Here is a 128064-nt window from a genome sequence, read left to right on the forward strand (position 1 = left end):
AGTTGTTGTGTTCAGTGTGATAAATATGATAAAATATGGACCATAAATTCGGCTCGTATGGAGGGAGGACAGGACCTACAAGCTCTCTCACACACACACACGCACACACACACACACACACACACACACACACACAGGCAAATACAGTCTTACAGATGTCTGTTGACAACAGTGATGGCTTTGGACTTCTATGTGAACAACATTTTTAATCAATTGTTCTTTCCTTGCTGACCTAAAAGTCCTTAAAGCTGACATGATTATTTTAGGACCATTTCAGGCTTCGTCCATTCATATTCACATTCTGGAGCAAGCAAGGTAGTGACAACACCGATCCTACTAACCCTACTGCGCGGCCCCTTCTGGTCCCCCAGACTCAACCATGGAGACTGATACCTTGCTCAAGATAACAGCCATTTAAAGTCTATTCAGGATAACACCCTATTTTTGATTATCTGGAGTGGATTATTATTTGTTTTTCATTGGTTGTCGGAAGTGAGAGAGGGCATCGATGAGCGAGTTACATTGACCTTTAATGAGAGAGACAGAGAGAGAGAGAGAGAACAGCGCACTGTGCTGTTTGTTGATGAGCTTGTCTCAACAGAAACCGCCTGTATGCTTTCAAGTCAATTTAGAGAGAATCAGACCAGACAGGTCCTATCACTGAACTGTCTATACTGCATGGATCCAGCTGCCAAGCAAAGTAACATGACATGCATGCGAGTGCACAAGCACTATAGCCTTGCAAGCCTGGGTAGTCTTTGGGTTGTCAAGACTTCACATAGCAATATAATTTTCCCCCTCTTTACATTTTTCAAAGGAAGACTGTTTTTTATTTTATTTTAAGTGTTGAATTGTAGTCAAATATCAAATTTGAAGAAGTAAAAGAAGAAGTAAGAAAGTCTTTGTTCTCCAAGTCATTTAGGTTGGGCCGGTTGCCCAAGTGGGCGATATAACCCAGCTATAATATCACGGCTGCTACAGACGGTTACCTATAAGACAGCTGATGGATCTTCATCCGTTCAAAATGTTTTAAACTTGGATCAAAATATGTCCAACATTAACTTGAGGGTTTGAGCCAGTGCACATGATGCTTTATTCATCCAAACTTTCATGTTTTCATAAAGAGCAACAAAATATAGCTTGTTCTAAAATTGTCATCATTTTCACTTGCAAATAAGTATTAGACCAACGTCCAAGAATAACATTTTAATATTTGAGTTTTTATGTATAACAAGCTATTTTAATTTGAATAAAGTCCATATTTAAACCCCCTCTTACTTTAAGTTTTTTTAATTCTTTGTTTTCCTGGCAGGTCTTGACGAAGCTTCCTAAAATAACAAAAATGAGTTACAAACATTGATTAGAATTGCATTAACACTTCAATAAAAGCATCTGGTATGTCAGGACAGAATGTCTGAATGTTAAACAGGCCAAAGACAGCGAAACACAACAGGAGGTGATACTGTGGCAGCAGAGCCAGAGGGAGGCTTTATTGTTATCGTCTCCCTTGGTGGTGACTCGCTTGCAATGTTGCGTTGCTATTAGAGAGCAACATAAAAATAAAATCAGATTAAATGCACATGTCAGGAGGCAGTCTCCAACCGGAGTCGGGGTTATGACAAGCTTTTGTCATTTACTGTGACTGCATGATTTATTTGTCCTGGCTTGGAGTGGAGGAGGCAAGCTGGGAGGTTTCTAATTCCTTTCTCCATCAGCCATCAGTCAAAGCTGCAGAGAGCACAGGCTAAATATGAGTGCTCGATAAACGGCTCGGTAATGCTGCCAAGCCACATGTCCACTGTTTGTTATTTAAAGCCTTGTTGGAGAGTTACACTTTTAACTTTCTGTATTCCTATTTTCACCTTTTAGAAAGATTGATTGCTCAGTTTTTTCCCCTGTTTATTTCCCTCTGACATGCTGGGTGGTGCGAGAGGTTAGTCAGCAGCTCAGACCGCCAGGAGACCTAGCTGGAATCATGGAAAACAGAAGCCTAATTTGCCCTTTCATCCCATTATATCCTGGGCAGGATGCAGCATTTACAATGCAGAGTACAGCCTGATATAGTTAACTCCGCTCCCAACACTCCTTAACATTTGGTCATAGCAAAAAGTGTTCTAAAATCTACAAAGTAAAAACATGTTGGTATAAACAATATGGAGTGCAGGCAAAAGAGTAAGAAGGGGAGTGTTATATTGGACTTAGACAGACTCACAATATGGACAGAAACAAAGTCTTGGAGTAAGGCCATGTAGTGATTTAGTGTATAATGTCCGTTATTGTAATTGGATACTGGCTGAGGTGTGAGAGCGGGGTTGCAATGTCTAGATTTTCAGTGTTTCTTCAGTCTTCGGAGTCAGAGGCTTGCAGGGTTGCAGATGTTGAGGTCCTGTAATACAAAATAGAAGGCTGGTGGTGCGACAATCTGAACTCAGAAGGACAAGCACTGAATACCCTGGTGGGTAAACGGACGATATGGCGTTGAGCGGAGGACTGAGCCAAGCTTTTATACTGTGGAGTGTGTAGGTGGCTTGATTGCAGATGAGCTTGATGGGTGGCAAGGTGTGTGGATCCAGCTGAATCACACACACACACACACACACACACACACACACACACACACACACACACACACACAGCAACTTTAAATGTAGGAAAAAAACCCTTCATTACCTCTTACCTGACCAGCTTTCACCTCCTATATGCCCAGAAAATATTGTATTTTTTACTTAACACACACCCCAATAACATACTAGGAATGAAATGGTTCTTAATAAAATATTTAACCGTTGGCATGGCATCCACAGTTCAATACGCCCTTGTGGATTGCGGCAGTTTTGGTTTTGTGTACAACAAGCTTCCTTGTATTGTATTTCTTTCGGAATTGGCTCTGTGTGTGCCTGTAAGTCCATGCGCTGGGAAAAGGAAACTCCTTCCTCTGAATTAATATCCAATCAATATGCGCTAAAGTTGGGGGAAGCTGACAACACTGGTGTCAGATTTCACACATTACTTTTACATTGCGAGCAATGAGGAGAGGCGGCAGTATGAGGAAGCACTGCTCTCTCAAATCAGTGGTGTGGGGTCAGTGGGGACATTTTGGTATAGACATGAGCCGTTTTCACATATGCACTCCGGATAATATCTAGATATTTACAGGAGGACTTCTCCGGAGATTCTCCCGACCTAGCCGTTCACATATGCTCCTCACAGCGGGGGACTTTCCCTGTCAGAGGGGAGGGGGGGCGGGGGATTTCCCGAGGTAAGACGTGATGTAAATAAACAAAGCGGAAGTAGTGGCCGTAGCAACAGAGTCCGCTACACAACATTATAATGAGAATATTTTCCTTTATATCAATGCTATGTGTAATCCAATGGAATGACAACATCCATACAAGAGTGGAGAACAACATACTGATGAACAGAAAACATAATGCAGCCGTTTAATTACGTGCACGGAGATCGTAGTGGTCGCGTGCAGACACTTTAGGAAGTCACTGTATAAACGTCATTCTCTTTCCATTGGCTCAAATTGAAATCTCCGGAGAATATGCTGCCGCGTTCAGACATCAGCTCACTGGGACTTTCTGCGGAAAAAATACTAGGGGTCTGCCTCGAGAAACTCCGGGTGAAGTCTGCGCGAAAAATGCGGCTGTTTGCGTTCACACAGAGCCTAAATCCCCTCCGGGTAGCCAAATCTACAGAGTTTTTCAGGAGATTTCCATCTGTGTGAAAAGAGTTTATGGAGTATAATGACAAGGAAGAGAACATTTATGTATTTTTGTGGCTTAATCTTGCCAAACTGCAGTCGTTTTCTATGGCTCTTGTTGCACAATGTTATATATTCTCTAAAGTATCAACACCTGGTAATAAGGACTTACAACTATATCAAAATCAATCTTTAAATAATCAAACTCAAAATAGTATACATTCTTCTCTATGCATATATATTATTGGTTCCAATGTTCTTAATTTAAAGCAGAATGTCTTAAAGTCTTAAATTACCTTTGGAAAGGCAAGACCCCCAGGGTCAGGAGAGAGGTTTTACAAAGGCAGAGATCTGCAGGTGCATTGGCACTCCCTAATTTAAGAAATTATTACTCTGCAACTAATATTCACAAAATGTCACTCTGGGTCCAGGAACCAACATTAAGCTGGTGTGAACTTGAAGCCAAATCCTGCCCCTCTACCTCACTCTTGGCTATGCTAACATCAAAACTTAAAATACGACCAACCCAATTTATGTGTAATCCAATTGTCACTTCCACTCTAAAAATCTGGACTCAATTTAGACTGGCCTTTGGGCTCCAGGGATTATCTAACCATAGCCTGATCCACAACAACCATCTCTTTCTCCCTCCTGGCACTGATATGGCCTTTTCTTTATGGCAGACCTCAGGTCTTGCCAGACTAAAGGATCTTTATGCTGACAACGTCTTTTGTAGCTTCAGTGAATTGCGTGAAAATTTTAACTTCCTTTTCGATACTTCCAAGTCCGTAATTTTGTTATAGCAAATAATGCCTCCTTCCCTAATACTCCTCCTACCTCTATAATCGACTCAATCTTGGATATGCCCATGAATCAGAAAGGCCTCATCTCAAAAACCTACACTCTAATATCCCAGCTCAGAGAAACTTCTCTGGACAATATTAAAAAAGATTGGGAGGAGAAACTTGGTAAAGCTATAGATGACGATGACTGGTGTAGTGTTTTAGCCTGAGTGAATGACAGCACGTCTTGTTCCAGACTTAACCTGATATAACTTAAGGTTGTCCATCGCTCCTATTTTACAAACTATAAACTCTCCAAGATGTACGCCAGTATCTCAGACACTTGTAATAGATGTCACATGTCTCCAGCAAACATGTCACACATGTTTTGGTCCTGTCCCCGCTTGCATGGCTTCTGGACAACTATTTTTAAACACCTTGCCACGACTTTAAACATGTTGCTGACACCGTGTCCAGAAATGGCTATTTTTGGAGTACTGCCAGTTAATCAAATAATCAGTAGAAAAATAAAGGACTGTTTTGCCTTTGCATCTCTTTTCCCCCCAAAGCTTCGGACTGGTTAAAGGACCTCATGATGTTCTTAAATTTGGAGAAAATTAAGTACAACTTCAGGGGATCATGTGAAAAATTTGTATCTGTCTGGGGCCCTGTGCTCAATTATATAACCAAATTAAAGACACTACAGGACAGTTGATTCTCTAACTATGCTCTTTATAACAATGTAAGAAGGAAGGAAAAGACACATATCACTGTTATATCGACGTTTTTTATTTTAATATTATACTTTTTTTTATTATTATTATTATTTTTCTTTAGTATTATTGTATTATTTTTGTGTTTTCTTTTTTGTTTGTTTTTGTTTTCTGCTCGTCTTTTCTTTCCCCCCTGGTATGGTTATGTTATTGTAATTAATGTGTCTATGTGTGTGTGCGTGTCTGCGTGTGTGTGTGTGTATGGGTGGTGAGGGGGGGTATGTGACATGTTACCAAGAAAAAATTGTTGTATGACGATACCTGTCAAATTAATAAAGAGATATTTTAAAAAAAGAATGTCTTAAAGGGCTACTTAGAGGTCATGAAATTAAATTTTTCTCATGAAAAGTGAAGGAGACGACACTGGAAAAAAACGAAACAAAATTAATTCCTAGCCTGCAGACAGAGATTCTGCTGAATACATTGACTAAATAGTAGAGTAATCTACAGAAAACACAAAAGAATGGAGAAAAACAATGCATGTATGGAATAAATTATTGTATTGATATTCAGCATGTTAACCAAAGATAAACCAAAGCTTCATTGTCAGGAAGAGAAAGAACTAAACTAAAACTGCCTGTGTGATGTCCTTAGTTTTTCATGGGCTGGCACCACCTGCGCTAAATGATTGTATCAAACAGAAGACAACCAGTGACTCTTCTAGATCCAGAGCCCCACTTAGAGGTGACTGTGAGGTGCGGAGCACCTTAGACAATCCACCTTTGAAATCTTCTATTATTGGACGCCGGTTAATGCGCACGCCCCATGTACGGAGGCTGTAGCGGGCAGCCTGGGTTTGAATCCGACCTGTGGCTCCCACATGTCACCTCCCTCTCTCTCATTCCCTGATTTCAGACTCTATCCACTATCCTATCTCTAAATAAAGGCATAAAACCTGTCTGACCTTCTACAAGCTTTAAAAGTGATCACGAGTGTGATTTGTTCTCTCCTATTGGACCTTATGAATCTGGCTGCAGCATTTTGGATAAGCTGGAGTTTGTATAGGTTATGTTGTGTAAGACCAGAGTACAGGGAATTGCAGAAATCTAACAGGGATAAAATGAATGCATGAATTAGTGTTTTTCCAAATTATTAACAGATAAAAATTACTGGATTTTTATGAGTTTTCTTAATTAAAAAAAAAAAACATGATTGAACAACTGAATTATCTTGTTTATCAAAACTGAGGTGTGAGTCAAAAATTATGCCAAGGTTTCTACAGGAGTCAGTGATGGTAAATGCAAGGGGACCAAGATGGGCTGAAGAATTCTTTTTCATTGAGTCTGGGCCTTTGAGAACAATCTCAGATTTTTCTGAGTTTAATTGTAGAAACTTAGCTGGCATCCAATTATTAATATCTGCAATGCATGTGTGGAGGTTATGTTATTGATTTGTGTCTTTACTGTCGAAGGAGAAATATAACTGTGTATCATCAGCATAGAAATGGTAGTTGATATTGCGGTTTGTAATGATATGGCCAAGTGGTAGCATGTAAATTGAAAACAGTAAAGGTCCAAAAACAGAACCATGTGGAACTACATATGTTAGAGGTACTGCAATATAAAGCTGAGTTAACATTAGCCTGCTCACACAACAATGCAGGCCACAGGCAATTGCAGCTCAAGCCGAGGACAATTTTGTCCACAGCTTGCGCTCAATAGTGCTTTTAATAATGGTGCCTTCTAATTGATAATTCCTTCGTGCAAACATAAGTGGAGAGGGGTTGGAGGTGTGTTTTAGCAATTTTGTCGTTAAAATTAAAACGATAGAATCATACTTCAAATATTTTTAGAAAATGTTATCATGAGAAAATGGTGTTGTGAACCCTGTATCCTGATATATCAAATTGTGACTTAAGGGGATCGTTGTTTCACCAGAGAGGGCTGATGTCATACTTATTGTGGTGGAATTTCTGTACCTATTTATTTAGATTTAAATGTACACACATCATTATGTTTATTCACTGTTCTCTGATGTCAGTCAAAGCTGATAGAGTTCAGCTAACGCGTTTTGTTACTCAATCTCTCCTCCGAAGCATTCTTGTATAAACTCTCTTCAACTTAATCCATATGAGTCTCCTGAATCTTTCTTGTGTGAAGTCAAGTTCTTACTAATTTCCTCAACACTTATCACACCTGAAGTTTTTTATTTGTGACTTCACCCTTTGCACAAAATTTAACAGGTAGAATCCTTCCTTTTGAAATCATATTTATGTTGATAAACATACAAAACTAACTATAGTTCTTATTTTTATTGCAGGAGTGAAGGACAGAGTGAATAAAGGTTCTCCTCCCCAGCTGCTAATGTACATCTGGTACACACTCTGTGGCTTTGGTATTCTGTTTTAACTTCCCCACCATCTCTTAGTGTCATCTCCTGCTGACTTGACCTCATATCAATAATTAATTTATCTCAGAAAAACATCTCTGAACTCGCTTATGAGCTTAGAACTTTTAGTTCCACTGTTAGCAGTTTTGCTGTGACCAAACTTTAGCTTTAGATAAGCGCTATTTCCTCCTGATGTCAGACACAAGAACTCCATGGTGCTATCTAGTGTTTTCTTACTTTTACTTTAACACCCCATTCCCACTTAGGCCTCAGTGATTTGATCCATCCCCTTGTCTAATTATTTCTGTATCTATGTGTTGTCTAACTGCTAAAGGCGCACTGATTTTCTGTGGTGTAGTGTTGGTTGAATTCGCTCAGCCTACTGGCCACGTTGGCGGGTAAATAAGAGTAATATAAAAAAAATGATTTGTGACAGAAAAAGGTAGTGGGTATACCTGCTGAAGGTGTGTTTGAAATGATGCCTCGCTTGTCTTGTGGCTGTGGCCGTTACTCGCGGTCAAAGGAGCGGCTGTAAATACTGTAACTCCCTATGTGTTACCAAAAATCACATCTTAAGCCCTATTCGCACGGGACTAGTATCACCTGGGGACCTCTAGTAATTTGTAATAAATGCGGAGGTCATCTGTGACCTTAATCCCGTGCGAATCTTCCATGTCCGTAATTTGTAAAGTAAAAATTCCACCGCAAATTACCTAGCATATTTCACCAAACACAGAGGTTATGTGATAATATTAGTCCTGTGCGAATCGGCATCTCTGTGATTTGGGGTAGTTTTTTGTTTTTGTCTTTTTCCCGGTCGAGAATTATGCAGGCTGCGTTGGCAATTATAAATGAAAGTTTTGGATAAAATTTTGGGTGTAAATTCAGGAGGCTCATCTAGCTACACAGCATGGAGACCCATTCGTAGAAAGAGCAAGCTCAAATCCATCAGAAGAGAGAAATCTCCAAAGATGATAAGAAGCATTACATGCGTGGAACATTTTTATACCTTTTACGCACAGACAAAAAATTGTCAGCATCTGAAGTGTATGTACAGTTCGAGCTCTGTGTGCGTAATAAACGGCCCGACACTTCAAGTTACAAGCCGGACTCTCCGTGTCTGTTAACAACTTGCTGCACCCCAGTTAAAGTGAGGGCTACAACTTCGGCCCTGGAGCCGAATCAGCCAATCAGTCTCCCCTGTGCGCTCCGACCACGGTCGGAACGGCGAAGCAGGAAAGGTTAACACTTGACATCATATCGGGGGATAATGACAGTAAATTCGAGTGAAAACACAGACTTCGCTTATCCCGTGCGAATGCGCCGCACGAAACACAGACGTGGTTTGGTCATTTGTAAATCACATGAGCTCCCCAGGTAATACTAGTCCCGTGCGAATAGGGCTTTAGATGTCCTCTTTAAATGATAAACTGCACTACTTGTGGCTGGTTTTAGATGTAACAGACCTTTGATATTGTGCTTCAAGTTTTTGTCTTGTTTTAGAAGACTATCAACCTCTGTAGCACTAGCGCTATGGACAAAAACAGTTTAACAAACAGCCCTGACAGGAATACACTCACTCAAAAGCTGCCTTGTGAAACTGAGCGTCTGCCGCCGTCATCCCAGTATTACTTGGGTCAGCAGCAGCAGCGTGGCTTGCACGATTACATTTTACAATAGTGGTACACACAGACTCTACATGAACAGCCATCAGCGTACTCGTACTCTGGTGGGGATCTGCACATGCGGGATAACAGATTTTTTCTTCTGGATTAATAGTGGAAAACGAGAATTAGTTTTCCTCTTGCATCAAGCAACAAAAACGTAGCAGCACGACTAAGGATTTGGTATCAAGAACAGGTATCTTTTGGTACCTGTGCATGATTGGTCAGAACCGAAAGTACAGATAAGCTCATGGACAAACGGCGCTCCTATCGGTTAAAGCCGGTGCTTATGGAAAGTAGAGCTTTCCATAAGCCTTGTACAGTTGGGGTTTCCAGGGTTATTTCAACTGTCTAGGGAGTTTATTGAAAAGGGAATTCGTGTGATGCAACAGATCACAAATCTCAGGGTTTCAGGGTCTCAAGGTCAAATGCTGGCTCAGGTAAAAGATAAAAATGGGGGGGTTGTCTTCTGAAATTTCATGATTTATTCCTAGTGTATATACCTTAAAACAAAGTTATTTATAAAATGCATGTACCTTGCCTTTGACTTTTTACCTTTGTTATGCAGCCCCAATACTGCCTAAACAGGTTCACACCAGCACTGACACTCTCTTTTCAAAAACCTTTTTTTTTTTAGGTGTGAAACATTGAAAGGAGATATTGAGAGGAAGGAACATATCAAGATTATCTGAGATATTTCTCTCCCTTTTTTCTTCTTTTATAAACAGTTGAAAAGGAATCATACCGAGATGTTAAGCGAGAAAACATAATGCAGACCTAAAAATCAGCCTGAGTGTATATGTGAAGGTTAACTGATGGTAGCATCTGACAGGCAGCTGCTTCAGCAAGTCAAACTTTCTGAATCGTTCTTGTATTCTGCTTTTTCCTCAGCAGAAAATGATGGCAGGAAGTGCAGACATCTTGCCTCCTCCCCTGCTGCCAAAATCTCAAAAGGAGCTGACAGGTTAACAGAGGGTTTTTTTCCCCCCTGCAAGTTCAGGAGCTGCTTCTCGTGAGTAGATTTTACTTTTGTTTACCAGCTCTGGACTGCTGGTAATTTAGCAGAGTGAATGTATGAAAAACAAACTTGAACAATTGCACACACACACACACACACACACACACACACACACACACACACACACACACACACAAAAAAAAGCTTTACTGCAGAGTGCAGACTGGAAAACTGTAGATGTGGGATTGTGTGTTTGTAAGAGTCAGTGGTGCTGCAGTCTTCTCACAAATATATGCAATATCTGCCCAAATGCAGCTCTCACTTTAAATAAGAACATCTAGGTTTAAGTTTAGGGTGCAGTGTAATGGAGGATGGTACATTTTCAATGACATAAAGTGTCCTCACAGATACTGTAATGCAACAATGTGCTGCAGGTGTACGTGCAAGTGTTAATATTTCTGTGTGTGTGTGTGTGTGTGTGTGTGACAGAGCAGCATATGGCCAGCCCTGCATGTAGTGAAATATTAAAAAGCAGTGTCAGCAAGAAGGGCACAGCGTGTGTGTGTGTTAGTGAGTGTGTGCGTGAGTTAGTGTGTCTCATGGGAGGTAGAAATCTGCCGGACATAGACAACTGGGCATGACAACATCCCACTGTCACACACACACACACACACACACACACACACACACACACACACACACACACACACACACACACACACACACACAAACTTTCTCTCCTCTGTCTCTGCCAACTTGACCAGTTGGCCTTATGTGCTGGGGAGACTAAATGTCATCTCCCTCTGTGGTACACACGCACACACACGCTTGTGAATATTGAGGGTTTCATACACACAGTGTTCCTTATATCAAAAAGTGTACATCACAGTGAAACTATTCAGTATGCATCAAGTGGAGTAAACCTGTGTGTGTCTGTGTGTGTGTGTGTGTGTGTGTGTGTGTGAGAGAGAGAGAGAGAGAGAGAAAGAGAGAGACAGGCCATTCCTTTTTTTCCCCCTCCTTTCTTCACCTCTGCGTCTCGCCTGTGACTCACACACTCCTGCCTTGAAGTGATATTTAAAAAATCTGTTCATACCGGATCAGTTTTGGGTTGAAGGACTGTTTGTCACCATTTGGTTTCTATTTTGAGGAGATGTCACACTCCGACCAAAGTACATGCCTTGCCTCTGTTTGCTCATAACGCTTGATTCATGATGAGAGGCAAAGCGGCTCTTCAAAGTTTTTTTTTTACTTGAAGTTGTTTGACTCATGTCCATCTCCATCTTTAAACAGGTGTGATTTATTCATGGCACATAATCTCCTGCTTCCTATGTTTTTTTATACTCCAGGGAGAAAAGACAAAAATAAACAAAGCTCACAAGATACTGTTTAGTTTTAATCAAAGAAAACAAAATTGAAAACAGCTTGTACTCTAGTATAAGCCCCTCGGCATATTTAATCAAATGTTAGAGGAAATCTGGATCAGAATGAAATAATACATTTTATACTGAAATAAAGGATGTATGCCTGCAATTAACTGAAATTGATAAAAGTTAGAATTAAAACAACTTGTACCAAAACTTGTATGAATACGCTGGAAACAACCTGTGAATGCTGTGGTGAAAAGTGATGAATATGTTTATTTACCTTTATTGTTTTTGATTTACTGTTGAGCACATGCCTCATCACCCTTGCTTTAGTGATTATTATAGTTTTTGGAAAGGGTTGACAGCAGAGACATGCAGTTAACACGCAGCCTGTCCAAATACCATGACAGCGCAAAGAGGAGCTGTGACACGCTCCAGCCAACACACAATCAGTGTGAACCTTACTGGCAGTTTCCATAGGATCCGTGTGCGCTGTGTTCCCTCACCATACGAGGCTGATCCCGCCCTCTCTAGTCAATGCTCATGTTACCTGCACGCGTTTAAGCAGCGCCACTCTGCTCTGTCCCGTTCCAAATACATACCATGTCTATTCATGAAAGAGCCCAATGCAAGGGGGCATCATGCTGAACTGAGTAGATCGACCTGGACAGGAAGTCAGACAAGGGAATGCTCAGAACATCCAGTCAATTACAAAATAAAACACAATATACAGACTTCTAATAGTATATCCCATCACTTTATCAACATTAATGTCCAAACAGGCTTCAAATGAAAATTGATTGGGATGCTGGTGAAGCAGTGGTTAGTATGCGCCCAATTTATGGAGGCTATAGTCTTCCAAGCGGGCGGCCTATGTTCAAATCCCACATGTGGCTCCATTCCCACATGTCTTTCCCCACTCTCTCTCTCCCTGATTTCCAACTCTATCCACTGTCCTATCTCTCCATTAAAGGCCCAAAAAGCCCAAAAATAAAAAATCTAAAGAAAATTGATCAACCGTGGAAAGATACATTTACGTGTTGTGTGCATGTTGTTCTCTATATTCCAATGAAACCTTGTATTTCTCCTGTGATCTTGTGAAAGTCCAGCTGCTCATGGCTGCGCTCTGCTGCTCTTTTGGATTTCTGTGGAAACCACCAGTTTCTGTGTCGATAAAAGTGGTTACTTTCATTACATGGCAAATATGTTTGAGAAGAGTTACAAAATACCAAGTAGTCAGCATTTTGCAGTGTCTGCAAGATATGTATATCAATTTAAGAACAAAGTCTGGTAGTATCAGATCATACCGTATCATTCTTAATTTTAATGAATCATCCTTGAATCAGATCAGCCTATGAAATGAGATCTGAAGCAGATTTTCTTGTGATGCACTCATGTCATTTCATTACAAAGTTATCCCAATATAGCTCAACAATTTGGCACAAGACAAGACATACACATGTTGCATTATGCTTATTAAATCAATTCCTTGTTTTTACAAACAATTCCAAGATTTGTTCCAATCAATTCACTTCTATTGGATTATTTTTAATCAATTGTGCCCTTCAGTGCTTATGATGGATAGTCTTTGTAATATAGCAATAAGTAAGGTTTTTTACCTGCTTTTTGTAAAGTGTCTCGAGATAACACTTGTTATGAGTTGACGCTATACAAATAAAAATGTATTGATTGATTGATTCAGGTAGTTCAAACTTTTTAATGTCATTAACAAAAAAAAAATCTTAATTTCCAGATAGAACTGTGACCAAGGAAACATAATAAAGAATAAATGCATGGGCGGGGACACAATAATTTAAACCTATTGTGCACTTTTTCTCTATCAGTAACTAATCCATTCATTTGTACGAGAATTTTCAACATCAAATGGGAACGTTTTTTTTACTCTCTTTCAGTAACAGTTTGTATTTACAGCAAATCTTTGCTACGTCAATTCATTCAACAGTGCTTTAAATCAGATGTTGCAGACATGTCTAACAATCAATTCACTTCAATTCAGTTTAAAGCTCTTTATTTGTCCCGGGGGGGCATTCGCATGGGATCATAGGGTTGTAAAATTAACAAATGAAGCTGAAAGATAGACGTAAAAATGCAGCATTGCTAATTTTGAGTGATGCAGTGAAAAATATCCTTATAAAAAATAATATAATACTATGTCAATGAAGGCATAATAATATTATAGTGCAGTAAACACAGCATCCGTATTGATTGTTTGGTCTATAATGTGTAGGTGCATGGTTGTTTCGTCGAGCCTTGTGCAGGTCTCTGTTGGTGTGTGTGTGTGTGTGTGTGTGTGTGTGTGTGTGTGTGTGTGTGTGTGTGTGTGTGTGTGTGTGGATGAGGGATGATGGGAGTTGAAGAGCTGGACAGCCTCTGGGACAAAGGTTGTCCTTCTCCTCGGTGTCCTGAATCCACTCACATGCAGGGGGAGCAGGACGTGTGAGCTGTCCTGTTGCACCCTGCCCTGTGACCTTAGCATCTGCTGCTCACATTGGCAGAGGAGTCTCTGACAGGGAGACCAACAATTTAAGGGCAGACTGTGTGAAATGAAAGTGGCTTCAGAAATACACCAAAACAACACAACAAAGCTCTGCAGTGAAACAATATCCACATCACATGTAGTTATTATAACATTATAAAATATTGAAGGATGAAGAGTTGGATTTGTCTTTTAGTCGATAACATCAAATTGTATCACCTGTAAAAAGGAAGTGTCCCTAAACTTTTCCTCGCCCTCTCTAGTCAATGCTCATGTTACCTGCACGCGTTTAAGCAGCGCCACTCTGCTCTGTCCCGTTCCAAATACATACCATGTCTATTCATGAAAGAGCCCAATGCAAGGGGGCATCATGCTGAACTGAGTAGATCGACCTGGACAGGAAGTCAGACAAGGGAATGCTCAGAACATCCAGTCAATTACAAAATAAAACACAATATACAGACTTCTAATAGTATATCCCATCACTTTATCAACATTAATGTCCAAACAGGCTTCAAATGAAAATTGATTGGGATGCTGGTGAAGCAGTGGTTAGTATGCGCCCAATTTATGGAGGCTATAGTCTTCCAAGCGGGCGGCCTATGTTCAAATCCCACATGTGGCTCCATTCCCACATGTCTTTCCCCACTCTCTCTCTCCCTGATTTCCAACTCTATCCACTGTCCTATCTCTCCATTAAAGGCCCAAAAAGCCCAAAAATAAAAAATCTAAAGAAAATTGATCAACCGTGGAAAGATACATTTACGTGTTGTGTGCATGTTGTTCTCTATATTCCAATGAAACCTTGTATTTCTCCTGTGATCTTGTGAAAGTCCAGCTGCTCATGGCTGCGCTCTGCTGCTCTTTTGGATTTCTGTGGAAACCACCAGTTTCTGTGTCGATAAAAGTGGTTACTTTCATTACATGGCAAATATGTTTGAGAAGAGTTACAAAATACCAAGTAGTCAGCATTTTGCAGTGTCTGCAAGATATGTATATCAATTTAAGAACAAAGTCTGGTAGTATCAGATCATACCGTATCATTCTTAATTTTAATGAATCATCCTTGAATCAGATCAGCCTATGAAATGAGATCTGAAGCAGATTTTCTTGTGATGCACTCATGTCATTTCATTACAAAGTTATCCCAATATAGCTCAACAATTTGGCACAAGACAAGACATACACATGTTGCATTATGCTTATTAAATCAATTCCTTGTTTTTACAAACAATTCCAAGATTTGTTCCAATCAATTCACTTCTATTGGATTATTTTTAATCAATTGTGCCCTTCAGTGCTTATGATGGATAGTCTTTGTAATATAGCAATAAGTAAGGTTTTTTACCTGCTTTTTGTAAAGTGTCTCGAGATAACACTTGTTATGAGTTGACGCTATACAAATAAAAATGTATTGATTGATTGATTCAGGTAGTTCAAACTTTTTAATGTCATTAACAAAAAAAAAATCTTAATTTCCAGATAGAACTGTGACCAAGGAAACATAATAAAGAATAAATGCATGGGCGGGGACACAATAATTTAAACCTATTGTGCACTTTTTCTCTATCAGTAACTAATCCATTCATTTGTACGAGAATTTTCAACATCAAATGGGAACGTTTTTTTTACTCTCTTTCAGTAACAGTTTGTATTTACAGCAAATCTTTGCTACGTCAATTCATTCAACAGTGCTTTAAATCAGATGTTGCAGACATGTCTAACAATCAATTCACTTCAATTCAGTTTAAAGCTCTTTATTTGTCCCGGGGGGGCATTCGCATGGGATCATAGGGTTGTAAAATTAACAAATGAAGCTGAAAGATAGACGTAAAAATGCAGCATTGCTAATTTTGAGTGATGCAGTGAAAAATATCCTTATAAAAAATAATATAATACTATGTCAATGAAGGCATAATAATATTATAGTGCAGTAAACACAGCATCCGTATTGATTGTTTGGTCTATAATGTGTAGGTGCATGGTTGTTTCGTCGAGCCTTGTGCAGGTCTCTGTTGGTGTGTGTGTGTGTGTGTGTGTGTGTGTGTGTGTGTGTGTGTGGATGAGGGATGATGGGAGTTGAAGAGCTGGACAGCCTCTGGGACAAAGGTTGTCCTTCTCCTCGGTGTCCTGAATCCACTCACATGCAGGGGGAGCAGGACGTGTGAGCTGTCCTGTTGCACCCTGCCCTGTGACCTTAGCATCTGCTGCTCACATTGGCAGAGGAGTCTCTGACAGGGAGACCAACAATTTAAGGGCAGACTGTGTGAAATGAAAGTGGCTTCAGAAATACACCAAAACAACACAACAAAGCTCTGCAGTGAAACAATATCCACATCACATGTAGTTATTATAACATTATAAAATATTGAAGGATGAAGAGTTGGATTTGTCTTTTAGTCGATAACATCAAATTGTATCACCTGTAAAAAGGAAGTGTCCCTAAACTTTTCCTCCAATGGCCCTCTTAACTTGCCATACACCACAGTTTTAAACACACTTTAAAATATATGGCATTTATACCTGTGGTGTAGTCTGCAATTATTGGAAAGACCAAACTTGAAATAGCCTCTTTAAGAACAAACAAGTTACAGATGAAGCAACAATGACAAAAATCCCAAGTTGCATCTTTAGTAACGTTTTGGCATCTTAAGAGCCTTATCATTTGTAAAAAAAAAAAAATCCACTTTCTCTGTTGATGACACTACAGTGAAACTCAGTGAGGGTCCTTAATTGAAAGAGATCATTCTCTGGGGGACACGAGTGTCCTCAGTTAATGTCTTACCAATCTGGTCAACAGATTTAAATATTTCTTGGGCACGATTGGGAGTTTTCGGTAGGTCAGGGGTCACCAAAATCATTAGGAATTATCCTCTTGGGACTGTGAATATTCAGAGCAAACTTAATGGCAATCTGTTTTTTTGGGGGAGGGACATCTTGCTGTGGCCCAAAGCGTGACAGACGGACAAAACAACTGACAGTGACATCTGTTGGCCCGTCTGCTGGCGGGGCCGCAAAAACATGATGGCCTGGCAGAAACAGGAACACAGAAAGAAGGAAAAAGTTGAACAAACAACACTCATTTTTAGTGTGTTTTAAAGAGCCCATATTATGCCCTTTTTGGGGTTCGTATATTTAATCTATGTACCTACTTTTGTACGTTCACAATAGCTAAAGTTAGAAAAAAGTGTCTGTTTTCATGTACTGCTCCTCCTTGCACCCTCTACGCTCTGAGTCTGTCAGCTACGCTCTGCTGAGCCCCCACTGTTAGAAATAGACTCTGCTCCGTTTCAAATACAGAGCGAGTCTATTTTCGCTGGAGTACGCTGCAGGCACGCTGCAGGCACGCGTCAAGCTGGACAGAATATGACAGCCCGGACAGGAAGTCAGACAAGGAAACACACAGAGCATCCGGTCAATTTCAAAATAAAACACAATATACGGACTCACGATCGTATTTTTCATCACTTTATCAACATTACGTCAAAACAGGCACCAAATTAACAACAATGCATCCTCAGAAAGACAAAGCAACATGTTGTTTGCATGTTTTTCTCTTTATTCCCGCGGGATCTTGTGGTTCTCCTGTGATGTGTCATGGGTGAGCTCCGCTGCGCTGACGTCCCAGAAACGGATCCAGTGTGAGTGGGCGCGAGCCGTCCGACGGAGCAAAACCGTGGCGCTGACGGACCGTGGCGCGCACGGAGTATGTGTGAATTGGGTTTTAGACCCCACGTGGGCCAAGTCTGCTCTGAATGGTCTGCCGAGCCGCTCTGTCATTATTGGTCAATTGCTCAGCACGCTTCTCGGAAATTTCAACATGAGCTGCAGGGCTTGCCACAGCAAGCCAATGGAGCCAAGGAGGTAGGAGAAGCCACCTTTCCGCACATAGATGTGCCTAAACATGCACAGGACACATGGAAAACACACTAAAGGGCATTTAAAACCAGAAAAAGCATAATATGGGACCTTTAAATATTAGATTTTGGCCATGCAGAATGCCACATGATTTGAAACCAACTGATCTGTAATGGTAGGCAGAATATGACAAGGCCTTTTGCAGGTGAAATGGTGAAAATGTCAGAGTGTTGTGTCGATTATGATAATAGACCTCCTGTTTTGCAGGTTTTGAGAGCACCAACAAAAACTGTGGTTTGAATCACAGCCCATGTATGATGACGGTAAAATTAATAAATCTCTTGCATCAACAACATGGTAATCAATACGTGTCAGCATGCAGACTTCATTATTTCAATCTCTCTGCGCTTGTACAGAAAGCTTGATAAGTTGTCACCAGTCTGGTGTTTACAATTTGTATTTCGACTGTGGTAAAACAGCATGTGGCCATGAGGTTAGAAGGCAAGAGTACATGTATGGTTATGAAATGTAGCAGATTGGAAGTTCATTAAAGAACCATGAATAGATGTTTGTAGCGCTCTAAGCCATCTTCTCAATAATTTGTCATAAATCATGCTAATGTGACCTTATGTCTTCTTTGTAATAATCTAGGGGTTTACTGGTTTTCTGGCTCTGGTTCAGGGGAATTACTTCCTAAATAAGTGGTGGTGTATCGATCCCTTACAAATCAATACTGCTGATACAAAGTCTTGTCACGAGTATTGATGCCGGCATCAATAGGATCACCAGCAAACAAAATTAGATCCATCACATGTTTGATTACAAATGAAACCTAGTGCAGCGTTATTTGCATACAGTGATAACTAATTTAGCTATGAGTTTGTTATGTAGCATTAAAATCTGTCTTGTCTGTGATTACTTAACGTGACAAAGTTATTTAAACCCTTGTTAAGAGAGGTAGGCCTTGTGTTTCTAAACAGGATTTCATGGAAATTAGAATATTCAGAAGAAGTCAATTAATGTAGAATTTAGGAATATATTTCTTTGTCTTGCATGAGGGCACATTAGCTACTTATAACTGTAAAAGTATTTATACTGGTAACATTGTTGGTTATGCTTTTGTTAAAGGCTTAATATGTGGTTTTTCACACTTAAATATAATATAAATCAAGTATATCCTCTGAAAATAACTCTGTGAGTTATGACTGTCTACAATGGGTGTAACACCCGAGTCCCACTGTCTGTGATGTTTTCCGAGCTTTCCTAGCCGTAGCTTCACTTTGTTTACATCCGGCCGACCGGCTGGCTCATCCCCTCGGGTATAAAAGTTGTTTAATTGATGGACTAGAGAAAAGAAGAATAACATACTGCACTCACTGCTTAATTGAATGTCACATAAGCGTTTCTAGATCACGCTCATTCCGGGTAAATGTACATGCAGTGTGAAGATACGAGCATAATAAAGATAGCATTAGCTTGCTAACACCACAATGCAGCGCAAGCTGTTTTGGTTTCATGCTGGTGCTCAAGGGCGACATAGGCTGGAGCATAAAATCGTATATCAAGCCTTTAAACTTGGTATATCAAAACCAAATTTTGGGCCACACCTGATTCATAATCTGATAACTGAGACCAGTTATAACGTCATATTTGTCATTGCCATCTTGTTGTCTTGGAACCAGACGTTACAAGGGTGGACATTTGGATGTTACCTACGGCTTTATCCTGGTTGATAGGCTATGGTGGTAGTGACTTGTCACTCATGAGGTAGTTGGGCCCTAGAACTGTTTTCTTCTAACTATAAATGGGAGCATAATTACTAAATGAACACCATGCTGTATGAGAGAAGACCATAAACTAATTTTAAAAAAAGAGGAGGAAAAAGGATCTTTTCTCAAAAACTTCTCAAAAATCAGACTTCTTTTTGACACCAGTGGAGTACCACCTGCTTGCAGTTAGAATTTCGCAGTAACATCTTTTGACAGCCTTTGGTTAAAAAAAGCAAATGTTTGTGATAAAATGAGCAGGTGGCCTCATTAAACTGATCTTGAGACATAACTTTAGAAGACGTCTCCGCGGCAACAAAGAGAAAAAAATAAAATAAATGTCCTTACGTAAAATGTTAAGTTATTAAAATCTCATTGGAAGATGAAAGTTTGGCAGACCTCTACTTCCGTCAAATGAGAAGAGCACAAATACTGAAATCTCTGAAAGTGTACGGTTCACACTCTTAACAACTGTTGCACCCATGCGAGACTCTTAAGTCGAAAATAATGTTTCCATTGCTTTTATTTTCTTGTATAACCAAAAACCGTGTATCCACGGCGTGTTGAGAAGGAAATACCTGCTCCTGACTTCAGTGTTCAGTGATTCTGTAAGCATAGTTTACAGACAGCAGGAGCCTCTTTCTTCTCTAATGGTAGCAATAACTCACACACATACACACACAGGGCTTAATGGCTTTTCTAATGAATGGCCTAAGATAGTAGGCTAAATGGTGGTTGCCATAGTGATAGGGTCAATCGATCAGAGAGTATTGATTGGCCATCGATAAGTTCCAGACGGCAAGCTACTGGAATAGAGAATGAGGAGGTGTGTGTGTGTGTGTGTGTGTGTGAGAGAGAGTGAACTGTGTTTGTCCTGGTGTGTGTTCTGACTGCATGTGTGTGTGAGTTAATGCTCCATGTGAGTGTTGAGCAGACATTCCTCTACATTAGTTTGGATATTGCTGTAATAGATTCATGTGTCATGGCATCACCTCCTGAACTCTGAAACTCGCTGACGTAAACGGCGACATCAACTTTCATTTTCTCTGTTGGTCACCCTCCTCGCTCAGCTCCTGATAGGAAGAACAAACCAGGGATCAGACTCTTTAAGTCTCAGGGAACAGAGTATAGACCTGGCCAAACAATGAATCATCTGTGAAGATTTTACTATCTATTTTAAACTGTACTGCAAAATCCAGAGCCTTGCTGGCTGCTTCAAAACATTTTATCTAAAGGATGCATGTTTGTTTGTGCTTTCCTTTTGTGAGTCCTAATTCGAATGTTTGTGATAAACTGAAGGATTAAGTGTTCTTTTCAAGGTGGAATAAATTCTCCTTTTTCTTTGAAAGCTAAAGAGACGATTAAAAAAAACAGAAAAACCTTTTTGATAAGCTGGAAAATACATTTTCACAAAGCAGAAAACATGGCTGAGCATTTTGAAAGAAAACCTTACAATACAATGCTTTGTTGTGGATCATTTTACACAAAAAGTACAACAAATATAGAATCTAAAGCTGTAAAATGCAACATAGATCTTAATACAGAAGCAGTATAATGTTTTACAGTTACATTGCAGATGACCAGAGTACATCTTTTAAGACAATACCTTTTTAGATAAGATATTCAAAGACATTGTTACATAACTATTGATCTATTTGTCAAGAAAATAAGTGGCATATTAATCAAGAATGAAAATATAAAATTTATATGAAGGACAAAATCCATTGCAGGTAGTTGGATCCCTCATGGCTAGTACAAAGTTCAAGTACTCGGGGGAAAAATGCGTCATGTCTGTCTTGTTTTCATAAAGCTTTTACAGCATACCACACGTGGCTCAGTGGGCGAGAGAACAGTAGACCTATTTCCAGCTTCATCTCAGTAGCAAATTAAATATAAAAAGTCAACCTCTGCTTCTCTTCGACTGTTAAATGTCAATCCGTATTATTCATAGTTATTCTGCAGCGCTGTAATTAACTTTATCGGAGAACAAATTCCCCGGAAATTTGATCAGAAATCATTTTATGAACCTTTGAAATTTAAAATGTTACTGAAACATTACAAACCATTACAAAGCTTCATAACCCATTAGATCCTTTGCATATTTTTTTTGTTGTTGTTGGTTTAGGAGTCTGATTTGAATTGTTACCGCTAAATCCTTTAGCAGTGGTTTGAAGTAGTTTCCATTACAGGGTGCATTGGTTTCTAATGCTTGTGATGATTTCCAGTAGATCACAGGAGACAAGCCAAAAAACAATCAGGCTGTAGTTTGTGGGGGTTTTCCTGACTCAAACTGAAGTGGAGGTGGTACCATCCTTACCATGTACACACTCATGCAAGTGTACCGTGCATACTGGCCTATGAGCAAACACCTTTAAAAGCAATATAAGTGGTTATATATATTACATGTGGTATGATTTAAGGAATGATGGTTCTCACATTGAATACTGTTTTATTAAGAAATACATGTGCCATCTTTGAAATTATATTCAGTGCAACTCGTTCCGCAATCACCAATGTGTGACCCTGTTACAGGGTATTTAATCCATGTTTTCATCTACATACAGTAGGCCTTCAGTCTGGTCGGGGGCTTTGATGGCGATTGCAGCTCCAAGGCTTAGGATTGGATACAGCTCTCAGGATTCTGGATATACAAGCTAGTACAAGAAGGATTTGTTCTATCGAATAGCAAAGTGAGAAAAAAGAACCTATTCTTTAAAACCAATTGACTCTGTTGGTGGTGTTGTTGGTGCGCCAATGTTCCTTCAGAAATTTGATTTTCAAGGAAAAACCCCTGGTTTGTCCGAACTCAAGACAATTATGGATACGCCATACAGGCATTAACATTTAATTTAAGAGGTTGTACTCCGCTACAACGAGTTGCATGAATAGACAAGAAAAGACATAGAAGTACCAAAAAAATAACAACTGATGTCTTTGTAGCTCAAATAAAGATTTGCCTGTCAGAGAGTTGAAACAAATAAGAATTTGAAAGGGTATAGACAAGTCTTGTGTATATTTTAGCCTTTGTACTGTACATCCAAACTACACGATTTTACCATTTCAAACCAGAAACCAAATGACATATATTGTTAAATATCTTTCCATTTGCAATGTCTGTCTGGTTTATGATTTGGCAGGCATTGTACATTTGAATAAAGATTCAAAGAGTCTGCACAGTGATCTTTCGTTTCCAAGCTACATTGCTCACTGACTCACTGACTGACAAACTCCTGTTAGTCATCATTACCTGCATTAGGGCTTTTGGTTACATCAAAATGTTTGTTGAGACAGTCATTATGCCCTGAGTTTTTCTTTGTGTGCTTTGTGATCTCTTTGTATCTTCAGAAATGAATTATCAATCCTTTGACAGTTTATGAATAAATAATGTGTCCCTGATGTTGCTGGGTGATCAGTCAGTCCAGCATACACTAACCTCCTTCCATGGGACTTTGTGGTGAAGGCTCTTTGTTCGGTTGTAATAAGATGTTGAGCGTCACACTAGAACTAAAAGGTTATACTGTTTCCGTTTTTCTGACGCTGGACACACACTTTGCACATTAATCTTGTGTTAACTCACAGCACATGTTTTGATCAGCCTTGGCCAAAACATATGGCAGCTGTATTCAGAGTAAACATAAAACAACAAATTGGTTTCATCCACCAAATGTTCGCTTTTCACCTTCTTGGGTTTCAATCAGATGGTAAAACAGCCTGCTATCTGTTGTCTCACCAACATTCATAGCTGCAAAAGGAGCCAGCTGCAGTACACCTAACACTGGAAAAGATTTATATTATGTCCATAATTGTCCAAATTTTCTCAACAACAGATGGAATGATATCACAACTGTATTTTCTTTGTAGGCAGAAAGGTTGCTTTCAGGCAACAAAAAGTCTTGGTTGGTTAAAACTTTTTTTTTGGTATAAAGAAAACTTTTCTTCAAGGAAATAATAAAAGTTAGTGAAATCATGTGTACCTCTGTTGGTTGTAACATAAGTCAGTAAAGCAGCTTACCGTTACCTTTTTTTTTTGGGGGGGGGGGGGGGGGGGCTTTTTGTGCCTATATCAGAGAGATAAGGCAGTACAAGTCAGAAACTGGGTTCGTTGGGCGTGCGCACTAACCACTAGTCTACTACCTGAACAGGTCTTTTAACAGCAGCCATGAAGGAAGTCAGATACAAGAACTGAAAAGTCTGGACTGGCTGAAAATCCATCAGACCATCTGACAACCAGATGGTTGATTTTTTAGACGATCAATCAGGGTACATACCTGATCATGATACCATACCAATGAAACCACAAGAGATCCAATCTGTAATGGGCTGTCATTCACTTGCAGCTGTTCACTCATACATTGGGTTTGTCTGAATGACAGCTCAGGTGGCAACTTACACCGTTCTGTAGCTGAATGTTAAGTCAACAAGTCAGCTTTGTTACAAATGTCAGTGGGCTTGGGCCATGGGCTTAACTGCCACAGTAGAACAAACCCAGAGTCACACCACATCCACTTCAACTAGCATTGAACACCCCCTCCCCAACCCAGGCTGCTTTAAAATATACCAAATATACCAGACCACTGATCAAATAGGATAGCTTTGTACGTGTCCAACCCATTAAAATAACTCTATAGGTTCCCCTATAGCATCTTCTCTGGATCCTGTCCTTTGGTTTATTGTGATGATTTGGTGTTTAAGTCAGGTGACCATGTGAGAAGAGCATGTAATTCCACTTTGGGTTGTCAATGGATGGGTTAAACATCTACTTACATCCAGGAGACGACAGGGTTCAATTCACATGTAAAACAAATAGGCTATGTTGACTTCTATTACTTCTATTATCATAATATGAAGCATAGGACCTATTTACAGGCCGCTATCATTGAAGAGTTTAAACATGCACCAGTTCAACAAACAGAGTTGTGCCCTTGACTCTCTATTTCTTGTCATTGCAGGACTGTCACTGTCTTGTAACTGAAATTAAGTCCGTCACGGCTTATTCAGAAGTCTAAGCCCTGCTCCTGCCTCACCTCAAAGAGGCCTGAGCATTGATCCGTGATCAGGTTCTGCTCATCAGCTGTTTTTGTTGGGTGTCAGGGCAGGCAGCAGCCGAGCAGCAGCTCATTTAATTAATGCGGATTTGACTGGTCACGCTGCTGCTGCAGATTCACGGCTACCTGCTGCCACCGAAAAACCTTCAGCCGTGTCACAACACCACATCAAAGAGGTCTGAGAATTTCTTATGTAATTAAATCGGACCTCTCTCAGCGCGGCAATCAAGCAGCTCATCGTGCAGCTGGCAGGAGAGTTTTGTGATGTTCCCAATGGCCTAAAAATCACCTCGGTCCTGTCGTTTTTGACAGCTGCCTGAGTTTGAGGGACTTGTACGATAATTGTCATCTGCTATGTTTTAATAAAGACACAGATGAGCTGATGTTCTATACGGTTGACTTGTTGCCCATCAAACTGTCTGCTCTCATTTGTTACTGGCCTGTATAATCATTCGCTTAGGCACCAGTGATTTCAGAATCAAATTAGTACGGCCTGAGAGAAAATGAAACAGAAAAAATTGAAAAGGAGAAAATGAAAGAATAAAGGATATAAAAAGAGGCTGAGGGAAGAAGAAATAAAGAAACAGAGTAGAGTGGAGACTTGAGGTAATTTGTGTAATTCTTTCAGATCTTTTTTTCATAAATCCTCATAAACATTCAAAGTATTTATAATTATTTATAAACATAAGTTGCTTGGCTAACTCAGTGCTGCATGATCTCTCTTTCTATAGGTCACCATGGTTCTCTACTAGTCATAAATATTCATAAAAGTCTGCTGATGCAAAAATTCTGTAATTTCTGTATAGAGTGTACTTAGATGAATCTATATCTGTATTTGTGTGTGTGAGCGAGCCCTCACCATATTGCACGTTTGATCCTGATTACTCGGGCACCAGCTGTGAAACTATCAGGGATTTTAATATTTAGCATCTCTTGAGATTATTTTCACGAGCTTATTCCACCCTCTCTGTGTCCATACATGTCTGCTGTGGGAGAATCTCTGCTATATGTTTGTGTGTGGTATTTTTTTAATCATCTTTGTGGTTTGTTTACATGTTCTTACATACAGAGCATGCCTTCCTGCATACAGTACGTAGGTGTAAGAGTATGGTGTTTTTCAAAAACAGCATGTGTCTATAATTTTAATTAACCTCAAACTTACCAACATATTTAACTAACAAGGACCACCAACACTCATGGATAAACCTCCACGAGAAAGTGTTGTCATCGGAAAATGTTGACTTTTTTCTTATAGTCATCTGGTGAAAAAAAAAAGTTCTCTTTGGAAAGTTGATCTTAAAGGTATAATATGCAGAACTTCACATTCATTTTTACCATAAAAATCTCCATTCACTAAACCTATGTTATATATATATTTTTGTTGAGTACTTACATTACCTCAAATATTTACAACAGGTATCAGCCCCCTAATATAATGGTAGGGGAAACACTGATGTATAGGGATACTGTTAGGTGGGGGTTATTTCTGTAGTAGATGGACAATTATGAAATCGTGAAACAGACTGTGGATCATCTTAGATTTATTCAGCCATGGTCAGACAACACAGAAACACAACACACATGGCTGACAAAGTGCAGACCATCGCTGACCCATGCTGACCAAGATCTCACAATCATTGACAATCATTGGCAAAGTGGCCATCATGGGCAAAATGGCAAAATGGCCAAATCTTCATCACACAGTGTGGCTTATATTCTGCTAGAAGGTACAGCCCACAAATTCCTTTCCATTTGGGTACATCATTATAAAACAATAAAGATGACGTGACACTGATTTGTATACGTATCAGATGTAGACTCTCTGTCTAGCAAACAGTTGCTGACAACATATGGTTGGCTCCTATCCATATATAGATCTGCTGCTACTTAGGTGCTTCACCCATATAAGGTTACAGCTTCAGACACCCAAAAGTAGAATTACTGTGAGATGGTTGACACAATTTAAAGATATGTCCACAAAATTATCAAGATGAATGAATCCATGAAAATACGTACTAACAGATACCTTTACATTGTTGTGGCTGAATGGACATTCTGTCAAATTTAGAACAAGAAATGATGTGGAGCCAGCTGTGGCAGAGCAGCATTGCATTCTGGTAGTAGACACTACCGGAAAACTGGGCCTTCCAAGTCAGATATGTACGCACTGGGGATGACTTGCTTTTTGACTGCATTTACCATCAATTATAATCAATACCACTAAACTGAGCAGACACTGGTGAATATTACAGAGAATATATCTATTATCCATCTGTGCATGCATACACATCTACATATTTATGGTTATTTTAGATGATCTCTGATATAGCAGCAGGGAAGTCACACTTCTAATTTCTCTGTCACAGAATATTTCTGTTTCCTTTTCTATCTCTTTCTCTCCCCTCAACCATGAGATTACCTGAAGGGACAGTGAGCTATCAGTGGGACACACGCACGCACGCACACAGACAGACAGACACACACACACGCACACAGACAGACACACACACACGCACACACACACACACACACGCACACACCCCCGCTGTGTGTGATGGCTTTTCCATCTAAATGAGTGCAATTCAACTAACTTCTCCCACAGGCTGTAACTGCCTGCCTCTGCATGTGTGCCAGTGTGTTTCTGTGTGCGTTGGTGTGGTTGCACCATGCAGAGCTTTGGGAATATGACACTATTACCTGAGAGAGTCTATGAGAAACTCTGTAAATATTGACTGAGCCAGGGCGAGCGAAAGTGAGAGAGAGAGAGCGAGATGAGGCGCAGATATGAACCCTGAGGGGATTGTGGGATTGATAATTTAATGGTTTCACTGGGAGGGAAGATTGGATGTAGAGGAGGGAGAAGGAGAGGAAGGGATAGGAGGTGGAGGAAAGGAAGAGGTAGGATTTGAACCCTGCACTGTTGCCATGGCAGCATTTGGCTTTACTATGAGGCAAATGTCAGCAGTTACAGAGAAGTTGTACTGAAAACACTAAAATGGGTTTTGAGCATTGATGTCAACGCTGTGGCAACCCCATGGCAATTCAAACAGCGTTTCCTGGAGGAAGACTTTTAACTGTAAACATAATTAACTTTTCTTAATTTAAAATCAGCCTTTGTTGCAAACTTCTAGGAAGGATGCTGCAGGACTTTAGAGCGTTTGTGGGTTTATTTGTCAGGTTTAGAAGAAGAGTTTTATGCTCCCTGTAGTAATGACTAAAATTGGGAGTAAAAAGTCCCTCAAGGGATATTCAGTTTTCATATTCATTCAAGCACAACAGGGGGTCACATTTTCAGCGACAATTATCCTAAGGCCTGAACAGTTTAAAATAATGTAGATGTTTTTCCCCTCTAATCTGTTATGCCTGTCTATTATTTGATCAATTATTGCATGAGTCAAACCTCTATGCATATATATATTTTTTATGTGCATGTGGATTAAAACCTTATGAAACATTTTCCAAACTGACCATTTACTAACTGGGTTTGATATAATTGATATTCCTTAAATTAGACATTCAGTGAAATTTCTTTAAACACTGATAATTTAACAGCTGAAATGACGAGTTCTGAGACTAAAGGATTTCTCTGAAGATGTATGGATTTTTTTTAGAGGTGATACACATGGCGTTTGATGTTATCATAGGTCCAATATGTTGGCCCCAATAGGCCTGACACACAGATTTTAATTTTTAAAAACAAGAAACACATTTTAAACTGAAGTAAAGGATAAAGTGCTTAAGGTTACGGCCTAGTTTTGAGCAGATTGCACAGAGTTTAATCTTTTATTACATGTCTGCTAAACAATATTTGGGTTGAAAGGGGATATAATCCCCCAATTGTGCTCATTGCAATTTCCCTTCTGTCCCCTAGAGGTCCTTGGACTTTCTCTTCTTTCTCCTGTCCTCCCAGCCATACTCTCCTGGTCCCTGATCAGTTTCACCCCATTCTAGAGTATTTCCTTTTTTTCTTTGCTACTAAATCCTAGTTGCCATGTGCCTGGCTGCTGTCTTGCTTTGTTGTTGTTTTTTATTGGGGGTTTGGTCCCAAAATGTGTAGCTGCCTTGCACCTGTTAACCTGTAACTGATCTACCTTGCTACACCACTAAACAGTACCTTTAATGTTAGGGCGTACTCAAACTAATCCATACCGTGCCCAAGCACACTTCACCCCTAAAGACCAGTTCATTTGACTGGTGCTCTGATTCAGTACACCCTTGGCCCTGGCATGCTTGGAAGAGGTGTGCTTCGGGATTGTACACTTCATGAATATGGCATCCCATGTGACTAAACTTTCAAATGATCTAGTGGCAGGTTTGAAATCAGAAGGCACATTTTAATAGCGCCTCAGCTCGTCGTGAAGTCAGTGGGGCCAATTATAATTGTTCTTTGTTTGAGGTTTGTAGTGAACACTCAGTTCAGATTAAAAAAAAGTTTTCTCCTTAAAGTCTAGTTTTCAAGGTTGTTCCCTTTAGCCTGTGCCTGAGTGCCACAAGTACAAAATGTTTATATATTTTTACGATTAAGTTTTTGTGGGTCTTTTGAATAGGATTTTGCTGTTGTATCTCTGCTATGATATTCCCCAAATATTTGCTATATGGAGACGATGCTTCTGTCTTGACATAAAAGTGTCTTTTAGATGCTTCAGTGCCATTTACTGGATTGCTTGAGCTTTACGGGCCTATGTAATATTGTCCAAAGCTCTTAAAACCATTTTAACCAGAGATTTCGTTCAGTCATTTGCTGTGTAGCACATGTATGGCATGTTTTATTGTTTCATTAAAGAGCCATTACCTTTCACTCCCCTGTAGTTTCAGAAGGTATAATTAGCTGGGGAACGAGTGCAACACATCTGTGCAGTTTGTCTTTTTTTGTCAGGCTTAAAGTCTATCAGCTGTAGTTTTAATGATTCACTTCTCTGTGCTTCTTTCCTACCTACCAGTCAGTGGGCCGGTCTGGGTGTCGTTTCACATCAGCAGCTTCTCCACTAATGAGCTGCTGCTGTGATTGTCAGCCATAGCACAGGCTGAAGCGCTGCACTGAGTTAGAGCTGAGTGGTCGATTTCAGGCGAGTCGACACTAACACTGCAACAATATCTGAAATGTTCAAACAACAGGATTTCTTTTTTTATGTTGGACACTTTGAGGACATAGTGATGAATCAGCTTTTCGGCACAATGCTATAAAACGACAAAAGTATCAGGATTCGTTCCATCTCATAGGACTTGTTCTTGTGTTTCACGTATCGACCGTAGACTGTAAATATTAATGGACGAAGCCTGAGTGATGTCAGCCATCTGTTACGGCAGGGGGCTCGGGAGGCTCATCAGCAGCAGCAGCAGCAGCAGCCGCCATGTTGGAAATGCTGTCTCACCCTAACTTTCAGTCAACCTAACGACAGGCTTAGAGCCAAAGCTGAGGTGGGTTTTAAGCCTCTTGATGAACCGTTACATCACGCCCACCTGTCAATCCTGTCAGCTACACGCCTAACTATGGCTAACACGTATCGTTTTTGAAATCAAAACAGAGCCGTTAAAAAAAAATCTCCACCCCGATGTACAGTGTGTGCCAGTGAAGACAATAACAAATCAGACCTTTTTTGTTTTTTGTACCAGGCTTTAAACATATATTTTTATATATGCTGTAAAAACAGCTTTTTTGCCAGTCATGTGTATGTGACTTCCGATGTTTCTGGAGCCATTGCACATCCACATTGGCTTCATTTTTCAAGACCACAGGTTGTAGCTTGGTATCATTGAATAATTTTAAGAAATATGTTTCTGCAAATAGTTGGCTGATCATCAGTCTCTTAATGGCAAATTGCAGTGAAACATGCCATACAGTAACACATTCCTAGAGCTCAATGTGATCAATTCAAATTCCCTGTTTGGTCTAAAACCTGAAGATATAAACTTTAATTAAGAGAAAGAAACATCTTTCTGTATTACATAAAATCAAGGTACTTGTGTATTGCAGGATGTTTGTTTATTTACATTTGGTCTTTGAAATTTCACTGTACAATGGAAATGTTTAAAACTTTACAGAGCCCTATGTGATCTGTTCAGTTGACCCTAATTCTCAGAAAAACATACTTTTTTTGAAAGATTAATTTTTAGAATGGGCAGTGGATAGAGTTGGAAATCGTGGACAGAGAGAGAGAGAGAGAGAGAGAGACTGGGGAATCAGAAGAGCAGAAGAGGAGACACAGGTCGGATGCGAACACCGGCCGCCCGCTTGTACATCCTCTGTACGACCACTTCAGGACACCATGACCCCCCCTGAAAAACAGTCTAAATGTGAAAAAAGACATTGAACTTAGAATGAAGTAATTTGAGAAAAGTAGATAATGACGCAATTTGTGCAGCTGGAAACAGAAACTGTTTGCCAATTCTTCTAATTATTATCACAATCACATGCTTAACACATTTATGCAGAGTGACTCAGCATCATTTACTCAATGACAGACAAGTCTCAGGTGCTTTTAATGACTTCAGTATTTTAGTTTTATTTTACTTTCTACTTAATGTTGCTAGTGTTAAGAGGCTAGATTGTACTGTTGTATTGTTTTAGGCGACTTAGAACCTTTAATAACATACTAATACATTACTCATTTAACAGTCAAGAGGAAAAGAAAAAACGGATGCATACATGTATACCTTAATTTCTACATGTGGATAGAATGAATCCACATGTAGAAATGAAAAAAACAAAATACACAAAAAACAACAACGCACATATAACAAAGGTTTCACTATTTGACACCTAATCAATGGTGCCCGAAGGCTAGCATTGACATGTAATACTGTTTATGTAGCATGATGGAATATAATGAAACCAATTTAAAGGTTACAAGTCGTCAGTTGCTAGAGGTAATGTTTCCAAGTAGTCAATAAAAGTTTGCCAGATCACTCAGGACTTCATAGGCGTTTTTTTACGGATTCAGTTACCTGATTCTTTTTTAAAGGCATTCAATTTAGCTGCTGGACTCTCAAACCAGCAATAAAAATAATTCTGTAACTGCTATTACAGTGTTATTCTTTTTAACTTTTGGTTGAAACCAGTAGCTAACACAACATTGACACATCCTCAGCTATCGAGTTCATACAGCTATCTTGTTAGTACACTGTTCCCTATTTACAAATCCAGCCAAAGGCGTCATTTGCACCAAGAATAGAGAAGGCATGTCACTTCAACTTTTATACCTGCCCACATTCCTGCCAATATAGTCCAGATAATGGAAGAGAGCAGCAAAAAAAAGTGAAACACTAATTTAAGTATGTCCGGTCTGCCAGTTTGCCTGTCAGGCAACAAACATGTGGCCCAACAACCTTGGCTCCTATTGGAAATGGTTGTTGCGACGGTGTGCATTTTAAAAGGAATACCTGCAGACATTTTTCAAGGCTAAAGAGGTCAGACATCTGTTTCCAACTTTAATAATGATTCAAATTTTCTCTTTGGTACCAGAAATATTAAGAAAACTTAGAATGATCTAAAGTTGACATGCTTTGTTTCTTTTTTAAAGTGCTTGTTCTGTTTGAACTTGGCAGAAAATGATTATACCACTATGATTCCTGAACTGCTAACTGTCCATCCTCTGTTGAGTGCATTGAGAGAACATACGATTTTAAGAGCTTTCTCACGAATGGCAATGCAAACTGAAACTAAATCTAAAGCTAAGGGGAACTTTATTATAACACGTGACCTCTTCCTCATTTAAATTTTATGTTTTTAATCATGGACTGCAGCTGTTTAGTTAAAATTTTCCTGGAATACTAAGTTAAATTTAAATGCAGGGCAAATAAAAGATGAGTTGTATCTTCTTTTTTATTGTGATACACACTCTATCCTTCCTATCCTGGCTAAAATAAAACCTTCACTCTTGTTTTACATCTCACAAGCCCACTTAGCATTCTGATGTTCTTGCACGTCTCTGTCTTGAGTAGCAGTGGACAGATCTTGGAAGACAGACACTCAAAAAAATCTCACACAGAAACGACGAGCATCTCAGTGGAAGTGTGATGGCATCAACATTGTTGATTTGTCATTTGGTTGGTTACACGGCGAGTGGCTGCCAAACAGCCTCTGATACGGTTGCCATGGAAAGAGCGCTGGTTTGGTGCATGCGAGGCAGAAATCTGATGTTCTGCCATCCTGGATCTGGTTCATTCTTGTGTTGGAGATTCACTTGTCGTATGCGAGCAAAAGGAAAGAATTGATAACTCCTGCTATCTGTCAGCCTATTTATCATTCCCCAGCAGTACAACCGTATCATTTTCTGTCCTTTTACACTGTAGTTTGTCTTGTAAGATGTAAAAAAAAAAAAAACTGCTGGAATCCTCATAAGAAAAGAATCACATCTCACTTTCTGTAAATTCATAACAGTGTCACTCTATATTTACCTGTTAAATCTTAGGTTTCATATTTAGTACATGTTGACGTTATTATCACCATAGAAACCAGACTTGGTGAGAAAATAAATCAAATAAAGTGTCACATCTTTTTCACAGCTTGCCTCCTCACTTCTCTAACTTTCCATTTTCCAGAGTATTTCGTCAAACTTCCAGAGCAGAAGTTTGAACTTGTAGCATTCAGCTTTTTCGTTTTGAAGCAGGACATGAGAGGCTTGTTTTTCTTGTCAACCAAAGTGAGACATGTGTGCTTCACTCGAAACACAACTTGTGGCTGCACTTTACTTTGTGCTGTGGAGATGGTGGCTGTCAGTGGAGGAGTTGTCTCCTGCTTGCTGTGCTGATAGATTTCTCACTGAATCAGTGCTGAGTGCTTGTTTAAAAATCATGTGAAACTGTTGGGTGAGCTTTTGTTTGGACGAGGCGCTCAAATTTTGAGATTGGAAAGCAATGGTTTCAGTTTTGGACTGAAAAATACATCAGATTGAAACTAGAAGAGCTCTTGTAGTCCAGTCTTTCATGGTATGAAATGTAAAATCTTCTCCATCTGTATGGATGGATTTCCAAATATGTACCAATATGCTTATTTACAGTTGATATTTTAGTATCTCAACTGAAGCCAGACATTTTTAGTTGAATGTGAGTTTGATCTTCTATTAATTAGACAACATTGTTATAATTTGGCATATATAATTATATAAATCTGGTCCATATTTTAACATGTCTTTCCTTGGCAAATGCTACACCCTCCAAGTTTCATTAAAATCAGGCCAGCAAACTAACCAAAGAAAACAGGCCTGCAAAAATCCATTAACTTTTTGGATGAAATGCCAGATGAAGTGTTGAACTCACATCCTGGATTATTAAGATAATGGCACTGGGGGAGAAAACAGCGAGTTAGCCAGGATTGTAGCTTTTGTTTTGTGCTGCTGTTTTTTGAACACACATCACACTATCTTTGCGGAGCTTTGTTGTCTTTAAAACCACAGTTTTTGCATGTTTCAGCTGCTATTGCAACTAGCGATTATTTAATGGACATTTTCTTTTGATTAACAAAATGTCTGAATAGTGAACAACAATTCAACATCTAAAAATGTTACTTTAGTTGTCATATAAAATGTCAACATTTCATAACTCAGAAACTAGAGATAGATAATGTTCCACATTTCAGCATTACAAACTCAGTCATAATTGATAATTTCTCTGTCAATTGTCTTCATGAATTATTTAGTTCAACAGAGCTTGTATTGAAAAACCCTGAATTTTCTTTTTGCTCCTTATTCCAAATGCCTGTCAAACATGTTTTCACTATATAGGCCTCAGCACAATTTGAAGGTGCAGCTATATTCCACTTCCATGAATCCCTCGGGCTCTGTGTACCGAAAAGAGAGATAATGGTGTAATTTGCTTAAGCCTGCATGTACAAAAGGAGCTGGGAGTACAGTGAGTATGATGTCAATCAAACATTGTCTGTGTAGTCATCAGACTAGCTCGGATCAGCCGTTAAATCCAGTCACTTGTGTGAGTGTATTGTCAGGGGGTGCAGGTGTTATAATGAAATGCACTATTAGGTAAGCATATCTATAATATTACCACAGAAAGACTCGATGTGGATGAATGGATTTCAATGGATTTTTTTTTTGGGGGGGGAGCATAACCTGACTGTTATCTCCTTTTTTTCTGTTTTTAGATGAAAAGCTAATGTATCCATCAAACTTTTATCCAAACTGATATTTCTCAATAACAATAGGACTGACTCACCCACAGGTATGGTCTCCAGAGTATGAATCAGAATAACTGTAGTCATCCTATGACTTCTCCTTTCAATAGGTTTCCAGTACATCAACTATACAGGTGCCAAACAACTCCTGGATGTGTTATCATGAAAATTGGTTCACACATTCATGCCACTCTCAAGATGACGATGATGTTATCATGTTGGTGCTTTGCAGACTGCAACAATGCAATGTTCCCACGGCTGTGCTTTGTGTTTGATGCTAAACAGAATGTTTTAGTGCTTTCACACTTGCACAAAACTCCTGAAAAGCTCCTGAAGTTTTTGTGTGAGCTGCATGTGTGAAAAAGGCTAAAAGGGATACTTCACCCTTTTGCATGAAGCTTTGTATCATTAGAAACCTGGTAGTATTTTTGAATCGTCGTGCATCCCGCCCTCATTTTCCCCTGAGACGGGATTTTTTTGTATTTCTTGTCTGAAAAGGAGCTTCCAGTGACGCAAAAATCATCATTTTGCTTCATTGGCGGCTGCTGTTGTTAGCGGGGGTGAAACTACAACGCTAGTTCCTCGTATTTTCGACCACTGTAGCTACAGACCTATCACAGATCAGTGGGTGGGACTTCACTCCCAGAATCGAAACTCGGCGTCCGCCATGTTGCTCTATGGAGAAAGCTGATAAGAATTGACAATGGTGAAAAAGTTATGTTTCAACTTCAAACTGATATGGATGAAGGGGATTTTGAAGGTCTTGTGCTCGAATCGGATGTTCGTGGCTATCTCTACCAGCCGCAATATAGCGGCGAGGCAGCTGCTGCTGACAGGCGGGTCTTATGCCGCAGCTGAGGATGAGGAGCCGGGGTGGACTGGTGGTGTAGGTACTCTCACTGTTTGCCTATGGACACAGACATAGAGTCTGTTTGCTGCCAGGAATTTCCAAGATGCCAATTCCTTCTGGAAGAAATCTCGGAATCAGTTGAGGAAACGGCCTTATGTGTTGAAGTAAATGTCTGTAAATAGAGTGTCAGTGGGAGTGGCCTGCGTTGCTGTGCATTCTGGGAGTTGGTGTCTTTCATCCACATGAGCCAAAAATACACTTTCTGCCTTTTCTCGGTCAAGAAGGCACCAACTTAAACATTTTTTTTCAAATTTCTACTACATGTATGATCCAATGTCAATACAGATTCATGTTTCAACGGGTGAAGTATCCCTTTAAGCCTTCGAATGTAACTTAATGGAAAAGCTTCTGCTACACGTTTAATTAAATACCCCTTGAGGCTCAGATTTTTGTCTCTAATAAATATCTCAACTACTGGATCGACAACATAAACATGCATTTTCTTCATCAGAATAAATTGTGTTTCTGAAAAGTTACTGCAAGAATAAGGACTGTCCCTTGAGTGGTTGTTGTGTCGAGTCCTACTTCGAATTTTCATTCTAGCAAACAAGGAAAACGTGAGTTATGGACATTGTAAACTATTATAACCTTACAATGTCAGCATGTTGCTACTGTTAGCATGTTAGCATTCTAATGTCAGCATTTATTTATTGTTCAGGTAAACATGAGGACTCTGTTTATGTTTTCTTTATCATTGTCTATAACAGCAGAATTTCCCTATGAGTTAAGAACTTGCAATTCTGCTGCTAAAGAAAACCCATACTTAACTTACCGATGAAACGGCAAAGATCCCTCTACTCATCTCAGTCCACAGAAATACAGATTCTTGTGTTTGTTTGGAGAAGACACTCACAGTTATACTGTAGCAGAGCTCGTTGCATTTCCTCCTGTCGTTTCTGCTATACTCTGCTAATCCAGAGTGCTGCAGGAGCCTCATTTATAAACAGAACTGCCAATCATGGCATTTTATTCTGCTTTATGGCATCAATAATAATTAAAAAGTAATCAAGAAAAATATGACTTGAACACTAATGGCCATGGTGATAACTCCTTATCATGCTGAAACCTTGTTTGAGAAAAATTGATTTGATGTGCGTTTCGATTTTATAGTTTGACCCATGTACTATCTGTTAACATGGAGAATGCAGGGTTTATCACTTATACAGCAGCCAGTTAGCAGGGGGAGCTCAAAATGTGTGTGGCTTCACTTGAGGTGAGGTATTTATCTGTCCATTCTATAAACAGCTATGGGTTTAACAACAATCAAATGTAAACATATTTCATTTTCCTCTATTTGTTAACAGTTATTACGTTAAGGTAACAGACTTCTCCAAACCCACAAAGCAGGAATTACAACAGGCTCTGTTACGCTGCTGTAATTACAACAGTGCCTGTAAATAGCTTTCTTGAAGAAGAAAAAAATTGCACAATAACACAAGTGTCAAAAGAAAATGATATGATGCCAGAAAGGAATAAAAGAATTTAATGGCTCATTAGACATTGATTTCTGCCTGCACAGACTCCACTTTCTCATCACCTGAGTGTGAAAACATGAGTGAGGACGTGGTCAGGGTTAATGACATGTAGCGGCTGCAGCATATCCAGAAGAGATGCTTTGCACACATAATGATATAAAAATATATCTGTGCGACAATTAGCAACACTTAAAGTATTCCATATTGTTGTCATGACAACACTGAGACAATGTCGTTTAGGGTTCAAGCGGTTACCCGACAACAGAAGGCAGTGAGGGAAAAAATATCAGAGTCAGAGAGGAGGAGTCTCACAGACAGATGGAGCTTAGAGAGAAAGAGAGGAGTCGTTGGATTTTTTTAGAGTTAATTAATTTTACATTTAAATAAATGGTTGTTGTGGACATTCTAGGTGCAACAGGTCAAGGGAAGCAAAAGAAAAGAGGAGCTAATGGATATGCTCAATAGTGAACTATAAATAGCAATATATGTTAATAATGTAGAGGCATTACAGATTTGTTCAGTAATTAGATTAGCAGGTTATACTTCATGAATGTATGGAGTCCAGTGCAAAGGGCTTCTATACTTAAATATAGAACAGGGTGAGTCAGTCTCTGTCCACTCTTGAATCATGCTGATGAAAGCAAAAAAAAGTTTAATAAACTTCTCAAGTAAGTTTCAAGAGTGTCAGAGCATTATACATAATTCCTGAGGCTGTAAAATGGCAAAGTGAGCAAATGCAGGGGGTAATATAAGGTTGTGCACACAGTGTAAAGCAAAGTGGGATTGTGCAATTACTGCCTCAATAGCACGGAACAGCAGGGGAGCACTGCCACAGGGGGTGGACACAATAACACGAATACCCGTTCAGTCTAATGTATAATGCAACAATACGACAGCTGTGCAGCTATGCTAATACTGCAAGCCTGTAATGTGCAGTTTTGGTTAAGACTGTGTGACACAGAGGTGATGATGACTCAAATATGCACTTATTCATGAGTTTGTGCGTGCTGTTGTAGCAGTGGTGGAGGAGGTTTGCAGATTCATTCCTGTTCAGAACCCAATTGTGCTCCAAACACAAAGTTAAATGCATCTATGAATTAATTACACAATTGTACTGGGTTTTTTTTCCTTCTGTCTGAAGGAAAAAAAACTGTATAATTTTGTAATACTGACAGAATCAGAGCCAAAGACTCAACCTGTTTGTACGAATTTGTCTCCCAAAACTTTTTTCAACACAATACATTAATTATTAAATGTTTGATTAATAATGAATTCAAATCATTAAATAAAGTGATGAAAAAAATATAAAGTTTAAAGTTTTTTCATTTTATTTGAATAGTTTATTTAATGAAGAACTACAGGCTCCCAAGTCAAATCACTGTTTACATAATCAATGGGATGCATTGTACGCTATCTTCATTCGACCATTTTTATTCTTCTTCTATTTTGACATTCTTTTACAGCAACACATCCAATGCACCGTTATGTTTGAAAAGATAACTGGGTTAAAACATTATCTGTTTTATATTTTGTATCTTGAAATTGACCTCTCATTTTGATGTGCTAAAAGCAGGGTTGGTCATTTTCTCCAGATACCCTTTTTTTTTTTTTTTTTTTTTTTTGGGGGGGCTTTTTGTGCCTTTAATGGAGAGATAGGACAGTGGATAGAGTCGGAAATCAGGGAAAGAGAGAGTGGGGAACGACATGCGGGAAAGGAGCCACAGGCGGGATTTGAACCTGGGCCGTCCGCTTGGAAGACCAAGGCCTCCACACATGGGGTGTGCGCACCAACCACTGCGCCACCAGCACCCACAGATATACTTTTTAAGGTGTTGGTTGAAATTTTCTTTAGGTCCTGATAATTAATAATTCATGTTCTCTGAAAAAGGAACAAAGAAAATCCGTCTTTTGATATACTTTATTAATCCCTGAGAGGAAATTCCTGTAGCAGTTTACAGCAGCCTGTAGAAACTTTGACCAATGTCCGCCACGTGGTCCCAATTTGATGAACCAATCACGTCTCCCTGCTCGCTCTCTACCCCTGCACTAGCCCACACTGGAAGTGCATCATCGATGACTGAGTTTATACTGTGAGTTTTTCTTTGGCCGTTGTGGGCAGTAAAATAGTTTTTTTTAAACATGTATTATGGTAAAGTTAAGTGTTCACTTACCGCTGAAGGAGACATGAGACAACGTAGTTTCTACACAATGTAAGCGATGAGCTGAGGTCCGCTTCTTGAGCAACGGCGCCTGTGCATCTAAGTGAGGGGCGTGGCCTTTGAGGGAGCACAGAGGGGATGGGGTGGGTGTAGACGGAGCACTTAGGGAATGCTACTTTCAAAATCATGCTAGTTACTCTAAAAAATACCAACCCTGCCTTTAACATCATGATAACACAATGTAGATACAAATGACAGTATCTACTTAAAGAATAGTTTAAATGTATTACAATTTGTCCAATTCTTTCCCATTGTCTTGTTTGCTGCCGTAATGGCTGAAAAAGGGGAATGTGGCTCTACTGCAGTGTGATTGGCTTATAGTCATCAAATGAAATATTTTGTACATTTGGTTGAAGTCACATGGGCATAATTATAAATACAGAAATCCTAGAAAAGATTCATTGAAATAGTCACTTCATCATAATGGCTTTAGCAAAAGTACCAATAGCATGGTGAGAATACTTTCCAGAAAAAGTTGAATGTTGTATACGTAGGGGTATATCAAGTATCTGAAGAAGGAAATGGATAAATTGACTTCTGTTCCCCTAATGATTTCTTCTTCTTGTTTTTCCATCTTGTTGATGATGACCACAGTATGTCTTACTTTGGGTTTTCTAGTTTGCAGGTGGCTGAACAGGCCAATTGGAGCCATAACAGATTTTACACTGCTGCTTCTTCAAGGCCGCACAGGATCCTCTCCTGCTCTGCTTCCTGGATCATCTTCCATAGACACTGCCCTGGGCGAGGGGGTTCCCAGCTTTTTTTTCAGGGTCAAACCTTAAAATCTTTTTAGAGGAGGCTACAGGGTTTAGTTGAAGTGACTCTAAGGTCAGTTTTCGGTTGTTTTGGCTGGCTTGTTTGTCGGGTGGAAAGTCTTCATGCTCTTCATCTTTTGCAGTGTCATCGGAGATCTCAGGTGGAGATGGTTTCATTTCCAGGCATGGCGCTGATTGACCGCCCAGGCTCCTGTTCCTTTAACAAGACTTGATTAAATACAGACGGGAGACGGATTAAAAGGGAGAACCTGAATAAAATAATTTTTCTCCAAGACTGTCAGATACTCCTTTTCTCAGGGCATGTGGGCTTAATGATGACTGTGTTCTCCATTCACATTATCCAAGCAAAGAAAGAGGTTATAGAGACTCGTACAATCACTGGCAGGCTACATTGAAGCTTTCTTTGCAGCCTTCAGTGTTCACACAGCCATTGAAGAAATAATAGGACTTGATGTTTCGATCCCTGTGGTAAGTAGTCACTCTTGATGTTGACAGATTGATGTGATAAAAGGGAGGAGTGGGTACGTCATTGGGGTCATCAGGTGGGCATCTTCCCTCTTTGATGTTTCAAAGATGAACCAACAACATCTCTTGAGGGTTCAACAGAGACAGCTGGTGTCCGTGGTAACCCCCCCCCCCCCCCCCCCTCAGTTCTACACCCAATTGAAAGCCATTTGCCACTTTATCCTGCTGCAATCGACAATGACTTGATTTCTTGTTTGAAGAAGTGACCCCTCACCTCAGTGTTCTTCAATGAACTGGTCATGGTTCTACAGCAAAAATCATTCCTTCTCTTTAGACAGCTTCACAACCCTCTAACTTTCCCTTTTGATGTTGTGGAGTGGAAGAAGAAAGTGTCCTAAATAAGAAATACTGAATAAACATTTTTTAAATCCTTTTTTGTGTAAGTGCTCAAGTACATTCTTGGGTGCTGGATATCCTCGAGATAGAGTATTTTTGTGCATCCCATGTATGGAGGCTATAGTTCTTGTTGCAGTGGCCGTGGGTTCAAATCCAACCTCACCTTGCTGCATGTCAACCCCCATCCTCTCCTCCCAACATTTGCGGTCATTCTTCAGTTGTTCTACCCAATAAAGGCAAAAAGACCCCAAAAATGAACTGAAAAAGACGTTCGACCAAATGATGTTGAAATATAAACTCTCAGTCTTCCAAGAACTAGTTATTTTTGGATTCAAGGAGGAGAGTTGGTTGATTCCTGTTTACTGGTGCTACAGTGAAACGTAGCAAAGGCCCTTTGCATTAAAGGGAAGAATCTGACTCTACCTTTAAGGCCCTTTAAAAAGAGAAGGACAGCCATCAGCACTCACTTTATTTCCTGTATTGTGGTGCGTTTTGTTTTTGTAAAAGGAAAAAAAAATTTGATTGATACATGTCTAGCTTGTACCTCCCACATGAATTTTCTCATTTCACATTAGTGCCATCGTTCACATGGAAGTTTAATGATGCTCAAACAAATTAAAAGAAAAGTTTTCTCCTCCAATGTATTATACAGATATATTAAATGGGGATTCAAATTCAAATGTGAATGTTTTAATCCAGAAATTCCACCTATGAGGATTCATGTTGTATTTTTAGCGCAGTTCTTTTCTGGCAGAATGGACATGTGCCTTTTTCTATACCATCCCCATACAGGCTTGAAAACACATTTCAAGCTGTTTCCATGACCACAAGCATTGTGTAACAAAATAATCTGATACATGTAACCCAGTTGAATAGGTTCATGAATGAATGTTGAAACAAATGATTTACATAATTTACAGTTACATGTGTGAAATGACTTGCTAATGCTAATGAATTGGCATTATTTTGGTGTTGACATAAAATTATTTTTAACCTGTGCAGTGTTGTTAGGTTTAGGGTGTTCTTTACCCTTTGTATTTGTAATACAGTTAATAGGCCTATAGCAGTAAAAGTCTCAGTTAAAACGATACCTGCTTAGGTCATGATTGAAGCTTCTGATAGCTAACAGGGATCCTGACTGTATGTGTATGAACTCTTACCTGACTGATTCTTTGCATTACTCCTAACATGTCAGAGCTCTCTAATCACATGTTACACACTGTAACCAAGTTGTGAGGGCGCTATATATTAAATAAATAAATCTAATACATTTAAAACGATGCTGTGGAGAGAGCGAAAGACAGAAAGAAAAAGAAAGAGTACTATAGGGACAGAAGTATGAAAATGGAACATTTGTTCATGAATCCTGTTGTTGCTCTGTTTAGCTCTCAGATGTATCTGTGAAGTGAGAGAAATTCATTTCAGTCTGGAGTCTTTTTTAGCAGACACTCAAGTTGACAGCTGTCTCTTGTGAACCATCCTTATAGCCTATATTTCAATTTTTTTGGACGAAATCATTGGTGGCAACAATTCAGTGGCAGCTCAACACTGGCGGGGACACATTCCCACCACCCCCACCCAATCCTATGCCCTTGGCAATCAGCAGTCAGACTGGCAAGCACACTCTCTTCTAAGTATCTCATTTTAGATGTTGACTTCTTAACTTCCACTCATATGTGTTGGTAAATTATGAAACATGCATGTTGGACAAAAGGAAGGTTAATTTTGCTTTAATAGGTGTATATATATTTTTTACCTCTTTCTTGATATCTGGAGAGTTCTTGACTTCAATACTAATAATTAATGCATGTATGTCATTTTAATGATAAAAATGTAATTTTGATAAACATTTTTTAAGTCACAGCCAATTCTAGGACACATAGAGGTTGTTTAATCTTCTTCTTCTTTTTAATTTGTCTTTGGCCATCAGATAACAAGATGACAGTCCTACAAATCTATCCAAAAAGAAGCAGTGACCTTAAAAGGAAAACACATCATCAAAACAGGATGTTGTGTGCTGTTTTTTTTTGTTGTTGTAGGTCTTGTTCCTTTAATAGCAGAGCTTTGCCATTCATGTAGTTTAGTTTCAGCAATACACTGTAAAATCCTTTGATACAGTTTGAGCTGCAAATGCCTCCAAATTCTAATCGGTAAAACAATAGTTGTCATCATTTGTCTTATTTTTGAACACATTGAAGAAAAGGACTCTGCAGTGACAGCGTGTAGTTGACAAAACTCTGCCAGTCCATTTTCTTGCCATGCATGAAGCCCTGAATATTTTTCCAGGTTTACCTGTTTGGGTCAATCTTGTTTTCCTCACAGAATTAAAACTCTACAACTAGTGAAGTGGAGCAGCCACCTCACCCAAGTCATTACTTCTTCTATTTCATTCATTGAGTTGTCATACAGTATGTTCACGCTTGAGTGCGACTCCTCTAACCCTGGTGGGCCACGGTCAGGTAGATGCAGAAAGCTCGGCTTATGGCTGGGGCGGTCAGGGAAATACAGTGTTTTTGATAAGAAGCGAGGCTGCAGCTTGAGGAAGGCGTTGAGACCACACAGCCAGCAGAAGAAGAAACTACTGCTCATACAAAACAAGTTTTTCTTTATTTTTGACCATGAATCCAAACAAAAAATCTTCAATAATAAAAAAGGAATTACAAAAAATTGGATTAAAATCATCAATCCAGAAGAGCCTGAGTCAACTCACATTGTACAGTTTAGTAATTGTAGTTTTGCTTTTAATGTTGCCCCATTACCCAGATCTAGAAACGGAGATAGCAGGCAATGAATTTAACAATCCAAGTCACGAGAAAGACTCTACAGTGTTCATCGTTTATTTAGGTCTTAACAGGAATTGAGTTATTCACACAGGTCTCCTCTTATCCCAGAAAATGTATAAATACCAAATACAGCAGTTTCACACTAAAAAAAAAGTGTCCCTGGAGTGCCAGATATTGTCAACCGGTTATATTGCACTTGCATTTGAGCTGCCTAAAATCATTACTGTGGTTAAATGACTGATAAAAACACAAGTGATGTGCCTTAAAAACATCAAAGAAGGAAGTAAGCTCTAGTGCTGTAATGTATGACGGTCCACTCTGCATCCTCTTTGCTTCTTAGGAACTTGAGGCTCCTATAGGCTGTAGGAGTTTGGTGTGATGTTAACTTCTAAAAAATAAAAGTATAAAAAAAACTCAAGGCTCCGCGTTGAACCGCTAAATCATTTTCTGCTAATAAAATCGTATTCAGCTACATCAACAGTTTGAATATTTACCGACTATGGATGGACAAAACCTCTTTCAAATGCTTGATTTGCATAACACCATAAACAGCGAGTGTGTGTGAGGCTGTCAGCCAGTTGTATGGGAGGTAATATCGAGTCCAGATCCTGTGGAGGTGTGCTGGGCGCTGCAGTGGAAGCTGTGCTGTTTGAGGAGGTTGACAGAAAAGAACAGCACATTTCCACAAAGCTCCTCTCTATAGTTCTTACACACAAAGCAACACAATGTTTCTTTCAGTCCTCAATTGGCTCCCATTACCCACCACCTGACAATGAAAACACCGACTGTCTGCTACGATAAATCACTCCCTGTTTGTGTTACGAGCCGCCTGAGCTTGAAGAAATGAAGTTCAGAGACATATTGTAGACGCACTAAAAGTGAAGTTAGACTTCAAGAGAAACACAACTTCTTAAATGTGCACAGAGAGGAAAGTAGATAACGGGGATTATCTAAGGATAGGTTTGCTTTAACGACTAAGGTTGGAGCTGCACAGTTCTGCACGTTCATCTTATGTTTCCTTGATTAATGTGAGGCACTTTATGAATTCTGAAGTGTTTGCTGCCTTTTAAATTGACCCTAGAGTATCTTCGTTTAGTATTGAGCACATTAAGGGTGCTTTTTAAGTTCTTCCTTTCCTTGATTATGATAACAAATAGTTGGTGCTGTGAGAGACTCATAACAAGTGGAAACAATTGAGGGAATAATAAAGTCTGCTTATTATCATCAAATCATAGCATGATTCCCACATTTATGAGATTGATGTGCAAATTTAAAAAAAAAAGAAGAAATAAATTATCTATGCTTTAGGGATCTATGGTGGTTTGATTTTTTAATAATTACAACAAATCCAACAGATAAATCAGTAGTACAGTGTTTTTGTAGCCCTGTGGATCACATTTTCAGTTTTCTTTTCACACATTTGATCTATTTCAGATGTTACATATGCTATGCTATTTATTCATTCTTGGCCAAACTTCAAATAACCTTAGAGACACCCTACATTTTTCTTTGATTGCTTTGAGAAATTACTTTTACAAACATCTTAACAACTATTTACATGTACCCTGAAGACACGACCCGACACTGAAATCCCATTGGGTTCATATTTCTGCCAGTATTACAGAACATTTGCATCCTAACGTGTCGTTCCTGTCTTAACTGATTGCTTAGCATGGTGTTAATACTCAGGAGAAACACCAAGAGAACGCTCAGGTGAGAAGTGACGTGGAATTAACTCTGGATTCTCACACCACAGATGAGATAGGATGACATCATTTGCTGAAACAATCTTATCTTTGACTTTTCTTGTCTTAAACAATTTCAGATTGAACATTTTTGTGAGGTTGAAGCCATTTGCAATCAATTCCCAATGTCAGAGTTTCAGATGGTTTTGGCTTAGCAGGAGAAATACGTCTGTATGAAGACCTTTTGGTTGAAACACATCGGCCTTGATGCAAATATTTAGCTTTTTATACATCTCTAATAAACTGACAAGAAATTGACAAGATCGTTACATGCTGAAGGTGCGTGACCAACTCTGTGTGTGTGTGTGTATCTATCTATCTAAAGTGGCCAGCAGCCTTTGTCCCTCAGCACTCAGACTTCCTGATTGCTGTTATTTGGTCAGCCATGGCACCCGCTCGCTGCAATTTACAAGACTCAAGAGGTTGTGCGTGCATGTCTGTGTGTGTGTGTGTGTGTGTGTGTGTGTGTGTGTGTGTGTGTGTATTTGTGTGTGTGTGTGTGTGTGTGTGTGTGTGTGTGTGTGTATTTGTGTGTGTGTGTAGGCTCCTGTAGAGGAGGAGAGGAGAAAGGAGAAGATGAGGGAGAAAGGGGAGAGGAGGAGAATGTGGCAATTTGGAGTAAGCAGAAGTGTCTCTAAATGTGTGTGTAGACAGTTCAAGTAGCAATTTGGAGTAAGCAAGTGTGTGCGTGGCCATGTGTGTTTGTGTGTGTCGTCAGCTCCAGCAGCTTTTCGAGTGGCTACTTTGATGTCTGACCCACTTTGGCTGTTGCTGAGTATAAAGCTATTTATTTAGTTTTTTTTGTGTGTGTGTGTTAGTGTGTGTCCGTGTGTCTGTGTCTGTGTGTGTGTGTGTGTAAAGCTATTTATCTGGCAGTGGACTGTGAGAGTTTTGCTGTGTGTGCTGTCGGACCCCTCAGCTCCTGCTCGTGGAGACAGCAGAACAGCTCCTGCTCCGTCTCCTCCTCCTCCTCCTCTTCCTCTTCCCTTCTCCTCCTCCCATCTTCGCCCATTTTCTCTCCTTCTTCTCCCTGTCACATCCTTCTCCGCCTCGCTCCTTTAAAATATATTGTCAGGCCTGGTTGTTTGCTGTAGCTCCATCTTCCCCGTGCCATTAACCTTCGCTAATATAGCGGTTAGTTAAGGCTCTCAGCTCTGATTGGCTTAATCACCTACGAAGCATTAGCAAAGCACAAAATACATCTTGTTTTTTTTCTTGCCACCAGACAAAACCATAAAGTGTGTTTTTGAACTGAAATAAACATAGCAGTCCATACTTGGGGTGATGAAATAATCTTAATGGCTGACCTTGACCAAATAGTCGCCTAGTAAAAAATATTACCAACCTGTCTACCCTTTAACCCACCTTAAGGGGTAGTGTCTTTACATGATTTTATTGAATTGTTCTACCATAAAAGACAAAGTCAGGCATTTCTGTGTGTTTAAACTATGTGCTTAAAGTACTTGTAAATCTCTTTAAACTTGTAACTGAATAATATCAATGTAAAGGATATGGAATTACAACAGATTGCGTCCCTGCTGTCTCAAAGCCTGCACATTCATCTTGAGTGACTTTATCTTGATCCCCATCAGAAATGTTTTTTTCTTCGGGTGCACTCACACAAGGCACAGTCGACCCGTCCCATGTCCCTGCACCTCTAGTGCCAAGCTGGACTGCGTTAACATTGCTCCAGGACCGACCCATCCTGAGCTCGGTTCCCTCTTGCACATCACATTTTAACACTAGATTCCTCTAGATTTTCCTGAGTCCAGCTGACTCTGAATATTTCACATCAGTAAACCCGAGTAAACCCTCCACCTCCGCATCGAACCAGCCCCAGAACCCTTTGTTGTTTAAAATGATTGTCGAGAGGAACGGTCGCGCCAATTAGGCTAAACATCCCATCCATCTGGCATGTCGTGCTTCATCTCCTGTATGAGCAAACAAACAGTGCTGAAGCCCACTTTATCCAGCTGTGCCAGGTCAAAGGAATTGTACCATGCTTAAGCATCGTACAGACACTCACACTAGTCAAACAACGTACGTAAGACGTGCTCGGGCAAGGTTGTGTGCCTTTAGTGTCTGTGAGTGTATCTTGGAAGAGAGAAACACTAAAGGCCAAACATTAGTGGAGCTGAAACCCCTAGCTTAAGAAATAATCACGTGATTAATTGTTTTTCAGTCAATAAAAGTAAAATATTAGCTTTTTAATATTTGGCACCATAAGGTAAAGAGGGTCGGAGGTTCATTCCCTGCATTCCCAACAAAGTGAACCCAAACTTTTGCCCGTCAGCCGTGACCACCTTCAACCAACAGAGAAGCCCACTGGTATTCCCACTCACTAGTGAGTTTCACTTTAGGAACCTGGGAGCCCAAATCCTCAGCGGGACTCTGGGTTCTTTGAGCAAGGGAGCCCATCTGATCCAACCGCGTCAAAAGTAAGAATGCTCCAACAGTTACATGTCTGATAGAGCTCTGATCTCGGGATTATTTTCAAAACCTCTACCTGGTATTCAGTCAAAGGTGATCAGCTTCCTTAGCTTTAACCCTGTTACTTGACAGTTTCATTTTCTCTCACCGTCATTTTTACATTTTCAAGGTTCTAGTCATCTTACTTTATTTATTTTGTTATTGTTTCATCTATTTACCTTAAGCGGATGTTGTTTCAGTTACGCATTATACTTGCTGATCTATTCACTTGTTATTCCGTCACTTGTATGTCCTAAATATTCACCTGAAGTCAAGTATTTTAGAAGAAGATGAGATCCCTGATGGAGGACTTTCACTGTTATGAGATTGATTGACATACTCTCGTATCATAATTGTGTGTTTTGTGTCAAAAATAGTGATAGAATATTGTCTGTCATGACATTAAAATCGACTGGAAGCCTAAATCTCCACATGAGTAAAATAAATCATGAAACATTGATTTCATAAAATAGGTATCTTTCCACACTACACCATCAAGTCAAACACGGTGGGTTAAATTGTCGACAGCAAACTTTGCGGTTGAGGGAGAAAGGTAGCAGTTTGATTGAGTTGAACCTTTGATTTGAAATGGAAAACTTCCATGATGATGGAAACTTTCTTGGCGTGCATTTGGATTTAACTCAAGTCAGTGCAGCTGAAGGTAAATACACACTTTGATCCACCTGCTCGGCCTCCACACTGACTTGGCACTTTGTAATTTCACTGTCAGACCTCTGACTGCTGCATGTTCTGCTGCCTGCTTCATGTTCTGCTTTTCATGTCAGAAGGGAACATATTTCTCTCATTTTTCATGCATCCAGAACTTTTCCACCATGCTGCTGACCCTCAACTATGTCCATAACTGCTTTTACATCAGTTAACAATAGAAAGGTATATTATAATTTATAATGTATCATTTATACATACAGTATATCAGCATTTTAAATGTACTTTTACTTAATAATTCATAATACTGCAGTCCTTTTTACGACACTGGCGATAATAAAAGCAATAAAGAAGCAGTAAGCTACTTGACAGCTTGATGTTAAATCAGCTAACAGGATTTTAAAAAAGACAAAGGCTTTCCTTCTGAAATGTCGGAGGCCTCTCGTGGCTTATTCTTTAATTTTCTGCTCCTCAGGTCTCTTCTCTCTGCTCGCTCCCTCTTTTTTTTTTTTTTTTTTCCCTTCCCTCCCCCTTACATCTCCCTCCCACTCGCCTCCTCGGCTCTGTGTTTTGATGTAATTGAAGAGGAGGTGGTGCGCAGTTCTCCCCCACAGCCAAGAGTCCGGAGAGCGAAACCTCTAATCAGTGATGTCAACAGCTCAGACTTTGCAGCGCTGCACCACCAACGCTGAGAGAAAAGACCACATTTTTGAACATATGAAACGATTGTTTGAGCTCCTGACACGCTGACCACACTTGTTCCAGCAAGAAGAGGAAAGGGCAGGAATTAAAAAAAGTATCTACATTCCACATTCCCTTTTCACTCTTTGTGTGACGGTGGTGGAGGCAATGAAAGCCAGAGTACTGAGGCAATACATGATGCCTGCTTTTCATTTCTTTAACACAACATGGCCTTACACAGAACAGCTCAATAAAACTCCTTTCTTCCTCTTTATGATATGTAAATGCTTCAGTCGAGAAGTTTAGCTCTAATTATGATACAAGCGCTGATCTGCGTTTGGAGCATTAACATTTAAATTAACATTTACCCGGTCACAGGTGCGCGTTTATTGGGCATTTAACAACACATTCAGCTCGGCCAATCAGAGCCGAGGACAGATAGTATCCATTTTACAAGTCATCATTAACATCACAGCGTGGCACAGATGTCACATTCCCTGATGTTTCTCAGGAGCACAAATCTATTCCTGACTATCCAACGTCTCATCCGAATTCTAATTTTACACTTAAACGTCAACACTGCAACCCTGAAAACACATCAGGTTTTTTCCCCCCACTTTTTCGTTGTGATAGTCTGAAGGGGAAAAGCTGATGAATGAACAGAAGCTAAATGAGAGCCAGAGCTGAGCACCGTCATCTGTAAAGCTTTAGCTCGGATGTCACAGTTCAATCACTATGGATTACTGCTTTGAGAGGGGCAGTCTGCCAAACTAGCCTCTGTGTGGATTTGTGTGTTTTTGTGTGTATCCTGTATAAATGCTCTAGAAAGTAGGTTTTCTGTCTATGATGTAGCAGTCTAATAGATAGCACATGGATTATTCAGAGATTTGTAAGGCAAAAAATAAATATTTTAAAATGGAGACGACACAAAATACATGCATTAATATCAAATGTGTCGTGTTTTATCGAATTGGCCTAAAACTTGAAACTTGCTGGGAATAAACTGAATAAAAATAAGAACAGAAATTTAGACAACAGAAAACATTTTGAAAGACCTTTATAATTACAAATTGAAATGTGCGATAACATGGCTGAACATATAAATATGACACAATCAATGCCAGAGATGAAACTATTGTAAAGAGAACAATAATTAAAAATGTACTGAGCCCATAAAATAATTTAAAATTGATGTCGACAGTGCGAGATAATACGATGTATGTGGTATAAAACTCTATATAAACCTTATAAACACATAAACACACAAACAGTCATTTTTCTGGACCTTTAAAACAGAGTGTTTTATTATTGTTTCGGTGACTAACTTCCTGTCCCGCTTGTTTTTTTCTGTGTTAAATTGATGCATTGGGCTCCGGCATCAGGCAAAAATAGAAGTCCTGCGTACCTGCTGCAGAGGGCTTCCGCCTGCCGGAGCTGAGACAGAGCTGAGACGCAGCGGAGCCAGTGGAAGCACATACATTGAATAAAGTGAAAACCTATCACCTCCGCTGCCGGAACGAAACGGAGATGGACTGAATACGCATCTGGTGGAAGTTGGCCGTCAGAGAGTTTTTCTGGGAATTTGTTCCAAAAGAGCAAGCCTGAGCTCAGGCCCTGATGTTGGACAAGAAGGTCTTCAAACCAGCATCTTAAATCCTTTAAAAGGTGTTCAGGTCAGGGCTCTGTGCAGGGAAGTCATGCTCCTACATGACTTACTTTTTTAACTATGACTACATGGATATTTATTTTGCATGGGGCACAATGATGCTGAACCGTGAAAGGGTCTTATCCAAACTGGTCTCTTAAAGTTTAATTGTCTAAAAGTATATTTGTACATAGAAACATCTCTCACTAAACCTAACCTAAACCCTGAAAACAGCCCTGAACTGTTACACCTTCGACAACAAACTTTACAGAAGGCACCATGTATTTCAGTTGGCGTACTTCTAGCATCTGCCCAGATTGTACCATCAGATGAAACATGATTGATAAAACCAACGGACATGTTTCCACTGCTCCAGACTGCAGCAGCATCTCGCTGTCTCTGCTGCCACAGCCAAAGCTTTACATCGTACATGAGTTTGCTGTCAGGGCAGTTCAGTAATCTGAGGCGAACTATGCAACATTTGATAGACCCACTCTGGTCTACCAGGTTCTACCACTTCACAGTAATATAACATTGATTGTTGTTAGCTATATCAAGAATCGGCTCATGACAAACAGCATCTTATGATATTGACAGGTTTAATGTTACTGTGCTCTCTACACATTATTCAATGTTCTAAAATCTAAATGTTTGTCCTGAGAGATTTCTTAGCCTTGTGTTAGAGTTTGTCTGAAACACCTGAACTCAATAGTTATAGGGTTTTCCACTCACTCATTTGTGTGGTCAACAGACCGAAGGAAAAGTTAGACATGTGGGTTTAAAGAGAGAAACAAGGAGAAAGAAAAGCTGAGACAAAGCAAAGTGAACATGTTGTGACCTTTAAAGATTTTGAGGTTGAAAACTTTTTTAGTTAAACGTTCGACACTGGAGCTGTGTGGAGGTATCTCATGTGATCATGTAACAACTCTGATGTCTTACCAACAGAAATGGACAATCCTTAACCTCGTCAACAACACCTACAGGGTGGGACACCTACAGCATGTAAAACCATTATAAAACACATTGCCAGTCATTAGTTACCAATTGGAAACTGGTCATTAACAGGATTATCATGGGAATTTCACAATTTGACGGCCTTAGTGGCATCTTTTCATCCTCCTAGTTCAGACCTTCAGTAATCTAAGATGTTCCAGATGATAGAGCTTGAATAAAAGTGACACAGAATAGAGGACACTGCAAATGTCTCAAGCCTTAGAGGTTATGCTCTCTGACTTGTCCTATGGGAATCTTTTTTTTCACAAAGCCACAATGTAAACTGGAGGAGTCTCACATCAAAGTCCTCTGGTCTAGTCCTTCAGTTTGTAGATTCTTAACATGGAAGAAACAGTTGACTGTTTTAAAGTGAAAGTGTCACAGACAGAAAGCAGTGTCGTGTTTGTGAGAGGAGAATCACTGCCAGCACTTAACAGCCTGAAAAACAGAGAGACTGTGACTGAAGGATGAAAGCAGTGGGTTAGTTTCCTTGAACCACATTATAAAGCACTCAGAGTTCCAGTAATCAGAGCGAGCATCAGCACATTAATGTCACACGAGGTGAAAGCCTTTCAGACTGAACCTGAAGCTTCACTGGACTGACGTGCAGCTCTGAGCCTCGTCCAGCTGATCCGCTCAGCTCCTGAACTGTAATCACTCGGCTGCTGCTTCCTCTGCTGCTGGCTGGCCGCTGCCTCAGCCACCTGTGCTGACAGCGTCTGGCATGCAGCTCGGCGAGCGCAGCCAGGAAGTGCATCAGCACTCCATCACCAAACTGTGATTGAAACACACGCTTTGACTTTATTTCATGGTGTGACAAGGTGTGAGATCTTCATTTCACTCAGACAATTTCACGCACAAAAAAAAACAAGGCTTTTGGTTCACAGATTAAACGTGACAATCGACAGTTTCTGATGCATCTTTCAGTATTTGAAAAGGTTCGATAACACCTAGAAGGTGATCAGTGTATTAAATCAAAGTGTTTTATGAAAAAATGAATCCTGATTTTAACATATCTTACAGTGGATTTACTTTCACTTTTCCCAAGGTTATAGTGATTGATGACAAATATGATTCTCAAATATGATTCAATATGATTCAGAATATGATTCTCTTCTTTTATGCTTTTCTCTTTTTTATTTTCTTACAATTTCTGGATTCAGAGTCTTTAAGAGTATTTTAGATTTCAAAATGAATTTGATATTTTGATAAAACTTTGAATAGGGTTGGGAAATATGACTAAAAATGTTATCATGATCATTTTTTTTACATCAGTCGATATCGATAATTATCACAATAAATGTCAAATCCTTTCTTTCTTTCAAATTAAAAAAAAAAAATAATAATAATGTAAAGGCTGATTTTTGCTCCTGCGTGAAAGTTGAAGAAACCAGATGTTTAATTGTGGTTTAATTATTGTCAGAACATGACAAACTATACTTGAACAGAGGAACAGTTCACAATCATGGTGCACAGTGCTTGAAAACACTGAGAAAAGTTATATCCCAATAATTATCATTATCGTTTTATCACCCAGGCCGAGCTTTGTAGTGATGTAGTTTGACACATTTGTAATATCACTCAGTCTAATAACACTTGTTGTATTTACATTAAATTATATATATTATATATGTGTATATGTGACTCTCAGTGTGACTCTCCCTGCAGCCAAATGTACCTACGAGTACAGATAAAGTAACTTGAACCTGAACCTCAATAAGTTATCAGGAAACAAAATAATTTGTATTTGTTCATTCACATTCTTTATAACATAGAGATCATAGATACTTCTCTGTTACTCTTGTTTTATGCCAGCCTAAGTTAATCTTTAGTGCCTGAAGGGAAAATGCTGTTGATCATTATTATTCATCCCCTTATTTTTAATTAAAGTTATATATGTTAATTTTTCCTTATCTTAGATATTTCTCTTAAGCATGTTTCAGAACTGTTCAACGTTGAGTGTGAAAACATTCTTATTTATTATTTTCCACATACGGTGAAAATGATGAAGGATCTCTTTGTGTAGGAAGCTTTGGTAAAAGCAGTGGTGAGCTATTAAATCTGGAAAAAATAATATTTAGTTTCACTTAAACCGGACCAACAAAAAATAAACAGACAAGAGGTGAGGCACTGTAGATGGCCTTTATCTCAGAAGGGAATATACCAACAACTCCAATAAAGCACAAGGGTTTGAGGAGAGAGTTAAAGTGTATCATCCTTGAATCTATTTTGTGCTCATCCAAAAGTCAAAAAACAAACAAACCTTGAAGCATGTCAAACTTGTCTCAGACACTTCTTCTGTCAAACAGCATAAATCGACCATCAAGATCCTACCAGAGACTTGTCTACTTTCAGACTGCAGCTCACTGTCAGGAGAATACAATCTATATTTACCAGAACAGAAGACACCTCTGATCATTCAGTGACCGCCAGTCTTTTTGAATACCTGATTCTGACTTTAAAACAAGGTTCTCTTTGGTCCCTGAAGTCTCTTCTCTTATAAAAAGAGAAACACAGACACAAATCCCTCATTTGTGTCGTTTGTCAGCTGCTGACTCTCTCCTGTCAGCTTCTCACTCATCGGATCATTCGGAGCTGCCTGACAGCTGATTTGGTCATCATCGTGTTTCTTTGGGAAAGAGTCGACAGAGACTTCCACATTGTGTTTACTCATCAGGAATTCAGGACGCGAAACACAAAGTACTACTAGTGGAATGTCTCTGAAACTTTCAGCGTATAGGTCAATAAAACACAAGAGGTGGACTTAATTTGAAGATTTCATCTCTTTTCATTAGGGTCACAGTAAAGGTTAATTTAAATATTAAAAAATTAAAAATAAATCCCCTTATCTGCCAGGTCTGTAAATTTGAAATAAGCGCACATTGTACACTATGCAACATATTTCACATACATATTTTATTTGAATTATTTTACAACCCTTTTTCTGCCTCTAATCCCTCTCAAGAATAATGGAGGCTGTGTTAAAATAAAAAAAATGGAAGTTGTGACAGCATTTTGAGTGTTGGTCATCATGTGCTTATCCAAACCCTTCTAGTGATTTCTCTTTTTTTGCACTGCAGCTCGACATCTAGTCGATCTCAACCCCTGAAACTCTGAATTTGAAACGAAACTAGATTGTATGAACTGTGGTTATGACTTCACCTGGAGAGAAAAAAGTTTGGTGAGAAAAGTTTTGTGGTTTTAGTTATTTATTTTTTGTGTGTATTTCCTCACATTATAGAGATATTTGAAAGATAATGCAGCGGATGATGGCTGCATAAAGTAGGGACATTTTTTTAATCTTTCAATGGGCACAACAGATGCTGCAAAACCAATCCTTCACAGAACCTCAACACCATATTTAAGGGATAATGTCAGTAAATCTGGGTATAATACCGGCTCTGCTGGAAAGTGGGAGTGCGATGCAGAATACTTGTTGCATTGCGTAATCCTAAAATAGAATATGGCCAGACCTCTTTCACGGATCAATAGGAATATGAATGGATGCAATTCAAATGACCTCTCTGTACGTGCTTTTAAGACTGAGAACTTTCAGAATGGGAGAAAAAAGTCAAGGGTATTATAAAAGCTGAGATTAAGTCCACAGTCTAATTAATTGTCCGTAAAGTCTCCTGAGGTCAGCACATTCCCCTAATTACCCTTCTCAACAAAATATGTAGTCACGTTTTTCTGACATATTCAACTCTTCCATGAATAGACATATATGGCATATATTGAGTCATGTTTTTGTAATGTTCATTCATTTTATTCCTAACAGGCCACTAAGGACCTTTAAAGATTTGATTTCGTGACTCTAACACTTGAAAATATTTTCTCTGAAGAAGAAACGATCTGATTCCATCCCTGGCTTTCAGAAACTTCCTCAGTCAAGAGGGGTTTGTGGATCATATCCAAGTCGGTATTCTTCTAATGATTTCTCTTGTGTTTGACTGTAGCTGGATGTCAAATCAATTGCAACCCCCGAAATTCTGAATTTGAATCTGAGCCAGGTTAAGCGAAGCTGGGATTTCGACTTCAGGTAGAGAAGAAAATATGTGGTCAGATTCGTTTTCCTCACACAGTTCATCCCAGGATGAGACTCTGCAGTTGTGTAAGCTCACAGAAAACACCACTGTTGTGCTGATTAAGGATGATGAATCACTTTATGCAGCCAGCTTTTGAAAGTGCAGCGGAGAGGAATACAATCGAAAATAACCTTTTGTTTCACCTAAACACGAGCGACAACGAAAAAGCAACTCCAGGCGGGAAGTGAGACACAATCAGTCATCATAAATGAGCAGAAAAGTGGAGAGGCTGAAACTACTTTTCAGTTCCTCAGCACTAAAACATTGTCAGCTTTGAAAGTGGAGAGCAGCAGTGTTGACAGTGCGGAGAGAAAAGGCCCATCAGAGATTCCACTGAGTCAGACGACTACGCCGCGTTTGAAGCATCTCTGGCATCCGTGACCTATTTCTGCAGCAGCAGGAGTGATCAAAAATGTTAGAACAAATGTTATTGCTTTCTTTTGCCTCCCTGCGGTTTGGGTCTTTCTGAGTCTTGACTTCCTGCGAGAGGAAATGTTCGCCCATCCTGCAAAGCCATTACAAACCATGCAGAGTGTGTCGGTGTACCGCATGCAGACAGAGTGATGCCTGCAGGATCCCACAGCTCCACCACATCCCTGAAGTTAATGTAGTAATGTATCCAGGGGAAAGCACCGCATTACCAGTTTATGACGTTTGTACTTGTTAAAATTATGCAATTAGAAGCTGTAAAATGGACTCGAGTATAAAAATGAGAACCTGTTTGATAGAAAATCAGTCAATGTCACTGTTTAAAATCCTTGAAATGAAGGCCGTGATCGTCGGCCGTCGGTCCTAGTTAGACCGACAGTGAGCGATCGTCGCCCTAGTTTTTGCAGTGTGTCCAGCCCTGTTGCCAGTCGGGGCTGGACTTGTCGGCCCCTGTCTGCCTTTTTTAGCCGATTCGACATGCCGATTCGGTCAGTGTCGGCGCAGTTGGTGAGAGGAATCTCTCTGGTTGGCTGTTCGGATGTTTCATTTGACTCCAGCTTGACTACAGCAGGTTTGGGAAAGGCCCTTGAGCCTGCCGCTGTAGTATCCATGCTTTCACCAGCAGATCCATTTTCAACTTTTTATCAGACATTATTCTCGATTAGAAGTACTTATAGTGGTGACTAGAGACTGTAAACACAGCATTGTGAAAAGTACGTGGTGGTTGACCGTCGGCTGTAGTCTTTGCGGTGTGTTCAAGTGCAACTTTTTGGCCAAGACAAAAGCGTTGTGAGGCACGAGACAATGCCACAGTCGGTCTTCATCACCACTAGTTCTTTGCCATCTACTTGGTGTGTCAGAGCCTTTAGAGAAAATTAAATAATTGAGTTAGAATTTCTTTCCATTAAAAGTAGGGATTACATGCTTACTTTACTGGCTGAGAAAACTCTAAAACTGAAGATAACGTGTGAAAGACGTTGTCATTAAGCTGAAGGAAGACCGTTAACCAGAAATAATTTAAAAGTTTATCTTTATTAAAAAACAGTTGTATCATAACTCAGAGGACTGAGCCAGAATGAGCAAAATATAACTACTCTTCTGATAAAAGACAAACAGTACCTCAAAAAGCCGTATTTGTATAAAACACCTTCCTTTACCCATCCAACTGTCTCTGTGTGTTTTAGATCTTCACACAGAGAATCATCTCCAATTAAAGAACACTGAAATGCTTTTGGTGCAAGACACAAAGAGTATGGAACTGTTCTTTCTCTTGAACCATTCAGCCCTTCAAAAGTAAAGTACAAGATTAGAGAATATCTCACCTGCTTTCTTTCTTCAATTTCACCCCTTAATGTATCCTGGGAAAGCATCTTTCATTCATAGTCTGCTTCAAATCTTCTTTTAATAAAAAAAAAAAAAAAAAAAAAAAAAACACAAACCTGAGGAGGAAAGTTAATTTCCTCTAAAATGCCGCCTGGTTGTTATTTTAGTCTTGTTGGTGTTGAAACATCATTTTGCATGTGACCTGGGGTCTGGGCTTTAATCACTCCGCTTGTGTGTCTGATTACATTATGCAAAGTATTAACAGACAGTGAGCAGAAACACTAAAACACTCTGTTGATGATTTAACTTCTGAACTCTGTCAAAAAGGATTTTAAGAAGGTGCATTTTTGTATTTTCTAAAATAGTTTTTCATACTAAGCCTGTTTACACTAAATTTTGGGATGCTGCTTACATAAAGTAGAATGTAATGAAGGTGACTTTCTTGTTCACCTCATTGGCTAGTCTTTATTTCTTCACCTTTCATACAGAGATTCTGAAACAGTCTTGTTAAAAAAAGCTCCTCCTTTGTCTTTTACAATGAAGCAGACATCGCTGTCATACTGCTGTCCTAGCGCGTGGGGCTAAAGGTACACACAGAAGTCATTTGGCCTCTGTTAAACATCTGTTACCTCAGCTGCCCGATAAAGGCAGAACAACTTCGCCCCACCATTTAGCCTCTGTAAATATGAAACAAAATATAGCGCTGCAGACTCACCTTGAACATGCTGTGTTACAGGGGCTATTGTGTTATTGATCTGTTAGCTGCCTTTAACACAGTGAACCAACAAATCCTCCTCCTGGTTGCTGCTCTCATCAAGTTTAAAACACTGTTACTCACTTACTAAACAGCTACAAAACAACTCCTGCCTACCTGAACTCGCTCATTAAGGTCTATTTCTCACAATCCCCCGCGCCCACTACCCTCAAATGATGAGAGGCCCCTGGTCCTACCTTCACATCAGGGCCCTAAGTCACTAGCTAGACTCTTCTTCTCGGTAGATCTTCAGTGGTGGGATGAATGAGCAAACTCTATTCGGTCTTAAGATTCCCATTCCACCTTAAAAAAAATTTAAAAAGTCACACCAAGCTCTTTCATGAACACCTCTGCACTTAATGATATTGATGCTACTGATGATATCTATGATAATGATATTGGATTTTCTGGTTCTAGTTTTTCAGTTGTTGTTTTTCTTCAGAACAACCGCCTTACCGCCATGCTGGAAAATATAATTCACTCTTCCAATAATACTGGTATTGACAAGACAGGAATCTAGATTTTACTTGAGACTTACTGAACAGTTGCCTCAAAATACTTTAACAGCAGTAGCAGCTTTTGGCAACCCCTCCATACTGTCCAAACTACTTCAGCTGTTTCTACTAAACAAACCTCTGCACTAAGTTAGTCTTTAGTTAGGACTGTTGCTTTGTCAATTTTAGAGCTTCACTTATAGTGATCACCTAAAAGTCAAAGAATAAGCCATGAGAACCTTGTTGGCTGATGTGTTAAATGAGTCCATTTTAACTTTCTTGCCAAATGGCCTTGTCAATGTTTCCTCTGTGGCCTCAGCACTGACGCTTCCATGGAGGCAATGCAGAGGTTTAATTCATGTCGACGGCGGCTTTTTGTTCTCTCTGTTGTGCGTCTTAACATGGCCTTAAAGTAAAAAGATGTTGTGTCAATACTCACAGAAGACTAGCAGCTTTTCTGAGAGAAACAAATGAAGTCTAAGCTAAATCTTTTTCTTTTTTAAACAACAGGAAATGCACAAATACCACTATTGTTTCAAAATTGAAACATTCTGGACTTTTTCCCCCCGATGTTTGATTCTTTTGGTCCTTTATTAGTGCCATCTCTCTGTAAAATATTCACACAGGCCACCAGCCATATCTAACAACGCAATTTTCCTTCTGTCTACCTGGAGGCTCTTTTGATACATAAATCATTTTAAAGTTATTTTTGTAGGAAAATATCATAAATCTTTCAGCAGAGTTTGTTTCCCGTTAAGCCCCGTAGAGAGTGACAGCAGCCATAATGGCTCATTAATGGACGAGCTTTGTGTCTTTGCTGCTGATGAGGTACACAGCAAAACCACCGCTGAGGTTTTCGCAGCATGTTTCTGAGTAGTTTCTGCGGTTGAAGAGCAGGGAGCAAACCGTAATGCGCAGCCGCTGGTGCACCGACGAGTCTATTAACTCATTCACCGTAAAGTGCCGGCCTGAGTCGAAGCATCCGTCAACCTTTCTGCAAAAGTGTGCGGAGGAAAAGACTCACGTAGACGATAAGAAGCTGTGTTCAGGGCCAAAAGTCACATTCCCACGTTTGAAACTAATCTCACACAGTCAAGTTTTAATGTCAGAAGGTTTCTCGTTGGTTTTTAAAGGTCACCGAAGCAAATGACTGAGAACCATTGATTCGGTTATAAAGTGAACTTGGCTTGTCACACTCGCTGCATTTGATGCTTTTATGCCCCTAAGACACACACTTTAAATGCACGCACACACTCAGTCACACACTCAGACAGATGGAAATATTGTACGTACATATAAAGCACACACACACACAGCCCCAGGTGCCGAACATGTTGAGTTTTGACGCTATTTTAGTCATTGAACATGATGGTCCCAGCTGTCTGAGGGGCTTCTGGAGGCACACAGACACAAACACACACACACAAACACACACGCAAGGTCTCAGTCCCAAAGCATCTGATCATCACAGGGAATGTGTGTGAGTTCACTGTTTTCTATTTTTACCTTTTTTTTTTTCTGTTTAAAAAGTGAGTCAATATTCTCTGAATTTACTTATTCAGTCTTTCTGCATTTTCATGGATCGACTTTTTATCTGTTTATCAAGGACATGTTTGAAGGGGAGTCATTTTCAGGTGATGCTTTCTCTTTAGATGAAACACAATGACAACATAACACAGGGATGTTTAGTCTAATGATTTATTTTCATTTTCAGAGTGATTTACTTTTCTCCATGGATTTCATTGATCTATTGGTAGGGATAACATCTGCGGTTAAGAGTCTGCTCAAATTAGATTACACTAAAAATAATTTGCTAATTATTTGTTCACCAGATCCTCAAGACATTTCTTTGACAAAACTGCTTCCTGAAGTAACTCAAACATGGTGTTTTATACCATTAATTGATCACAAGGACTTTTAAAGACACCGTATGTACAACAGCTTTACAAGAGGACAAACAAAGTAGAGTTCATTTACTCGCTAAAATAGCATCAGAGTACATGATACAAAAACTTTGCCTCATTCAATTGAGACTGCTCTACAAAAATACATCTAATAACGGCTTCTGTTCTTCTCTAATTTAAACAGTTTGATCACAATAATAAATAAAACCTATGTCTTAGAGAACATATGGTTACAAACCCCTCGAGGTACAGGGAGGAGATTGAGCGCACAGTCATGCTGGCTAAATAACATTCTTGTGATTTCTTGCACTCAGAGCCATAAGTAGGAGGATCATTTGTAGGTTTTATGTTGCTAACTCTGTTCAGAATCACCTTAAGAAGCATTTCACCCTGGGGCCCACAGTGTAACCATGTCGTCATGACAAACAGAGCGGCCAGAGCTGCAGCAGAAAAACTGTAATGTTGAAACACTGTGTTCGAGCCTATGGCATCAATAAAAACCAAAATAATTTACAGTGCTCGTCTGAAATCCAAGCGAGAATAAGGATGTGGATCCACCCACTATATCAGCATCTTGAAGACCGTTTTTCATGCATATATTTTTTTATGTTTTGGTTTGTTTTTCATCGCCTTCTGCACCAGGATAATCTATAGTCACTGAGATGGATCAGCGCTGCCTGCTATGCCCCAAAGCCATCGCAGCCAGATGTTCAACTTCAGAAGCGGGAGAGAAAACAGAGGAGAAAAACAAATGAGCGGGTAAGTGTGGGAGTCACTCTGCTCTTCCCTCGTTGTTTCTCCTGCCAATCACACCACTAAAAGACTACAAGATTCCGAGGTACTGTCACATTTTATAAATAGTCAAGAATTTCTGCTGCATTTACTATACTTACTATACTTTTCTGCTGCATTTCCCAAAAAGGTAGCGTTAAAACCCAACTGAGGACAATTTTGAACTAAACAGAAGGTTTGATCCACACTTTATACTTTGTACTTTTGTCCTAACCCTGAGCTTTAAAGATGAAGTCCAACAAGTAAAAATGCTCAGATATAAAGGAACTACTAAGAATGAGCCATTTTAAATTCAAACATGTGATGTCTGCTGCTTCAGATTTTAATAAACTCTATGTATTTGACCGTTCACAGCCCTATTGAAGCAGTGTGTTCCACATGGCATGCTGAATCACTTGCCGGTTGGGCTTTGGCCTTTGTTTCCATGGATGACTCACTGAATGTAAAGTTATCCTCATTGGGGTATTTTTAGTGCAGTGGAGTGAGATTGGCAGAAAATCAACAGCCTGATACGTCAAGAGTAAAGGTTAGACGCTGCCGTCAGTCCCTCAAAAGAGCAAAAGATGTATTTCTAAACTTAAAATGTTGCCCTGTCGTGCAACAGTCACACCAGAGGAAGAGGCTGAGATACAGTTCATACACTAATGACAGCATCAGAAGGCGTGTTTGCTGAGATAAGACAATCTTTCTTCCACTTCAACTTACTGATGGGGCAGGTGACATAATAGAAAGATGAAGAGGGTCTTTGTAGCATAACGATGTGGTCTATGGATGCTTCAAGTGGGCTCTAGCGTCTAGGGCTAAAAGGCAAGCTAATGAGTAGAAGTGCCTTAATTATACATTCATAGGGTTAAGCAGAGCACACTCTGCTGGTTGATGAAATAATTATAGTTCTTGATTCTTCTAAAGCCAATGAGGAAGTGCAAAAAACTGCAGTTCAAGTGTCCACTTGAAGTCCTAAACACACCCCATATTAAAATGTCTATTTTGACAGCAGAAATAAAAATGTTTACAGCCGGGTACAAAAAAAACATTTTGGTCTGAATAGCCAATGTCTTTATTGGCACACACGTAAGAGTTATTCATAATAAGTGGCGTGGCTGATTGACTGTTGGGCTTGTTGTAGCTGTTTGTCAGGAGGCTTCAGAAATCAATAGACGGCTTCACTGAGAATAGGTCCATGTTTTATACAGCCTATTGAGGCGATGCAGGATACTTGTGAATATGATTAAATTTGCCATTTTCGGCACATTAAATATGTCTTTGTTCATTGAAGTGAAGTCAGTCAATTTTTGTGTGCGGGAGGCATGCGCTTTACAGGTCTGTAGTTCTCTAGCACAGAAAAAGATGCATTCTCACTCACAACTTATCAAACTTGTTCTTGATTAGTGCTTCATTATGAAGTTAGCAGTAGTACAATGAATGCAGTTGAATGATACAGTTTAACTGTTGGTGACCTTCCTAATGCGAGTCAGTTTTACCCCGTCATGACAACAACCATAAACATGAGGTTATCTTTTGGAAATGGTGGCATTGATTTATTTATTGATGGACATTTTAATTCTAACTCATACGTAATGGTCTTATCTCACACTGCTTTTAAAACGTCACTTGTTTGTTGACTACGGTCTGTTTTATAGCAAATATCATGGGTGAAAGAAGTTACAGAAATGCAGGTCGTCAGCTAGTAACTTTCTGCTGAGAGCAACATATCGCTGTTGAAAGTCATTCACAGGAAATGAAGGAAATCACTAACTGAAGTAGGAGGCTCTTAAGAGAAAAAGTGGAAATTTAACCAAGATAGAAAATCTGAATATCTTATCATAGAATGAAGATTCCTGAGGGTGTACAATGATTGATTTGTCCTTTAAAGTCACAGACCACGGATTAAATTTCCAAAAAGGTTTAAATCGAGCATGGCGCTTGTTGAACATTCAAAGCAGAAGCAGCGACTGATTTGTTCCGAATGAAACGAGCCCAGCTGTGTGTCCCCACCCTGATTTCTCTGGCTGCACACCTGAGGCTCATTTGAGCAGGATTGCAACTGATGAAGATAATTAGCCATCGTTTTTCCTGATGTGTGAATCAGTGCTTGGAGAGGTTTGACAGGTGATGAAGTTACCAGGGGTTAGGCCTTGAGAAAAACATGGCGCTACTTTACTCAGGTCTAAGGAAATTATTTTGCCTTGCATTTCAGACGAGCAGATGTGCAGAAAAAAAAAACTGCTGTCACCAGATGACCATGAACTCCTTTCTTTGCTTATTTTTTATTTCTTTAGAACAACATCTGTAAGGGCATGACTGCAGGATGGGGCGGGGGATACAAAGATGGGTGGTGACTTTGCAAGGGGTGAAACGCTGTTGCTAGTGGATACGGATGAGGGGCATCCAAGAGAGGCATAGGGGATGAGGCGTAGAAAGAAGCAGGAAGAGGTGGCGGAGGTGGCGGGGGAGCAGGGGTTGGATTAAGAGCTAAAGGCGAGAGATGCGGCGAGAAAGAAGGGAGAAAATGGGGGTAGGAAGGGACAGTTGGGTGCGAAGAAGGAGGGAGGAGGGAGAGGTGGTGCTGGATGATCGTTTGATGGAGGGAGAACGAGGAGGAGGAGGAGGAGAGGGCAGGCTGGAGGAGGAGAGGACTATAGAACGGGATGCAGTGTGGAGGGAGGGTGTGAGGAAAGCGAGGCCTCTTTTCTGCATGAAGATGCTCAAAACCCATCTCCTTCCTTCTCTCCCTATTTTCTTTTTCCTTCCTCCTCACCCACTCTTTCTCCCACTCTTCTTGCTTCTCCTTCACCCTTTTTATCTCCATCTGTTTCAGTTCCTCCTCCTTTTTCACCCTTTCAAGATCTCTTACTTCCTCTTTCTGCTCCTTAAGTATGCTCATAAGTGCGGGAGTGTTACTCGCGCTTCTTGCGATACTCACACCAACACCATTCAGCCCACAGCGATTACAATCAACAACATGATTATTGTGGAAATGATTACACTGACCATTGTCAATAGCGTCACAGTGATTTCCGTTGCTTTGATCAATACTCCTTTTGTGATCAGTTTCTGAATCAGAGAGGTTGTGACTCTGCAGTTTGGCTTTATCCACTTCAATGGAGCCATTTTTGGAATTTGTTTTGTCTGAATGATTACTGGCATTAGAGTCAATTAACATGTTTTTGAATTGACAATGGTCAGTATGTGTATCATCAGTGCTACAGGTAAACAGGTCTTTTGCTAGTAAATCCACAGGTGCGTTCGTAATGAATTCGTCTCTTCTTTTGGCTGAGTGCAGTTTGTTCACAAGAGGGGTTGGATGATCCTTGGAATTAGTCTCTGTACCATTACAGGGGGAATCGTGCGGGTCGTTTTTGTTGCAAATAATGTCACAAGTAGCTCTAAACATGCCACAGTCACCGAGGTTTTTATCCCGGTCATGGCTTTCATCACACTGCTTGCTGTCATTCGGCATGTTACAAGGGGTACAATCGCTGATATGTTTCTCATCGCAGCACTTCCTCTTTGCCTCGCCTCCAGGGGAGACCGGGCTTAATTGTCTGTGTTTATCAGCATTGCAGTTGCCATCTTTACTGTCATCACGGCGGCAGTTAGTACTCCGTATGTCAGTGGAGTCACAACTAAATGTTCCCTCTCCATTATTTGTTTTATGACACCCTAAGTGTTTTGTCGTGTACAGGACGTGGCAGTCAGTGTTTTTGTCAGTACTGTTGCCCTCTTGACTGCACACAGTTGCACAGCTACTGACACAGTTGTCCAGAAGTATTCCTGCTTGCCTACAAGAAGCCTGATCGATACCAGACTCAGAAGTCAAAGAATCACAAGGTATTCCCTGTGTCTCGGCACAAGTCCTCAACATACATGTGAGTCCACTTGGTTGTCTCCTTCCCCTTTTTAGTTTCTTCGTCGGTGCTTCCCCAGCCTCCGGTACTTCTATCTTCCTCTTAGCTGTTACCGTCCTCTTCGACATCACTTCCTTTGAATTGGGATCACCTGGGAGCGACGTGTCTGCAGAGGCCGGTTCAATTCTCAGCTGTGTTTCTGTCTGCCGTGCGGAGCAGCTTGGGGCTGGGCCTAACACTGGATTGCTGTGTCCTGCAAGTAGTGTTTGCCTTTGACTACATGCTGTTTCTCTAAAGGGAGCAGGGACAAGGCTAATCGCTGTATCGCATGCTGGTTCCTTGTGAGGTGCATCAACAAGACAAATTTCAGGCTTGCATGCTGCTTCACGACAGGAAAAAGAGACACGGCTAATCACTAGGTTGCACACGTTCTCTTTTGAATCCAGAACAGTTCTTATCTCTGTCTTCTCTGGATTCCTTTGCTCCTCATGTCTCTGCGATTCATCCTTCCCCACGTCTGTTTTTCTGTTCATCTCCCCCGTCTCTCTGTCATTCTGAACAGGGTCGGGTGTAATTGCAGGACAGCGTGGCATCTCTAAAACAGATCCAGGGATGGGGCTAATCACTGAGTTACATGCTGCCCCCCTGCTGAGGAGCTTTCTGAGCCCCTGGTCCCACCCCAAGGTTGATTGCTGGGATTGATGCTCGCTGGTCTCCCTTTTCACCTGTAGACACAGCTGGTTACACCGATTACACCGATTCACAGGAAGATTACTTAATAGCTCTCCTCTCTCTTCGTCATTTCTACCTGCCCTCTCGCGCTCTGTCTGATCTCCTCTTATCTTTCTCTCATCTGCCCTCATCTTCTTTTCTCTCCCTCCTACCAGCCGATGCACTGCAAGATTACTTAATAGCCCCTTTTCTCTTCTCTCATCTTTTTCTGTGCCCTCTCTTTTCAACCTCTCTTCTGCTCTCCCCTCAAACATTTGATTCTCAGAAAGACTAGTTGTTGTCCTTTTCACTCTCTCTGAGTCCTTTCTATCTTTCCCTTCTCCTCTTTTCCTTCTCCCCCTTTTTCTTATTCCTCTCCTTGCCCCTCCTCTTCTTCTCCTCCTCCTCTTTCTCACTGTTTTTTGAAGGCCTAGTGTTGGTGCGAGCTGGCATTCTGAGGAAACGGGAACAAGTTTTAAAGCATTTTCATCACGGTAGTTGATGTTTTCTGGAGCTGCGCCGACACTGTTATAACCAGCAACAAGTTCCACAGGATTTCCTGCCTGTCTTCCTTCATCCTCATCTTCCCTTTCATCTATCTTCCCTTCTCTTTCTCCCTCCATTACTTCCTGACTTTGTTGGTTGTTGGCTTGTTTGATCCCAGGTGGCTTTGTTCTCTCCATCCTTTCCTCCAGCACTTCTTTCTTTTCCTCACTCCCTTCCTTGGTCCTGTTAAGTGCTCTAAAGTCATACAATAGAGGGTTGATGCTGTAGGAGATGGAGGGCGAAGTCTTGGTGTAACTGACCATCTCTGACGGCCAGAGAAGAACCCTGGTACCGTCTCGGCTTAGCACAGGACAAAATGGCTCTTTGGGACGACTTGGAGTCAAAGAAGTTGAATCTTTGTCCCAGTTTGATGTAGAGGAATTGGTATCTTTGGGCTGTGTTTGGATTGAAGACTCTTTGGTCTCATTCAAAACAGAAATTGATTTTTGAGGCTGATTAGTTGAAGGGCAAAGCAAATCCCTCAGTCCATGGGTGGGGTTCATCTCACTCCCATTCTTCACATCGTGATCCATTTTTGTCTTAATGCCTCTGGATACCGAATTTTCAGTCACAACTGTGCTCACAATATCAGAAACCTGTCCTGATATCCCACTGTTTAAATAAAGATGAGATCCAGTCCTACTTTCAAGGCCAACTTGGTCTCCAGTCCCATTGTCATTACATAAGGAAAACTGGGCTCTGTTCCCAGTCATAACAGAGTCTCCAACTCTGATCACACTGGAATTACATAAAGAAACCTGGGCTCTAGTCCGAGAGACCGCTTCAGTTCCACTCTCAGTAGATATACTGGCTCCAGTCTCAGAGTGTTGGACCGCCATTTTACTGTCCACACTGCAATGGTTTCCAGTGTCCCACTGATTCACACCTAAATTGGCAACATTTGCAGGTACTGGAGATCTGAGCCGCTGATGATCAACTTTCTTCTCCAAATCTTTGGCTTGTTCTTGTGTCTTAAACCCCCCCTGCTTCCCCGACAGGTCAGAGCTTCGCCCGGCTTGGATGAAGACGGCAGCTGATTGATGGAGCAGGACGCAGCTCCTTTTGGGCAGTGAGAAGGATACAGGACGGACTCTGCTAAGGACAGACTTGATGCCTCCTTCTGGTCCACACACTGCTTTGCTACTGGTAACATTAATATCGGTAGTGTTTGTAATGGCAGCTGTGGTGGTTTGGACTTTGTTGCTGAAGTTGGTAACATTGGCTGTGTTAAAAATGGAGCCATTAATGGCAGCCTCAGTGGCAGTTGAACGGATGTTATTGGGAGTAATGGGGTTGCTTAAATAAGTATGAGCCCAAGGGATCTTGTTAAACTGGTGGCTTTTGTTAGAAGTGTAGAAGTTTGTTGTCTTATCAGTGTTCATGATGTTGTCACTGTTGCTATTGGAAGTAATAGCTGCTGCTGTCAGGTCGTTGTAGTCCATTTGGGTCTTTTTGAGGATGCAAGACTCGGCAGCAGTGGTAGCAGTGTTGTTGGCATCCATTTGGCCATACCCCCATTGTGTGTTGCTCAGGAGTCTGGTTTCCAGTGCAGGGTCCAAGGGAAGGAAAGGCTGGATCAGTTGAGTTTGAGAGTCTAAAGGAGGAGGAGAGAGCAATGAAAGGATTACACCAGATGACACTGGTTACATTTACATGCAAAACTTAACAGGATTATGTGCCTAACCTGACTCTAAAGTAAGGAGTATGAAAGCATACATGTTAAAGAATAGCTCTCATCTTCCAGACTCTCCATACAGTAAGCTGCTTATGCCTTTATTCAGCTTGCTCACTCTTTACCATTAATCTTTTGTGCTTTTAACATATCTGAATATGATTTATGGGTGTAGGATGCACTTGAGTAAAACATAAGCACTGAGCTGATTGTGTGGTACACTTACAAAGAAAGACACTTAGATTAAGGAATTTATTTTTATAACATGAAACATCAATATTTCTATATCCATCTTAAGCTAAATGTGCTGCCAGACATTCATCTGTCTATACATCAGCAAGGCAGATGATTCAGACAATTATTCCCTGAGTGAAAAATTTAAGATGACTCATAACTTTAAAAAGTTTTCATTATGTGCCTTCTTCTGTCAGATCAGAAACTCCCTTGTGGTTAACATGTGAGTTTGAGAGGGACACCTGCAAATGTATTCTTACTCTTCCAGCACTAAATGTGAAAATACATTGAGCACTTGGGGATTGTTGATTTTAAATGCAGCTGACAAACTTTTTCTTTCACTTCAACTTTGAAATGAGAACAGAAAACCTTACTGAATAGTGAGGGATGTAGTCTCAGAAAGATAGGGCTGAGAGTTGATTGTTTCTTTAAAACCCACATAATTGCTGCTGCCAGATTTCTTGTTCAAAAGGAATCCATCTTGCACCCTAAAATACTCTCGAGATGAACTAGATGGAGCCGTTATCACCTCCTAGATTAGAACGAATCCAGACTAAAAGACAAATATAACTGGAGGAGTTTACTCTTAACTCAAGTGTTTGTAAAAAAGTGAGATTGTTATGCTCAAATTTTGCAGCTGAACACCAAAAATAATCGAATGCAGTGTGACATCCCTTAAATAAACATGTTCTTAATGTTTAGTTCCTGTTGAAACCCCTTTAAATGAAAACTTTTAACAATAAAACAGCTATACACTTCTTGTGAACATTCAACCATTCAAATTCACACACCCAGCCACAGCAACTTATGCTTGTTGATATATCTTCATGAACATTTTGAGGCCTCATGTTGTGGCGCTATTGACCTACACTGTTAAATAAAGAAATGCTCCCAATATAAGGCCGACTGCACTGATATAAAAGGGGTTGAGAGCAAACTTATTGCATTAGTATAGCTTAATATAGCTATATGAAGCATGTCCATAGTTTGAAAGCTAATGTAGCCTGTATGTCAGGAATAATGAAATAAATAAATAAATACAAATATTTCAGTGATATTGTGCATGAACTCTGCGATTTAAAAAACGCTGTTAGAAGAGGAAGTGGTAAAGCGAGTTTTTGTGCAAATCCTTGTGAAATAGAAAAAGTTGGGTGCTCTTAATGTACAGCCATGATCTTTTACACATTTGGTCATTTAACAGGGCAATAAATCGACAAGTTCATGAAAAGCAGTGTTGTGACAGATCTTGACAGCGTAGGCGAAAGTTGTCCTGTTGTCCTTATTATTTATTCAAATTAAAGGACAACAGGACGGCTCACCAAAAGTGAAGGCAAACATTTTTGAGCTACCCTATACTACCCGGCTGCAGTATCAACATGTCTCAACAAATGAGACATGGCTCAAAACACATTGACATGCTGATTTATGTGTTTATTTTAATGAGAAGTTTAGTTTCAATTTGTTTTTGATGCTGTAAAAAAAAGGTATAATGCAATGATTGACAGCTCTATTGACAAATGCTGCTCCTGCGGCTCTGTGTGCACCGGATAAGCAAAAGAGTAACATTGAGAGGGAACCTGAGAGATCTTTGTTGTTTTATTGGTAAGTTACATGTGTGGTAATGGATGGTGCAGGACTCTCATATTGCCACTCCACCAGCCTCCTTCATTTTTTGTACAACAGGAGGAGTTAGAGACGTGTCGTCCATCTTCACATACAGTCAGTGGATTAAATGTGTTTCTGTGAAGATAATCATTTGTAACTTTCTCTTCACTAAAGATGCTTGTCAGCTATGTCACATCCTGCAGCAGCTATGGTATACAGGCCCTGTAACGTCTCCCCGTATGGCTGGTGCAATGCAAGGAAGTGTTCATGTACCGTTAACTCCTTACTCATGCCTCTCTTTTTGTGGAGCACTTAACATAGATCTGGGTTATGCACCTCTGCTCTTTTTATCCTGGAATCTATAGCTCTGTATTACCTCAAAGGTCAGTCCTGTCAAGATTGTTTCCAATTGGGCAACAGCAGGAATTTGTGGAAGAAAGTTCACCCAAGTTGAACAGTGCACTGATTTATTACAAATCAACTACATTTCTGCTCTTCTATTGAAATCATTTGGTTTCGGTCTGAATTCTGCCCAGTGCAACCGAGGCCCTAGAGCCAATTTTCATTTAGCGTATAATTGCCTTGTACATGTTCGTGTTGTTAAGTTGTTTACCACTTCTTCCCCAAACCATAACCTCTCATCCCCATGGATTTTATCTCATTTAGGCAAATCCTATGCAAAGATTTCAGAGCTGTTCATTTCGTCTCTTAAGTCTGCTGTGTGATGAAAATGTTCCAGCATTACTGCAGCAGACCACACTCTGTTTAATCCCTCAATATCAAGAGTGATATCTCCATCAGCAAAACCAAACACACACTCATTAACTATTTAAGCAGCTCACTGCTTGCCTTTTTAGGCTGATATGATTCTTACTTGTTCCCAGTGTGGAGCCGCTTGTATGGATGTCTGCCCAGTTCTCCATGAAGGCTGGCCTCATCTGGTTTGTTGGTTCGACTGCCACTGTGGTGGACCTGAACATGGGACCAGAACCTGGAGCACTGAGGAGAGGAGGAGAGAAAAGGGTGGGGGATGGGAGACCAAATTTAAGTGGGGAAGTAAGTAAGCAAAAAGGGAACAAAGACAGAAAGAGATGAGGTTAGGAGGAAACAACGACACAAGTAACGATGAAAAGGAAAGACCAAAGAGGAAAGGAAACAAGGGATGAAATAAAAAAGGAAAGAAGTAAGGGATAAAAGAGATGGGTGTGGTTGGGTGCAGGAGGAAAACATTTTAACAGGTGCAAGGAGTGAAAAGGGAACCAAAAGGAAAGTAAGAGAGCCAGAGAAAGGAACCAAATATAAACAAAGTGAGGGAAGGGAAAAAAGGGGAAAGGGTTTAAGGATAGGAGAGGAGAAGAAGAAAAAAAAGATAAGAAGACGAGCTGAAATGAGGAAAGAGGAGAAAAGGAAAGTGTGAAAATAAGAGAATGAAAGTGTTAAAGAAAGTAGTAAAGGAGAGGTGAAGATGAGGCAAAAGTGGAAGTAAGAATTAATGGAAAAGAAGAGGGTATATATAGGAAGAAGTATAAAAGTGGGGATAAGGCTCATCGGTTGAAGGAAAGAGGGAGGTAAAGGGTATTGAGTAGAGCAGGAAAGTGATGAGACACATAAGGACAAAAGTAAAGGCAGGTTAGAACATGGAGAGGAGAGAGAAACAATACAAAAAAGGAAGAAAAAAAAAAAAAAATGACCAGCAATGGGGAGAGCAGGAGAGGACAAAGGGAGAGAGGAGAATTTTCAGCAAATGGATTCAGAGGAAAAGAAAAGGTGAAAGGAAACATATGAGAAAGGGGAGCATAGGAAACAAGGAGACAGGCAGATAGAGGAGAGCAGAGCTGAAATCAATTTGTTCATGCGTTTCTCTCTCTCTCTCTGTCTCTCTCTCTCTCTCTCTGTCTCTCTGTCTATCTATCTCTTTGTGCCATGAGCCAAACTGCATTGTTACAAATCTGAAAATGGCGATGACAGCCGACACGATACACAAGTCTGTGTGTGTGTGTGTGTGTGTGTGTGTGTGTGTGTGTGTGTGTGTGTGTGTAGTGAGTGGGTTCAGCTGCTCAACGTGATTGGTCAGAAACACTTCATGACCTCACTGATTATCCACATTAAACACAGCAGGAAGCTTTTTATTGTTTGCCATGCTAACGCTCATGGTAACCTAGGTGCCCGTTGGTGATTTTCTTCTGTGTTATTTTCTCTCATGTTCAATTCTGTGAAACAAACATGTCAGTCAGCACATCGAGTGTTTTTTTTAAATATAGGTTGGACCAAAGTGTGCAGGCAGACCTACATTTAGACTCAAAGTTTCATGCACAAATTTAAAAGTCATGGATGTTTGATCACGTCTTCAGGGACTATTTTCTTGGCGGAGACTTGCGCTCTTTTTTCTTTTTGCGTGGGCGTCTACAGGTTTTGACTTGCAGCTCTGAGCTCAAATCTTGCATTCATGTGGTATCGTATTTTGGGAAAGCGAATTTCGTTTGGTAGGTCGCCAGATGAACTCTCTTCATAGAAATGAATTCCATAAAAAGAAGAAACCAAAATACATCATCATCATCTTATTCTAGATCTTTGTTTGTTTATTGTTTGTCTAAAAGGTTTGTTTTGCTCTTCTTTCTAATTTCTTTTCTATTCTTTTTTTACTGTTTTTTATAGGCAAAAACGAGAGTGCAGAACTGTTTGGAAGCCCGATTTTTACTCCCAGACGACCAGAACATGAACATATAGCGGGAAAAAAAGTGATATAAAATTTCCATCATCTATAAAGTCACTTCAACAAACATATTCAAAAGGTTTTCTTGTAGTTATCAGTATGAAATCTGCAATGTGATGTTCAAAACTTAACGGAAATGAGAGAAAAAACTACACAGAAAAAGTGATATTAAACACATCACATTAAACAGAATTCTGTGTAGCTGTTTGCTGTGCTATAAAACAATGTTTAAAGTGAATCCTGATCAAATAATGATGGCAAACATGGATGTTTACGGTGTATGTGAAGATAAATCAGTTTCACTTTCTCCCACCTCCAAGGTCTTGCTCCTGTAATTATTCTACAGCCTGAAGTTATTTTGTCCCTACACCACTACAAGGTCTACTCTGCATGCCGTAGGGCAGGGATCATCAACTACATTTGAACAGGGGCCAGCTTTATTCATGAAAGACACTGTGGGGTCCGGATTTTAAAATATGCTTGCACATAGGCCTGACATCTGTCAAGCCTGATGTGAAGAAGTTGGTGTCAGAGGGTACATGTAAATTCTCCCATTAACTTTTTTTTAAAGATATAGTTGGGCGGTTTTGGCCTTTATTGGATACAACCGCTGAAGAGAGACAGGGAGGAGAGAGCGGGAGATGACATGCAGCAAAGGGCCGAGGTCGGATTCAAACCCACGGCCGCTACATCAAGGACTATAGCCTCTGTACATGGGGCGCACGATATAACCACTAGGCTATCCCCTTCTCCTATTAACTTTAATGTAAGTATTTCAGCCTTGTGATATAATTTTTTTTTTTTTTTCTTCAAGATTTCTTGTTGGGCTTTTTGTCCCTTTAATAGAGAGATAGGACAGTGGATAGAGCTGGAAATTAGGGAGAGAGAGTGGGGAACGACATGCGGGAAAGGAGCCAGAGGCTGGATTCGAACCTAGGCCGCCCGCTTTGAGGACTACAGCCTCCATACATGGGGCACATGCACTAACCACTGCGATAATTTATTTATATGTTTTATCAGCCAAGATAATTTATATTCTGGGGGCCGGGTGTGGCCAGCAGACTTTCCAGTTGATGGTCACTGCTGAAGAGGGTCAATGAGGATGTAGGGCCCTACAATGTTTACACCTTGAACTGATGATACGAACACCGGGGCTTGCTAACTTGATGAGTGTGGTGAGGATGTTTCATCTAAGTTAAGGGACTAAAAATAGCTGTGTTTGTACAAGGCCGGTCGGGCTAAGTGGTAGAGTGGGTAGTTTCTAGCTGGAAAGTTGGTGTTGGATCAAAGTGCCTGCAGTCCACTGAACCCCAAATTGCTCCCAAGAGGCATAGCAAGCAGCGTATAAATGCAAGTGAATGGGATTAGATAATAGTGATGGGCACTTTACATGTCCTCTGCCATCAGTGTTTGAATGTGGTGAGACATGTAAAATAACTTTTCAACATCAAATTATTTGCTACAATACTGAGCCTTTACACTGATAGGTTATTAGTACATTGGTTTTGTATTTTCTGTCCTCTTGTTATTGTAATAATGAGGAACACATCAGATACTTAACACTGGTGCTCTAACCTTTATTTGATATATGTCACTATAAGCTGTTAGGGATCTTGAGTAAACAAAGTGAACACAAGTTTCTGCCCTAGGTTGCGTAAATTATCAGTAAAAAGGACTCCGAAAGCTTCCACATTATATAACATTGCTGTGTTCCTTTGTAGTTTGTACGGTATATTCAGTTGCAGTGTATAGGCACGGTTCACTCACCACTCTCCTGTCCTCCTCTCCTCATCCTTGTGAAGCCTCCTGAGCGCTCTCTGCTCCCTCTTCTCCTCCCTGCGTCTCCTCTGCCTCCTGCAGGCCAGCGCTCTGTAAAACTCCCGCTGTTTCAGCTCCTTGAGGCGCTGAAGAACAAGCACACGGATTATAACAGTCAGTGGTATGAAAATTAGAGGTTTGTGGATAATAGTAGAAGCAGCAGTAGTGGTATTAGTAGATGTATTTTATTTTGACAGAGGGAATAACAAGGTCACAATGTTAAGACTGTAAAAATGAGTTTGTCTGAATATGTTGATCAGGCAGAATTTAGTATGTATGTATGTGTTAGTGTTGAAAGTTTATCTGTCTGTCAGCAATTATTTATCTGCACTCTGTGTAAGTAATATTGTGTGTGTGTGTGTGTGTGTGTGTGTGTGTGTGTGTGTATTTGCGTGTGTGTGCGCGTGTTTGTGTGTGTGCATGTGTGTTCTTTGCTATATATTTATGTGTGTTTACTAAGTCAGCCAGTGTCAGCTTTAGTACAGTCCAGACCAGCTTAATTCAGTTACTGAGCTCTGTCTGCAAGCTCAAGATACTGATATTGTGTGGGTGTGGATGCGTGTGTGTTTGTGTTGGTGGTGTAAAAAAAAACAAAAAAAAAAACATACCAGTGGGTTCCTATCACACACAGACACCAACGAATAGATAGACGGACTAAAAAAGATGGACGGATAAAAAAAAACAAAGGAAGAGGCAAGAAGATGGACGGAAGGTTTTTTTTTTTAAGCTTGCAGGATAGCATCAGCTTTTTAAACATGTGTACACACAGCGTGGGTGGAGTGGCAAAGAAAAGGATATAAAAACCACAAACTAGTGCTTTGACAATAATCACAAATTTAAATCAAACCTTCATGAAACTGTCAGTGAAAACAGTGAGCATCAGAAGCTTCAAAACATGCTAACTCTTTTTGCAATAGCTACATAATTTGAATTTAAATGTATCAAAATGTGAAATGAATCAAGAAAGCCTATTTGGTTTTCCTTTTAAGTGCAAGTTGTTCTTTACATTGGGTCAAAGACACACTGAGACCATGTTTCATGAAACAGCTTTTTCTCCGGCTATAACTGTGTGACCTTTCCGCAGCGTCTTTAAAATGTCAAGGCATATGTTCCTTTAATGTTACACGCAGCCAATGAAAAGAAGGGTTTGATCGTATGACTTGGACATCATAGCCGAGCTGAGCACATTACGACTTATGATTACTAATCTTACCTTTCCTGAAGGCAGAGATTGATCTGCTGTTAAGATTGATTCTTTTTTTGTTGGGAAATTAACCTAAAATGACTATTCTAGCAGCTTTATTTGTGCAAGTAACTCAAGTTTAAAATCAGTTTGCTCATTTAATCTGAACGAATCTCCAAAGTGAAGAGGTTATTTGCACTTGTGTTGCTAATGGGGACTCGTGCACCAGGTGAAAACCGCTAAACCTTACCAAGGACAATACCCGCCCTACACATTGATACACCCGACAGCCTTTTAGTATGAGGCTGGTGACATTTGGTATTTTAAAAGGCAGAGTTTTGAATTAACAGGGTTTTTAAGAATAAACAGCAAGGAAAAGAGAATTTGTAGACAAAGGGCAACTAATTAAATCTGATGTGGATACAAACACTCAAGAAATTAATCTGAGAGCTGGCAAGTGAACCTCATAGTCATTGTTTCCTTTTGGATCAGAAAGAGCCAAATCAAATGAACAGAACATGACACAACAAATGAGGTGTCACCATCCTGCTTCGTACAGATCTCACTGTATAAATTATATATTCAATTAGGAACACATTCCCCCTCTTGCAGCAGTAATAAAGGATAAACTGTGCATGCTTTTCCCCCCAGTGTGAATCTTTGCATCCATCATAAGCAGCAGAGCATCGAGCGCGTTGACGGAGCCTCTCTGCAAACCGCTTAATTTTTTTTTTAAGATGATGGACCGTGACTGACCATGAACCAAAAGACGGGCAGCTTTGCTTGCTGTGTGTGCAGGCTCAAAAATATTACTGCTGGGAAATCCATTTCCTGCAAGTGTTGCAGTCTCGACACAATATGCCCTAAATGCTCTGCATCCTCAAGTAAACCTAATAACTCTGACGCACAGCTAACTGTGAAAATATTATGCCTCTCTCGTCGCTTGCAAGTGAACAAATGATAATTGCAGTAAGTACATTCCTCCCAGCACCTATAATTTTGTATACAGCTGCAAGTTCTCAGAGTCGCTTTCTCATCCCATTACGGATCAACAAACTATTTTTAATTTAGGCTGAAAAGAAAAGTATGATGAGCAAAAACAGAAAGAATATCATAGAGATGTGACAAGTCTTTTTATTTTTTAGATAATCAGAGTACATTATTGATAGCCTGTATGTTATTATTTAATATGTGCTATTGATTTGAACCTAGAACGATGCCTTAGATAACCACTTGGTAGTAATGAGAGCAGTGTAATAAGATTTTCTGAAGGGATTAAAGAGAGCTTTATAGATCTACTTATTTTAGGATTAGGACAGAAGAGACAATAAAGATAAATCTACATGGGTATGATGATGCAGTAGAACAGCTAATCTTAAGATATTGAGTCAGAAATCATAAAAAAATAAAAACAGACTGAATGTCTGTTTCTCTGCAAAGCCATCACACTAAATAGCTGAGGAATCACATTTCTTCATCATATTGATGCAAAAATCCTTTACAAATCCAATATTACCATGTTGCAGTTCTGCTCATTGATTTGCAATGTTTCCCACAATGATAGCATTTGATAGCACTCCCAGGATTGTTAAATAAAAAGCTGATATTAATAAGAGTCCAAGCCTCTCCCCAAAGTGAAACATGGCAAAGGATTGTTTTAACTTTTTAATAGTTTTAATCTGTTGTCATCCTGCCTCTCCCAGTGCACAGTAAATTAAAGACATTTATGAAATGGTTGCCTTAGGTAATGTTTTCATTTGTGTTAAAACTCTGCTATAATTCAGTCCTTTTTTAATTACAAAGTCATTAATTAATTTATTCCTTTTGGGTGTGTTTAGGGGGTAGGTTCACATGGGTTTGGGTGTGAGAGTGATTGTTTAAAGCACTTTTATAGAGTGCATCAAAGCTAGAGTCTTATTGACTGAGTTATTTTTTACTCATTTCCTTATTCTGTTTTACAATTATTGCAAATCCAGGCACGGACCAAGTCTGGTAGTTGGGGAGGTGACAGCTCACTTCCTGAGCATTGCTGAGGTACCCTTGAGCAATGGTGAGCAGAGTTAATGGTGCCCATGGAAAGTCACACTAAATCTAAAAAAATATGCGTAAACTCTCCAATAACGACTTCTGAGATTACTGACAGAAATTGAAGTAGTAGGCTGCTAAGATTTGTTTGAGTACAAGCTTATCCTGTGTTCCAAGGGTCCTCTGTTCATTAACATTTTAAGCCGTTTACGAGGGCTATCTTTGCTGGTCCAATCCAAAATAACTATAGTCGATAGAAGTGTCAAAATCAGTTTATAGAGTTTAAATTGTATTCTCTTGACAAAATAATCAATGGAAGTTTTTTTTATCGTGGCCATAAGAGCTGATATTGTTGTGTGTTCCTGTGATTTTGTCTACCACAGTTTGTGTATCAGAAACCAGAGCAGATTGCTGGTTGTGGCCCTGTGGATGAAATAAATCCATGACCTTGGTTAGGGGGGTTTCATGTGTTGTGTGGCAGGATAAAGCAGACCCCTGGGTGCCTTGTTAGGGGGGTGTGACTCACCTGCTTGTGGTGGTGGTCGTAGGAGTTGATGTGGTTGTCGTACTGTTGGTGTCTCAAGTACTGCTTATTGCACAGTTCGCAGTAAAGGCTGGAGTCTCCCTCCTCCTGTAGATGGATGGATGGGTAGAAAAAAAAGGACAAAAGAAAGAGAAATGTGTTAGGGTCTGAATAGAAGATCTCACTTTTTGTGTTGAGCGTCTTTGTGGTGATCTTGAGAATGATTGTATCATTAACAAGATAAATGACCCTTCATTTTCACCCAGAATTTATTTAACAAGAAGATCAGTTTTCACTAATTTCTTATGTCCTCAAGCCCTTTGTAGGTTTTATTTTTGAGCTGGAAAAGGGTTCTGTAGAAAAACTGCAAGCTGAAATGAAATGAGGAGAAAGTCTCTGATGAAGTTTTCATATACATTATTATCAAATTGAAAACCTGTAGCTCTAAGAATCTGCCCAATCTGTATTTTCTAGACCAGGGGTTCCCAAACTTATCATCCCGCGACCCCCAAAATAACGATGCGAGAGACCGGGGACCCCCTCTGTCCCTGGAAGTGGTTAAAGCTTAACGCTGCACACAGCAGCACGCACAACTAGGCTATCCAAACACTGACATTATTAAAAAAACGCAGCAGCCTTAAACTCATTGAACAACATTTTTTGTATGTCATTTCACAATAATGGGTAAAATATGTAATTTCAAGTCATTTCCCGTTCGTATTTGTTTTTGGAAGGCATCTCGCGACCCCCCTCCCAGTGTCTCACGACCCCCCCAGGGGGTCCCGACCCACACTTTGGGAACCACTGTTCTAGACCATAATAGTAGAGTGAACAAATGTCTCTGTCGAAACTAAAATGTTCGTGTAAAAGTCACCAGTCTCATTCAGCCGTAAACACACACTTGAATTTCATTGCTATCATCAGACTAGATCATGCTTGTTTTATGACGTTCTCTGATGTGACACAACAATAATATTTTAATCATGATTTATGTATTTTCTGACACAGAAAATTAGGAAAATACTGTTCATGTCCCTGTACTTTTTTTCTATACTGAGAAAACAAAAAAAGACACAATGCAATTGTGTTATTTACACCCTATGAAGACATCTAGTCTTATAAACAGTACGGTACAGAGCTGCGGTTGTTGATGATGACGGTTGCAGATGTATTTATTAAATGTTGGTGGTTACCATGTCGGCTGGTCTTAACTGTAAACACGGAAAAGTGTGTGTCTTCAAGTTCCTAGTGTGTAAGTAGGAGTGGGTGATAGAGTGGGTGAGGGAGTGGTACAGTCAGAGTCAGTATGGGTCATAAAATGCACTAAAGGGAATTATGTATTTATCATAATCAAGCTCTTAATTTGTTACCTGCCATATTGTGTGTGTGTGTGTGTGTGTGTGTGTGTGTGTGTGTGTGTGTGTGTGTGTGTGTGTGTGTGTGTGTGTGTGTGTGTGTGTGTGTGTGTGTGTGTGCGTGTGTGTGTGTGTGTGCGCTCTTATAGTGGTTGTCATGTGGAGTGATGCTGTCTCTACAGCTTCCAATGGCTAATGGGCCTTTCAATCACAACTATTGATCAGGAATCTGAGTGTCTGAGCCACCGCACACACACACACTGATGCACGCACAAACATGTACACAAATCTTACTGAGCCCATGGCTTTTAATAGAGCAGTGTGACGGACATTCACAGACGTAAAAATGCAGGATTTTACTCTTGGGCTTCTGCAGACACGCACGCACGCACACACACACATGCACAGACGATCACACACACACACACACACAAACACACACTCTCCATTAATGGAAGATTGATTTATCTTTAAAAGTAGGGAACATTCAATCTCTGACATGACCTTCAGTGGAGGTCTGTGCGCTGTGTGTGTGTGTGTGTGTGTGTGTGTGTGTGTCAATGTGTGTGTGTGTGTGTGTGTGTGTTACAGTTTACATAAGTTGTACGTTTTAAACTTTTTGTGTTTTCAAAATTGGGAGTGTTGAAGGTTTCCTGAGCTCTGCGGCTGTAAGGAGACAGTCTGAATGAAGGGAGAGAGACAGAGAGAAAGCAGTGAGCAAGTCAGGCGTACAATGTGACAGAGAACAGATGGAGACAAACAGACTGACAGTGACATAAGCGGAGGGGAAATGCACACAACCTTGTTTAATCCCTCACAGTCCCAGAACAGCCGCCATCCTCGACCATTACCGCCAGGATCTCCTGCTTCAGTCAGCATTAGCTCAGCACACAAGTGATTACTGCAGCTACCGTAATCCCATTAAGTAACAAATCTATGTTGCATTATTCTATTACAGAACAAAACATCACATTTGCATTATTTAATCAAAGACGGCATTGGTTTGCATTATGTCATTAAAGACATCGTTGGGCTGCATTAGCTCGCTGAAGATGGGTTTTGGTGTCCATTAAACATGGGGCCTGGATGGCTTGGAAATTGCTGCTCAGTAAACTCAAAAATTAAAACACATTGCTCTTCAGGAGCTTTTGGTACACTGCATCACAACAATAAAAAAAGAGGATCTCTTGTTGCCATGGGGAAAGAAATCATTCATGTTATTTTTGTTTTTAAACTGAGGGAGAATGTTCCTGGAAGAGAAGACATTTTCTGACCCACAGTGAGAATTAATTTTTTTAAACCCACAGGACAAACTCTTAGATACCTCCCAAAGCTGATCCAGATGTGTGTTGCATAAACTTCACAAACTATTTTTTAGATTTAAGTTTATAACACGTCACATTTTTTGATGATTTGGTTCTATATCAATGTTGCAGGATTCTACAACTGCATTCTTCAGAGTTCATTTTAGGGCTTTCAATTGATCTTTTACTTTGACAATTCAATTGTCATCATTCGTCATTTACTAGTTACAGAAGTGAAGATCTTTGTTTCTAAAATTTGGTATTACTATAAAGAGGAACAAGAAACAATCAAATGAAAATGGAACTAGGAACTTGTGAATTGTTTTGCAATTGTAGACTAGATCATTGGTTTACATTGGTGGAGGGTGCCTGAGTTCTCAGGGGTGGCGGGAGGCTCTTTCCCTTTCATGTGGGCCCTGGGGGGGCTCAGCTTTTCTTACATGTATCAAGCAAGGGGGCTCCCAGGAAAAAAAGGCTGGGAATCACTGAACTAGACCATAAATGAAAAAGAAAACATTAAACAGGTGGATGTATTATGTATAAAATCCTTAGTTTCATCCTTAATAAATCATAACTATTTTGAAATAGTCTATCAAAACCCAGACTCACTATGAACAGGTTCTGGACTGTCTTTAACATTAGGAAACTGAAAAGGAGAATAAAGAAGATGAAACTAGATGATTCACAACAGTGTATTTGTGTTAGCTGTTGCTGTTGGTTCACAAGAGTCTCCCTGATTGCTCTAAACAAAGAAAACAGATGAGCTGCTGGAGAACAATGCATTTTTTATGCTGTTGCAACATGATTTAGAAATATCTTGGGAAACATAAAAAGGTCGATTTAAGAAACATAGTTTACTTTTTTTTTTATTTTTTTTTTTAAATGTGACATATTTTGTGTGATGCCAAAGCCTGCGAAATCTGAAGACTTAAATGTTTAATTAGTTGGCTCTCAGGCTGTAGGTTAGACAGTGTTTTCCTGTGTAAGAGTTGTGTTGCCTAACCTTAACCAAACTGACTCTTTCATTACTATTACTGCAGGTTTCATTTGTTATGTTTTTTGTTGAGCACGTTACCTGTTCTTTTCTGTGTACTGTAGCTTTAAGGATGACGTTTTGTCTTACACATGATTGGCATTAGAAACTGTTGACTATTGGGCACCTGAAAACTGTTGCCTTTATACAAATCTATTGGACACAGAGCAACAGCAGCAAGGGAGTTGTTTTCATGACCGACCAAATCAAAGGTCAACAATCACGTCTCTTAACTCTGTCTTCACCAACTACTGAGAAAATACCCGTCTCTGCAGCCTTGTGAAGCTTTTTGCACCACTTTTCCACTTGTTTACTTCACATCTCTGTCGTTTGATGGAGGCAGTTTTGTCTGATTTGTTGGTGGAAACTACAGCTCTTGTTCGGTTTGAAAAACAAGACAGTGATCTGTAAGAGGCTAAAATGTGCTTAGAGCTGCAGAGCTGGTTGTTAACATCCAATTAGCAGAAGTTGGTGCCTCATTTTGACTTTGTGTTTTATTTTCTACTGGAGACAGAGGGAGAAAAACATGATAAAAGCTGAGGGGGGGGGAAACATCAAATAATCAAATTTTTTTAATATGTCTGGCTCAACTCAATAGCTTGAAATGTATTACTTTAGCTGAAACAAAGCTGTCGGCTGTAACTAATTTGATTTTGGAAGTCGTGTAAATGGCTTGATAAGTCTGAAGTGTGAAGACTTGAGAAGTGAAGCTCCTCCACGGCTTTTTTTCCCAGCCTTGCACGCTTGCCGAGCAGCTCCTGTAAATGACTTCTCTTACTGACAGATCTCCTTTCCTCCATCTCCCTCAGGGTTATGTTCTTTCTCCGAGCTTGTACTTTCTTAACACTAATGACTAACTGCATCCAGTGTGTAGAAAGATGTTTTTTTTAATCATTTGCAGAGGTTATGTTGGGCCATTTTTAATCTTTCGACAAAAACTGTTGGTCATTTTCTGAAGCTGTAGTGTGGCAGAATGATCACAGGGTTGCTTCAAAAACTAAGGACAATGTCACAACCATTTCTGAAGCGTACTGTGATAGAAAATAGCAAAATTAGTAGACATCTGCAAATATCTGTCGTTGACTGCAAAATGTGTGTTAAGAAAAACACAGTTAGAGATTAAATCTGTAGGAAGGCACTGCAGCATTTGTCCCTCCTACGATGCGGGATAAACTCTAAAAATGTTGTTTAATCTAGAATTCCTTGCATGTTTTTGAGCAAATTTGTATTGCAGCTTGTGCTCAGCAGCTTTCAGCAATAAAATCAGATTAGTGAGGATGGTGAGAAAGTAGCCGGAACGATCATTGGGAGAAACTGACTCAACCTTTGGGAAGCATATGGCCAGTAAAGCTGAGTGAACAGGTTAGCCCCTTGGAGGATGCTGCGAGGCCTCTGGGTGACATTTTAGAGTGCCAATACCTAAGATTAAAATAATATGGGACTGCTTTATCCCTGCTGCATTGTAACTGCTTCATTTGCAGACAAAACGATGGAGCTTTGTATCTACCTGAGAGCGTCATATTTTCCACTGACAATCAACTTTTATAGGACTATATGGAGCTATTGCTTCTCTAGCTATTACTTGTGTTTTTATCTTTTTATTCCATGCTGTTTAATTTTCTGTGTGTTTTATTGTTTTATTTAATTGTTTTTTATTATAGTTTTTTTTTTTTTTTGCATTGTAAATCCTGCCCGGAAACAAACAACAAACATCCTTCTGGGACAATAAGGATTTAAATTAAAAGGGGAATGAAGTGTGTGTGTGTGTGTGTGTGTGTGTGTGTGTGTGTGTGTGTGTGTGTGTGTGTGTGTGTGTGTGTGTGTGTGTGTGTGTGTGTGTGTGTGTGTGTGTGTGTGTGTGTGCGCGTGTGTGTCTGCACACATACAGAAATATGTTGTGTGCACGTTTGTGTGTTTCATGCCAGCATCCACAAAACAATCAGAATAAGTGCATTTCTCTAATTGAAAGGAAGGAAAACAAATAGTTGACCTTCCTGCCACTGGCTAGAGTCTATTATATTATATTACAATACATAGAGGGGAATAGGGTTGAGTTATTCGCTCCACAGATATCTAGATTTACAAATTTCAAAGATCAACAAACCATCAATATCATCTATTGGTAGGGAACTGACTTAAGACCATATGTAAGAGGTGAACGTTTTCTCCTGGTTAAAATATTCTGTTCAAAGTCACTTTTTTATACAAGTAAGCATGGGGCTGCTTTACAGTAATGAATGGAAAGATATGTCAATTTATTATCTTCATAAATATTTCCCTGATGCCTAAATTACAACTGCTACATTACAACATGATGTTTATTTTCTGAATTATGTTATGTTCAAGTAAAAAAACTAAAAAAAAAAAAAAAAAAAAGCCTTTAAGCTCGGTATGCAGTAGGGCGTGGTGGAAATGTGTTGTCATGGCAACCTGTCAACCAGGTCAGAGACTTAAAAAGGCATGCTCTATCCTCTTGAAGTCACTTGAAATGGCAAATTAAGTCAGTTCTGGCTCCGAGTGCTAAATTTGTATTGGCCAGAATGCAATATTTGAGGCTTTAAATGGGCTTTTACCAATGCTGATGTGAAAAAGAAAACCATTTGAAAGGAAATGAGCAAGTGTTATTCATTGATTTTCTCTCTGTGGGTGACGGTTATTGTTCTGCAGGGTCTGTTAATCAGGCAAATGTTGGTTTAAAGGTTGTGAACAGTGAGACAGTTTGTCCACTTGGATCCACCTGGAAACTTAAGCATGTTGTGATGGAGAATATCTGGTAGCTTGTTCACAATCTATCTTAAATTATAGAAAATTGGATGAGCTTTAGAGAAATACAAGAGTAAATACTGACTCAGCAGCAGTCAAAACATGTTCGGTTGATTGCTTCAGAAGGATGCACATCCCATTTGTAACGTGAATGACGTCTGCATCTTGTTCTTCTGCAGTTTAAAGGCACTTATTGACGTTTCTTTGAGAATAACCTGACTTATTTATGAAATGTAACGTCACAACGAGAAAAACAGAGCGATCATACAGTACAAAATATAAGTCTATAAAATGGCAGCTACACATAATGTATTGGCGCACAGTTTCTTGTTCCCTTGTCAAGAAGGAAATACATTTCTACTAAATTTATTAATTATAGACACGATTTTCTATTTTTAAAGATTTTAATGATAAAATTGAAATGTAACTACTCTTCGATGATGAAGTAAGAATATGGCATTGGGTAGCAGGAAGACTGAAAACAAAGAAAAAACATCATATTAAAGGCCCAGATAAACAATTGAAAACTACTGTGGGGAACTTTCATTTTGTGCTGACTTTGGGAACCCCTGTGGTTAAAGCGGTTAGTTTGATGCGTTTGCTGATCTTGTCCTTTATGTGTAAACCTTGTTTTCTTCTTCTGCCGCTTTAAGACATTTCAATCACTGTGAATCTTTTCTGTGGAAACTCAAAACAAAGGCACTTCTGGTTTGCATAATGCTAATCACTTTATTTGACAGCAACCTGAAGCAGGGGGAACAGGCATTCACAGTACTAAATAGACATTGTCAATCTTGTCACTGATGGTATTGTTTGCTTTAAGGTCATACAAAGGCATCACATTTCATTTCAGTCTGTTTCATAACCTGCTGAAAAACTCCTGACAGTATTTGAATTACAAGCTTTGTTATTATAGAACATATAATTAAGGGCAACAGTAGAAGATTTAAACGTATAATATGTAGAATTTTATGTCAGTGTTTTACATTAAAATATCTAAATTAATAAAAAGTTGACTAAGCCTATGTTATATTTGTTTTTGTTGGGTACTTACATGACCTCAAATATTTCCAACAGTTATCAAAGCTAGAGTAATCCCTTAGTTTATAGTTGTAACGGGACGTGTCTTGTCGAGGCGGCCGCCATGATGAGCTGCCATGACAGACAGAATGTTTATCGTTGCCGTGGAAACACCGGCTGTTACGTCAAAGAGCGCTACACAAGGAAGTGGGAGTTGCTACTGGAAGCTGCCGTTTGTTCCTGTATGTGGTGCTGTGATAAAAACGTCAGGTAAATTATACTCGGATACATCGTCAGTAAACATATTTCTCTTTCTAAGGTCTGTTTCGCCCGTTTCTCTTTACTACGTCAACGTGGAGTAGAGTAGCAGAGAGAACTCCCATGACTCCCCGTCAGCCTCGACCTCATCTTTTGTTGCTGAAGTATTGATTGAGAGCCCTCTGGCGACGGAATCTAAATATTGTATCTTTAACAGATAAGTCATCTGTTTATTATGAAATGATTATCTGTTTGTAGCTATGATACCAGAAAGACAGTTTACTTCACATGCTAACTGTCTATCGATATATTCTCACACTAACTTATATTAACAGAAAATCTTCACAGGAAACTGTGGCGGCTTTTCAACTCTTTTCCTGCTCTCTCAGCCGTTGGAGTTGCATCATTTCAGCTCGCCAAAACAGCTTTCCAGTGTGTACGCACAGGGGACCTCCTGCATCACTTCACATTTAATAAAATGTTGTCAGAGCGTGCTGGTAGAGGCAGATCTGTGCGCTGAGGGACTGACACAAAGCAAGGCCGAGGCTCAGGCTGCAGCACCTCGAGCCGGGACAATAAAGGCTGAGGAGGCTGGACGTGTCTGAGCTCCAGCTGCCCAATGTGCTGCAGTGAGGCTTACTCTGGACTGCTACTTTTTTTTTTTTTTGCCCTTTTCCTTTTTTTTTTTTTGAAGGATTTTGTTGCTTACACAAGCACTAGAGGAGTGTGTGGGGCAGCTGGTAGCAGAGGTTTTCTCAAACGCAACTTAAGCAGATAGAAGCAAGATATGTTTTTATCATCAAATGACTGGCTTGTACCAGTTTCTGTAAGATGACACCACCCAGTCAGTTTACACAATGTCATTTTCAGGACATGGGAAGCATCATGGTGGAAACTGGATCAAATTAGGCAGAGTAAGCTTTTTGTCAACATCGTTGCATTCATTATTTAGTTACTCTCTTTGTGCCCAGCTGCTTTTATAAATGACGATTCTTCCTCTGGTTATTTTTCCCAGAATTTAGAGTATACGAAGTTAAATCTTTGAGGGAAACCAGGGCACAGCAATAAAGCAAGAATACATGACTTCATGGCAGGACAGTGAATCCACATCTCAATAACTTCATGATGAACATGATGTAGCTTCTAACTAAACATTAAAAGTTAGTACGTTAACTAATGTGGGCATAATGATATTTAAAATTGACCATTTTTAACATGAAAACATTTTTAGTACAGCTTTAATTGTGACGCTCAAATGTCTTTTGACCGTAACAAAAGCCATGCTAATGGGTGAAGTATATTTGAGATGTTAGGCTATATTCTCTATTCTAAAATGGATCTTTCAATGGTGAATGCTTTTAATTCATAACTGGGTTGTGATTTCATCTATCTCATGTCTTCACTTCAGGGCAGGATGTATAAGAAGCAGCTCTACAGTCTGTGAAGGAAATGGACAAGTATAATGATCACTTAGAACATTTCTACAGTCTTACAAATTGCAAAGGGAAAGATGTTTTGATGTAGCAACATTTGTCATACAGTCTAGCATCAAATAGAGAACACGGCGTACATGAAAAAAGTGTGTTACGGGTCAAGAATGGATGTGTGTATCTCCGTCTGTCATAAGAGGGGGTCTGCTCTTGACTTTCCAGCTCACTTAAAAGGAGGACAACTTCTTCAGAGCCACTCTGGTTGCAGAGTCTCAAACACAAGGGAAGAAGTCGCGTGTGCATGTTGGCTGGAGCCAAAAGACGTGAGAGATGAAACATGTGGCAGAGCCTCTGGCTTCATATCAGCAATGCAGGATTCGATGCATATTTTACAAAGTTGTGTGTTGTGTAAAGAGCGCAATGATGAGCAACGTTTGGAACGTGGCTGCTGTGTGCGAACACATTTAAACTGAGATGAACATCTTATATAATGCAGATGTTGGATTTTGACTTTAGATGTAAAGTTTTTGTATTGACATCTAAACCTGCCGTAAAGAGTGCTTGCTTTTGAAAATCATCTTTTATCTCCATTCATGGCTCAAACTTTTCAGACTGGCTTCTGTCAGCTATGTGGCTGCTTTCCTGTTTCCGTCCAGTTCTTTGTCCTTTCAGGGCCTGGCTGATTACTATCAGCTAACTGAATTATCCTGATGGGACTTGACTTCATTTAGAGTCTTGATTGAGCTCTAACAGGAACCAGATAACTGCCACAACAGTTCTGTGGCACAACCTTTAACCGTATGAATAGAAAGCAATATCCAAATAAAAATCTATGATTAACAATTGGTTGCAAGTCTAAATACGGACTGAAATATGATAGCTATAACTTTAATAGAATCATTATGCTTACATACTAGTGTAGGACATTATTCTTTAAACGATTTGGTGAGAAAAAGGTGGAAAAAGAAAAGAAAATAAGGTTTATGCAAAATGCAAGCCTTGGCATCTGTTAAAATAACTGGTGAATAGTCCAGCAGCTTTGTCAAAAATTCTACTTATTACATATTTATAATCAAATTATAAAAATCAGTAGCGTTTTGATGGTGTTGTGCATTCATTTTCAAGATTCAGTGAGATTTTTGGCTCATGAAACATCCTTTCTCCTTGCCTGGTCAACTGTGCAGCAGCCAATAAATTCACAACTTCTTGCAGCCAATTTAATATTTTTAGTGCCAAATAATATTTTGGATCACAACCGTTGTATCAAACTAAGGTGGGCTACCTCCTAGAGCGCCAGTAGACCCGGCAGACTTCAAAGTCAGAATTAGCACACACGCTAACATGCATGTATGCATGTGCACAGCCTGCCGCCCACCCTCACACATACACACTCTCACTGAAACTCTCCCTGAGTCTTGATGGCGAATATTTCATGCCTCATTTGTCTGAGTGTCTGAACAACAGAAAGCGAGAGAGACAGAGTGATAAAAACTAATGACAGAGACAGGACGAGAGGATGAATAATAGAAAGAAAAGATGAGAGGGAGCCGAATAATAAAAAAGAGAAGATGAGACTGTGGAGGGAGAATGGGTGTTGAAGTAATGATGCAGGGATAACATCCTCCTTATTGTCTCTGCAGCTCCCTCTGTGTCCCCTATCTATGTCTTCTTCTCCTTTTGTCTCTCCTCTAAGCCTCTCCATATCTCTGTCTTTCTTTGTCGGCCTCATCTTTCAAGTTGTTTCATCATCGTCACGGCCGAGTCAAAAATCTCTCCAAGTCTGTTTTTTCTGCTCTTGAACCGAGACCACTAAGGGTGTCGTGTGGCTAAAACCCGAGGATGGATTACTAAATTGTCCATACCTTACGTGTCAGTGAAAGAGACACAAAACAAACAAAGGGGAGACAAAGGAGCAACGGAGAGTCAAAGCAACAAAAAAAAGGGACAAAAAACTAAAGCAATACGTTTTCCACAGATACACAAAACGAGCTATGAGTGACACAAAGTCATTACAAGAGAGAGATGCTACAAAACTACAGTAGTGCAAAATTGATTCAATAAGATTCAAAATGACAACAAATGCACGCAATTCAACATCAAAGTGATCCAAAATGGCCACTAAGGCATATAGAATGACTAGACAAAGATGCGAAACAACTTCTTAGTCAGGAGAAGTAAAGCTCAAGTGATTTTTGAAGTCACTGAGAGGTGCAACTCAACAAAAAGAAAAAAACCGGAATGCAAAACAACCACATAGTAACAATAAAATAACAAAAAAATAAAAGCAAAGGATGCAAAATCCATATACAAAACAACAAAACAACCATACAGTGAGGCAAAGGGACCATGAAAAGACTCTAAGTCCTCGCAAAGACTTTCAATATAACAGAAAAGATTTCAAATGCAATGAAAGATGACGCAAACTGACGACAAAAGTACCTCAAAGTGAAACATGGTAACCTAAAAGATGCTCAGAATGTATACAAAAACACACAAAATAACGTTGTTGTGAAGCAAAGTGACTAAAAAGTGGTCGCAAATAGATACGTTAACGCTTAGGACACAACAGTAATGACAATGACACACTGAGATACACTAAACAAGCACACAAGCAAAGGGACCACAGAAAGATGGAAAAGTTCTTGGAAGAGAGCGAAAAACTAGAACACATGAAGCAACATGAACACAACTGCTTAATGACCACAGAGACAAAATGTGCACAGAAAGAGATGTAGAACAACAAACAAACATAAGACACAAAACAACTACGGCGTGGAAAAAAGTGAAAGATGCCAAATGTATGCAGGGGAGCGAAACAGAAAACACGGCAAAATAAAATGTTTAAGATTAACATCGACCACAAATAGATTCAAACCGGCTGAACAGTGAAGAAAGTGAGCCAAGAGACGAGGATTGACTAATTAATACAAAATGTATTTGAAGACACAACATGACCACAGTGAAACAAAATGACCTCAAAGAATCTCAAAGTGGCCCGAAAATCGTTTTAAAAAGTGATCCAAAATAGCCAAAAAGGTCATTTATTCTGACAAAAAGACACAACATACCCGGACTTTAAAGCAACATGAGCAGCGGGGGATGCCGAAAGATTACAAAGAGAAACAGAAGCTTAATGGCAACAGAAAGATGCTTAAGGACCCAATCCAACACAATCAGGTGCTTTTTTTGCATCTGGCTCATCTAGTGCGTCTGTCTTTTTTTTTTTTTTTTTTTTGCAGGAGGGGGTTGGGGGCTTTAAGTATGTGTGTGTCCAGGGGGCGTCTATGTTCACGTCTGATTTTCTCACCTGTCTACAGAACCAGAGTCGGACTCCCAGCAGCAGGAGGTCCTCTTGCATCGTCATTTAAAATTCAGATCGTGTCCTGGTAGATCCCAGACAGGAATCACCTTCACATATCGGTTACATCAACCATTTTATACTGAATCTCAAATATAACACAGCAAAAAAAAGAGTACATGGGTGTCCCCCCCCCCCCCCCCCCCCCCCCCCCCCCCCCCCCTGCCAGGCACCTTTTTCTCTCAGCTAATTTACAGCATGCTGAATCGTGTGTTTGAAACATCGACTCTCCCCATCTCAAGGGAGGTCCTTAGGCTTCATGTTACATTTCTTTAACTTTTGAAACTGGCCTTAATTAACACCCCGCAGGCATCATCAGCTGCTCCTCTTCATCAGGACTCTGCATTTTATGATTCTGTTAGTTTAAATAATTTAATCGCAAATAAGCTGAAGAATGAGGAAACACGTCAAAGGTTCAGCGGAGGAGGAAATGAGTTGCGTGTCTGAAGAACAAGTTCCTTTGATAGGAGCGTGACATCTCCGAATCCCGACTCCTTTCTTCTCTGACCCTCCCCTTTCCTCCTCCCCCATCCTCCTCCTCCTCTGCTCTCTCATTATGTGCTGCTTTAATTAGCCCGTCTGATTCGGCGACTGGACTTCAGAGAGACGGCGAGAGAGAGAGGAAGATAGAGAGATGGAGACAGGGAGGGAGGAGGGGGGAAAGGAGAGAGATAAAGGACGGAGTAAAGAGGGTTTTTGAAGTCGACAGTGTACTTTGTGGGTTAATTACGCAGGCTTTCCTCCCACTTCTCTTCCGCCTTCACTTTTTCCTTTTGTGAAAGATAAATATATGAGGATGGAGGGGTGCTGGACTGAAATATTCATGTTATGGATAAGATAAGAATGCATATCATATGATATGATGTCTCCTAAAATGACCAGAATTGATGTTGTCCCTTGTACTTATTTTGCTCTTTTTGTCTTCTTTCATCTCATTAATCACATTCTTCCTGCTGTTGAATTGACTGTGGAGCTGAATGAGCGATAGTTTAAAAAACATTTATCCAAAGAAGAAGTCTTTCCTCAGTTAAATTTATGAAAGTTTGGAACAACTCAAAAATGAAAACACTGTGAAATAAAAGTATGAATTACTTAACAAGTTTATTATCAGAGAAGTACACATTTATCAACTCAAGTAATTAAAAACTGTGCACATATACTCATACACAGTAGGTTGGCACTCCAAGTTGACAGTAGTCAAGAAAAAAGGGCGAAACTGACCTGAGGAAGAGAATATGTTTTTACGGTCGAGCTAATGTATCCAAGTATAATTAGCATTATGTTTTTATCACAGCAGCACATACAACATCAGTACGGCAGCTTTCAGTAGCAGTTCCCGCTTCCTTAAGTAGCAGCCTTTGAGTAAACATACGTTATTGCCATGGCAACAATAAACATGTCTGGTCTATTGGCCGGCGCGACAAGACACGTCCCATTACAACTTCAGAATGACAGAGTCCTCTGACTTTGATAACTGTTGGAAATATTTGATGTAATGTAAGTACTCAACAAAAATAAATCCTGTATACTTTTCTTTTTTTAAATTTGGGCGGCAGTAGCTCAGTCCGTAGGGACTTGGGTTGGGAACCGGTCACTGTGCGGACCATAATATGAAAGTTGGTCTGGTAGATGGAGAGGTGCCTGGACACACTTCCTGTTCATGCATGTGTGTGATTGGGACCTATGTGTGTGAGAAGCATGTGCCTAAAATAACAGTGTACTACCAGAATTTCCCCTCAGGGATTAATAATAGTAAGTATATCAAATAACATAGGTTTAATTTTTTTTTTTTTTCTCATTGTAAGTCATACATTTATTTAAGTCATACATTTATTTAAGTCATACATTTCACTATCACACCTTTTACCTTTCTTGCTATTCATATTACTGAAGCCAAAATGTGTGTGCACATCTGCAGGTCAATAGTGGATTTTGGGGTATCACCTTTGCCCAAATATGGAATTTGGCATTGGAAATGTTTACAGTTTAAAAGTGTTAACATATAATTTTTTTGTGTCGTATGTAAAGGGATGGTTGTATCGTGTATATTTTCAGGTATTTTTGTTGGACAAACAACGAAACTACGCTTTAGGAAATGTTGTTTTTGGCATTTTTCACTGTTTTGTTGACCATAAAAAGATTCCCTCAAATATCAAACAGTCAGCAGATAAATTACTAAAACAGTTTCAAAGTGTGTTTCCGTACCAGTGACTTAGGTCTGAAAACATTTGTATCAGCCTTCTGACACCATATGTGTTAGACTCCTTTGTGTACGTGTTGCTGTTGTGCCTCAGCTTGCTCCCACACGAGCCGGATACAGGCCAGATTTCAAAGTTGTGCTCAATGCCAACTTCTTTTAAGGGTGATTATACTACTCAGTGTGAGCTATTATTACAAGACAATATGGGCAGTCATATATCCAGCCACTTGAAGAAATGAAACCAAGATTTGTTCTTGTTGTTTTGACATTTAACCGTTTTTCTTAAAAATACTGATGACACTCTTCTGATGTTCTTTTTTTTGGTACACCTTAAAAAAAAAAAAGTACTGCCAAAACTTCACAATGAACTGAAAAGATAAGATAAAAAAGTACTGTCCTTTCTATTTTTCAGTTTAATTAGTCGTTTATATGATGACACACTGGTCGGTAGCCACAGCTTGTATAGTTTGCTGACTCAGATATTTTGACTTTAACAGCAGAGAACAATAGGTGTTACTGACATTATTAATTATGTCTGCATTAAGAAAAGCATCCTGGTAAGCCAGAATTGTGAGCCAGCATGCACCTCAGTCCTGCACTAAAACACCTTATAGAATGCATCCATCATTTCATGATTTATTCAAAATTGAAGGATAAGATATTTTAAGTCTGTTGAAATTAGCAAAATATGACTTTTTTCCATCGGCTAATCTGCTGTTATAATAATCTTTAAATGGGAATTAAGCAATGCACAATAAGTGAAACTCAGTGATCAGACACATCTGCAGGCTGAGGTTTTATGAGCTCTTGCAGGTACAACTTCTTAATCAGTTTTGACCTCTTTAAACATTTGCCTCTTTTAAATGACTCTAGAAGGAGGTGAGAACTTTATCGCCCCAACCCGTTTAGACATGTTTCCTTCTGTCCTCATTACCACTCACAACTGTTTAAGTGGAACGGGTACGGTGTAAAACAACAACATGGAGTTGTGCCATTAGAGTTGAGAAACTTTCATAAGCAAACTATATGGCTGCTAAGTGTGCTATTTCTTCCAAATCATAAGAACCAGACTAGTTATGATGCATAAATTGTACAGTGAGTGTTATCTATACATTAAATGTGTCATGCAAAATGTCTGGGTTTTGTGTTAAATTGAAGTCATATGAATTAGATGTTGGATTTCGTCACCAAGTCCAGAGCTCACGTTTTCTTCCTTTTATTGGTTGTAGTTATGTTCTATTCACACTGAGGCGATATGGTTTACTCCGGGTGATAACAGCCCTTGTAAAAGGCAACAGAACAGAGAGGTTCCAGACAACTTTGCTTTAGAGAAATGATCTTGGCTTGCTCCAGGAATGACATGAAACCAAGTTGCCTAAACGGATGAGCCATGTGGTTCTGTCTTCAGCTGGAAGAGATCCTGCACTGCAGAGAAGTCCAAGACCTCTTTTCTGCTGTTTCTGTGAGCATAAAAACAAAGGTTCCTCTTTGTTAGTTCTCTGTATATCAACATTAAGGAAGCCTTGTCACAATCACAACGACAAGCCTTCCATGGTTCCAGCTTCTGAGTCTGTGAATGTGTGAAAAGTCCTTTAGTCCGTACTCTGGGTCAAGCTGCCAGATGATCTGCTGAATTCAACATTTCTCATGATGCAACTTGATAGCATCTTTTGTAAGACCCTCCCTGCAGAGAACTGCCCACTTTCTGTCTTTCATTCTCCCGTCTCCGCTGTGTTAACAATGTTTTCTTTCCGAATCCACGCTGACATAATACTGATGACATTACCAGCGTTCCTTTTCTCGGACTACAGCCTCGACACATACACCGGTTTCCACTGGATGAGAATCGCTACCTCGGACACATTGCAATGCTCTTTACAGATTCAGTTTTGAGATTCATTTTGAGAGGCACTCTTGCATCTTAGTGCACCTCGAATGTGTGGTGATGTTTCCATGAATCTGGCACTTCAAGAAGTCGCACTAAGTCTACACCAACGTGATGAAAACGAGACAGGCATATTGACATTAATATTGCATCAATTTCAGGAGTGTTTGCCATGTTGTTTCGTGAAGACGACCAACATCCTGGCCAAACAGTCTGATCCTATGAATAAACATAGTTCTCACTGACACACACACACACACACCCATACACTTCACACACACACACACACACACACACACACACACACACACACACACACACTCTGTCTGTCTGCAGTGCAATCCTCATCACTAAGGCCTCAATGCAGGGCTCATCCTTCACTATTACAGCAGTTATTTCATGTTAGACTGAGAGTTTATTACTCCCGCTGGATGAAGATTTGGATGGATTCTAATGGAGAGAGAGGCCAAGCATCACCTTCACCAACACTTTTTTATCTAAATATATGAGAGGCAGGCTGCTCTGAAATCAGCCAGTGGGTCTGCAGTACGCCCCCCCCCCCCCCACCCACCTCTGCTTTACAGTCGATATTGTAAAGGCTTTTATCCTGCAGTCTACACCACCTGGAAATCATAGAGGACCACTCTGATTGAAGATGCAGATTAAAATGCATTTGAGCGGCGTCTTTGATTAAATGTTGTCAGTATTATTGACTTCAAAAATGTTTCAAGTTGTGGCGGGTGAGGACCTTGGCAAACCGCGGGAACACCGGTGCCGAGTGGATGCAGCATTGATGTGCATGCTGGTATATTGGAGAGTAAATTTGTGTGTGTGTGTGTGTGTGTGTGTGTGTGTGTGTGTGTGTGTGTGTGTGTGAGATGTAGCAGGGAAGTATCTGCAGCCAGAGGGCCAGATGGAGACAAATGGATGATCTTTCAAGACAACAGCCCTCCAATTAACACACAGACACTCTCACAAATCACCCTCACACACCCCACATCCACACACTCATGCAAAGCAAACACTCTCGCACAACTACATAAGCCATATACACACTCGCGCTGATTTTATGTAGGGACACACACTTTAAGTACCGTGCATATATGGAGATACATAAACACACACAGAGCTGAGTGTGGCAGCGACAGATCGTGTCTGAACACATTGGCCTCATTTCCTAAAAAATAAGTCACGGCAAATTGTGCAACAGTCATGTACATACTGGTTCTGAAATGACCAGTAAGTCATTAAAGCACATTTTGAGATATATTAAATGATCTTTTAATATTACATACATTCAGTTTAGATATGTAACATTTGAGTCAATTAAAGGTTGCCTCCTTCGTTTGACCTTGAGAATGGTCTAAAACATAACACAGTTCATCAGGTGCAAATATCACTGAAAAATGCGTCTGCATATTTTATGATACTTCTTTACCTCTTCATTCATAAAGCAACCCAACTAAATATGCAAACGATTTTCTGATTAATTGTTTCTTGACTAATGCAGTCATGGAATATGTATTTTGTACAGTTCAGATACCTCCCGCCTGAAAGGATTCATCTAATTACACTTTATTTCAGTAATGTATGGTGCTGCTCTGATGGCAGGTCGCTGCAAGGATTTCTACTTTACCTTTTTCATGTCATTTAATATGTCTAATGACTCTTTTGTACATGTGTTTGCAGAATTATGTGGCTATTAGTACAGAGTTTGTGGGACTGTAGGTCTATATGTGGGCTGCAGCAGGGCGTGATGTTTGTTATGGAAACAAAATAAAGATAGAAAAGTTAAATGCATAAGTCAAATTTGTAATTTCTGTGTCCACAGTCATCAAAATAACAATCATTTTGTTCAATATCAAAAAACAACTGGAAAAAACATTTTCTTATTTTCATTTAGCTTTCTCAAAAGCGCCCATGTTTCATCACATATGCCTCGTGTTAACTCAAACAAAAAACAAAAAAGTCTCCAAAAAGTTGTTTCCTGCCTCCCTTAAGCACCACATGTGTTTACATCTCAGTCTATATCATTGAATAATCACTACATGTTGGTATTGTGAAAATGACTACAGGGAAACTTGTTGGCAGGGAATATTTCTCAGATACAACAACATTATTTATACTCTCCCGTATGTCTGAGGGGAAACTTAATCCAATAAAAGTTTTCCATGATATGTCTGTCTGAAAACGTAATTGTACCATCTTATATCTCTTTAGCGTGAGGAGGAAGCGTCTGATTAAGTGTCGGATACGTCAGTATTCGGCCCGAGGTTTTATGGATTTCTTTGGACCCTGCAGCGTGACCAGGAATAACGATTTTGGATCGCAGCTTCAAGCGCCGGATCTGGACGGGTTAGCGCTGCTTGTAGCTACACGGCCCTGTCTTTAACCTCCAGCTCCTTCCTCCCTCTCCTCCTCTTCCCCACGCTTTCCTCCTCCCTCAAGCAGAGAGAGCCGGCATCCGCCTGGACCGCGCCGAGCGAAGATAGTGTGACCAGGAAGAGGCTTAGTTTCACTTACTACCCCCAACCTTTCCTGCACATTTAATAAAGTGACTTTTTGTTGAACCTGAACTCTTCCTCATTGCATTCAGGGGGCTGAGGTTACCTCCACAAATACACACTTTTATAGACGAGTGCCCTATCAGAATACACACACGAACACACTCATTCTCCAGGCAGATACACCAATCAGCCCATGACAGTGTATCAGCGTCAGACATACATCTACAGGCTTAGTTAGGATTAGACCACACACACACACACACACACACACACACACACACACACACACACACACACACACACACACAAACACACACTCTGCAGATATCCACTCGCATCCAAACAAACACACATAGATGCTGGTATTATACACACATCCTCTGTCCAACGGCCTCACACACACACACACACACACACACACACACACACAAACACACACAAACACTCACACATACAGGCACTGTGTTTCTCATTATCATGCATAGTGGTAGTGGTTGCATTGATTTTCACTCTGTCTTAAACTTAGCCCACACAACGTGCATTTCAGTGTGTGTGTGTGTGTGTGTGTGTGTGTGTGTGTGTGTGTGTGTGTGAGTGAGAGTGTGTGTGCTTGTGTGACTGTGTGTGTGTGTGTGTGTGTGTGTGTGTGTGTGTGGTCAGCTTGGCAGAGCTTCTCCAGGCTGAGTGAAGATTATGGCTCAGAGATTTTTCACTTCTCCTCCCTTTTCTCCTCCTTGCTCTTTCACTCCCCCCCCCCCCCCCCCACACACACACACACATACATTCACACACAAACACACACACTCGAACTCCCTCTTCTACTGTCTCTTTATTGCTGTTCACTCCATCAATCTCTGCCTTTCCTTCCGAAAAAAAAAGGAAAAGTGCCGTTAAGGAATTTCTAAGAGGTTACTAAAGGGAGCGGGAGGAGGAGAAAGACATAAAGAGACAGAAGGAGATCAAGATGAATAGATTTAGAGTCCGTGGAGGAGAAGAGAGGAGAAACAGATAGGAGGAGGTATGTAGGAAGACAAGGGGATGAAAGAGAGAAAGCGCAGGTGGGTAAATAATGAACAGACTGAGGGAAGGAGGGATAGAATGAGGGGGTTTCAGCTAAGATGGGATATTATTTTGAAAAATAGGGAAGCAGTGACAGAAATCCACTGGAAAGGATTGATGAAGGAAGCTGTGAAAAGCGCATCGTTGCTCTCGCCTCACTACGGTGCTTTCAATATCTAACGCCCAGCTTCTCGGACGTATGAAAATACTGCCAAAAGACTGAGCTGCTCTCCTCCAGTCAGAGGGGATCACTCAGCCGAGATCTCTCAGGCATTATAGCTATATTATAAGATGTCTTAACCGCTGGCATTGCTCCATTCTAATTAACTACCTCACAGCGTATAGCTGGCTCCTCAGACATTTAGTTAATGGTTTGCAGTAAGGTATGAGCAATCCAATACTGCAATTAGAAAGGTTTACTAACTTGCAGCAGGAGGTACCGGCAACATAATCAGTTATATCTTAGACCCATTTTTAGCACATATTTGAGGAATGAATTTCAGAGTAGATTAAATGCAGTTAAACCAATACATCATGTGTGAGCTGAGGCAGTGCGTGTTGTGAAAAGGAGGCGATATATTCAAGCATCTGCATTATGAATTATTAATGAAACACAGAGAAAAGTGTACAGTCTTCTTAATCAAGGAGAAACTGAAACTAATTACAACTTTTTGATAATGCAATTGAATCAGTTGGCCTTACATATTGAAAATGTGAAAACGTGAATCAGAAAGATGTGATCTCAGCGTGATAGCTTTACCAAGCATCCAGACGTCTTTAGCTTTTAGTTTAAATTCTGTTTCAATGCACATGGTTCACTCCCATTGCTCCTTTCAACCCAGTTTGCAGCAGCAGGAAGCTTAGCGAACCTCCTCTGATAAATCTACTGTACATGACCTGCCCAACAAACTCAAGAAAGAAAAAAAGAAGCAATACTTAAAGGCTGGGTTGGTCATTTTTCGAAAAAAAAACTAGCATGATTTTGAAAGTAGCATTCCCTCAGTGCCTCGTCTGCACCCACCCCCTCCCCTCTGTGCTCCCTCAAAAGCCACGCCCCTAACTTACATGCACAAGCGCCATTGGTCCAGAAGCGGACCTCAGCTCATGCTTCGAGTGTGGGGTAGTGCATGACTGGGGTAGAGAACGAGCAGGGAGACATGATTGGTTCATCAGATTGGTACCTCGTGGCAGACGTTGGTCAGTTTTTACAGGCTTACAACTGCTACAGACGACAGATTTTCTAAGTTCCTTTTTCAGATCACATGAATTATTAATATCTGTCAGGAGCTAGAGACAATTTCAACCAAAATCTTTAAAAGTGTATCGGAGAAAATAACCAACCCTGCCTTTAAGAGTTAAGTTACATGTAAAGTTAAATACTTATTATCTAAAGATATCTTTATCCATTATCTCCTCGGGAGCTGCGTCGAGGAGAACAAAAGAGTGATCACTGGATGTAAATTAATCACATGGACAAATGAGTAACTCCAAATAATAAATGCATGTACCAAGGCTCCTCTGAAACATTTTTTTTTTTTTTGCTGAGTAGACAATATTTCACGTGTATGAATAATGTATTTCTTTTCATCCTGATTTTCGGTGTGCTTTGTGTTTATTGCTTGTGTTCATATCACAGTGCCAAGGAAAAATGTGATTTATTGGGCAGTCAAACTACATGGGCAAATTCCAAATGCAGTTGTAGCCTTAATGAAGCTGGTAAGTAAAAAAGGCCCTTTAGTATCATCGCATGAAAGTGAACTCTGCTCCAGAGAGAGACGAGAGAAGACTTCAGACAAAAACTTTTTTTTTTGTTATTTGAGTTGTTAATTAAATAAAACACTATGTTAAGTTCAATCAAGCTTTTTTTTTTTTTTGATTCAAATTAAATCAAAGTTTGTAACCTTGAGCTTAAAGCACTTGATTTTTTTTCAAAACTTTCAAGACTGTGAAATTTAAAACTTGGTGGAACATGATTGGCTTCCAAACTTGTACGCTATTGCATGTCTCAAATTGAGATTTAACACCCTTCAGCCTTCCTTTATCTGCACATACATCATCCTGCACAGTGAAGGTCAAAAAACCAAGAGAGGTTACAATTAGCAAACCACATTTTTTGAAGAAGAAGGAGAATTATAAGGGTTGAAATCCTCAGCCAATGGACATGGAATAAAGTTGGAAAGTGTTGATAAACAGTCTAGCACAGTGTTCGTGTTGGTCTTTCATGGGATTTAACAGAGTGATGGTTAGGGGGCTCCTTGAGTGGTAGCTCACTGCCTGTTGTGTGAATGGGGGAATGATGGGGGGGAAATATAAAGTGCTTCGGTTAAAAGTGTTATTTAAATGCATCCCATTTACCAAGTCTTGCTTGAACTGCTTTGTGCTGCAGGTTTCAGAGCTGTTTTTCACCCTGTCTATTGCTTTTACATCAAACCTTTCCCCTGACGGCTGTCTTGTCCTCGAGTAGATTGTACTCTGCATGTACAGTAATAGTCCCCTTCATGTGAAAGTTATACATTACACACTCTAACAGTTGAACTGACAAATGCAAAGTACAACCTTGCTGCGCCCTACCTCGATCCCTCCCGTCTGCACCGGCCATAACTAATTTTTCCCCTCTCACCTAATCTCTATACATCTCTTTTTATTCTCTGGCCTGCGATCACTCACTCTCCCCCGCTACATCTTCCTCCATCACCTTGCCTCCCCCCCCATTCCCCCCCCCTTTCCTTTTTCACTCCCCCTTCTTCTCATCTGTCTCCCGTCTCTCCCTCTCGCTCTCTACCCCCATTTCTCTGCCATCTTCAGATCTATCTCTTTCTCTGTCAGGGGTAAGAGGAGGCAGAGTATCATTTAGAGAAGATAGCTTTCGCAGAAATGCCGATGCACTCACAAACACACACACACACACACACACACACACACACACACACACACACACACGGGTAAGCCCGGCTACCCTATGTCTCCCAGTGTTTCTCTGTTTTGTGGCAGGCAGCTGCTAAACTAGATGTTATTAAGTGCAACTGGTGCCCAGTTTTTGGGGGTGAGCTTGTGAAAAGAGAGAGTAATAGAAAGAGAGGAGTGGGAGTGAAAGAAATGGGAGGGGGAGGAAAGAAGGAAAACAGTGAATAGAGAGAGAGACGAGGCGGGGGAGATGGAAACAGGAATGAAACACAGGAAAAAGCGAGGCGGGGGGAAAAGCAATCCTGTTGGCGCTGATAGATTTCTAGAGGAACAATGTTATCTCTGTCTCTCTTGCTCCACACACACACACACACACACACACACACACACAAACATGCAGACACACACCTTGTAATAGAGAGAGTGAACAAATCTTTGTGGAGAAGTACATGTAACCGCATTCTTTATTTTACAACCAAGATTCAGTCAAAAGGCAGCACGGCAGACTTACAAAGAAGTCAAACCGGCCAGAAATAGAAACACATTCACACTCATAGCCGCATACAAATTTGTGTTTGTGTGTGCAAGTTTGAGTGTGTGTGTACTGGCTGTGGCATCTCAGTTGTTGGTTTATTTACATTCCACGCTGCATGGAGGCGTGTAGTGAGGAATAAGGTAAACCCTGGAAAGCCGGAAATAGCAGTGACCGAAAATCTGAGACGTGATATTGGAGCTGCTGCGGTGAGCGGGGGACAAAGACAGCTCAATATAAAATACTCTAAATGCTTCTGATTGGTTAAGTTGACCACACGATGTGAAAGAAAAGACAATATAGCAGCTCCAGAGTGACACTCCTGAGTATCAAATCTTGTTTGAGTGTAATTTGCTCTCTCAGCTATAGTCAGCATGGATTCAGTTACAACAGATGAATAAAGGCAACTAAGAGCCATGCTAAATAAGACCTCAAAACAACTAATACAAAGTGTCTCAGACTTCCTCCTCGCCACACTTTATTTGTGTCATATTCTTTTAGCAAATGTTGCTCTGCAAGTATTTCACTATAATTAGATTTAGCAACATTTTTAAAACAGTAACCAGAGGATGTTACTGAGAAGTTATCATTTGTTTTATACATACCAAACAGTGTGTTCAGCTTTCTAATAATCATCATATTTACACCATACATACTTTATTTGTACAATGAACAACCAATAACTGTGCCAGAACTAGAAGCCATATGATAACAATGTTAGAAAGAGATACCTTGTCTCGCAGAATACAGTTTAGATTTGAAACACAATCAATAGTTGTGGATATAATAGGATTTGATTAGTTGAGGAGTTGTTTGTTTATCTCTTTCTGAGACATTGAGGTCCATTATAACTGCTTCGAACTACAAACCCACATTTGGTGAGCAATGGATACTCAAGAAAGAGAATTTCTTTTGAGAGGTGCTTAAACATTTTCAGCACACGACAATAAAAGCCCTTAAGGATTCAGACCTGAAAGCTTTTACTTTGTTGAGCTCAGCCCCCAAAATATGAGCACCCTGAGAGTCAAAATACATCCAGGTCGATTCTAAACAGTGAATAAATGCAGGAAGGTTTTTGTTTGTTCCTGTGCTTTCCAAGACCAAGAAAACAGAGACGGGTCAAATCCTTCAAAAAATCCAAAGTGTTTAAACTCTAAATGATTGGGGGGGGGGGGGGGGGGGGGGTAGCATAGTGGTTAGTGTCCCCCCCTATGTATGGAGGCTATAGTCATCCAAGAGGGCGACTCAGGTTCAAATTCGACCTGTGGCTCCTTTCCCGCATTACTAGTCGGTTAAATAAATTGATACTTTAAAATGTTGGCCATCAATGCCATAGTCTGGCTGTAGCTCCAGTTTATGTTCCTGCTCCCCCTGCTCTGTGTACACAGATGTAAACAAGCACAGTGAACGGATAGCGTCTCATCAGAGCAGCGCGGTTTGGCAATATTTTGATCTAGAAATAAGTTGTACAAAGGCTGTTTCAGGTTAAACTGGCATATTGACGGGAGCAATACACAAACCACATATAGCACAGGCATATGGATGGAGGAGCAAAGGCTGGTGTTAGCATTTTTAATGCTAGCCACACTCGGCAAACCAAATCACATAATTTTACCTGCAGACAATTTTACATAAATTGAGCTCAAATTGGAATGTTTTCTGAGCGTTTCCTTACCTTTTGTCACTTAGTCTAAATGTAACTTTCTGTTCAACCGACTAGTAAATTAGTCAGAGAGGAACATCACTACCTGTCAAACTAAATTAGGAACTTAGCTTTCTTACCTCATCCCACCCCAACTCATACCGAACAAAAAACTCATCATTGTTTGCAGTTTTTTGTCTAATTTAGCTTTAACCTTGATCTCTAGACATCTTTAAACCTCAACCGTGTTATATAGGGCTCAGGAACCTGGGAATATCAGTGACAAATCGGTCAACAGGCTGCGGTGAAGGAGCGACAGAGGCAGCAGAGACAATTTGAGGATTTAAGAAGGCATCTGATCTGCAGAGTCGACCACGAGGCGATGGGACCAGACGGCGAGGAAATGGAGACGCTTTTTCCACAATGCAACACAACCAATCATGTGGCATTTTACACTCATCGCAGACGGTCACAAAGTGGCGGCTGGTGTGTGAAAGATTCAACCGGATCAGCCGCTGATTGCCCGTACACACTTGGTGGTGAAAAAAACCAATGTGTCGCCTCGTCATTTTATGATTATTTTTTTTTAAATAAATGTGGCCTTTTGTCTGTGCGAACCTGTCAAAATTAGATTAGTTTTCCACGGCAAGCATGGCCTGTACACATAAACAAACACAGTACAAGTAACACACTGTCAGCTGGGAGTGCACAAACACTCAGAAGGACAAACTGACACACACACACACACTTAAGGATAGACTTCCTATGTGTCAGGCCAATTCATTTTGCCACAAGTGGTCCCAGATTGGATCTGGTCAGAGTCCCATTACGCCTCACCTTGGCTGACCTTAAGCTGCCCCACCCAGACCCCCAACACACACAAGTACACGCTTACACATGCACATATACCCAGACAAGTGTGCTCTCAAAACTATATTGGGTACACACACACACAGATGGAGGTAGCCTCACCCAGAAACAGGTCAGGCTATCAGGAACAAGAGCAGACACACACATGCAGACACACACATGCAGACAGAGAGCTATTGATTGTGTGTAACGTTATCTAGATGGGATCATTTCTATCGATTTAGAAAGAGGGGTCACTCTGATCAATGCTATCTGTTCGTCTGCTGTGTCATTAGAGCAGAGCCTGAGTGCTAAAATATCGGACCATCTTTCTTTCCTCTTTGAAAGGCCACAGAGCAGGAGAGGGAATTACTGGTTTGATCTCAGGTATCAACAGCAGGGACGACACTGCCGACGTGCCCCAGAGCAAGGGCATCTCTATGTCATCTGTTGTTTTACGCTGTTGAGTCAGCTCAGAAGACTTGTGTAGACCGTAAGCTTACAACCGCCAAACAGAGATAACAGAGGTAGCAGATCACAAGGGAAACCGTTTGAAAAAAGAAACACTGTTGTCTAGTTGATGTTCGGTAGTTGTATTTGTTATTTTTTTTTTTTCTTTAATTGTAGGCTGTAGATCACAAGAAAATGTGATAAAATCGCGATTTTGCAAAAAAAAAAAAAAAATCATGATATGATATTTTCCCCATATCGCCCACCTCTATAATAGTCCATGTCTGTTGGCTGTTCTGTATATGTTGCTTTGGTATGACAACATAAAAAAACGGCACACCATTATTTCTTCAGTGGCTTGTTAAATGGGACAGTAATTGGGACAGTATTTCAATAAATTAAAAAACTTGAACCAAATATTTGTTAAACATTTACTATTAATGTGATGATGACAATGATATCATTTTGCTAAAGAATGAAGGTCTGTGTGTAGGTGCTCTCAACTTTCTTTGAAAGAGAAATGTTACGGACATTTTATCTCAGCCATTTTTTTGTCTCTCTGTTGAGACCAAAGCTTTACATTTAATATAACTTTTACTTCAGTCATAAACCATTTCCTCATGTTAGTAGGAATTAGATGCACATATGTCAGCGCGTGTCCTTGTGTTTGTGTGTATCTGTGTGTGTCCCTGTCCCCCTCAGGCTGTTGTGACCAGATGTGTCCCTTTATGCCCATGAGTTTTTGCACCACTGCTCCTTTAACTTCATCACGCTCAAACTCATTTATACACACACAATCTCTCACACATATACACACATCTGAATTAATAAAAAGTCCACCGTTAAAACTTTAATCTAAAAGGTTTCCCAGAAGATGACTGCAAGAGAAATCTTATGACACAAACAAAAAATTAACGAGTCAACAAGTTGTAAAAAGTCTGTCAGTTAAATTAGTGTTCATTCATTCATTCACTATCTGGACTCTAATAAGTAAATGTTCCTTTCATTTTGGCTTGATTACTGAGTTTTTCTTATTTTATTTAACTGTGGAGCTACCTGACCTCCAGGCGTCTTTATTTAGAAGCGTTCCCTCGAGTATCGACAAAAATGTTTAAGGATTTATCCCGCTTCCCTTTAGCTGTGAGGACATGAGGTTGACACAATGGCAGGAGTGAATACTCTCCCTCTTCACGCACACACAGTTTCTGATTATCTATCTCTATCTATCTCCCTCCTTCACACACACACACAATCACACACACATACACATTCACACAAGCAGAATCGCCTCCAGTCAAGCGTGTCTTATTGGCCTTCTGTTTGACTTCCTATTCGGCTCAGTGTGTGTCGGTGTGTCAGCGTGCGTGTCTCAGTATGAGGGTGTGAGAGATCCAGATGGAGATGGGTTTATAATCACGGGACAGTTGTTGTTTTTATTATTATTTTATGGTTGTTTTTACTGCTCACTAAACTGAGAATGAAGAGTGGAGAGAAGGTAAGAAAACAGACGAGGAACAAGGGGAGCAAAGCAGCAAAAGCAGGGGGAAGAGAGAGAGAGGGGTAACGTGGACAAAGGGGAGAACAGGTTCACAAACAGGTGATAAATAAGAAGAAAGGATTTTAAGGCCTTGTGCAGTCAAATAGAGGAGAAACTTGACTAAACAAAAAAGAAAGGACTGACAATATCAATGACTATGATAAGATTAGAAAAGGGGAATACAAAGTAGACAGAGAATGGGGTGCAGGTAGCCTAGTGGTTAGTGCGTGGGCCCCATGTACAGAGGTTGCAGTCCTCAGAGCTGACAGTCCCATGGTTCAAATCCGACCTGTGGCTCCTATGTAATTCCACAGTCTCCCTCTCACTGATTTCCAACTCTATCCACTGTTCTGTTTCTACAGTAAAGGCATTAAAAGCCCCAAAAATTCAAACAAAAAAGTAGGCGAAGAAGAAAAATGAAATATATATATAAAAATAATGAAATAATAAAAAGGGGAAAGAGAAAAATAAAATGAAGTCAAATGGATAAGAAAACAAGGTTTTCTGTCCTTTCAAAACAAAGACAAGATGACTGGGGAAAAAAAACGGAAAGGAGAAAAAACAAATGTAAGACAATAGTGAAGAATGGGGAAGGTATGAAAGACGAGTCAGAAGGTTTCCAATAGTTAGTTTTACTATCCGCCAAACACATTTACTAAAATGTGGGCAAATCTCTGCGGGCTTCCATGACAGCCATGACATTCCCAATTACAGGGAAGTTTTCCCAATTTATGTGGATTTTCAAATCTTGATGTTAAAGGGAGTCTCGGGATGCCTCTTCACAGTTTGTTCTGCACTTCACTTTCAAAACAGGGGAAGGTTGAGACTAGAAATCTAAGCAGACAATGACGTGAAAAAACTGAAGGCTGTTTTCACACTTTAAACCTAACTGTGATACATTAAAAATCAGGATGATAATCTGAAACAGTCCCTTTCATGGCTGGTGATGCTAATATACCATTTTTTCATTTGGTGCTATTAAACCATTTCAGTAGAAGGGCTAGTTGGATATTTTAGACATTTGGATGTACCGGTAATTCTATTTTTCTCTTACCTTCTTTGCTCTTTTGTACTTTGTACTTGCACACTAAAATTGTAAATCCAGCAAATGTCTTGGGGAGAGGACAGGAGAAGACTGAAGTACAAAACAAGGAGAGGAGGAGGGCTCATTGAAACAAGGAGAGACAGAAGAGGGGTCAAAGGAAACAAAGAAGGGAGAGGGTCGATAGAGAAAACGCTAAAGAAAGAGGAGAGAAGTACTAGACTAAAAGGGGGAGGAAAGGAGAGGAGTGATGAAAAGAGGAAAGGACAAGTGGAAAGCAAGGGAGGAGAAAGGTGCCAAGTTAAGTACAAATGAAGGCAAAACGTGGCAAAGTTAGAGGACGACACAATGCTGTAAAGACTTAACTGAACGAAGAGAAGGAAGAAAGGCATAGAATTAACAAAAACAAACGGGAGGAAAAGGTGTCAGAGAAGTGATGGAATAAAAGTTGCAAATGTCTTGTTGCGTGGAGGAGAGAGGCAACAATGGGAGGAGAGAAGAAAAACAAAAGCAGGTAAAGGGAAGAGAAGAGAAGCAAAGTATAAGTTTGGATAAAGAACGGTTGAAACAGAGAAGAAAGAAAGTGAAGGGAAAGAACCGAAGAAGAAGATGAAAAGCGAACAGAGGGAAGGAAAGGGTACAAGAAGAGGTGAGCAGGAAAAAACAGCTGTGAGAGCCAGTGGAGTGGGGCTGAGCTCTCACCATTGCTGTGCTCCATGAACAGGAGGTTTTGGTTATGAGAATTAAAAATAAAAAAACAGTATGGTGAATTCCACCATCTTTTCATTTTGATTTTGATTTGATTGGCTGCTTCGGAAACTCCAAACTCACATTGATGAGCGCTGCGACTACACATCTTGAAAAAGGTTGAACATTTTGTAACTTTTATTCATGCACAAAAAGCAAAGAAGAGCGCCCAGCTAGCGTGCTGTAACAAAGGAAAACAATGGTTTTGCCATTTTTCTAGCAACGCATCTCTGTAACCCTTTTCACACACACGGAAATCTCCTGAAAAACTCAGGAGATTTGGCTAGGCTTAGTCTTTAGGCGAATGCAAACAGTCAAGTTTTTTCGTGCGGACTGCCCGGATTTTCTCTGGCCAGACCCCTAGTATTTTTTCTGCAGAAAGTCCGATTGAGCTGATGTCTGAACGCGACAGCATATACTCCGGAGAATTCACCTCGAGCCAATGGGACCCGAGTGACGTTTATATACAGTGACTGCCTAAAGTGTCTGCCCGCGACCACTACGATCTCCGTGCACGTAATTAAACGTCTGCATTATGTTTTCTGTTCATCAGTATGTTGTTCTCCTCTCTTTTGTGGATGTTGTCATTCCATTGGATTACACATATCATTGATATAAAGGCAAATATTCTCATTATAACGTCGCGTAGCGGACTCTGTTGCTTTGGCCGCTACTTCCGCGTTGTTTATTTACCTCACGTCTTACCTCGGGAAATCCCCCGCCCCCCCTCCCCTCTGACAGGGAAAGTCCCCCGCTGTGAGGAGCATATGTGAACGGCTAGGTCGGGAGAATCTCCGGAGCGGTCCTCCTGTAAATATCTAGATATTATCCGGAGTGCATATGTAAAAACAGCTTGTGTGATCTGGCCAATTTTCCACGGTGTTGCACTAACAAAGAAAGTCATCCTGTCAATGAATGGATGTGTCTGATCAGAAAACTTCTGACTTCCTTAACAACTAAATCGCGGCCTGTTAAAGGTAGGATGGTCCTCGGCCCTTTGCTGCATTTCATCCCCCACTCTCTCCTCCCAACATTTCCTGTCTCTTTTTTAGCTGTCCTCTCTAAAAAAAAAGGCAAAAAGCCCCCAGAAATAACTTTAAAAAAAAACTGTATTTAGATTAATTTTGAGATTTAGTCTTTCACTCAAGCTCACCACAAATGTATGGTGAGATATCCATGAATCTGACCCATAGACTGTATAAAAAGACAGACTATATACAGCTCCCCAACAGGGAAGCCATAATATTTGGAGATCCCTCCTTCTAAATTGTAATCATAAACTCTGTCTCCTCCATATTAACAGAAGGGGCATGAGTCAAACCAAAAAGTCAAAATACACCTCTTAGATGTTTTTTCAAACATGTTTTCTCTAGTTCAGCTCTGGTGAGAAATGTGATTCCTGCTGCAATGTGTGCAATGGTTTTAGCAGAGGAGGAACGACGAGAGGAAATATTAACACAGACAAAAGAGACATTCAACTTCCATGACCTCGAGTGTCTGCTTTCAAACAAACAAAAGATTCTGCTTTTGACTGTAACCACCCGAGGACCTTTGCAGTTTTATTTTTGAGTAATATAGGCTATGAGTTTCAGTTAGTAAGGGGCGGGACCTGCCGATGCCTTCTGGGATAGACTCAGGCTTCAAATAATGCCTCTAGCGCAATTTAGCAGCATCCGACGCTGAGAGGATGGCTTCACTTCTGTAGAACTGGAGCAGGTGGAGATGCATTGTCTTTCTTTATACGACCCAACCATCAAACCTTTTTGCTTTGGAGGACCAACGTGCTGTATCAATGCTGTACCCTCACTGTGGGTGCAATATGCCAGCACTGTTTTGCTCAAAGAATTTAAAGCAAACCCTCGATGATGACTAATTTTTTTTTACGCCTTCCTTGCAGGACCTCTGTATAAAACGAGCTCATGTTTCATGCAGTGAAAATTAACACATTTTCATTTCATTTAAAGACTTTTTCAGAGGCATTGACATTACTGACAAAGAATTGGGATGAAAAAACTCCTGCGCTCAGCTATTACTGCTCTAAATAGTCTGCATACTGTAAGTGCCTTGTGCAGTTGAATTGTTCATGTCGGTTTATACCTTGTTTTGACAGTTTCATTGTGTATAGGCTCAAAAGAAATGTCTCCTATAGAGGACAATAAAGACGGAAACTGAGTGACAACAACAAACAAGAAAAAATGGTGGCATGACTGCAAATTTTGAGAAAAAGAGAAAGGGAAATGAGAGGAGTAACAGATTTGTGTAGGAAAGGTAAGAAGGACAGGAAGGAGGAGCTACTGGATATACGATAAGAGGAGAAGACAGGTTTACAGGAAAGCAGATGTAAAGATAGAAGTAAAGGTAGAAAAACAACACATACACAGATTTCATCAACAACAAACTTTCTCTATGAATATTAAAGTTTTTTACTTTTCTCCATCTGCTTGCATTTCCTCTGTCACTTTCTCTCTCTCAGCCTCTCTCTCTCTGTACCTCCCACCACATTCGCAGGGTTCATCTAAGTCGCATTGACGCCCACTCACCTCCAACATGCTACCTCAGTTTCCATGGTAATCGAGTAGCGACCGTTCTACATAAATATATTAGTTAACATTCGGCACTCCACAACTCATTAAGAATGTCTTTGGATGAGAAATTCATCTCTCAGGGTGTTGTTCTTCTTAAAGGGGCCACCACAGTCAATTTACGAGACTATTTTTTTAAGTTCCTGCGAGTGTTTGCGAGCGCTGAACCTGTGAGGTTGTAGTAGGAAAAAGCTGCTCTGTGGAGCGTAACATGATGGTAAATGTGTCCCCGGGGGATTTCATGAGCATGAGAGCACATTTTCTATTCAGAACTCATGAGAGAGTCAGAACAAAGCTTATTTGGATTTCAATGCTTCAACAGAATCAGTTGTTCATTCAGCATATATAACACATGTTAATATTAACCCTTTGATAACCAGCGACTTCTGTTTCTGGAGAGTTGTTTTTGTGTATGGAAGCAGTGGAAAGTTTCCCTGACAGCAGAATTGGAATAAACATATTGTGCCTGACATCACGACTGACCAACATCACCCCACACACACACACTCACACACACACTCTCACACACACACACACACAGACAGACAGCAATCCGCCTCCTATCCCCCTCTGCATCTGTTCCACAAGCTTCTGTATCTCAATGAGTTTTCAAAATGTGTTTTTTATTGATTTTATTCGGAAAAGCCTGTCCTCTTAAACACCTTTTAAAAAGATAATCTGTTCACTTATCCATGGTTCTCACAGACTAACCTAAGCTATAGATCATGATTCATCTTGTACACCACCAACAGGCAACAATGTTCTTTCCTAACCATAGACAGCAAATATTGAAATATATGATCACACTGAATCATCTACCAAGTAAGGTATGGCAAGCGCAGCATTTAATGCTAAAATACTGTATCAATACAATTAGGCTACTGAGGGTGTGGGTAATGGAGGTTATTAGGCTTTTGAATCCAGACTCAAGTGGCCACTCTTGGAACTAAAACTATATTGCACTTCAGCCCTTGCTTTACTTTTCAACATTTAAGGTTGCCGCTTGGACGTCACTCACTGATTTGTGGTGTACAGATTTCAAGACTATACAGGAAAATGCTTGTTTTAAAGAGGACATATTATATCCCTTTTCTTCCTTTTCAAACAGTCTCCTGTGGTCTAAGTGAAACATCTGTGCTGTGCTTTGGTCCAAATATAACAAGCACCAGAGGAGGTTTGTGACCCTGTAAAAACCAGCTCTCTCAGAACGCTCCGTTTTGGTGTGTGTCTCTTTAAATGCAATGCTTTTGTGGATCATTTAAATACGGGGACATGACACCCATGTTTATGTGACGCGAGAACAGAAAACTTCAGGTCAAATTGCAGCTTGTCAATTTTCATCTGAAGGTTGCTGTGTTTTCAGTGACAGGTATTTTTTGAAGATAAAAAAAGGAAAAACACAGATAGTGAAAGGAGAAGTGAAAAATGTGGAACAAATAGTGAGCTCCTACACACAGCTAGGCTATATTAACATGACTGTACTTGTACTATAATGTTTGCTGCTTTTGCAGTTCAGTTTAATAATGTGAGTGTTCTCAGGCGAGTGTTTTCCAAGTGTAAATAGAGGTTACATATTTATGTTTATGTGTACATTTACATTTCATGATTCTATGAGCACTGAACAACAGCATATGCTGAGTCTGAGCAGTTGGCTTCTTGTCAAAGCCTAATGGGAGTGATGTTACATGTTCACAGAGTCTCTTGTTCCAGACATGGCGTGAGGATATTATGGAGATGAAGATTTTAAGGAGCATGAGTTTGTTGGATTTTTTTTTTTTTTTTTTTTTTTATCAAAACATGTTTTTCCAAAGTTGAATCACTATCCAGCAGCTCATTAAGTCTAGCTTTTGGTGATTTGCAAGCTGCAAGTGTCTATAAATACTTTCAGAGGATTAGAAATTTGCCTCAGCTACAAGTTTTTTTTTAGACCTAACATATAGAGGCTTTTTTCTTTTACTTTGATTATGGATGTTCTTTTTTATTTCTTGACTACACCACGTGTGGCTCCTTATTTTTTAGGTACTGTAAAGTGGAGTACATGTGAATGTGGGTTAATCCATGTTCCTGCTTACCAACTCATTTCTATGTTTGTTTACTGTTTTTCTACTTTATGTGGCTTATTTTTAGTGGGGAGAAAAATAAATCTCTGCTGATGTATAGTATATAAGGTGAGTTGTATTGAAGCCTAGAATCAATATTGATGATATGAATATATGTTTTTATATATGAATATAAATACACTTCTAAATGTATTTATATTGATAGTGATATGAACATATTGAATGTGTCTTCCTCTGAATTTCGTATTTAAAGGAAAAAATGAAATGTTAATACAAAGATGAAGACATAGGGAGTGTTTTAAAAGTTGTTCTGAAATATTTTAACTTTGAAACTTCATGATGTCTCATATGTGCCAAGAAAACAACTTGTTGCTTCAGCCAAGTAGTCAGACTGTGTCAGAAATTTACACACATGCACGTACTGCTGTGTCACACAAACACACTCATGCAAAGTCATGTGGACATACACGCACACACACGTGCACGCGCGCACACACACACACACACACACACACACACACACACACACACACACACACACACACACACACTTGCACTCTATCTCTCCCTTTGGAGCAGATGGCTCCACAGTCATAGCTGATGTTTCACACATCAATGAAGCACACCATGTACTCACAACTACTGAAAACACACACACACACACACACACACACACACACACACACACACACACACACACAAGTTCAGGGCATGCAAGTCACATCAACACACTCAGAGGAACATGCTTGCACACATACATAACCGCTCAAACCCAGGCAAGCCGACTGTTTACTTCACAAAACACGCACAGAAACGCACATATACACACACACACATACACACACACACACACAAAGACACATATAGTCATTTAGTCACATGCACTAATGCACACGCGTGCACTGAGCGTCCTCATCAGTGCTAATTTATGGAGTGAGGAGCCACATTGTTGGCATCTTAGCCCAAATCTAATAACAGACACCACTCTCCCCCCCCCCCCCCCCTCCCTCGCACACACTTCAGGCTCTTACGGCTGAGAGGCAGTAGGTTACAGTGCAGTATTGTCATGGGTGTTGTTAGGCCTGATGTCAAATAGTCGATAGCAGTGAGTGAGAATATTGCACCATAACCTGGCAGCTCAAGGACATTATTACTTTTACAAGACAGTCAGCAGCACCTCTGCTTTTAATTGAAAACACAACATTAAAGTGCAAAGCTCTAATAAATAAAAATAAACCAGTATACAGTTAAATAGTCCCCTTTTTTTTTTTTATTACTTCTTTCAGGCATGAGCTCTTTGACATAAAAAGGCTTCCTCAAGAGCATCATGGCGTTCCACACATGCGGCTCAGGAAGCCTCCCAAACAAAATAAATTGCTTGAAAAAAGATCACTGCAGGGAATAAATTATGTGCTCAGAAGGAATTTGATGTCAAATCTTGTGCCAAGTAGGGTGTAGAAAATAAGCATTATTTAACTTACTGGAATCAATGTTTCTATAGCAACATAACTGTGGCCTCACTGATGTTGGGAAAGGTGTGAAAAATTCCCTGACAGCTGGTGGGCTATCATGAATTAATGTTGCAGCAAAGTAACCTACCTGAGTTATATAAAAATATACACACACATGTATGCATGCACACTTCATCCTGAATGGTTTTAAATGTTGCTTTGATAAATGAAGGCTCCGGACGGCTCAGTGTATCTTTTGAGACGAGCAGTGTTGACAGCATGAATAGTAACACAGAGAGACACAGGCAACATGCCCAAATATCTTTGGCACAGTCAGGCAATTAAGGTGGAGAAAAAAAAACAACATTTGATTCAGGGTGTTAGGATGATTTATTTTCCCTTTAAAGAGGAGAGAAGAGGGTGATATCAGCATGCAGCGTGAGATCTGTTTGCTGTGTGCAGCCACTAAACGCTCACCTGTCGAAACAACAAAGTGTCATAAATTTCAGGGAAAACGAGGATAAAGCCTGAGAGAGCAGTTACGAAACAGAAAAGATTATGCACCAGGGGCTCGAAATTTACATTAAATTTGGAAACATAAAAGCAAGATGAAGGCAATTAAAAGTGTTTTCTTAAAGGGTCAGTTTACTCAAACCACATAAAATGAGAATAAAGATCAGTGGAGAATGAAAGAGTAAGTGTTGCAGGGACATAAATAAGAAAATGTAAAGTGTAGAATATGAGAAAATAGACGGTTGCCTGGTTTACCTAACTACTGTAATATTTCTTTAATCTCATGGAGCCCTGATAGCCTAGCGGTTAAATTGCACGCCCCGTGTACAGAGGCTACAGTCCTTGTCACAGCGGCTGTGGGTTGGAGTTCAACCTCGGCTCTTTGCTGCACGTCTTCCCCCGCTCTCTCCCTCCAACATTTCCTGTCTCTGGTCAGCTGTCCGATAAAATGAAGACAACCGTGGTCCAATAAAATAACAAAAACATGCTCGGAACTTGTACTATTACAAAAGAAATGCATAACAAAGCCGAGTGACAAACTTGTGCGTCTCCTGTGATTTTGTCTGCACACAACACAACAAAGGGAGGAACTCTCAACTTATTTGCCACTCCCTCTTGTCCAGAGTGACTTAAAGACGTACGATAGGCTCAGTTCTTTACACTTCTTACTAAAAGCATGTTCAGTGCAACAAGTGTGAGGTAATGTCTTTCATATCAATCTCCATTTAGTCAGAGTTACAATGCAAAAAAAAAAAAACAATGGCTCCAAACAAAGATAGACTTGACACTTACTCTGAAGAAGACTTAGAATAAAAAAAAACAATGGCTTCCTGAAACTTTAAGGAAAATGGTTCGAAACGTATATTTCAAAATTTTGAAGTTTTGTAAACTTCAAATGCAAAATACAAATGCACAAATATATATGGCTTAAAGTAGAGAGTACGATTTTGTTCATAATTTAGTGCAAAAAAAGTAAAATGGAAACATCTTTGTGTAAAAATGGGATTGAAGTTGAGTTCAAAGCAAACTGCAGACACTCATCCAACCCACTGATCTCTCACTTTACACTCTTTTGGCTTCAGACTGCTTCCTCTTTCTGCTATCATGCCCCTCTCACGCAATACCTTTGTGCTGGCACCAACATATGTCTCTCATTCCCGATGCACACAGCATGTTATGTGAATTTAAAATACATGATCGTTTCATGCAATTTCATCAGACGTGCCTGCGCTGGAGAAGTTGGCGATAACATTAGCTCTGGTACACGAGAACCCAAGGTGACTGGTTTATCGTCATGTGTGGTTTGTTCGCCAATTAAGTCTCTTGATATAGCTTTCTATTCCTGGACGAGGTGACGAACACAGTTGAATACGTGCCTTTGAAATTCCTCCGTTTTTTTCTTGTAATTAGAGAACATTTATTTATGGTAACTGTGAGCGGTGGAAACTGTACCTCGTGTTTTTGAGTTGTTTGTAGTTTAATAAGTCTCAATGCTGGATCTTGTGAATGTGTTAAAGCAGCTTCATTAGTTTGTCATGTGTGTAGTGAAGCACAATAATCAATGTGTGAGGAGACATATAACTGAACACCTGAGAAATTACAAATGTAGGTCTGGTATCAATGTGTGTTCGATTTAAAGGGGCTATATGTAACTTTTTACATGTATAAATCGTTTTTTATCGCCCATTAATAAATGAACGGTTAACTGATGTGGAAAAAGTAGATGTTCACTGTCTATCTGTGTTGCCTGTATAAAGTTTTTCCCCGGGTCGTATTTTCCGCGAAAGCTCCAGGAAGTGACATTTTATGTGCATTCTCAACGTCCTCCTCACTCCGCTCCGCTTACACAGATCAACAGTACAAACTCTTCACCTCCACTGCCAGAGGACGCCTTCCACACACTTCTATCCGCCCTAGAAGCTCATCAAACTCATCACACACTCCTGCTCTCAGCCAGTGCCTGCCGAGACTGTGGTTTGTAGGATGGAGAATGAATACAGACACACAGACTCCTTCACAGACTTTCACATGTGTATGACCACTTACCTCCTCTGTAAACATTATGCCGGTATATATCCAGTGTTTCGCGGCCGATGATGATGCTCGTTTGTGTATGTACGAGCACGTATGACGAGCACGCGAGAGAGAGCGAGCAACAGGTTACTGGTGCAGTTCGCCTAACGGCCATGCGGTATCGCTACAAACACAGTATTTTTGAAAGTTACATATAGCCCCTTTAAGTTGGAAAGTTGTTTAATTTGGAACATTTATTTACAAAAGGAATTATTTGAGACTATGCTTGAAGAAGTTTGAATTGGAGCTCAAAAAGGAATTTTGTTTATCCTGCAACAGTGTAATAATCTGATACAGAATTAAGTATATTACCGAAGGATCAGGTGTTCTCCTGATATAAAACTAACATTACAGATTTTTAAGGACTATGTTTCCAGTTTGAATTCAAAAGAATGAAAGAAGATGCGCTTTTAAAATGTAGTTTTAATGATAGAAATCAGTAAAGCCTCTGAGGACATCCCAGTGTCTAAAATCACAATAACTGTTCTGCCTGTGAATATTTGACAACAGGTTTCTTGATGTCACATTTAGTGGGCTACTGTATATATTTCTTTCTTCAGGGGTTTACTGCCTACTCCATCCATTAGTTGCTGGGACCAGTCTGTCAACTCAAGACCAAAGTGGCATCAACCCATCGACAAGCAAGCTATAACTGGCATTACTCACCATTAAGTGATAAAAGTATTTCAAGTAATATTTCTGTACACTACTTCTTCAAATTAGTAACTGTCACTTAATAATACCAAACTGTCCAAAAATGAAAAAAGTCAATGTTGAGGGTTTTTTTTTTAACCATCAAATCAGTCGTTGACAAATCAGAGCGGTGGTTATGTTTCTAACTATGGCGAGAAATGGTCCTGCAACAGTTTAACCCAAAGCTTAGCTGTCTCCATGTTGTTGTTTGGACCTGAGATTCACAGTGATTCTCTGTGAGGCCTAATCAGAAAGCAGATGTATTTACGTAGCTGTGATTGGTGAAAGCTGTGGTTGAGACTGACAGACAAACTGACAAAGTGAAGTCATCCAAAAAACACAACACATTAGAAGGTTCATTTGATTTCTGTCTCCTCTGCCTTGAGTCCTGATTTTGTATCGGGGGAAACATAGACAACATTGTGGTCCTGATAGGAGCATTAGGTCAGAAAACCATTCTATATATTGTTATATTGTTCCATTCAGAATATAAATAGTAGAGAAATATTTGTCCAAGTGTTTGGAGAAGTCACTGCACACTCAGCCTATAAAAATTTGATCAAGGCTCTTTTATTAACTGTGATCGGAGCCTCATGTTGCACGCAGCTCTTCATCAGGCTCAAGAAAAGCTGCACTGTGCCAGGGGCATAAAAACGCTCACTGCAACCACATGTTCATCTTCTTGTGTCTCCGGCTAAACACACTACTAGATTACATTGTCAGATTTGATAACACATTCCCAGCTCTGCTGTAATTCAGATTTGGGATTTGCCCTCCTTATTATTCATTAGAAACCATAAATATGCGTGTTATGCAAGTGTTACATTATGCATTCATGTGATAATGAAAAGTCCAACATCTGCATGTTGAGTTGCTGCAGCCAAACACAGTTTTAATAAGACGGCCAACAAAAGAACACAAACACGCGGCTGCAGCTGCAGGACACTTGAGCGCTGCCGCAGCCTCTATTGTGTTCCTTCCAGTTAATTACAGTCGGACTCAGGTGCATTGTTGATTTAGTGTATAAGGCCAGTCACTCACACAGACTGATGGCACCATCATTTCTCCACGGTATGTCATCATCATCTATGATTTATAACGGTTATTAAAAGTATTGACACAAGTTAAAGTGAAATATGGTCTGACAGTGATGACACGAGGCGCAGAGAACAAAGACGGGGTAAAAACCTGTGTTCAAATTATCACAATTTTACTCCAAATCGAGTCAGTACAAGACTCGAATGATTGCTAATACTCCAAAAATGAAACAGACATGTTTTAAAAGAGGTTAAAAGTTGTATCATTTTGGTTAATCTAGTAATAAATTGTATTAGAAAAAAGGACTTATTCCTGCTTAAAGGCGCATCTTGAGTTGTGCTTGTAATAATATGCTGTTCTGCCTCGACACTGCATCTCCACATCGTACATCATGATGTCTCTCTTCAAAGCCTGTGGGGACATTTTTGGAATGTCTCCACAAGGACTTACTGTAGTCGTGTTTGCTTGTGATGTTCAGGAAGAGTGAAGGCATAAGGTTTAACCGGAGTTTAGATTAAGAGAAATAATAAAGAAAGTGTGTGACTCATCTAGTCATCTTGATTCTTCCCACACAGCTGCAGGACTGCACACGACAGCAAGTTTCTCCCAACTACTGTTCATTCACATTTTATCAACGTGCACCTACATTTTTTTTTTTTTTATCTGTAGCCAGATTTTATTTTTGACACTTCTTTTTTTTTTTTTTTTTTTTTGCCTTTTTTTCTTCTTTAAATGAAGGAGTTTTGCAAATCTAAGTTCAAATGCACCGGCAGAATTAAGCATCAAACGGTCAACACTTGTCTTCTGCGTGTGTTTGTAGAAATAAGTGCTTAAGCACCGTGTCAAACTGAAGCTTAATGTAAAGAAGATGAAGAAGAAGAAAAAAAGTCCTGACTCTTTACTGACCTCAAACATCAAACATTTAAAATGTAGGACACAAGATGCCAACCATGTTTAAGTGCGGACTTGGAGCCAGAGGAGCTCTTAATGTAAGAGAGAGGGAGGAAAACCCTCTCCAGCTTCCCCCACCCCCCATCTTTCTGCATCTTTCTGCCTCAGAGTCAATTAACCTAATGGAAGTGGCAATTAATTAACCCGGCAAACACGATGATTAAGGACCTGACAATCAAGCGAGTGGGAGTGGTTTAAGTGATGCTGATTTAGAGGTAATGGCTTTTCTTTGATGCAGCAAATAATAGAAACAGAGACGCACATGCACTCTGGATTAAGCCAGATTTATGTCAATTAAAGGTGCTCAAAGCTGAAAGAGTCAGGGAAGAAGTTCAAGTATAGACTTTCTAATAGCAGTAAACCTACAATTAGGGCATCGAACAAATGTTTATAAATAAATATACCTTTTTTGGGGGGCTATTTTTCCTGTCTCACAGCAAAATAAAGGGCTTACCGTGTTTCTTGGTCCAGTGGTTCCTATTGGTCCTCTGAACACCCCCTTGATGCTCCTCAGTTGTCCGTCACGCAGGTGGGTGGAACTGATCACAATGTAGTAGCACGCCATTGGATTTAACTTTTTGAAACTTAAAGAACAATCGAGTGCTACTTTAAGAAGAAAAAAAAAAAAAAGTCGTCTTCTTCTCCTCCTTAATATTCTGCTCCGGCTCTCCTCATTTCCTCCTCTGCTTTATAGAGAAGAGGAGGGACTGAAGAAATAACACCAACAAAAAAAAAAAAAACAACAAAAAGAGGAAAAACTAGGAGCGAAGTGCCCCCCTCCTCTCCTGCTGCTGCTCTGATTTATTCTCTCTCTTCTCAAAGTTTTGTGCCGGTGACTCTCTGACTCTCCGCTCGTCTTCCCTCAGCTTCTGTCTCTTTTTAAATATTTCACCCTCTGCTCCTCCTCCCGCTCCTCTCTTATCCGGCTTCTCTTCCTCTAAATGTTTTTATTCTCTTTTTAAATTCTCTCTAGGTCTCCTTTTAATTATTTCTCACTTCTTTTTCCTCTCCAGATGTTTTGCCCCCATCTTTCATTCATCAATCTTTCCTTGTCATTGGCTCCCCTCAGCTTCCTCCTCCCTCTTATTCTTGCTGAGTCGAAATTTCTTGCCGAAATCTCAGCTTGCTCATTGATCAGCCTTGCAGTTCCTCTAACTATCTCCCGCCGGCTGCCTTCCTCTCTCTCTCTCTCTCTCTCTCTCTCTCTCTCTCTCTCCACTTCAACCCCCTCTTTGGTTTCCCCTCCCTCTAAGTAGAAAGCAGGGATACTTTTTCCTCCTCCCCTGCCTCTCTCTTTGTCTTTGTTTCTCTCTTTGCCTCCTTGTTAGTGAGGAGAAGAAGAGCTCAGTCTTTTTCTGTCAGAGGCGGGCGTGCAGCTTCCTCTCAGATGCTCCTCTCCTCTCCTCTGCTGCCTGCGCTGCATGTGTTCGCTCTCCTCCCTCCCTCCTCCTCCTCCCTCTCTCTGCTGATCTCTTGCTCTGTGGCCAGCAGAGTGGTTTGCTCCTCAGTTACCCGCGGTTACCATCTGCCCTTTTAACGCATGGAGTGCTGACGCTTGCTCTCTCCTCCCTCCCTCTCCAGCTCCATTCCTCCCTCTCCATCTCTCTCTGCCTCTCCTCTTGCTGTCTTTCTTCTCGCTTTAATCATCTCCTTCGCTCCCTTCTTCTCTCTTTCTCTCGAGCCAAAGGAGACAAGCTCCACCTACTGGCAAGCAGGAAGCACAGAGGGGAAAAGAAGAAGCAGCAGGAGGTGTTCTCTGATTTCATGCAGGTTATCTTTGAGAACTCTTATTTCATTAATCGTTTCATGTAGCCGCAAACAAATATTTTAGAATGAAAACAAGAATGGAGCTGGTTGTGATCTGGAACCCGAGGGCATGGTTTATGATCAGATCTCTGGTTCTGGTTTGGGGTCTTTAAACAGAGATTCTCGGGGGGGGGAGAAAAGAAGAAAGAAAAATGCTGACCAAGTGGTTCTGAGCACAAAGTGGTATGAAATGCATTCACATAAATGACAGATGGAGGGCTAAATATGCCCAGATAATAATGTATTATTAAAAAATGATAAAATAAATGAAATACTGAAAGTCAAGTGTTTGCCTTTGTGATATGATTTCAGCCCACTATCATTGCAAAGCATGATATCGACATTCTGAGCCACCCTACAATTTAATGTATAAATGTCAAGTACTAGCTCGCGTAGGTGTGAAAAGTGTACGTGTGCAAATAAGACATACTGTATCCCAACCTGTCAAATAAATTGGACAGATTGAGACTAAGTTGGTTTTGTTGCCTTCTTCATTTTCATTCTTTATTTATTTTTTTCTGGATCTCGAAGTGACCATATCTTGACTCAGGACTGATACTCACAGGTAAACTTAAGTGGCTCAAATTAATTAGGGGGTATCCCAGAAAACAGCCTGGGGCACCCTGCTGTCACTCAAAGCATCCATGCCTTAAATTATGCATGACTTCAAACATGCGTGTATCATTTAAACAGGTGGGTTACATAAGAATGAACCTGCCATACAGTTTTTATTGACAAGGAAATAAGCTACAGAGATGAAAACAGTTTTTTATAACAAGTAATGAAAACATGTATTTCTGCTGTAAAGTCATTTATAACTGTGGACCTGACTGACTTCGATTGGCCATTCAAGAAACTGCAGTTTTTTGCTCCTATACATGGTTTGGGGCGGCTGTGGCTCAGTTGGTAGAGTCGCTGCCTCTCGACTGGAAGGTCGAGGGTTTGATCCCCAGCTGAGCAACATGTCCGATGTGACACTTAACCCCACATTGCTCCCGCTGCTTCGGTGTCGGTGTATGACTGGATTAGTGTTGTACTTACTCTCTGATGTACGTCACTTTGGATAAAAGGGTCCGCTAAGTGAATTGTAGGTAGCCAGCACACAGGGTGCGATGAGGGTGAAATCTGAGGAAGGTTGCTCGTTGGTCAGGGTGGAAGCAAGCAAACAATGAACTCTTACGGTCCAACCAATATACAGTCAATGTTGATTGTTTGTTATAACGTCCATCCATCCAGCCACCTTCCTCCGCTTATCCAAGATCGGGTCGTGGAGGCACCTATGCAGTGTAGTCAACCCAGACCTCCTCATCCCCAGCAACGTTTTGAAGCGCCTCCTGGGTGATTCCAAGGGAATGGGATATTTAATTCCTGCAGGGAACTCTGGGTCTACCCCGGGGTCTCCTCCCAGTTGGGCATGCCTGGAAAACCTCCAAATATTAGAACGTAACTTAACCCAAACTATGATCTTTTTCTGAACTCAACCTCAAGTAGTTCTGGTGCCTTAACCTAACCAAACTGTGGCCATCATCTAAAATGTTTCTCAGAAAGCTTAAAGACTTAATACATGTTGCATATTTGTAATAATATACTGGAGCCAGCTGCAGCTTAAGTATTTTTGATACCCATGTTAAAATGTGTTATTATTATAATTAAGACTTGTTTTTGCCAACTTGCAGTATTAAGCTGTTTGATGTAATACATCTGGAAATTGACCAGAGGGTCTAACATGCTTTGGTGTGAACCCTGGTTGCATTATAAAAAAGTCGAAATGAATGTGATCAATAGAATGAAGATATTTTAAGAGATCAATAAAAGTAAAGTTAGTCCTGTATTTTCAGGTATGAAACCAAAGCTATTTCAAATGGGATTGGTCAAAAGTAGTGGGGGACCCAAATCCCCCGTCCCCTCATGAATCACTAAACTGAACAAAATATTCGAATCAGCAGCAAAGTGTCACTTCCCCCTTTACAACCAACACAAATGGTCAGACAGGTTGCAAAGAAAAACTCAGCAGCACAATTACCTGAGCAAAATGATTTCAAGTGACCGTGGAAAGGAAAAATGAAAAGTCCATTAAAATCATGCATAGCATTAGAGAACTGCAGAGGGTCAAAGATGAACCTGGAAGTAACTCTGCAAAAGCTAATGGACATTTACTGCCGACAGTTTGGGCGATAATTCTAAAATTATTTTTTATTTTATACTCTTAAGTGCTTTGACTCATGTGAAAATGGAGAGTTGCTGCTTAATACCAGGCTAAGGTGTTTCTATGTTTCCATGCGGGCACCAGTTCAGCTGAAGTATTTTGTTTTTTGGTAGTTTTTTCTTTTCGAAAACAATATTTCAAAATGCAATGTGTTTCATAATTACAAATATCTTCTTAGACTAAAGGACGAACTGTTTGGAACTTGAAAAATGTTACTCTGACCTTCATACTCAAACTTATTTTCACACATTAGCCCTTTTCAGACTGCTTTTTATTACGCAAAAGTGCCGACATCATCATATCTTTGTACATTCATATTGATTCCGAGACGGCGTAATGTTGGTGTCCTAGTCCAGTGGTTCCCAAAGTGGGGATCGGGACCCCCTGGGGGGTCATGAAACACTGAGAGGAGGGTTGCGAGGTTCCTTCCAAAAGCATAAAAATCCAAAATAGCATATCTCATCCATTATTGGGAAAAATATATAGGCTACAAACATAGTTCAAGAGATTTCAGGTGTTCTGCTTCTAGCGTTTCTTACAATAAATTACTAAAATAATATTAGGCTGCATGTTTTGGCAATAGTGTGGCTGGCTGTGCGAAAAATTTATTTAATGTTTTTACCACCTCCAGGGACGATGGGGGTCCCCAGTTGCTAGCACCGTTATTTGGGGGGTTACGGGCTGAAAAGTTTGGGAACACCTGTCCTAGTCTATGAATTCACATTGCGTTTCAGCGTGGCCCAGTGGGCGCTCCACATATTCAAGCAGTCAGACATGTATGCACACACAGCGTTGTGCTCCCCCGCTGGCTCCGTTAAAACTGTCTCGCATCTGTTACGCCTCTGTTACTACCTCCAAAGACGGTACAGAGGTGGGGATCACTTCATCCCCCTATTACGTCTCTGCAACAATCAGATTGAAGACTAAACATTAGAGAGACACTTTCCATTTGCGATCTTCAAGGGTGAGAACACAACTGATGCTTTTATTTTTTATTTCTCTGATTATAACTGTTAAATTATTTGCAGGCCAAAAACATAATAAATCAGCTGACAATAATATGTTACAGTCTGGCAACAAAACATTCTCTGACTCCAACCACTCTCTGAACAGTGGATACAAACTGTGAACATCAAACAGAGGCAGGAATCTAAGATTTAATAGGATTAAAATGGAGCACTCTTCTGTACAAAAGTCCCTCCTTTAATTGAATAGAGCTGATTCCAAGATCAAATGTGCATAAAGGCCACTGTCTTCTGAAGACACTTTCATGCTCTCTGTGATGTCTGACTCGGTTTGTTAAAACTTCATCAACATCATTAAGGATTGGATAAAATCTTACTGTAAAGGTTTGATATTCAAAAACTGAGAGTTTATTATTAAATTTAGGAACAGACCATATCTCAGATTTAGTTAATACTGACCTTGTGACAATAAACTCAGGCTCTCACCTTGGAAAACAAAAGCTTAAATGAATAGATTCATGGTACACATCGATGTCTTAGAATTTGTTGTATCTTTGCATCCAAAACCACGTGTGAAGCATTGTAAACTATCATGGGTAAAACTTTGTGTTCCATGTGAATTAGCTTCATCAGCCAAGTATGTGAAGGCAAACGCAGGAATAGGACTGTGCCCTGAATAAATGTACACACGTCTAGTAGTACAGCAGAGCTGGAACTACAGATGTCTAGATCTCTATCAGTCCTCTGCTTCAAACATAGTCTCTAAGCGAAGACAGCATGTTTCTTCATGAAATTATAAATTTGGTAGTCAAGATTCAAAGTCCCTTAACCCTTATCTTCATTTATCAGACAGACATGGAAGTTTTCTGTTCGGCAAAAACCTTTCCAATACAAACGGCTCCTCAGTTATATTTGTGTCCCTTCGTATAAGCAGTACAGAGAGTTGATACTTTCTGCTTGTAGCTCTGGTTCCAGTTTCGAACAGCCGTGACCAGATCAGAGTAATTCAGCAGAACCATTGAAGTGCTCTAGATATGACATAGGGCCAGAGGTAGTCAAGCAACTTGTAGCACTTTCAAAACAAATAACAGAACCAAACAAATAGTTCTCCATGGGAGGTCAGAGGAGGGGAGATAGTAGATCTCTGCTGGATGCCGGTGAGCAACTGGGCAGACGAGCGAGACAGAGAGGACTCACACAGAGAGACACAGAAATCAAGATGGTGAGAAATAAAGACATGTAAAACAGTCTCCTGATCCCTAAATGAGAAATGTCTTTTTTTGGAAAGTCAAGTACCTCAGACTCTTTACTATTGTGCTGAAAGCTGAAATGGATCACTCTTGTAATCCACAGGAATTCACACTATTTGAGAAAATCTGAAGTGTTGTTTGATCCACAATTCAGATTGAGATATATCTTGGGTTATTCTTAGCTGGATTTATTCCTTTGCCCTGAAGGTAATCTGTCAGCTTCTATGAATATGTATGTTTTTTTTTCTGTGCCTGAAGAAGTTAGAACACAAGATTTACATGAATATGTCTGGCTAGATCCAGGATTTGAGGCTTGGCCTTTAGTTTTATGATCTATTTAAGCTCTGTCCACACGAAATATCCCTCCTTTTCATGCGGCTCTGATCTCGGTTTTGTCCAAATATTTCTGTTCTTGGCATTCTGAGTGCTCTTTATTAACCAGAGCAATAATTAACATGAATAAAAGCTTGGTTGACTCAGATTTAAAAGACTTGCAGTGTAGCTTAATGCTGTGTTTTCAAGCATAGAAAATTGTGCCTTGTTACCAACTCGTCTCACTTTAACGCCTCCTTAAAGTCAGGGCATGTAGTTAATATGCATATTTCTGTTTTCTTTACTTAATTAGAGCTGATTGGGGGGGGAAGCGATTGGTGCCGAGTACAGAAATAAAAAAGCACATCACCAAATGTAATCTTGTTGAAATTAACTTCTTGAAACTGAGACTTATTAATAATAAAAGCAAACAAACAAAACATGCTGTTTGATCCATATTTTGACCTTCACTTTGTAAATGACAACAACAAGAAATATCCATATCCAAATGGCAAAAAAAAATGTTTTGTTACTGCTTATAAAAATGAATCTTACCTACCTCTAAATTGAAAGCCTGGTTATGTTAAAGTTCAGTTCCTCCTTTGATTATCTGTGATGTCATTCAAACGTCATGTTTACATTCAGAGCCAAAGCCCACACCTCCTTAAACACATTTAATTAATCACTTCACAAAAACATAACACTAAATGCTTTGGAAATAAATAAAAAATTCTAAATAAATAAATAATATTTCTTCTTTGTCATGCTTTTGAGACAAAGTTTTCAAACGTAGAGCTCCAGTGAAGAGTTGTTAACGAAAGAATGTGTGACATTTTACACATGACTACAGCAGAAGTCAAGTATATCCTCTGTAAATGTCTCTCTGAGTCGTGACCGTCGACAATAAGTGAGAAGCAAGAGTCCCGCTGGATGTGTTGTTGTTGGAGCTGTGTTTACATCAGGTCCACATGGAGGAGACAGTCGACTCCTCTCCTTGTGTATAATAGCTGTTTGAGTCAAAGACTAGAGAAAAAAAAGAATAACAGCCTACTCACTTCTTATTTTGATGTCAGGAAAGCGGTTTTGGATCACAGTCATTCCGTGCAATGTGAAGCTACAAGCTAAATAAAGTGTGCTAACATTAGCCTGCTAACACAACAATGTAGGCCACAGGCTATTGCAGCTGAGGCTTGCATTAAACTCCTCCGTGCAAAACTTGGGTGGAGGGGGGTTGGAGGTGTGTTGCTGGAGGAGCGCGGACTCTTTTAGTATAGTGGAGGTAAACAGCAGTTTGTTTTGGTTTCATGCTGGTGCTCAAGGGGCGACATTCACTGGATCAAAAAGTCGCACATTCCTCCTTTAACTGGTAATGAAAAAGACTTAAATGAATACTGAGGCCTCTTTATGAGCATCAATAGCAAACAAGACCATCAGCGACAAGATTTAATATTTACATTCTGTAACAGTAATGTCTGTGAGTTATACGTTGGATGTTTAAAGGGAGACGGTTGAGATTTTCTGTAAGAAAAAATGAGTT

At 40.1% G+C, this 128064-nt stretch overlaps 1 protein-coding gene across 1 annotated transcript; it reads right to left on the bottom strand.

Annotated features, from left to right (window-relative positions):
• Nucleotides 1-60862: 60862 nt before the first annotated feature.
• On the bottom strand, nt 60863-121603 carry LOC132975633 (uncharacterized). The gene is made up of 5 exons (XM_061040325.1): nt 120443-121603; nt 78756-78860; nt 74971-75107; nt 71365-71489; nt 60863-68573 (listed from the first exon to the last, which is right to left on the bottom strand). The coding sequence occupies exons 1-5, from the start codon at nt 120551-120553 to the stop codon at nt 64150-64152; spliced, it is 4902 nt and encodes a 1633-aa protein (XP_060896308.1). The 5' UTR covers nt 120554-121603; the 3' UTR covers nt 60863-64149.
• Nucleotides 121604-128064: the final 6461 nt, after the last annotated feature.

Source organism: Labrus mixtus, chromosome 6 (genome assembly GCF_963584025.1).
Source record: "Labrus mixtus chromosome 6, fLabMix1.1, whole genome shotgun sequence".
NCBI classification, from domain to species: domain Eukaryota; kingdom Metazoa; phylum Chordata; class Actinopteri; order Labriformes; family Labridae; genus Labrus; species Labrus mixtus.

Coding starts and splice junctions, on each gene's coding strand:
- LOC132975633 (XM_061040325.1), bottom strand. CDS start 120,553: ATGGCGTGCTACTACATTGTGATCAGTTCCACCCACCTGCGTGACGGA. Junction 75,108..78,755: donor ACGACCACCACCACAAGCAG/GTGAGTCACACC, acceptor CTTGTTCTTCAG/CGCCTCAAGGAGCTGAAACA. Junction 68,574..71,364: donor CGGCTCCACACTGGGAACAA/GTAAGAATCATA, acceptor CTCCTCCTTTAG/ACTCTCAAACTCAACTGATC.